The sequence below is a fragment of the Ceratotherium simum genome, chromosome 5 (genome assembly GCF_057802395.1).
Source record: "Ceratotherium simum simum isolate JZ-2026a chromosome 5, ASM5780239v1, whole genome shotgun sequence".
Taxonomy (NCBI): Eukaryota; Metazoa; Chordata; class Mammalia; order Perissodactyla; family Rhinocerotidae; genus Ceratotherium; species Ceratotherium simum.
In genome coordinates this window covers 77,124,453-77,268,631 of record NC_141904.1, presented here as the reverse complement: position 1 = coordinate 77,268,631, position 144,179 = coordinate 77,124,453, and the positions used below count along the sequence as shown (strand labels likewise).

Genomic DNA, 144,179 nt, shown 5'->3' with positions numbered 1-144,179 from the left:
GAGGAGAATCAGAAGGGAGACCAATGGGAGACTTAGAAGCTCAGATCCTTTTTTGGATTTATAGGGACACATTTTTAAAGGTGTCTTTCACTTTAGTGACAGTAAATAACTGGCAATGCCAACAACCGTCCCTGAGGTTGGTTAACAGGGCACAGGCTGTCACACAGTCTCTTGGAGTGAGGAGGGACAGCTGCAGAAATTACTCTTTGAAAATAGACATGTGTGAGTGATGGCCCTTTTCCATTGTCTCTGAAAACTGTGACTTATATTGTAATTCATCAGTAGAGCATCCAAGACAAGGTTTAGGCTCCCTGAAATTTCAAGCTTTTGATAGACTGGTTTAACAATAGAAAGTGAGAGCCTCAGTTCAGAATTAGAAACATAAATCACAAATTTATAAAGTAAACTTAGATTTCGACACTAACTAAAAAATCATGTCACAAATATGTGCTCAATTATTGATTATTGTTAGTAGCATTAAAATCACAAGAAGAAGAAGAAAAGTAACTTTGGGAGATATTGAAGTAAGGCCCAATGTAGTTTTTCCTACAGTAGGATGCCTTGGGGGTTATTGTACATTTTTTTGTAAAAGACTAAGCAAATGATACTATTGATCTTGATAAACTGGGTTTTTAAACAAAGGCGATAATCTTAGGATCCAGTTCTATTTTATGGAAAAGCTGTTGGGAGCTTAGTGAATGCCTTTTAAAAAGTGTTAAATCCCTGTAAAAAATTCTGTCAAGCAAGAAGGAAAACTCCTCACTCTCTGCTAGTAGTAGAGTATACTTTATAGACTCGAAATGTTAAAGGTGAATGGACAAGTTTACTGCCGATTTAGTGTCTTGTCTCTGCCGCCTTCAAAAGCTGCACGTAGTAAAGAAGGGAAGGGCCTATTAACAGGAACTGGCCCCTTGGAGCTGCAGATGGAGATGGAAGGAGAGCAGGGACTGAGCGGGGATGGCCGTGTAACAAGTTGGCAGGTGTTCTGAAGACAGCTGTGTTAACAACATGAAAAGGCCCTCCAGAGCCTAGTCACAAAACCACTACAACAAACAACAACCACCACAACAAAAAACCTCCCAGGACAGTGAAAGGAGGGAAAAGAGCTGGATTATAGGCTCCCAATCACACCTGATAGGCAGGTATAATGCCAGCTCTCCCTCAGCACACTAACACCTCCCAGGCCTTTCTGGGCCCACAGTCCTACAAGACTGAGTCACGCCTGAGTTGGCTTTATCTGATATCTCTGCAGTTGTATGGACCCATATTTGAACACTTCTCTAGGAACCGTAGAATACCCAAGTTAGAGGAGACCTACCCATTCCAGCTAGTTAAAACCCTTCATTTTGAAGATTAAATAATTAATGCAATCTTCAACAGACACTTACTCAGTCTCTATTAGGTTGCAGACTTTTTTGCCTCATAATCCAGAAAGGCTATTTATTTATTGAGCAACAACTATGTGCCAGGTATGATGCTAAATTAATAAGATGAACATAGCCCTTGCCTTTTGGGAGTTTACAGTCTAGTGACGGGACAAGCAATAAGCAAATAAACAAATAGAGAATGTATACATGGTTTCAAGTACTAAGAAGAAAACAAACAAGTGCAATATCAGAGAATAATAGGAGGAAAGAAAAGGCTGAGGCCAAAAGCTGGATCATGACTTGTTCTAGGCCATTTGAGAAGTTAATGGTTGACAGAGATTGTTCATTGAATCTGCAAGAAATTATTAAGCTCTTACTATGTACCAGGTACTGTTCTAGGCACTGGTGATATAGCAGTGAAAACAAAATGCACTAAAGTCCCCAACTTTATGGACCTTAAATTTTAGTTTGGAGAGATAGACAACAAATAAATGAGCAAATAAAACATAGAGTATGTTTGATATTTCTAATAAGCATAGAGAAATTAAGCAAAACAAAGCAGGGATGAGAAGTACCAAATGGGGAGTGACTTGCTATTTTGAGTAGCTTAATCAGAGAGGGCCTCACTGATAAAGTAACATTTGAGCAGGTACCTGCAAGAGGTAAGGGAATGAGCCCCATGTGGGTATCTCAAGGAAGAGCACACTAGACCTGCTCCAAGAGTAGGCACTAGCCACAGGTGGCTGTTTACATTTAAATTAATTAAAATAAATCTGATGAAAAATTCACTTCCTAGGTTGTACCAGCCACATTTCAAATGCTCAATAGCCACAGTTCTCTAGTGACTACCATATTGGATAGCACAGGTCTAGAACATTTCCATCATCACAGAAAGTTCTATTGGGTAGACAGAGGGACTAGCCAGTGTGCAAAGACCTTCAGACGAAAGCGAGCCTGGAGTGTTTGGACAGCAGCAAGAAGACTGGTGTGGCAAGAGAAGAAGATTGAGGGGGAGAATAGGAGGCGAGGAGGTCAAGACGTAGTTGGCCAAGTAATGGGAGCTCATATTGGGTCTCATAGGCAATTGTAAGGACGTGGGCTTTCATTCTGAGTGAGATGGAAAGACATTGGAGGGTTTTGAGCTGAGGAATTATGTCCTCAGTCTTATGTTTTAAGAGGATCATTCTAGCTACTCTGTCAAGAATAGAGTATAGGGGGCAAGGGCAGGAGCAGGGAGACCAGTTAGGAGACTCTCGCACTCACCCAGGCAAGAGATGGTGGCTATTTGATCCAGGTGAGAACGAGTCAGATTCTGGATGTGTTTAAAATAGACCCTACAGAATTTGCCAATAATTCACCTAAGAGGTGATAGTGACGTGGATTGAACTTGTGTCGTTGGAGCTGATGAAAGCAGTCAGATTCTGATTTTATGTTGAAGGCAGATTGTGTATAATTTCCCAGTGAAATAGGGAGTGAGGTCATTAGCTGAGAGTGGGAGGAGTTAGAGGGTTGGGGGAGAGAGAAAGCATGAAATAATTCTCTCAGAAGAGGGGGAGAGGGAATGATTGGGAAATGCAGTAGGATTACTGGAGACCACTGAGGCCCTTTAGAGGTTAGTGGTCATGAAATTAAAGGAAGAACATTTCTAGTGGTGATAATTTCTTTTCCAGACATGTTCAGCTACACAGGTATAAATTTAGGGTTGGAAAAGAGTTGGAGTTAGCTAGGGTAGGGTTTGGTTGGAGAGTATGAAAACAAGAAGGGACAGGGGAGTGGGCATTGTGTATACATCAAGGAATGTAATGATACACCAGAAATGTAAGTTTGTAAGCGGGGTAAGAAGAAATTGAGGACATGGGAGGAGTAAGGGACAGGAAAATGGCATTAAGACTAATGGAATGCTTGTCTGGTTGGGTACAAAGAATAATCAGAGTGAGCTGGAATGACAGAGGTGGTGGGTGGAGAGTGGGATATATGAAATGGAGAGTATGGAAGGTTGTTAGGAATGACGAGTCCAGAGTATGGCTGTGGGTGGGGGTGAATGGCTGAGGTCACATGGGGGACAGGGTCCTTGGAAGAGAGGAAGGAAGTCACGGCATTAAGATGTCAGGCAATTGGAAGGGTTATCTATATGGATATTAAAGTCATCAGGAATTATGACAGGAGTAGTATTGGAGAAAGTGACGTGAGTGGGACCTAAAATCTCCAAGAATAATGGGGAGTGATGTGGGGTTCTGTAGAAGCCTGTAAGCAGTAGGAGGAGTAAGTGTATAGCCAGATAGCAGGGTGTTTTATGGAGGAGGGAAGGAGAATGGTCTTTAAGTAGAATGAAGCACAGGACACCTGCTCTTTCCCTAATCACCTTTGTCTTCACGCAACCCCCATAAATAGTGAGCCTTTCTAGGCGAGGGAGAAGGGCTGGGTTCTGCTCCCCACCAGATAGAGTTAGCATTGCCCATGATTTTTGTCAGTTAAGAACAATACTGTGTCCTATAGCATTCCTGGGTCTCAAGGTTGAACAGACACATGCTTATAGGAGATGCTGGAGGGAACACAGCCCGTTGGGGTAAGTTTTCAGTTCCAGAATCAATGAATCCTATATTCAAATGTCCCTTTCCCCACCTACTAACTGTGTGACTTTTGGCAAATCACTCAACCTATTTTTGTCCTCCATGTCCTCATCTGTGTAACAGAGTTAACAGTAATATCTACTTCATCAGATTATGGTGAGGATTAAAGGAAATAATCTAAGTTAAGAGCTTTGAATGTACTATGTATCTGGTAGGTTTTACTATTGTTAATATTCAGATTTGTGATGTTTATCTTTACCCAGCAAGATTTACTTTGCGAAGTACATTCATTCCCTAGATTGAAAATGGGTTCATTCCTCCCAAGAACTGTACTTGTAATTCAGGTAGGTGCCACCAGGGGTTGTGAGCGTCTGTTAAAATTCCCAGATAGGCCTCCTTCCCAGGCTGACCTAGCAGGTTATGGTCCTCTATTCAAGATTTGAGAGGAGAATTTACTTGTGACCTTGAGCAAACCATTTAATCTTCTGCACCTTAGTTTCTGTATCTGTAGATTGAGATAATAACACTTCTCTTACCTAATTCAGTATTATATGAAGAATCAAATGACAAGTGTGAATTACATTGTAAATCATATTGTTTATGTAAATATAAGAGCTTTGTATTACTGGTATTACTAACACTAGCCCTTTATTCATTTTTAATGAATTTTTCCCCAAATAGCTGATTAAACTGATGTTTTTATAACTTGGGTTCATGAAGTTTTGCCATTATCCTCTTATGAAACTTTTATGTTTATCTCAGACAAAATCTCTGATGGCAACCTTGTAGTAACAAATAGTTCACTGGAAGGTAAATTCCATGAGGACAGAGACCATGTCTGTCTTGTTCCCCATTTTATTCTTAGTGCTCTGCATAATACCTGACACATAGTAGTTGCTCAATAAATATTGTTGAATCAATCAGTCAGTCATTGAATCAACCAATCAATTTGATCACTGCTTGGAGAAACCCTACCTTTGCAGCCTGCCTCATTTCTAACTGCTCCCCATCTTGAAATCCATGCTCTAGTCATACCAGACTATTTGTATTTCCAAGAACATATCATGTACTTTTACACCTCTGTACTTTGCTGTATTGCTCTATCAACTTGAATTTTATCCCTGCTTTTCCAAATGGCAAAATTCTTCTTTTCTTCAAAAGCCAGTCATAAAATAATCTCCTTTTGAAACCTTCTCCATTGTCCTTATTAAAAGTTGTTCACTCCCTGCTTTCCCTCTCCTAGGCATTCTACACGTGCATATGCTACATGCATATGCATTCCATCAAAATGTCATATTACAGTGGGAGGGGGTATAAACGTTTTCATTGTTACATAACCAGTTCTTAGGGGCAAAGATGAATCTTACTTATAATTGTGTTCCCAATGTCTAGTGCAGTACCTCAAAAGTAGTACATATCTGAGAAATGTTGGCTAGGTATATAGGTTGCAAGTAGGTTCTGTGCTGATTATTTTACATATATTATCTTTTAAATTTTTACAGTAGTATCCCTTGGGGTAGTTACAATTATTATCTTAATTTTACAGGTAAGTTCAAAGACTCAAAGAAGTTAAGTTCTTGTCCAATGTCTCAGTTAGTAAGTGGCAGAGCCTGTACTTGATCCTAGACAGTTTGACTCCACAGCCTATACTCCTGAGAACTTTGCAATTAAAATGAGGGTTTTAATACAGCACTCTTGTCTTAAGCATCTCTAGTTCATGTTTCAAGATGCCAACTTTGCAGATCATTTTTGTGAAAAATAGGATTTGCTGAAACTGTGCAGTGCAGGAGTCTGCCATCTTCTCTTGCATCGTACAGTTATTGCTGCCTCTCAACTTTATTTCCTTAGGCAAAATAAAGTCACTTCTTTGAATCTCTTCTTGAAAACTTAATTTTCAACTCCCAGAAGTACTGTGTTTCTAGAGAGACGGGGAAAAGGAGCAAAGCATGAAAGACGATTAGGAAGAACAGGATAATTAGAGTAACGTGTGGCTGGGCCTATTTCTATGTGCATGATTTGGTATGAAGCAGATGCTAGCAAGTCATAGAAGAGACTTGCTTGATGTTTTCTGCTTGATGTTTTCTTTTGAAATTTCCCCATCCATTCTCTCCTCCTCTAAACTCCTGATGTAGGAATCTAGATTATACAATTTAGTATTTGACTTCATGCTATCTAGATGTTTCTTAGCTGTAAGATTTCCTAAAATTCTATGATTTTTAGAAAGTTAGAACTAAGAGACACCTTAGACAGCATTTGTACAAGTACCTCATTTTCAAATTTGGAAATTGGCATATCAGGTAGCGAGGTGTGAGGATGAGGTGGGCCACCAGGTTGGAGGGAGCTCCTTGGGGAGTGGAAGGCAAAGAGGCTAAAGACTACGGACAAGGGCCACATTGTGAAGGGCATAATATGGCATACTAGATGGATAGACTTGATCCTCTAGGGAATGGGAAATTACTGCAGGTTTTTTTTTGTTTTTTTTTTTTTGTGAGGAGATCAGCCTTGTGCTAACATCCGCCAATCCTCCTCTTTTTTTGCTGAGGAAGACGGCCCTGGGCTAACATCTGTGCCCATCTTCCTCCACTTTATATGGGACGCCGCCACAGCATGGCTTGCCAAGCAGTGTGTCGGTGCGCGCCCGGGATCCGAACCAGTGAACCCCGGGCCGCCGCAGCGGAGCGCGCGCACTTAACCGCTTGCGCCACCGGGCCGGCCCCTACTGCAGGTTTTTAAGCAGGAGAATAATATGATCAGATAATATTCCCTCTGCTTTTCTTAAATCCTCACATAGAGTCAGGCTGGTGCTGGGTAGATAATAAAATGAACTTAATTGACTTAGAAACTAGATTCAGTGGAAAGTTTTTCATCACATGTGCACCTTCTCCTTCAGGAATTTCTGGAAAATAGCATGCTTTATTTATTAAAATTTAGTGGCATTTTTGGACACCAACTGCAATGCTTTATGTATATGGTGGTTGCTGTAGAAGTTCCAGCCTTTGAAATAAAGGAGTAGCTCACTTATTCTGTCTTTCTTTTATTTTTTATATGTTTTGATTGAGATATAATTCACATACCATAAAATTCACCTTTTAAAAGTGTACACTTCAGTGGTTTTTATTTTAGTATATTCACAAAGTTGTGTAACCATCACCACTAATTCTGGGACATTTCATCACCCCAAAAGAAATCCTGTAGCCATTAGCTATCACTCCCTATTCTCTCTTCCCTCCTCTAGCCCCTGACAACCACTAATCTATTTTCTGTAGATATTTTCCTAAGGATTAGCCTATTCTGGGCTTTTCCTGTACATAGAGTCATACAATATGTGGTCCTTTGTGAATGGCTTCTTTCACTTAGCATTAATGTTTTCAAGGTTCAGCCATGTAGTAGCATATATCAGTAATTCATTCCTTTTTATGGCAGAATAATAGTCCAGTGTGTGTGTGTGTATATATATATATATACACATGTACACACTACATTTTGTTTATCCATCCATCAATTGATGGACATTTGGGTTGTTTCCACTTTTTGGCTATTATGAATAATGTCACTAGGAATATTTGTATATAAGTTTTGTGTGGACATATGTTTTCATCAGTTCTCTTGGGTGTATGCCTTGGAGTGGAATTGCAGGGTCATATGGTAACTCTATGTTTAACTTTTTGAGGAACTGTCAGACTGTTTTCCACAGCAGCTGTACCGTTTTACATTCCCACCAGCAATATACAAGGACTTCAGTTTCTCCATAGCCTCACTAACACTTGTTATTGTTTATCCTCTCTTCTTATGTATTCTCTATTTGGCATTAACACCAGAATCTCACTATAATGCTGCCCTATAGGTATGCATGTCGATGAAGAAGAAATGTAGAAGGAGGTAGCATGGATTAGTGGAAGATGCTAAAAAAGAACTTCAGGAATCCATATTGGGCACTTAATGATCAGCAATTGACAGGTGGTGGATATTTCAAACCCACCTTGGCCTTCATTTCTCTTTGGGTTGTTTCCTTATATACTGCCTATACCCTATATTTCCTTCTATGGACAGTGGCATATAGTAACATTCTCCAATATTTTCTTTGAATATTTTTACAGTCTCCTTTTGGGATTCTAGTATAAATTGAGATCCTTCACTTTTCCTGGGTTTGCACTGTAGATGTTTGTAAACTGATCTTTTGTCTTATATGTGATATTTGGATGTTAAACATTGCAGAGGACGTTGTAAAACGAAGTTTTATCAATGACACCAATATATAATAAGCCCCTGTCCTTATCTGGGGCCTTTTTCAGTGATAATAGATATGGCCATTTATCTCAAATTGCCAAGAACCCATAGTGAGAAAGTAACATTCCAAGATGAGATACAGAGAGACATGTCAGTGTGCTTCTTTTGCCTCTTTCAATAATATTCCTCATTGCTTATTTCATGATTAAATTGTTGTGGCAGGGGGCCGGCCCCATGGCTTAGCGGTTGGGTGCGCGCGCTCCGCTGCTGGCAGCCCAGGTTCGGATCCCAGGCGTGCACTGACGCACCACTTGTCTGGCCATGCTGAGGCCGCGTCCCACATACAGCAACTAGAAGGATGTGCAACTATGACATACACCTATCTACTGGGGCTTTGGGGAGAAAAAAGAGAAAAAAAGGAGGAGGATTGGCAATAGATGTTAGCTTAGGGCTGGTCTTCCTCAGCAAAATGAGGAGGATTGGCGAGGAGGATTGACATGGATGTTAGCTCAGGGCTGATCTTCCTCAAGGAAAAAAAAAGAAAAAAAAATTGTTGTGGCAGAGGACAGGGTGTTTTCTGCTCTGGGAGGGGATTAGGGAATAGGCTGCAGTTTGGTGATAGAGTAGAGGCAGTCAACGCTCCCCCCTTACCACATTAGTTGCACAGGAACCTGAGGTGTAGACACCTACACCTGCATCTCTTTGCCTGAAGGCTTTCTTTGATCACCTTAATACACTCAACTGCCTGCAGGCTGGAAGTGCTGAGAAATTAACACCCCAGGAGCAGTCTCTAACCAATGACTGACAAGAGTTGGTGTATGTATTAGTTTCCTCTTACTGTCGGAATAAATTACCACAAACTCAGTGGCTTAAAACAACACAAATTTATTATTTTATAGTTCTGGAGGTCAGAAGTTCAACACAGATCCCATGGGGCTAACCTCAAGGTGTTGGCAGGAGTGCGTTCCTTCTAGAAGGTCTAGGGGAGAATCTGTCTCCTCAATTTTTCCAGCTTCTAGAATTCTTTGGCTTGTGGCCCCATATCACTTTGACCTCTACTTCCATGGTCACATTTTCTTCTCTAATTTTCCTGCCTCCCTCTTATATGGACCCTTGTGATTACATTGAACCCACCTGGATAATCCAAGATAATCTCCCCACCTTAATATCCTTAGTTTGATAACATCGGCAACGTCCTGTTTATAAGGTAACATATTCTCAGGTTCTGGGCATTAGGGGGTAGACAACTTTGAGGGGGGATGGGATCGTTATTCTTTCTACCCCAATGTATAAAAATCCCAATTCCCTCACTCCTTGAGTGGGATAATTCTGAGACTATGTTCTACACAGTTCCCAGAGTTTCCCAGTGGGATTTAGCTCTAGCTGTCCACGTTGGTTACCTGCTCGATGATATATCCTTGCTTGGTTTCCTTCCCTTTCCTATTTCATTGCATATTCAAAGAGTGATAGGAATAGGTCAAAAGGACACAGGAGCTGGCTTGAAGAAACTCCCACTGGCCAAATCTGGGACAATAAATAATAATCATAAAGGATTACTATCTATTCAATAACGAGTCCATTAGTAAACAAACAACAAACAAACAAATAAATAAGAAGGGAAAGCTCTTCCTTACAGTCAAAATCCAACTAATAAATGTAGAAGGGACGATGGAATTATAAAATTATTATTTGGCAAACATTGTAATAACTAATCCAAGCAAGAAAATTCAATGGATCTAAAACCAGTGAAAGTTTGAGAATAACAGGAACTTAAGTAGTCTCCAAGTATTTCCCTACAAGATCATCACAAAGGGTAAAAGAGTAACTTGACAGTGGAGAAATCTGGTAGACATCACCTTAACCAAATGATCTCGTTGGGTAATGACACACATTCATAGCATGTGCCCTCTGATCTGATGCACTGAGAGGAGCTCAGCCTCATTTCTATGGTGTTCCTGCCAAAGGTGCATAACGTGATTCTAATCATGAAAAGAAGTGTGACAGAACCAAATTGAGGGACACTCTATAAAATAAGTGGTCTGTCCTCTTCAAAAATGTCAATGTCATAAATAAAGGAAAGATTCAAGAACTATTCCAGATTAAAGGAGACTAAAAAGACATGAAAACTAAATGAAACACATGATTTTGCATTTTTGTTTTGCTATAAAGAACATTATTGGGGCAATTTAAAAAATCTGAATAAGGGCTTAGATTAGATAACAGTATTTTATCAATATTAATTATTCTGATTTTGTAGATTGTACTGTGGTCATGTACAAGAATATTCCTATTTTTTTATGCTTAGAATACTTAGGAGAATATTCTTATATCTAGGAAATACACACTGAATTATTTAAGGATAAAGGAACATCATACCTGAAACTTATTCTTAAAACTGTTTAGAAGAGAAACAGAGACAGAGAGAGAAAATAAAACAAATATAGTAAAATGTTATCATTTGGAGGATCTGGGTAAAAAGTATTGGGGAATTCTTTGTACGATTTTTGCAACTTTCATGTATGTCTTAATTATGGCAAAATTTTAAAAATGTAAAAAGTGTAAGGCATTTAAGTTATTGAGTCATTGCCCTGATTACCTACAGGATGCTGTCTTGTCATTATGAGATAAATAAAATGTCCTCAGCCTTCTTAAGCCACATTATCTTTGCCTTCACTGTGTGCCCAGGATGTGTTGACTATTGAGGAGTTTCTAATTACTGTAACAGAGCACTGGATTTAGAATCAAGAAACTGGAATTTGAGTTCTGGCTTAATAGTTATGTGACCTTTGATAAGTCATTTTACTTTTCTTGGCTTCAAACCATGTCTGGAATGTTAAAGGTTTGAACTAAGTGGTTCTTCTTCATCCCTTGCAGAACACTCATTTATGATTCTCTAACGTCCTTTGGATATTTAAATAACTGAATCTATTCTTCTGGGTGTGGTTCATGATGACTCTGCCTTATAACAGATTCCACTTGATGCGGCTACCATATATTCACATCAAAGAAATTTCCAATGTGGGGTTATTTGTTTGGTTGTTTTTGTTGTGGTGAGCTGAAATATTCAATGCAATTATTCAGTTTGTGATTCCATTTACTAGATTTCTCACATAGGACATTTTAGAAGTTTAGGTAAACAAACTTCATACTAATGACTATTGGGAACAGTTTTCTTGGTGTAACAAATAAGCCATTTTTGCCGAGTTAGGATTGAACTGGTTTATTTCCAAAACCTCCAGGCATATGTGAGTTCCCGACTTACACTGAAGGATAGAATGAATGGTCTGTGGAAACAGCTAGGAACAGGGGAATCTGAGCTCAGCTACAGCATCAACCCCACACCTGCTTTGCTCCTTGATATTTGGCTGGGGGTGGTTCTCTAGTCATTGCCCTTCCTCTGTCTTAAATAAAGGTAATGAGGCTTGAACTTCTCTCTTGCCTCTCAGGAGTGCCGCAGTGATGAATGGAAATGCCATTTGCAAACTGCTGTGAGTCTTCTGCTAGGGAGATATTTAAGCAACAACGCATCCTTATCAGAGTACGGTTAGCTCTTGCTACAAAGCTAGTACCGAGGGACTGAGTCTTTTCATACTGGTGTGATTTAGAATGTACTGTAGATAGACATGCAGAGGCAAAGGAATAGACTACCATCTCTCTCCCACACCAGTTATTCTTATCTAAGAACTTTTATTTTTGTTATGGCACTTATCATAAGTTGCAATTAATTAACTAATTATTTAACTTATTTATTTTTCTAGTTGCCCCTCAAGAACATAAGTTCAAGGAGAGCAGCAACCAAGCCTGCTTTGTTCTCCTTGTGTCCCCAGACCCCAGCACAGTGCCTGACAAATAGGAAGGGCTCAATAAAGACTTATTTAGTGATGAGTGAATGAATTTTATAATCCATGATATAATCTTGCTATTTCTGTATGATAGGATTTGACTACATTTGCCAAGATACTTATAATTGCCCATGAGCTTTCAAATTCCAATAATCAAATAGGCAATTTCCTGTGAACGTGGTTTTAAAGATATCAATTATAGACAAGTAAATAAGTTGATACATGATACTTAATATGTGGGTCTCTCATATGTCAATGGGAAATTTTTAAGGAGCTTTAGCAGGTACAACTGGTAGCAGTGAAATGGATAATTCAGAATGTGGATTCTTTTTAGGTTTGGAAAGCAATTTGTATATCTCTTTATTTTTCTGTTGAAGGACCTCTCACATGTTGTTGTGTTAAGTTGCCGTAAAAAGTGCGTCAGTTTTATGTCAATTTTGAAAAGCTAAACAGCTCACACCATTGAAGGCAGAAAGGAGGTGATGGGGCAGTCAGAATGCACATTGGGATTATTTGCCCTAGATAATCCCCAAACTGTATATCTCTTCCATAGGTGATTAATTTTTGGTCCTGTACAGCTTTAAAAGATGAGGCAATTTGTGTGTGAAACCTTCCAACAGCCACCTGTAAGGATTTGAGACACCTGTTCCTCCAGCCTCCTTTGTTCTAGTGCCCAAAGCCTGATGACCTGGAGCAATGCATGAAATGGAGGTGGAGAAGGATACAGACTCGCTTTCTCTTATGGACTGCGTCAGTTCTTTAATGGTAGTTGAGGTTGGGAAATAGCCTTTCTTCTTGAAAGCGGTGCTTCTTTTTTTACTCTCTCTATTAATTCTAGGGAGGTCTGTTTTGTATATACAGACATGTGTCGCTTAATAACGGGGATACATTCTAAGAAATGTGTTGTTAGGCGAACATCATAGAGTGTACTTATACACACCTAGACGGTATAGTCTACTACACTCCTAGGTTATATGGTACCAATCTTATGGGACCGCTGTCGTATATGTGGTTCCTTGTTGACCAAAATGTCATTATGTGGCACGTGACTGTATTTTGGACACTTGATCTATGGTCATAGATCCGTTTGCCTTCCTGAAGATGACATTGATTATGTCATTCTCATTGTTCAAAATCCTTCACTGGCTCTCCAATACTTGCAGAATAAAGTCTCAGGCCTTCACTCTGGCACTCAGTTTTCCTCATAATCAAATTCCACGATAGTGTCATGGTTATGAGCTTAGATTCTGGGATTCTATATCTGATTCTTCCTCTTGGGTGACCTTTGGCAAATTGCTTAACCTTTCTAAGTCTCCCATTTCCTCATGTCTAAAACGGAGAAAACAATGGAACCTATCTCATGGGGTTGTTTTGGAGAATAAATGAAATTATGCATATAAAGTGCTCACCATTGTGACTACAACACTAAAGGCTCAATAAAAGTTTAGTTTTTATGTCTCTTTCTCCTGATCCAGCAACTGAACTAACTGCTGCTACAAGCACTGCTGCAAGTACCCCATAATTTACATTTTCCTGCAGACTTTTTTGCCTAGTGCTTTTCCTCACTCCTTCTCCCCTTTCTCAAGTTCAAATGTTCTTCATTCTCTGATGCCCTGTCACAGTGTTGCGTCCTCTCTAAATGCTTCCCCAAAATTAACTCCTACTTTCCTGCTCTCCACAGTTCTAAGTGATCTCTCCTTTCTCTAAATTGCCTTGACAGTTTTTCAGAGGTGAAAGTGGCAGCCACTTGAATCAAGGACTTGAATCTTCTGGACTCCCACTTAGGTGGTTGAGCTCTGGAGCATGTTTCTTTCTTTCCCATGTATCTCTTGGATGGGGTAATGTCAGTCTTCCCTAACATGCTGCTTGGCCCTAACTAGTAAACACAACCACCCTGTGATCACGTCCAGCACACAGTAGATGCTCAATAAATATTTATGCAGGGAAAGACTCTTTGTGGAGTGAAAAGAACTTTTTGTGGCTACTACATATATCACTCCATTAGAAGACCTTGTTTCATCCTAAATTGAAATTCCTCGGGAAGTGTGTATAGTGAGATACTAGGAGCCTTTGAACTTTGAGCCTGATCCTGGGAGGATTTGGTGACATGTCAGATATATTTTATGGCTCATGAATTTAAGTTGGTTTTGGGGATTCTATACATGAGAGGTGAATCTTTTCAGATTAACGGTTCTTTTTTGTATGGCAGCTATCATTTTCACTCATGGTCCAGGTTACAAATGATTGCCTGGGAGGCAGAGTGCTTTGGTATTTGAAGAGATTATGATGGATTATTACTGTCTTGCCATCTTCTTCCTTCACATGATGGCAGAAAAAAAGATGAAGTCCCCTATATTTTGAAAAAATGTCTCTTTTCAAGAAGAATAGAAACAGCCTTGGGGGCTACTGCTTGTGGTTTTGCTCAATTGATCTGGGCAAGGTGTTGAAGTAATAATAGAAAGGAACTTCCCACGTATATTATAGGAGCTAAAAGCAAGACTGTCATAACTGGAACTGTATATGACCACAGATTATTTGTCCTTGACAGACTAAATGAAATAAGCCTAAGGCAATTATTCTGATGATGCAAGGTAGGAAAATTTGGAGGGGAAGCTCAAGTTTTTGTATTTCTGAAATTCAGGAGACCTTGGTTCTAGTTTCAGTTTCTCCACTCACTGGTTGGGAGGTCTTGGCCAAGTTAATATCTTTCCCTGGATCTCAGTTTCTCCATCTGCAAAAGAACAGTGTTGAGCTAAATGGTCTGTAAAGGTTCCCTCAACTTTCATTTATCAGTAAGCATTGATGAGATACCAGTAGATCAGAGGCACCCACTTGGTGAATGAAGAAAGCAGAACTCGCTTTGTATGTCATTGTGAAGAAGGTGCTCTACCTAGAGTTCACTATAAGAGCTGGCTAATTGTATGTACCCATCCAAGCAAGCCTCCCAAGAAGGACTGTTATGGGCTGAATTGTGTCCCCTCGAAATTCATATATTGAAGTCCTAACCCCCCAGTACCTCAGAATATGACTGTCTTTCGAGATAGGGCCTCTAAAGAGGTAATTAAGTTAAACGAGGGCATTAGGGTGGACCTAATCCAATACGACTGGTGTTCTTATAAGAAGAGGAGATTACTACACAGACATATACACAGAGGGAAGACCATGTAAAGACACAGGGAGAAGACAGCCATCTACAAGCCAAGGAGAGAAGCCTCAGAAGAAACCAACCTTGCAGATACCTTACGTCAGACATCTAGTCTCTAGAACAGTGAGGAAATAAATTTCTGTTGTTTAAGCCACGTAGTCTACGGCACTTTGTTATGGCAGCCATAGAAAACCATTACAAGGACTCTCTGTGCTCTCTAAAGAAAAGTAGCAATTCTATTAGGGGGCGGGGGAAAATTTTAGAAAAATTGGGGTGAAAGGAGAGAGTTGGAAGGGCTGCCCCTGAAATTTTGTTTCCTAAGTGCCCAGCCTTGGGTCAGAAGTTGGGCATATATTCACTCATTAATTGTGGGTGGGGGGAGAAAACAATTAAGAAGTTGCCCTGGGTCAGGCGCTTCTTAGTCTTCGGGATGCAGTAGTGAGTAGTGGTTCCTCCCCCTATATCTTCCAGTGTGGATAAAGTCGGCAGCCTTCACAGTTTCTAAGAAGGAGAAAACACGCTGATGAGAGAAGGTATTACAGGCTGAACTATCTTAATCTGAGAGTTTGGAGAAGCCTTGTCTAAGGAAGCTCTGAGGAAAGAGTGAGGATTAAACAGGGGAAAGAGAAGAAGGTCTTCCAGGGAGAGTGTGTGTGTGTGAAGGTGGGAAGGTAAAATCAAGGCTCTGAAAAGCAGACTAGTATGGCTGAAGTACTGAGAGCAAGAAGCAGGGATGTGAAATTTGAAGGTAGTGAGTTAGAAAAGATAAGCAGCTTAATACTTTTTATAAAGGAAGAGACCAAGACTAGGGCTGGGATTGAATCATCCAACCCATCCGGCTGTGACTGCTGGCCATTCTAGACCCTATCAATCATTCTCTGGTCTCCCAGAGGAGTAGCCAAAGGATGCTCAAGCCAACCATGTGCAACTTTTAGAATTCATGGAAAGAGCTTCTACTCTGGATTTGTCTTTCTATATTCCCTGGGGAATTGGCTGGGACAACTTAAAAGAAAATGTAAAATTTAGGACCCTTCCTCCACTCTTCTAGGTCCAACTTTAAGTTCTCATTCTCCAGAATTGATGATGTCTGGAGAGAAGAGAACCCAAATGAGAGACGGCTTAGGAGTAATTGTAGAAATGTCAGACAGCTTTGCTTAGAGAAAATGAGAAAAGGAGAGGGAAAAGCAGATGATTTGCAAAAGACCAGTTTAAAAGGCTCTTCTTTCAGCAAACTTTGATTTGTCCTTTCTCTACTTCTACAATGGTTGCATGTTACAGAGCTTTGAGGAAAGGAAGTAGATTTCTGTCTGCACTCTACCCCTAAGCAGACTTTTCTGTCTACACTGTCCCCATTGTTTGGCATTTCTACACTGGCTGCATGGCTTTCTTTCCATTTCTCCCTAGTGTCATTATTCTTCCCGAAACTCCTCCCAAACCTGGTCATTGGTAGTTGTAGAACATGAGGGAGATTGTGTATGGATTCCTGCGAATCATCTTCAAAATGCAAGGTTTTTGGGGGGAAAAAACAATAAAAAGGGGGATGCCTGTGCTAATTTGAATAAGGCTTCCAGGGTTTGGGGAATTGGGAAAGTGTACTCCACTGAACCATAAAGAATACATGCTCAGGGCCGGCCCAGTGGCTTAGCGGTTAAGTGCGTGCGCTTGGCTACTGGCGGCCCGGGTTCGGATCCCGGGCGCGCACCGACGCACCACTTCTCTGGCCATGCTGAGGCCGCGTCCCACATACAGCAACTAGAAGGATGTGCAACTATGACATACAACTATCTACTGGGGCTTTTGGGAAAAAAAGGAGGATCAGCAATAGATGTTAGCTCAGAGCCGGTCTTCCTCAGCAAAAAGTGGAGGATTAGCATGGATGTTAGCTCAGGGCTGATCTTCCTCACAAAAAAAAAAACAAAAAAAGATTAGGTACTCATTTGTGTGGGGAGTATTTGTGACTGCCAAATCCACTGACAGTTGCTACATGCCCAGGAAAGGGAAGATGTTGTGTTGTGTGTTCAGGAAAGAAGCTTGGGGGCTGAAGACAAATCCCAACAGTCGCACATCACCACAAATAGCTCAGCCCACACAAATGTCCTGGGTTGCATGATTTCCACAAACTTGGATTGAATTTAAGGCAGAATTTCCCAGGCCTCCTCAATACAGAAGAGTAAAAGAAAGAAAGGAAATACAAGAAATGCAGTCTGTTCCCCTAAGCAACCAAATGCCAGCTTGCTCTCTGTAGCAGTCCAAAAATCTATTACCGGACAAAACAAAAGCTAACTAGGAAGATGAACTTAGTTAGAGTAAAAACTTATTATTCACTCCAAAGTCAAAGTTGTGAATGACTTCATTCATTCACCAAACCTCTATTGACTTTTGGATTGTCCAGTGTTTTTCACTGTCTATAAAACTGCCTGTTTCAATTTATGTACCTAATGTGGGAAGCTAACTATAACTTAGCTTGTCTTTCTGGGGAAATGGATTAGAATGAAGATATCTGTAGAATGGTATTTGAATCTTTCCTCAGAAGAGAACAGTAATTCAAATGGTGGGTTGATGGAATCTGACAATAGGCTTGGACAAATCTCCAAATGATAAAAACACCATTAAGTATTATGTCCACCAATATACTTGTTCAGAGCAGAATTAGGAAAAAGAAACTTTTCTACCAGTCTCTTCTTATTATCATGAATTTCTGTTCTCAGGAATTAATCAAGGTAAGAATCCAAAGGAACTCCCATAGGAATAGATTCTAGATTCACAAGTATTTTATATTAGGTTATGCTACAATGTCTAGACATCTTTTACTTTGGAAACAAAGGGGGTGCCATGTGTGAGTTTAGAGGTAGATGTATCAAAGTGTGGCTTGTTCTTTGTTGCTGTTCCCAGCCTAAGGCCTCCTTTGTTACAACACTAAAAAATTAGAATTTTTTTCTAAAGCGAGTGGACAGAAATATTTATATTTAGTGGGCAAGAAGCAAGTTGAACAGAGGATTAATTTGTGCTTTAAAACCCCACATAATCAGTTTTTATTTTCCAACTACGCGCTTCCTTGACACCTCAACCTCAGAGCTGCAAGCAACTTACTTGAAATCACACAGCTGACACCACAGACACGGTAGATACCAAAGGAAACTTGTACTAAGTGCAGGCCATTGACTGGAAGAGATGTAAGCATTAAGGCAATCTCTTATCTGTTTAATGCTTGGGTTTTATGTATTACCACAGCTGAGATTCCACACTGAGGCCCCAGGGCTTGGGAGGTTTATCAAGTGGCTCTTGCAAGCTTCTCTTATCTCACCTGGAAGGCACTTCCCCAAGGATTACATGGAATGGCTGAAAAAAGTTAAATCAGGAGCAAAGCTCCTTCTGAGGACCATAGGCTCATTGTATCACCCAGCCTCTCCCTCTCATCTCTCCACAAAATCTTGCTATAAATTCTCTCCTTCCTCCGCTTCCTATTTAGTTACTCTATATTTTAGTAGCTCCTAGCCCATCACCAGAATGCCTCCAGAATCTCCATCTCCTCTTGGAAGACTTCTTCTATGTACTTGGAAGCTCTGTGATCAGGAGCATTTGCTCCCTTTGCCTAGGATGCCCTCCCTCTGGATGTCATTTCGTTGAACGCTCACTTCATCTTTTAATTCTGAGCTTAAGTAGTGAGATTTGAAGTTTGAGCTCCTCAAACCGACCACGGTTCTTCTTTCCTGTGTTTTGTGCCACCATTTCATCCTCTTGGTGGTAGTTCTCATACTGAGTGGTCATTTATGTGGATGTCCATCTTCCTCTGTGACTGTGCCCTAGAGAGCATGTGCACAGGAGGCTCATTTATTTATGCCCCTAGTGTCTGACATAGAAGAGGTAAAATGCCCCCAAAAGAAGGAGTTGTTCAATCACTGGATATCCATATGATAGATGATTATACAAACTTGAACATCATGCTTTCCAAGAGAATTTAATAATATGGGAAGATGCTTATTTTTAGCATAAAGGGAAAAAAACAATATACAAAACCATATATACCAGGATTTTAATTTTATATTCATAAAGATGTATATTTTGTAATTATATGTATATACATATATAAATATACACATAGAGAAAAAAAGACTAGAAGTATACCAAATTTCACTTGTTATTTTGGAATTGTGGAATTATATACTATTTTTTCTTAATACCTATTTTTCTCCAGATTCTCCATAGTGAACATATGTTTCTGTTATAATCAGAAGGAAAAAAATACCATTTTAAAATAAATGGCAGATAGGAACTATCTTATGATGGTGGGGCACACCTAAGCCAGTTAGAATAAAATTTGGTGAAATAAACCATTGTTATAAGTGTGTGATGTTCTAATAAGAGGGAAAATAATATGGGAGCATATATTTTAGTTAATTTTCATAGTGGCCTTTTTTTTCATAGTTTCATCAGTAGAACATAAGATATTTAAACCAATTTGCCTCTTAGAAGATACAAAGTAATATATTTTTAAATGAAGGGCAATTGAGATCACAAAGATTTGAGATTAGGCATAAAACTCCTCACTTTAACAGTTCTCCAGGGAGTTTGTCTGCCCTGCATCCCCATCCTCTGGAATGATTTACAGGAAAGGTAAGATTAGACTACACGGGGCATCAGAGCAAGTGTTTGCTCTGGATGATGTGGTATAGCTTTAAAAATAGATCAGAGAAATGATTAAAATGTGAGACTAACTTTAATGGTTACAAAAGAAAAAAGAGTGAGGCAGCATTTTTCCTCTTACCTAAACCTGTGGCATTAATCCCATGTTAACAAACCTTTTGTGAGAAGGTCTTTGAAAGATCCTCGAAAGGTCATGAAACCCCTTTTCCTTGCTCCTCACTCTCAGGAAAGAACTAAATCAGTTAGGCAAATGAGATGGCAGCCCAGTACTCTGGGCACCTCTTTAGCTAGAAAACAGTTTAGTGGTTAGTCTTGGGCCTTGGAGTCTGACAACCAGGGTTGAAATCTTGGCTTCATCACTAGGACTGATGAACTGAGGCTCAGTTTCTCCATATGAAAAATGGGGATATATCTACTTCATAAATATACCTACTTCATGAAGTTAATGAAGATTATGTGAGATGATACAGGTCAACTGCTCAGCACATCCGGATCATGCGAAGTGCTCACTATATGGCAATATGTGGTACCTAATCTGACTTCCACTGCCCATCCCCTTTTGTAACTATGTTTTCTTGCACAGCTTCAGTATCTTCCGTTTGTTTGTATGGAGTTGTCACAAACTTTGAATAGTTGTGCTTTACTTTTTCCTCTCTTGGCTTGCTATTTCCATATATTGATCTCAGGTTTGGGTCTTAAATTAGACCCTGTACTCTGAGGCCTCACTGCTGGGCAGTGCCTTCCTTTGTGCCATTTTTCCTTCGTCTCGAGTGCCAAATTGAATTCTAGGCTATGTGTTCTACACTCCTGATCCAAATTTAGCTTGTAGACCATTTTATAGTTGAAAAACCTCAAGTTTTAGTCATAGAGACCTCGAGTTTTAAGTTCTGCCTCTTATCATCTGTGTGATTTCAGTTACGTTGCTTCCATCTCTGAGGTTGAGTATCCATTTTTCTCATCTCTAATGGAAGGACAACGGTAATCACCTCCAGTGGCAATTAAGAGGATTAAATGTAAATGATCTTTTTGATGCTGCTAGCAGAGGGTGAGATACACAATAAATGTTTCTCTCTCCTTATTCCTTCATAAGCCACCATTGTAAATGGTTTGTTTTCTTTCCTCCCATGACCACCCTGTCTTCTGTTTATATTAGTGAGACATGCTAATGTGCAGACTGATGTATTAAAATACTACTTAATTCAGGACAGCCCCCTTATTAGAAATTCATGACCATTCTGTTAGGGCCCAGGCTGAAATTTACCTTGTCAGTTTAATCTTATGGGCGAGAGACCGGGAGGCCAAGGTGGAAAGGAGAAGAGTGTCATGGTCTCACCCACTTGGCGCCCAGAGCTACTTTCATGAGGTGCGTGAAACTGGTTTTGCCTTATATTAAGTAGTACATAACTCAGAAAATGGGGTATGTCAAGAGGGCTGTCACATTTATTAAAAAAAAACACACACACACCCTTTTAATGTCTTATGGCCTCCAGATGGACTTTTTTCGAGAGAACAGCGAGTTTCCTGAGTATAAATATCCCACAGACTCCACAGACTTGGTGATTGTACAAAAGCCATGTTTCCAGGTGTGTCAGATACCACCCTTGCAACTGCCTGATTGTATGAACTTCACATTTCCCCATTTAAGCTTGGGAGCTAAACACTGAGTTTGTCACTAATTTTACATAAGCCTTCCATGGTTGATCGCTAAAGAAAGAATGAGCCTAGAATCTCCTCCGTAAAACCTTTACAATTTTTAGTTTTCAGAGTGGGTAACAGAGAGAACAGTATTGGGAGAATTGAAGGTTAGAATTAAAATTTACCCCAATGTAAACATAGTTTTGATGTGTATCTCACAGATCCCCGACTTCTTAAGAGGGAAGAGAGAAATGCATTTAAAAACATAAAGCAAGCCTTCAGTGTCATCTCCCATGAGCTCTCCTTTATGTACTTACTGTGCCTTTCCCATGTGCCTTGTGCCCTCCAGCCTCTGACCTTGACAGATGCTCCTTGCTCTACCTTAGAAGGGCCTGGATGGAGGGAGAGGAAACTGGAAGTGAAGGGCCTCATCCTTGTCTTCCACTTACAGAGCTGTAACGGTGTCAGGAAAATGATTACTTCTCTGGGCCTTAGTTTTCTTATCTGTAAACTGGGAAGAATAATACCCAATTTACCTGGACTATTTGCAGGATTAAATTAAATCCTCAATTTCTCAGGATCTGTAGTACAGAAAAGGACTCTGAGATACACCAGTGGTCAAATGGCTGTGGGAAATGCTGTCTACTTTATATTAGTACCGTCAAGTCTCTGAGGAGTTCTACAATACCAGAAACACATTTAGTTCTGTTAACCTGTGCTGGGCAATGCTGAACGAGCAAGTACAAAATGATGAGTTCCCTTGCCATCTCCTTATTCTTACCAGGTACCCTAAGTTCTCCACTTTGAGTACAGAGAGAAGGAGCTGATACTGGCACATGTGGGGGCAGAAGAGGACGGTGGAGAAATCATGCCCACCAGATTAGATCAAACCTTGCAGAGATTCTAGGCCAACATCATTCTAGAGCTTCAGATGGTGATTCTAAAACTCATCTTTAAAGAAATATTTTTCTTCCAGCTAATCTCTTATGAATAATAATTTAAAAAGTCTATTTGTAAGCAGGGTGAGACTGGAAAAATTGAGGTGAAGAAAGCACTTTCAGATGTAGTTAGAATGCATCAGAAGCAGTTAAATTCTCCTTTTCAATGAATAGAAAACCAGAAAGTATGGTTTTCCTGGTAAAGTGTTGGAGATACAAAATGTTTTTTTTTCCCAGTGTTAAGAACAGTAATGAACAAAAGAAAATGCCTTGGAAGATGAATACAGAGACAGAAAGCAAACACTAAGAAAGGGATTGATTGTGATGTCCTTAGCAAATAAAGAAATGAATGAACAATAAATAAGTAGAAAACCACGTGAGAGAAAACAATGGACTTTGGTATTGTTTGTAAAGAAATGGAGATGATTGCTTTTTTCCAATCACACAGCCAAATTAGAAAAATTGATAACCAAACATGGTATTTGTTTTTATATTCATGGCATCAGTTCAATTTGTCATTAATTAAATGGGCAAATTAGGAAATGCCTGTTTTAAGAAACTGCTCCAAAAATAACTTTGTAAAATCAGGTTAGAGATACATTATATGCCCTGAGGGCAACAGGAAACAAAAGGGAAAATATGAAATTAGAAAGTGACCTGTAACCATCACTTCAGTGGTAGAGGTGATATAAAAAAACTAGGTCCATTATAATCAGGACCTAGTTTGATTTCTAATTTCACTAGCTGTCTAACTTATCGAATTAAATTAAGTACAAATGAAGAAGTACTTGGCTCGGGGAAAAAAGTACTATGCCATTTTGTTTTCTATCAACTGAAAACCAACCCAATTAGCACAGACAAGGAAAAATAAGCTCAAATATTTTATTGGAGGAGGAAATTAAAAGGGTTTTCCCCTAAACTAACCTGGCAAAAGGTAGTTGACAAAAACACTTGGATTCACCGGTGCTTGCTATATATCCAGAATAGAGAAATGGTTGTTTTCCTTCATTTATATTTGAGTACCAATTATTCGCCAGGTTCAAATCATTGCTTTATGGGATAAACGATGCCTCCTCCCTGCTCTGGACCTAATGCTTCAGTGTCACTCCGCTTTCACCGCTTGCAGATTTAGCAGGAGAGCTGTTAGATGATCCACTACTCTCTGTAGGTATTTGAAGACAAGAATTCCCTGACAGGAACCACCCCTGCCCCCAGGTTGCATCCCAAGCATCTCCAATTCTCTCTGTTTCCCACACACACGCGGCAATACCAACAATGTAGCAGTTTTCCTGACACCCCCCACCCCGGTCTGCCGTTGTGCTAAAATTGGTCCTGAGTAAACTGGAACTTGAGGATATAGTGCATTTTTGAAGCAGGGGCACTATGGCTCTGCATGGGAATCTGGAAGGCTGCTGGACCCAGAGCAACAGATGGAGTGCAGAGTTCTCAATGTGCAGGAGGGTCTGACCTGGGCATGTTACACATCTTGCCTGGGTCTAGGTTTTTCTCACCAACAAATAAAGGCTGTGGGAAGAGATGCTGCTAGCTCAGATAATTGTTTTTCAGCTGCAACTTCAGCATTTGAAATTCTTTTTTTCCCCCTTAGAAATGGGAAGGAAAGTGATGATCTCTTTGTGTAAGTGATTCATGAAACAAGGAATTTTACAAAGAAAGAAACCCTTCTGCCTGCCTCACCTGCACTTTCTTTCGGCTCCTTTTTCCTTGCTTTTGCTCAGCTGGCACCTGCTTGCTCTCTGTCCCTTTTTATAATCTCATTGTTTCTGGTGTGACAGCATGTCCGTGGCAGCAGGTGCCATCTGGTAGAGCCTTTCTTTATTGCTCTGCTTTATCAATCCACATTTTCAAATAGGTCCTTTCTCCTTTAACTGTATCTTTAGCCACCACCTGCCCCCCCGCCCCCACAACACACACACACTTTGTGGAACTGGCCTCCTACCTAAATCTAGCCCCCTCTGTTCTAAATTTTACACACATTTCCTGGGAAAGACTTAATTCTGCAAAACTGACTATATATATTATTTAGATGAGAAATGCCAATTGTACAGAAGTTGTTCTGTTTTCTATTAATCATTTACTTGTCTCAGCAGATATCTCCATACTGATATATGGAGTAATATGGATCGAAGGATATAGACAGCTGTTAAAAAATAACATGTAATACATTTTGGAATACTACATAGCTCTATGTTTTAGACTTTGATGGGAAGTGTGGATACTACTAAAAAAAATCAGATTTTAACAAAACTCTTACAGAAAAGGAATATGACATATCCAATGTATGTGTGTATGTATGTATGTATATTTTACCACATTTAGTTATGCACGGGATACAGTAATATACCTTTTTTCTTCATATGAACTTTTTCCTCCATTAAGTTCTGGTCAGTAATATTTAAAATACAGAAGTCTTATTCATTAAAAGATCTTCACTAAAATAGATATTTCTTCCCTTAGAAAAAGAATTCAAAACTTTTTAGGGCCTAGTTTTAAAAAGCAACATGCTGTAGCTGATTTATTTTAGTGGTTTTTTTTAGGGATGTGAAAACTATCACCACTGCAACTAGTAAGAACTATAAATGATACATTATTGCAAGTGTTCTAAAAAATCAGAACAAAACTAATTTATTATAGTTCTGTCTTCATTATACACCACATGTTGGTGAGTTAAACACAACAAAATTATTATCTTTTCTTTTAAAAGTGTCTACTAAAGATAAAAAGAATAAGGTAACAATTAACATGTAGTTTGTTACATTAAAAAATCTGATATACATATTTCTATTGCCTGTTAGCTTGTTCTAAGCCTCTTTAACTATTACAAAAAAAGAAAAGTCATTGTTCAAAGGCAAACATTCAATTCAGTTGATACAACATTACAGTACAGTCAACTAACATCATTCAACGAAGGTAACAAGTCTAGCCTTAGCTTCTTGAGTTAAAAGTCTGTAGACCAGATTGCTACAAAAGGTTCAATGCTGCTTCACAACTGTGTTAGCTTTTTGGAGAACATGGTACTTTCTACTGATGGCTTCAGAAGAAGGGGTCATGCTACTGGTAAAAGCACAGGGGAACCCCAACCTGTCATTAATCATTTTATTGAGCATTGTAGTTAGAACAGCATTATTGAATTTAGCACAACTAAAACAAAATAATAATAATAATATAATAATAATAATCATAATAATGATAAGAATAAAAACCACACACAAACTGGAAGCCTAGAGATGCTGCCAGTCTTGTCAAACCCTTGCGATACGCTATACTAAAAAAACTTGAAATATCCACCCATCCTCTCCACTCTGCCACAAACTAGCAAAGTCAAAAATACAAAAGTCTTCAACTTGTTACTTTTGCAGAATAAAGCAAAAACGTCTTTGTGCTCCTTACTACCAGAAGCAAAATATCCACTGAGTTACCACATGTAATAGCTTCTGGATGTGTCAACCTGGGTTGGCTTGGTGTCTGCAGAACCATCTTTGTCTTTCTCGCTGTCACCTTCCCAGAGGTTAATGAGTGGTGGGTATAGCTCATTTAGTGGGATTGAAGAGGTCTTTTGCATATACTTTTTTAATGAATGGTGGTAGTTTTTTCTCTTAAATCTTTTGGCAATGTACACAGCAATGGACACAAGACTAATGACGGCAAACATGGACCCCATTACTGCAGCAAGGGCTGTACTGGTTTCTTGATCAGAAATGTCCAGTGCGAAGGCAGCATTTTTGGTTGTGACATTAACACATGACTTTTGAGTCTGCTGATGAATATTGGACACTGTGAGACACACTTCATAATCTGTGGAAGGCTGCAGATGTGTTAGGTTGTACTCGTGAACATCTACTGGGACCCTGGCAGTATATGTTATGTGGGGGTTGTCAATCTTCATGGTAGCAGATGACCATTTTAAGTTTGATGTCATGACATTGGAATTAACTTTCCAGGACACTAAAATGGAATGAGATTCTGTCTGCTTCACATATATTTTCAGCACCTGGGTACCATCCAGAAGGGTTCCATTAACCTTAATTGTCACCACGCGAGTGTCTGCACCTTCGACATTCTGGGCAACACAGGTGTACCTTCCTGAGTCTTCAATTTGTATGTTAGCTATTTCCAAGGTACCTTCACTACTTAGCTTGTATTTATCTGCAACGGTTTCTACAGTTATCTTATTTCCAAGGGGAGTGACCCAGTAAATTTCAGGTTCTGGCTCAGCCATGGCCCGACAGTCTAGGAAAACTGTTGTGCCAATATCCATGTTTAAATGATTTGGGAATGTGTCATGAGATATCATTGGGAGGCACTGTTCACTTGAATCCTGGATTAAAACTTCTTTCACCTGCTGCCCTCTATATTCGGGCGGCATGGCACAGAACATGGATAAGGGCTCCATGAAGCGGATGTTTGTCTTGTTGGAGTTAATCCAGTGGATGACACAATCACATCTCAGGGGATTGCTATGGATGCTGATCTCACGCAGATTGGGAAGGGATTCTACCGTCTTTTGATAAATGGCATTCAAGGCATTGTTGTTCAACATCAAGCTTTCCAGGGCAGGAACACTTCGAAAAGCTAAGCGGTGGATGTAGGATAATTTGGGGTTATTGGTGGCTTCTAGCTTTGTGAGTTCAGGCAAGTTATCCAGGGCATAGCGGTCCACGGAGACGAGATCCCCCATATTGTTGATTCCCAGTTCTTTTAACCGAAGCATATTTTTGAAGTCTCCTTCTTGGATTTTGTGGATGGGGTTTTTGTTGAGGTCTAAGAATTTCAAATTTGGAACTTTTTGCAGAGCAAGTTGAGGGACTTTGATCAGTTTGTTATCATAAAATGACAGACTCTCGAGGCTATCCAAGCCCACCAAGGCATTTCCAGGAACATCAGTGAGATACATTCCTGCCAAAACCAAGCTTCTCAAATTTGAGAGGGATTTGAAGTTCATATCCAGAATTCCAATCACAGGATTTTCCCCAATCATGAGAATTTCCAGGTTGGGTGTTGAATCAAACCAGCGGCTATCAATAACTTTCAATTTGTTAGAGTTCAGGTGGAGCCTTAAAAGATTTTTTAAGCCTGAAAAAGCATTAGCAGAAATAGTGCTAATCTGGTTATGGTTGATGTAGAGTTCTTGAAGGTTGCTGAGATCTTGCAGACAGTAATCAGTCATTTCCGTAATCTGATTTTCCTCCAAATGTAGAGTAGTGAGCTGGGTCAGGTTTGCCAGCCCTACCTCCTTAATATTTGTAAAGTTGTTTTGGGAGAAATCTAGCTCAGTTAAGTTGAAAAGCTGCTGAAGCTCATCCACGGTCTTGGCGATGTTATTGCTTTGTAGGAGAAGCACTTGTGTATCACTGGAAAGGTTGCTGGGAATCCTTGTTAAGCGGAGATCATTGCAATCAACAGTGGTGGCTTCTCTGTATGTTGACTGTGGGGTAAACCAGGGCCTAATTTCACATACACAAAGTTGTGGACACTCAGTATTTTGTAGGGAAGATCCAGTTAATGAAGTCATTAGCAAGCCCAGCACCAATTGGCAAGCTGCTAAAACAAAGCTCATCCTAGCCATGCTGGCTTGCTGAAAAAGCTCAACCCCTGACGCGCGTAAATTTTAACAACAGGTGAACACTATATAGTGATATGTAGCACAGCAAGCAGAAAAGGTAAACATTCAAGCAAAGTCTCAGTTGAGATGTGTAGAATTCCAGAGTCCAAAGGGATGGTCTTCTGGAGTTTTCAAAAGGCAGGAAGCAATTTGGAGTCTTTTATCTGTGTCTCTCAATTCCAGGCATGCCCACAGCTCTGTGGCATAAGTTACTTCAGCCAAATCAAAGTCTGGAGATGTGCCTGAAAATTAGATTAGGACAGATGTTATGTTTATTCTCCGTAGTTTCTACATAATAGCCTTTCTTTTGTCTACTAAAAAGGCATAATCACTTACAAATCTAATAACAGAACGTTCAAAATAATTAAGAAAGCTTTTAAATTGCAAGATACTTAGTATATTCCACTTAACTAAACTAAAACTGGTTACCACTTTTACAATTAAATTGGGACTGCTTGTATTATTGGGTAAAATCATCAAACACACACACATACACTTAATAGGAACACTCAGAAAAACCCACGGATGTCATTCCTTTAAAAAACTAAGGTGACTTTAGAAACTACATTATAATTATGGCTCCAAAAAAATCAAAAGGTCAAAAGCAAAACAAGAAAGGCAGTTTATTAAAGACTCAAAGGTCATCTTTAGTTATGTTTAAATTAATACCTCATTTGTTTTCAGCAATTCTGCCTTTTTCAAATGGTATATTCTGTAGACATATCCAGCCAATGCTTTTCTAGCTCAATTATTCTCATACAAAAAGTTAATTTAACACAACTACAAAAGGAAAATACCAGTTTTTCGTATATTCTAATAGCCACAACTGATCTTAACTGAATAAAACAGTAAAAGGACTCTATTCTGTCATACCACTGGTCTTCATTAAAAACACAAACATATTTATACATGTCTATACATCTCATGTATAATTTCATCAATCACATGGGAATGCCACTGGCCACTTAGTAGCTATAGACCGTGGATATAGTGGATATGTTATTTAACCTCTTGAAGCCTCATCTTCTTCAACTATAAAATAGGGTTGGTCGTAAAAGTACCTCTCTCTCATAGGATTATTGAGAGAATTAAAGGAATCTATGTAAGGCTCTTAGTGTAGTGTCTGCCAGATATTAAAGCTTGTAGAGTTAATTATATTTATTATCATCTTATTATATCTCTCATCTATTTTAGTTTTAGCTAAATAGTGCTTGTTGGAGGACAAGTAAAAGAAGGAAAGCTGGGATATTTGATTTTATTTAGCCATCATCTACTGGTTTTAATAAGGTCTTCTGAGATCAAATACATATTGCTCACCTGCTTGTAAAGATATTAGTAGTTAATGGTTCTAGTTTTCTGGATTCCAATCAGGTGTAAAAAGCCATTATCGATCCAGTGTCTGGCTTGCTTTCCCACGACTAGGCCAGTTACTTGCTAAGGTATTAAAAGTAGAGTTTTTATGTTTCCTTACATTTGTCTTTCTGTAATGAACTTCAGCTTTGAGTATTGAAGGAATTTCAGAGACTAGTATTTTCTTTATTCCCTTAAGATTACTGTCAGGATTCAATAAAATAGAGCACATAATGTGCTTGAAGCCTAGAGTTCAACACATAGCAAGCTTTCAATTCATATTAGCTGCTATTATTATCTTTTTACTTTGCAAACATAGTTATCCTCGTGATTGACCAAGAAGTATAATAATACAAATAGCCAGTCCTAAAAGTTCTGTACTTGTCATATTTTAGTAGAAAGAAAGAAAGAAAGAAAAGTCCTACATTTTTTGTTGTTGTTTTATAAAACATGCAAACCAAGATACTGGTTTAACAAGATGGAATTTAAAAAAATCATCCAATCCAGATCTGGCAAGTTGGAGGTAGGGGAAGGAAATGAATGTGTTGCATAATGATGGATACTTGCTATTCTCTGTGGGGAGGAAACACATTGGCATTCTCCTCCCCCTAATCTGGTTACTTTACCATATATCATGTATGTGCAAAACTTTTCAATATTATAAAACTACCTGATTCTGACTTTTATCAGGACATTACATAAAATGAAAACATACCTCAGAGAATAACATTTTCCAAATATTATTACCTCCACAAATTTCTTCTATGCTTTTTGTTTCGATTTAAAGTAATCCTAAAAACAGGTGCAGTGACCACAATACATGTTAAGAAAATTCCTGCCACACAGGAATTTGAATTATTCCTTATTCATCATTCAAAATAGAAAACCAAAAGAATAAATCTGCCCTTCATAACCCTGAGATGGAATTGCAACTAATTTTTTTTGTTTTGACTGAATTTAAGGAAACATAGCAAGAAGTAAAATATGCATTAAAGTTGTGTGAGACTCCCAAAACAATCTGTTACCATTGAAAAATATCTTTTATGGGGCTATACTTTGAATATTGTCACGCGTCATGCCTCTATTTTAGTTTAAATTATATGATTTGAGATAACTGTATTGCAATACTCAAATTTCTCTTTGATACATACACACACCTCTTTAAACCAACCACCAACAAGCCACACAAGCTCAGAATGCCAGATATCATATCAAACACAGAGGGAAGACATTTTCCTCTCCCCAGTCTGCACTTCGTTCCTTTGCCAGCAGAGAAATGAAACTTCCTTAACACAAAACAAGATGTTTAAGATGTTTCTGTTTGTATACCATTCTAAATTCTCTTTAATGTATTTCCCCAGCCTAATTTTTGAACATGACATTATATATAGAACAAAGCTTCATAGAGTAAAACCATTTTATACATGTAAAACAGAAGGCATGTCTCAGGAGCTAGTCACTAACAGTGTTTAAAGGTAAATCCATTTTCACAACAAGAGAAGAAAACTACAGACCAATATCCCTGATGAATCTTGATGCAAAAATCCTCAACAAAATACTAGCAAACTAAACTCAACAGTACGTTAAATGATTATACACCATGACTAAGTTGGATTTATACCTAGAATTGCAAGTATGGTTCAATGTATGAAAATCAATCAGTGTAATACACCATATTAACAGAATGCATGACAAAATCCACATGATCATCTCAGTTGATGCAGAAAATGCATTTGACAAAATTCAACACCCTTTCATGATAAACTAGGAATAAACTAGGAATAAAAGGAAACTGTCTCAACATAATAAAAGCCATATATGAAAAGCCCACTGCTGGGGCTGGCCCCGTGGCTTGGTGGTGAAGTGCGCGTGCTCCACTACTGGCAGCCTGGATTTGGATCCCGGGCATTCACCGACGCACTGCTTGTCCGGCCGTGCTGAGGCGGCATCCCACATACAGCAACTAGAAGGATGTGAAACTATGATATACAACTATCTACTGGGGCTTTGGGGAGAAAAAGGGACAAAAAAGGAGGAGGATTGGCAATAGATGTTAGCTTAGGGCCAGTCTTCCTCAGCAAAAGAGAGGAGGACTGGCATGGATGTTAGCTCAGGGCTGATCTTCTGCACACACATACAAAAAAAGCCCACTGCTAAAATCATATTTAATGGTGAAAGAGTGTAAGCTTTTCCTTTAACATCAGGAACAAGGCAAGGATGACCACTTTTGCCACTTCTATTCAACTTAGTACTAGAAGTCCTAGCCAGAGCAATTAGACAAGAAAAAGAAATAAAAGGCATCCAATTGGAAAGGAAGAAGTAAAATTGTCAGTTTGCAGATGATATGATCTTATATGTAGGAAACCGTAAAGATGCCAAAAAAATCCCCAAACTGTTAAAACTAATAAACAATTTCAGTAAAGTTGCAGAACACAAAATACATAAAATCCAGTTGTGTTTCTATACACTAAAAATGGCCAATCCTAAAATTAAATTTAGAAAATAATCTGACTTATAGTAGCATGAAAAAGAATAAAACACTTAGGAATTAAGCAAGAAGGTGAAAGACCTGTACATTGAAAAGTACAAAACACTGCTAAAAGAAATAAAATATGTAAATAAATGGAAAGACATCCCAGGATCATGGATTGGAAGACTTAATATTGTTAAAATGTCCATACTACCAAAAGTTATCTACAGATTCAATGCAATTCGTATCAAAATCTCATGGCAATTTTTGCAGAAATAGAGAAAAAAAATCTTAAAGTTGAATCTTAAAATTCATATGGAATCTCAAGGGATCCCAAATAGCCAAAACAATCTTGAAAATGAACAGAGTTGGAAGCCTCACACTTCATGACTTCAAAACACACAACAACGCAACAGTAATCAAGAGGGTATGGTACTGGCATAAAGATAGACATATAGACCAATGGAAGAGAGAGCCCAGAATTAAACTCTTCTGTATATGATCAAATGATCTTTGACAAAAGTGCCAAGACTACACAATGAGGAAAGGATAGTCTCTTCAACAAATGGTGTTGGATATCCACAGGCAAAAGAATGAAGTTGGACCCTTACCCTATACCATACACAAAAATTAACTCAAAATGATTAAAGACTTAAATGTAAGACCTAAAACTAGAAAATTCCTAGAAGAAAACATAGGGAAAAAGCTTCAGAACATTGGATTTGGCAATGATTTCTTGGATATGACATCAAAAGCACAGACAACAAAAGCAAAACTAGACAAATGGGACTAAATCAATGTTAAAAACTTCTACATATCAAAGGACACAATCAGAGTGAAAAGACAATCTATAGAATGTGAGAAAATATCTGCAAATCATTTATCTGATAAGGGGCTAATGTCCAGATTATATAAGGAACTCTTACAACTCTACAGCAACAACTGCAACTCAACAAAAAAAAATCTGATTAAAAAATAGGGAAAGGATTCAAATAGACAATTCTCCAAAGAAGATATACAAATGGCCAATAAGTATATGAAAAGATGCTCAACCTCACTAATCCTAAGAGAAATACAAATCAAAACCACAATGAGATATCACCTCCTACTCTTAAGGATGGTCACCATCAAAAGAACAGAAAATAAGTGTTGGTGAAGATGTGGAGAAACTGGAACTCTTGTGCAGTATAAGTGGGAATGTAAAATGGTGCATCCATTACGGAAAACAGTATGGACGTTCCTCAAAAAATTAATAATAGAATTAACAGATGATCCAGCAATCCCACTTCTGGGTATATATCCAAAAGAATTCAAAGCAGGATCTCAAAGAGACATTTGCACACCAATGCTTACTGCAGCATGATTCACAATAGTCAAGAGATGGAAGCAACCCATATGTCCATTGATGGAAGAATAGAAAAAGAAAATATGGCATATACATAAAATGGAATATTATGTAGCCTTAAAAAGGAAATCCTATTACAACTACAGTATAGATGAATCTCAAGGACATTTTACTAGATGAAATGAGCCAGTCAGAAAAGGACAAATACTGTATGATTCTACTCATATGAAGTATCTAAAGTAGTCAAAATCATAGAAACAGAAAGTAGAATGGTGGTTGCCAAGGGTTGTGGGAATGGAAGAAGAAGAATTAGTGTTTAATGGGTATAGTGTCAATTTTGCAAGATGAAAAAGCTTGAGAGATCTGTTGCACAACAATGTCAATATATTTAACACTACTGAACTGTATAATTAAAAATGGAAGATGGTAAATTTAATGTTTTTTTATCATAATAAGAAAAGTAAATCCATTGTAATTCAGGCCAACTTTTATCATATACATACAAATTAATTATCTTAAATTCTAAGACAAACAAAAAATAGCCGGCATAGATTTTTAAAAAGTGAAATTGCTTTGTTCTAGTGCTGACTGGACTAAGTAGGTCAAATGTGAGAAGAAAATGTCCTGCTAATTAGCAGAATGATGTTCCACAAACAAGTCTGGCAGTTTAAAGAAACAATACCTTAAATAACAAACCATGGCTTTAAAGTCCTCAAATTGGCAAGGGACATATTTCAAAGAGATCCACAATTATGTAATTACATTTGATGCTTCTTCCAATAAGAAATGTTTGGAACACTCTGCTCTGAATATAAAATTCCAGAGGAAAGGGACTGCATGGTCATCACCATCAGTGAATTGGCACTGACCTCCATTTTCCCATGGAATTATGTCAGATGGGATGTTTAACAAAATCACAATATTTGGTAGGACTTTGGGCCAGGATCCTTATGCATTAAGTTCTTAAGGAGTTGGGCGAAAGAAATAAGCAGTCACAAGAACATGATGGTTATGTGAATTCTATTTATACTAAAAATCAGATAGCTCAGCTTATAGAACGAATTCTGTCCTGAGGGATCAAATGATCCATATTCAGATTCTGACTTCTTCACTTATTAGATGTGTTACTTTGTACAAACTCAAAATTCTCTGTCTCAGTTTCCATAGCTAAAATTAAGGCTAATTATATCTACTTCGTATATGAAAATTGTGATAACTAAATAAAATAATCTATGTGAAGGTGTTCAGCCCAGAACCTGGGAAAGAATCCAGCACAGAGCCCTCAAATATGTATTTGAATTTCTGGAACCTCATCAAGTTTGCCATTAAATTTCACACTCACCCTGTAGGGCTATTGTGAGGTAGTGAATAAGAAAATCTCTTTTAAGACCCTTGGGCATGATAGGTGTTTAGAAAAAAATCATCATTATTATTTTTTACCATTTCCATTATATTTTCAACCAGTGTTATTGGAATTAAGTGTTAGAAGTCCAGAGGCCAAATATTGCAGTAGGACTAAATTAAAATGCTATGCGGGCAAGAAAATTATGAAATACAAATCACCAACCTGGAAATTAACATCATCTGATAGACATTGTAGTTATAGCAATGAAGAACTAAAATTCTGATTCCCAAAATATGAAGAAAAATGCCTTCTTAGGACATGTGCTTTTATGCATACCTTCTTTGGTAGCCAAATTCACACCATGTACATAATGTTTAGAAAAATCATTCTTTTAGCTCTATTGGTCCCCCATAGAGGACTCTCATGTAATTCAGGCCAACTTTTATCATATACATACAAATTAATTATCTTAAATTCTAAGACAAACAAAAAATAGCTGGCATAGATTTTTAAAAAGTGAAATTGCTTTGTTCTAGTGCTGACTGGACTAAGTAGGTCAAATGTGAGAAGAAAATGTCACTCTCATGGCGGCGGGGGGTGGGGGGACGGGGGGGGGGGGACAAGGTGGAGCCAGACACCACTCTGTGGATTGACCTCCCAGAGGGTGTTCCCTTGTGCCTCAAGGCCATCCTGACTTCGGCTGCAGGTACTGGCTGATTGTTAGACTCCCAAGGGCTATAAGCTTTTGAAACAAGAGTTTAGTATCGAGTTAAGAGTATGGCTTCTAGACAAACAGACCTGGTGTCAAATTCAGTTCTCTGACCTTGGGCAAAATTATCGAAGCTTTTTTTCTGAGTCTGTTTCCTTTTTTTAGAAAATGGAGAGCATAAATCCTATTTTGCAAGGGTGGTGAGAGAATTAGACTGAGATGTTAAATGTAAAGCTTTTGGCAAAGGGCCTGGCACATAGCAAGTGCCCAGTAGATGTTAGCTATTATTATTTACAAGTTTGATGTCTCATATTGGATCTGAGTCTTTTTATGGGTGTTGAGGATGAAAGGAAGGAGTGGGTAGTTGAAATCAGTAGAGGGTGTCTTTTGTGGTATTAGCAACTACAAGTTCTGAAAAAGGCCTGGCCAGAAGCCTTCTAACAATGTAGATGGCTAGTGCAGGTAGAGCCAGAGAGAGATATTACAGCAAATTCTTTATGGAGGGTATATTTTATTTCCCTTGGGAAGGAAGAAAGGTCTTGCAAGTACATTCTGAATGCTGAATTTGCATCGACTATTTTTAAAGGCATTAGTTTCTTGGACTTTTGTCTGGCCCCTGACCCTTTCTGACTCTTAGATTTCTTTCTCCAACCATTTTCCAAAATTATGTTCCTTGTTCACACATTATCCAAAGCGAAAACACTCTGTAGTGTGTGTTAGTGATTGCAGATGGAGGGTGCATATGGGAGGAAGAGCTATAACACTCTCCATAATGTGTTAAGGAAACAATAAAGTGTATCCCCTTGCAAGAACATAATGGAGCTTGCTGAGGCTCTTTTGCATAAGGAACTGTTCCTGAGATCCCACATTATTCATCAGCAAGCAGTGCAGCAGCCTGCCTGAGTGGGCCCACCAACAGAATGAGGACACCAGGAAAGGGATTCTTAATTTTGGCTTCACCACAAACTTCCGAGGTGACCTTGAGCAAGTCTAGTAAATTCACGTCCTATTTTATTTATCTTAGACTAAGTAGGTTGAGAGGAAAGGTGGTCATAGCTGCCCAAGCCAAAAGGAACTTCAAGAAGTTATCTTAACCCATTCTCCTGGTGTCATGAAAAACCATACTTCTAGCCGTTTTCAGAGAGGCAATCCTTCTTCTTCCCTCCTTTCTCCTTCTTCTTACCTCCCTCTCCACTCCCTCCTTTCCTTCCTCTCCCTTTTTTGTTATTAAATTCTCGTGAAGGCATGGAGTTTGATTTTGCCAAAGACCTCAAATTCCAGTGCCTTCAGGGGCTAGGTAGTGAAGTGAGTCTAACACAGTCATGTAAAAAGCTGGAGTGTGCGTGCACTCCAAAAGGTATTCAAAAATGTTTTTAACTGTGCAGGCCAAACAAAACCCATCTGCTTTCTAAGGCCTTTTATGGCCAGTATGCAACCTCTAAATAAGTATGATAATAATATCACCTATAATGCTCAGCTAATGGGAGTATTTGATAACTAGATGATTAGACATAAATTTTAAAATATTATTGGCAACTACTGCATATGTGAAAACCTATAATTAGAAACTCAGTGTATTACAGTGTGAATCTGCTCTGAAAACTTTAGTGTTTTTTAGAAAGCATTACATTTATAAAAATTCATTTTACACTCTTTTGTTTTGCAAGACCTACTTTTAAAGGCAGGCAGAACCTTAGAGATCCCCTAGGTGATCCAAGATGACCCAGTTAGCTGGCAGAACAACAAAATAAAACCCAAATGCCTTGATCTCCAATTCAGCATTTCCTAATTTTGACCACTTTAAATTTCTGTGTTGGTTTTCCTGGTTCCCAGGGAAAAATTTGATTGTCCTCTCCCTAATTTTATCTTCTTCTTCTCCTTTTTCTTCTTCTATTTGTTATTATTAATTAATAAAGTCTCAAAAATTCTCGGGTATGCTTGGGTGGTATAAATGCACTAGTGTGCACAGAAGAGGATGGACACAAGTGATCTTTTGATTCCCCCTCATTTTCCTTCCTCTTTGGGGCCAGGGCAAATCCATCTCACTGCAGGTGCAGTCTCGGCCAACATCTCTGGGAAAAGCCCAAAGGCGCAGCTGGTCTCCAAGCTGAGCATAAAAGCTGGGGTCACAATTCATTCAGCTCCTGAGAGGAACTGGGCATGGACAGCACATTAGCCCTTGCAAGAGTGTTGGCCAGGCATGGTAAACAGGGCAGGGCTGGACTGGATAGACTGAAGAATTACAAAAGAAAACTTAAAAAAGAAAGAAAGAAAATTGAAAAGCCAAAAGCCCAAACAGAGCCAGCTGGTGTGAATCCAAAACCAAGTAGGTGGCTTGGCAGAGTCGGGAAAGGTGCTTGTGGAAAAGCCCTGGGGAATAACATCTACTTCAGATTCTGATTTGGCTTTAACTGATCAAAGGCAAGCAAGCTTGCCTCTGTGAGATATGAAAAACACAAACTGTGAAAGTTGGATAAGGTCTTGGAGATCACCTGGCACATCAAAAACAACCTCTCATTTTACAGAGGACAACACCTCAGAGAGGTGAGGCCATATATTTGGAGGCCAACCTTGACTCCATTCCTACTCTCCAAACACATGATCCTTTACTCTACAGAACCTGGCACAGCTTCACTTAGTTAGTCTAGGCTGAGTTAAAATTTGTATTTTTGATCATTTGGGCAGGGTCTAAAACTCTTTGAAGGATGTTGCCCTCTAGCACTCCATCAATCAGTTACCATTTATTAGAAGCATAGGAAAACATCATTCAATTTAGGGAGAGTGCAGTGGCTTGTTTTCTTTAATAACCTCCATCCTGACCTTTGCTTAGGCAGATCAGGGATAGGGTGGACAGCTCAATCAATCATGCTGATGGTCAACTTATTCCAAAAAATTAAGTCAGGTCAGCTAAACAATGTTCACTGATTTTTTTTTTTAACATGGCAATGAATTGATCATAGTGGTTGATCTGTTCTACATAAGCACGGCCAAATTGCAAGTTTAATTTGTAAAATGCATAAATTAAATTTCTCCTAATTTGATGATGAAGTGTGTTGCAAACTGCATAAGGGCATAGAAATTCAAATGTAAGAAGTGTAAAGTGGATTTGAAAAATGAGTAGGAGTTGGAAGCAGGCATTCAAGATAGGAGAGACCTCATGAATAATATAATAATAATATGAATATAGCAAACTTTACTACTAGACTTACTTTAATAAAAGACTTACTATGTATTAACCACTATAGTGAGCGACTTACATGTGTATAGTATAAAGTCTGATCATTCCTATTTTTCAAGAAGAAGTTGTCACTTGTTCAAGATCTCAAGTGAGAGGATGGTCAAGGAAATAGGGCCCATGCCCTAATGCTATCTAGCTCTGAATCCTACCTGGTTTGCAGATAGTTTGAGAAGCAGTGTGGTACAGAGACTGGAGCATTGGACCAACAGTTAGGGGACTCGAGTCCTAATCTTTGGTTTTCCCTCCAACTCAGATCATGCTGGCCATCTTCCCTGCCTGTAAGTGATGAGGTTGGGCTAAATTTAGACAACATCTTATGGCTCCTCAAGCTCCAGGATTTTAGATATTTTATGCTTCTTTTCTGGGTTGCTACTCTTGAAGGCACTCAGGTAAGCAGCACTCCTTATGACTGGGAGCAAAGCACTTGGTTCTGGTTTAAGAGAAACTGTGTTTAGTATTTTTTTTTTGTGAGGAAGATCAGCCCTGAGCTAACATCTGCCAATCCTCCTCTTTCTGCTGAGGAAGACTGGCCCCGGGCTAACATCTGTGCCCATCTTCCTCCACTTTATATGGGACACCGCCACAGCATGGCTTGACAAGTGATGCAATGGTGTGCACCCGGGATCCGAACCCCTACACCACCAGGCTGGCCCCTGTTTAGTATTTTTTTTTTAAAAAAAAGAAAGGCATGGTCTTAAGAGGCAGACAGAGCTAAATCCATATCCTGGCACTACCTATGGTGCCTTGGACAAATTAGTCCACCTCTCTGGGCCTTGGTTTCCTCATCTGTTAGAAGGAGATAGTTATATATCTGCATCACGTGGGTGCCTGAAGATTGTCTCTCAGGTCATGAGAGAACCTGTCTTAAGCAGTGCCTGCTACATAGTAGAATCTCAACCATCATAAATTTCCTTTTGAAGTTCTCAACTTAGAAAATTAGAATTGAGTGCTGAAAACCTAAGTTAATATTTACTCTTCCAATAAGGAAATTAAAGCACTTCCTGAAAATTATCTGGAACAGATTTCTTTTCTTTCTTTCTTTTTTTAAAAACTCAATCCTTATTTGCTGCTTTATTTTTTCCTCACAACATCTCTGGGAGGTAAGCTGTATGATTATCCCTTTTCACACTGAGGAAACCGATGCCCAAGACACACAGCTAGAAAGTGATGGAGCAGGATTCAAACTGAGACAGCCTGGCTCCAAAGCCCATGCCCTAAACACCACCTCCCACATGCTACATTATCATCCCAATGAACACCCAATTTGGAATTGGATGAATGGGGCTGTCCATGAAGTATCAGAAGTATAGATGGAGAGGGAACTTGCTGGGAGCATTTACAGCTCTTGAAGGCAATAGAGATTCTTCCCAAATGACTAGAGCTCAACAAATCATAGTGAAGATCTAGGGATGGTTCATCTCTTTGCCAAATAGCTTGGGTACCACTGAGACATCCTCTATTCTTTGGGTAAGGACAGATTTCTAGAATACTAGAAAGAATTTTAAGCAAAGGCACAGGAATATTTCTGCAGTTTGGTTTGCATTGAATCTTATGGAATAATCTGGTAGGTCTCAAGATTTTTATTTTATTTTATTTTAATATGATACAGGTATATAAGCAAGTGTACTTTTCCCTCAGACCAAACAATGGGCAGGACTCAGACAAGGCTCAACCTGAAAACTCCCCAAGTATCACATGACTGCCTTTAAAATTCAATCCCCTCTCTTTCCCAGCCCATTTCTAGAATGTACTTTCAAAGGCTATGTCACCTTTGGAAGTAAGAAAAAAGTCACACATTTATTTTAACGAGACAATGCTAATTAAATCTTTGCATGCTAGTTACTTAGGATTTCAATTTTGTAATTTGATGGTAAGTCTCTTGAAAGGATTCTCCTTTGCAAGCACTATGTTAAAAAGTGCATACCTCTCTACACTAAGAGAGGTGGAATGACACCCAAAGCATTTCCATTCCTAATTGTCTTGGAAAGAAGTGTTCCAAATGAGTTAGATCCTTAAAGGAGTTACAGCTCAAACAGAAACAAAGAATAAACAAGAGACGGGCATTTACCAACACATTTACATATCGATCTTAGTTACTCTGGAGGCAAAGATATAAACAATAAGCAAACAGAATTAAATTGTTAGCTCAAGAAAGACAGGAAGCATCCTTTCCAAACTGAAGTATTTTCTAGCCTTATAGACACTTGTCATTTTTTATATCTATGTTCATTGCAGGGTCGTTTTGGCTGAGTAGTAGTCATAATAATAACAGCAGTTAGTACTTACCAATAGCAGTTAGCTCTTACCATGCAACATGCACTGCACTAAGCACTTGACGTAAATTTTTATTTAATACTTACAACCCTATAAGGTGGGACCCATTATTTTTCCTATTTTTATGGATGAAATGGAGACAAAAAATGAAACATCCAGGCCAAAGTCTTTCGAGTCAGTACAGTGGAGAGGTTCTATGTGAATCCAGGCATCTGAGGCCAGAGCCCAAATCATACTCCTCTGCTGTCTCAACCTGTCTGTGCAGGGGGAGTCCTTGCCAATACTTTAATCTGCCAGGACTACACTGAGTCTCCCCCAGGCAGGGATCTTGTTTCTGTCTTGGTCACAATGAGTCATCCAGGGCCAGACACTGGCCTGGCATCTACACAGTGGGCACTCAATAAATAAATAAAATAACTGTCTGAATCAATTAAAATGTGCTTTTTAGGTGTCCAAATATGATGCCATATTAAGCTTGCAAATATTCAGTCCTGCTGGGTCTCTTCTACATTTGGGCTGATACAAACCCTGTGCTTTTAAAAGAAGTATTCTTATTTAAAAAAGAAAAAAAACTTGCAAATCAGCACATATCTGCTCCCCATCTATCCTAATGCTTGTGATTTAGGAAAAACCTGCTCTCTGATTTATCCTTTTCTCCAGATCTTGATGAAATCTGGACTCAGTCTAAATGCAAAAGAGGTCCAATAAACTGGTGCCTAATTTAATTAGATTAACTTAATTAATTAAACAAATACTCCTTGGGTGTTTACTGTGTCACAGGGCAGAAAGACCAGACTCTGCCCTTACAGAGTTTATAATCCTATGGGGAGAGAATAAGACAAATACACAGGTGACACTGTAAAAGAAGATACATATCAAAAGGGAGGAATGAGTGAGTAGATATGTGGATCCTTGGGAAGGAGAGATGAGTTGCCTCCATGTGATGGCTCCATCAGCCCTGTCCAATACAATTCTCTGTGATGACAGAAATGTTCTATGTTGGCAACTGCTCCATAGGGTAGCCACTGAGTATCTGAAATGTGGCTGATGTAAATGAGAAATGGAATTTAAAATTTTATTTTAATTTGTTTCAATTACATTTAAATAGCCAGATGTGGCCAACAGCTACCATATTGGGCAGCGCAGCCCTAGATCCCCAAACCTAGCTGTTCATTAACCCAGGAAGCTTTTTAAGAATGCAGATTCTCATGTCTTATGGAGATTTTGATGACATAAGTCTGTAAAAATATATATATGTGTGTGTGTGTGTGTGTGTGTATATACACACACATTTTTTTTTTTTTAAAGCTCCACAGAGGGCTCTAATGCAGACCAAATTTAAACACTCCAGCTTTAGGCTGTCCTGGCTCAGCTATGCGCCCCCCCGCCCCCCCACCCTTACAGGTGCAGAGAGTCTGGCAAGCACACTGGCCTGGGCCTAGTAATTGCAAAGACGTGGCTTGACCTGGCTTTCCTCTAAGCCACTCTGTTTCCTTCCTCTACCCACTCATCCTAGTGTTCTCAGAGGTAACCCAAACTCCAAGCTAACATATAATTGAGGTCCAAGGTTATGTTTTATTCATCTTGGTAGATACTGTGCCTAACACAGTGCCTGGCCTATGAGTGTTCAGTGAAGGTTGGTGGAAACAACCAAGGTATGTCACAAGATACATTGTAGAGTCTTCCACCTATGGGGCTGCTGCACCAGAGGACAAAGGCCACCTCAAACAGGTGTATAGACAATGGAGTGCAAAAAGCAAACACAAGAAAGCCAATGCACTCTTTAAAAGGTTCATAATTTGAATCCAGACAGGAAATTCAAAAAATTCAAAAAAGAATTCTTTTGTCCAGAATCTCGGGATGAGGCAAACAAAAGTTTTCATCAGAATAGAGCTCTTGTGTTCAAACCAAGTATCAGTGTGCACCACTGTTCTCCTCACTACTGTCTTTGAAAGTAATAGTTGGCAAAGAACATTTTGCATAGAAAATGACCTAAACAAAAAATGTTTAACTCTGTACCAAATGTCATGACTTTTAGCATATTTCCTAAAGGAAAGGCTGATTGATTATCTGAAACTTTTTAGAAATTAAGAATTTTTGATGGCAAGTTTGCTACACAATGCTTAGTAGAGTGCTGAGCAGAGTGGGCACTCAAAAATGATTGTTGAGGGGCTAGCCTGGTGGAGTGGTTAACTTCGTGCGCTCTGCTTCGGCGGCCCAGGGTTCATAGGTTTGGATCCCGGGAATGGACCTACACACCACTCATCAAGCCATGCTGTGATGGCATCACACATACAAAATAGAGGAAGACTGGAACAGATGTTAGCTCAGGGACAATCTTTCTCACCAAAAAAAAAAAAAAAAAAAAAGGTTGTTGAATGAATAAGCCTTTTTAGGTGATAAAGTACTGATCTGTTTTGTGTTTGAGGCATTTTAGTTGCTTCCCATAAAAAAAAAAAAATTGTCATTTCTGGATCATATCCTTGGGTGAGAAAATTGCAGAAGATACGAGATAAAAATAATTCTAAAAACTGGCAAGGCAAATTCATATTATTGTGAGAAAGGTGGAAATGGTTTTTGAGAACTCAGGAAATTATCTCTATATTTCCCGCTAGAAGAAAAGAAGATGGCAAAACATGACCCCCAAGAAGGCAGCTCTTCTGAATATGAGAATAAACTCAGGCTTAGGAGCCAAAAGATTGAATAAAATCCAGCTCTGCATGCACACATGTCACTTTTCTAGTCCCCAGGTCTTCCTTTGAGAGTAGTGTCTGCGTCCTTTCTTCATGGGGTCGTTAAAAGGCTCAAATGAGTTAACACATATAAAATTCCTAGGATATTTACCATGAGTCCTATGATCTGGAACAAAGTGCTCATTATGGGTTGAATTGTGTCCTCCCCCCAAAAGACATGTTGAAGTCCTAATCCCCAGGACCTCAGAATGTGACCTTTTTTTGGAAATAGGGTCATTGCAGATGTAATTAGTTAAGGGGAGGTCATACTGGAGTAAGGTGGGCCCTAATACAATGTGACTGGTGTCCTTATAAGAGGGAAGATGATGTGAAGACAGAGACATACAGAGAAGATGGCCTTGAGAAGACAGGCACACAGAGGGAGAACGCCATGTGTCAATGAAGGCAGAGATTGGAGTTACGCAGTTGCAAACCAAGGAACACCAAAGTTTGCCAGAAAACCCCCAGTTGGCTAGGAAGAGGCAAAGAAGGATTCCTCTGCAGCTTTCAGAGGCAGCATGACCCTGCTGATATCTTGATACCTTGATTTCAGACTTCTAGCTTCCAGAACTGTGGAACAATAAATTTCTATTGTTTAAGCCACCCAGTTTTTGGTACTTTGTTACAGCAGTCCTAGGAAACTAATACAGTGCTGTACATGCATTAACTACTTTCCTAATTATTTTCATATGAATGCTTATTTTATTAAATACTTAAGGTGCTAACTCTCCTCACTCTCCTCCTCCCCATTGCATACCTACTACACACAAGAACTGATTATGAAAGGAGGTTGTTTTCTACCGTTACCTGTAAATCTTATGGATAGAGAGCTACCCATTTCTTAATTTTAAAAGCTGTGGTAAATTTGATGAATTTTGCAGCTTCTTCTTCTAGGACCTAGCAAGCAAGACTAATACTTATTCATGAACTATCTCAGCTCTAGGTCAAAATTATTTTTCCTCCGATATTTTGATATAGTTTGAAGAATTCTTGAACCTATAGTCTTTCAAATCCCTTTTAAACCTGATATTCTGTGACAGGCAAAGAAAATAGGACCAGGAAAAAAATTTTTTCTGTTTAAATCGCTTGTAGGATCAAGAAAGTTTGTTTTTTTCTTTCTGTGGAAGAAATGAGCTATTTGCATAGCTGGAATCATAGAGTAGCAATTTAACATTATTGAATTGAGAAACTGACAGAAGGCTAAACAGAACAAAACATGAATCAACAACTGGGCTATTTTTATTGCTCCTTTTTAGTACCAGCAAGTGCGGTGATATAAAAACTACCATGAAATCAATTAATTTTAGTCTTTCTACAAATTATTTTAATTCTCCTCCCATCATATGTCTATATGAAATAATTGCTTTGTAATTACTGACATGATTAAATGTTAAATAAACGCGAAATCTTCAGTTTGGCAGCCTTAATATGCCTAGAAGGCTCAGTTTCATTACTCCTTTTTAAGTACTTCACAGTATATTGCATAATATTTTCACTGCAGACAGAGATTTCACCATGCCATGTTAATAAATGTTGCAGAAGGAGCCAGTTGCTTCAATGGCTCTTGATTATACATTCAAAACTACAGATAGACCAATGAGAAAATAGATTCATCATGGTTGATACTGGAAGTGCCAATATGTTGGCTGCTAATACCAATACTGTAGATTTTTGGATGCTAACCAAGGCAAGCAATTTCATTACTGTATCAGATTTGCTTTTGCTCCCAGACCGAAGTAAAATTTAGTTTGTAATAGTGAAAATAACTTTTCAGAAAATGGCAAACATTTTCACATCTATTTCAGAATATTTATTGCATTTTTCTTTGCTCAAAGAGAGTTCTGTACTTTCTTTTGTTATATTTTTAACCTAATAGTAATCTTTATTAACTGACATTTTAACAAAATTTTTATTAAAAAAAATAAAACATCCAGTATCCTTAAGATAGGAGCCTATACTTTCAGCTCTGATCTGGTGATATTTCTCTCAAGAGTCTGCTTAGAATTTGCCAATTAGAGGATTAAGTGCTGTTTAAACTTTAGACTGAGAAAATGTCAAGAACATATCACTTCCACATTAAGATGTTTCTTTAAAATTTGGAGACTAATATATGGAAATGTACATATCTTTAGCATAAAAGTTCCCGCTACTCAAGGTTAAAGACAGCAGTATTCGGGTGAATGACAGTATTTGCCCTTCGACTTGATAGTCTTCAAGCACATTGTATTTCCACGAAATGCCATTTTTTTAAAGAAGCAAAATAAAGCCATCTGTCCCTGAACTCTTAAAATAAACCTGGTTTCAAGTTCTTTTTCTAAACTATTTTTATATGACGGTTCTAATAAGGGCTTAAAGAAATTGATTTTCTTCATTACTGGAAGCGAATGAATATAGCAGAAAGTATGTCTGCCTGTTTAGACCTTCCCTCTGAAGGCTTGGGGGCTGCAGTGGCTTTCTAAGGAAGAGTCTCACAACAGCCAAAGGACAGAGATGGGGAGCAGGATAAAGAACACGAGGGACAGCACCATGGAAAGTGCTTTACCTACGTTCTCACAGCACTATGGAGGTAGATATGATTATTCTCATTTTACAAATGACCTTAGGGCTCAGAAACTAAGTGACCTGTCAGAATTCCCACAGCTAATTAGTGAAAGAGGTGAGATTAAACCCAAGTTTGCTGCCTTCTGAAGTCAGGGTCCTTTCTATGATACCACCTGCCTCAACTGTCTTGTTGGACCTCCAGTAAATATTGTGAGTGCACTGCAGCATTCTCTCAGGTACATAGAAGAAAACTAACTTGTAGTGTAAAACCTTGGTTGACCAGAAGATTGGGTTCAGGGAATGTGCAAATTCAATTTTCTGGGTAGCTGAAGGTTTCCTAGAAAGCTTTTAGTTTCAATCTTTAATATCTACTTTCCTGCCTTTAATCAGGATAGTTCACTTTTTGGTTTTTTTAAAGATATTTTTCTTCAAAGCCCTGATAAAGAACTCATATTGGAATTTTTTTAAAATCTAAAGGCTTGATTATTAACTTATTTTCTTTCAATTTTCCCTTTTCTTCTAAAAGTGGACTGCAGAGGAAAAAAATTCTAGTTAATTACGATTTCTGGTAATCAGGTTTTTAAATTGTTTTGGTAAATTAAAATCAGGTGAAAGCTACTTCCCTGAATTTGAAAGTTTATTATAGATTCTCCTTGATGCCAGTGTGTTCCCTGATGTTAGTATGCATTTGAAACTAATGGTCCAATACTCAAAGCGCTCAGATCGTTGATGACCTGGATGCCATAAATCCACCAGAGCACATTAATAGGATGGTCTTTAATTACACAGTTTAGGCTTTGTGTAATCAAATGGTGCAAAGGAACAGCTAAGAATATTAAAATGTCAGCAGGCATTATAAATCATAGTGCATTCTATCGTCTCTCTTCAATTTACGTGTTTTATTAAATTAAAAGTAAAAAGAATAGTTTTAGTTGAATATCCATATTCTCATTCATAACTATTAAAATATAAAATAATCTAATGCTACTATAAGATCATTTTTATTACTTTACCTCCTACTGTCCTAATAGAAATTGTAGTTACTTTTTGAACTTTAAATATAGGAACCATTTTTTTAATGAAGCAAAATTAAAGTTATCTCTTAGAAAGGTTCACTAAATAAAAAGGTTATTTCTTAATAAAATACATTTTAGAAAAAACTGCAGTGCAATCTTACCTATCTAGGACTAACATGTACTTTAAAAGTTTTCTGTAGAGTTTTAGGTTTAAGGGGACACAATTTAAACTGTGGAATGTTCAAATGGTTATAATAGTGAGGAAATGTATTTTAATGGTGGTTTATTAATTCAAATTATATTTAAATGAGGATAATAAAGACATAATTTGAAAACAAGACCAGCAAATGAGAACTATTTCCTTGGAGAATTAAGTAACTCTAAGTAGTAAGCTTTGGCAACTTTTGGCATAAAATGTGGACAGGTAGCTTATTTTTGCTTCAGGGCTTTTAAGTCTCAGAAATCTAACTAGCACTCACATTAGCACTCAAGAAAATTCTGGGTTAAGAAGTATTACCATCAACATGTGGCTAGTAATTCGGTACCATTCCAAAATGCCCACAGGTGTAACAGAAATGAATTGGAATAGTTTTCTGAGCAGCAATTCTGTGTAAGGCACTGGGCAGTGGTGGGGAGTTGGGGTGGGGGACATCCTAGGTAGAGGGAAAGTTGTTGCAAAGAAGTGCTGTCCTGAGTCAATTGTGAGCCTTTCTTTCCAAATTCAAGTTCACAGACATCATGTTTGTAGCTTAAAATTGGTCATGGTGAGCATATTTACACCACAGAAATTGGCAAACACTACAAATCAGAGCTCATCTTTTTGGAGAGCTGGCTGTTAAACATTAACCAGCACACCACTGGTGTAAAGACACCAAAGCAGCAGAACTGGAATAAGTACATGGAATAGGAATTGTTTCATTCTGAGTGTGATGTAAGGTCTGCCAAGATAGGAATGGAAATCAAGACATAAAGTTAGGACGATGCCTGCTATGAGTTTTCTCTCAATTTATTACCCATGTCAGAGACCTAGCAGAAAACAGAGGGTACACTCAAAAGGGAGTGAATAAAGAAAGTCTTCAAAAGAGATCATTTATAAGGCATGGACAAGGTTAAGGTAAACTCACAAAGGATGGTCAAGGACCTCTCAGCTAGCTAATGTAGGAAGCATAACCCAACAGGAAACCAGATGGCAAAAGACCTATTGATACTGTCCATACAAGTCTAATTCCCAGAATACAATAAAGAAGAGAAGGGTAGTGTGGAAATATCCAGCACAATCCCATAGCCAGTGCGGACGAATAAATGTCTTTCCCTGTCCTTAGTGCAGGGAACTATGGGATAATTTCTGTAGTTCAGAAAGATTAATCCATCAGCTGCGTGTAAGACAGACTGGCGTGGGAACATAATGGATATGGGGAAACCCACTAAGAAACCCTTACAAAAAGCTAAATAAAGGGTAATGAGAACTGGAATTTGGACTGTGGTGATAGGAACAGAGAAGAAGGGCCATATTTAAGAGATATTAGAGAACCACAACTAGAGAAGTATCTATTAGATACTACAGATGACTAGATGTGGAGAAAGGGGAAGGAACAGCTAAAAATAATGCCAAGGTATTGAGTCTGATGACTATGATGATAGTGGTTCCAAAAACAAGATAGGGGCATGCAAGAGCAAGAGGTCATTTTGGAAGTGGGATGAGTTTCCATTTGAGGGATAACAGGTGGAAAGAGAGAGGGTGGAGTACTTCTCCCTCTGGTTCCCTCCCTGCTGGGCCAGTTTGCAGTGGCTTTGTTCTTCTGCAGAAGGCTATGGCTTCCTCTTGTACAGCCACAGCTCATTCTAGGTCCTAGAAACCACTGCCTCCTCTTGACCCTTCAGTGATGTTGTGCTTTTTAGGGTGAAATGATCCAACAGGCATTTGGAAATACAGGACTGGAGTTTGGGAGTGAGATTATGACTAGAGAGAAATTTGGATATTTTTCTCATAAAGGTCTAGTAGAAGACTTAAGATCTCAAGAGGCATAGAGAGAAAAGCAGGTTAGTAATGAAACGGGGGAAAGGGAGCCAGAGATGTACCATAAAGCATAGTACAAGTATGAAGGATAACGCTGCATCTTGCTGAAAAATAAGTGACTCTAACTCCACCATCTCCTTTGATAAGTATTTGGTAATAGTGTCTGAATTTAGTTATATGTCAATACAAAGATGGAGCTAAAACAAATTATTACAGGGGCAGCATGCTAACTCAGTGTTGAAATGATCTCTGTATTATGAACCATAATAATTGAGATCAGGCATAAAAGTAGATCTGTCCACGGAGGCCAAATCAATAACAACTAGGTTTTATGGTCATTAGCACCCTAATCAAATTACTCACCATCTAAATCTCTTGGAGGATCTTGCAAACTCAACATCAGTCACCTCTTTCATGTTACCACCAGCCAGATGTGGTTAAGTGCAATTTACATAATGGCAATCGTGACCAAGAATATTCTACACATGAAGCATTTGCGTGCCAAGCAAGAGGGATTTTTTGAGATATTCCCAAACGAGTATTAAAAAATTTACATCTGTGGGCAACACAAGTGATGTGTTTTCAATAATCCAGTGTCTTAATCAGGAGTTCATCCACAATAAAAGGAAAATGTATTACCTGGGGCAAAAAGACAATGGAAAGCAGAAAATAAAAGAAGGTAAACTAACTTCCTAGAAACCAACTATATATCTTTCCATTCTCACAATGCTATGATGTTACATCTTTTCTTTTTGTTTTTTACAACCAAGAGTCAGAGAAGTGAAGCAACATGTGCAAGACCACACAGAAATGAAAGAGAGACTTTCTCCCTGATGTGCCCTTCAGCTCTTAGAGCTTGACATGTGCCAGTCCAAATATGCCAGGCACTGGCATTGCCACTCAACCAGCCAAGACCCCTGAACCCTTGTTCATGCAATTCCTTTCTCCAGGAATTCAAGCCTTTTGTTGTCTTCCCCCTTCCAAGACTAGATTTGACACATCCCACCCCTTCTGCATAATAACACAAACTCTCCCTTTGAGGAACTTCATACGAGTTCTGTCGTTTCTAACCTCCAAGCGTACTTTGGAGGAAGGGGGAAAGGAAGGTCTGGGATTAATGCTTCCCCTTTTGTTTTATTCTAAGCCACACTGGTCTTCTCTCAGTTCCCCAAACCCATCAATCTCCTTCCAACCTCTGGGCCTTGGCTTGCAAAGCTCTACCCCTGTGCCTGGGTAACTCTTACTTACCCTTGAGACTTTGGTTTAAATGTCACTTCTTTAGGGAGGTCTTCTTTTAGAAACCTCCATGTATATTCTCTTCTGGCCTCATGTACTTCTCATTCACTGGACTTAATACAACCATACTTTCACATTTACTTGTGTGATAACTGGATTAATGCTTTTATCTCCCATCAGATGGCGAACTCCACAAGGGAAGGGACCATATTTCATCTGTTTTGCTCACTACTATATCCTCAGCTCACAGAAAAAAATCTGCACAAAGGTGGTGCTGCCAATATTTGACAAATGTCTGAAGTACATGACTGTCATGTTCTAAGCATTGTATTGAGTGCTTCCCCCCATCATAGCAACTCTGTGGGTTCATATCGTTCCTCCATTCTACAGAGGAGAGAGCTTGGAGGTCAAATAAATTGAGTCTTTTAACCAAGATCACAGAGCTAGTATGTGACAGATTTGAGATGCAAACCCAGACTCATCTCGTCTGAGTCTATTTTTTTCTGTTTTGTTGTAGAATTTCCACAGACGATCACTTAATTATTTTCTGACTTGTCTCTATTCGTTCTATCTCCCCAATGAGTCTCGAAGCTCATTTGGGATGGAAGTAACACCATGTACATTTTTTTCATCCCCTACATCACCCCTCTAATAGCACTTGATATTCTACATGCATTTAATGAATACTTTTTGATTAGTAACACTTCCTTGGCATTAATATCATAAAAGCATCCCCAAATGAGTTCAACTTTCTATAAAAACCTCTCTAAAATAGTAATGCATTAACATCTCTGCTATAACACAGGTTTATGATCTCAATTCTAACAAACTATATTTGTTCTTAATGCCATTGAGTTGATTCCAACTCCTAGAGACCCTGTGTACAGCAGAGTGGAACTCTGCCTGGTCTTTTTGCACCATCCTCTCACTTTCTGGTGCTACATCAGACAATGCTCCATGCTATACACAGGGTTTTCATGGCCAAATTTTTGGTGGGCGGCCAGGTCCTTCTCCTACACTTAGTTTGGAAGCTCTGCTGAAACCTATCCACCGTGGGTGACCCTGCTAGTTTTTGAAATACCGGTGGCATAGCTTTCAGCCTCAGCAACATGCAGCCACCACAGTATGACAATTGACAGATGGGTGGTGCGGTTCCCTGATGGGGAAATGAACCCAGCCTGCAGCAGCGAGAACATCGAATCCTAACCACTAGACCACCAACCAAACTATATAGAAATAATTCTGTAAAAATTGTTTAGAAGAAGCAGTATGGCAAAATGAAACAGACATATGATATGGAAATTCCTTTCCTCTTGCATTCACTGAATGTTTGCTAAGTGCATTTTCCATGTGCTAAATGCTCTTTTAGGTGCCAGGGGCCCAAGGCTGAGTAAGTCATAGTCTTTTCCCTCAAGGAGCAGTTGGTGGTGGTGGTGGTGGTATCAGAGCAATGCAAATAAATAATCCTATATTAAGATAACACATGCTATACTTGAAGTGAGGACAAGGAGATGTGGGAGAATAAAGGACAGTGTGACTAACTCAGCCTGGAGGAAAACCAGAGTTAAGAGTACGTGATCCCACACACTTACTAGCTATAAAATATTGGCTGAATTCCCTATCTCAGGTTTTCCCTCATCTTTACAGTGGGAATAATACTTACCTCCCAGAGTTGCTATGCACTCCTCTCAGCACACTTAGAAAATGCTATTTATTGGCCCACAAGGGTAGCCAGAGGTGACTAGCTGGGTGGTACTGACTGTCCCCAAGAACTAAGAGTACTGATATCTCAAATGACCTGTAAATGCAGCCACCTACCAACTGGGAAGCTCTGATTAGGAGGATTAAACAAGACAATGAAAATGAAGTTCTCTGTAAATAATTATTATTTCCAGCTCCCCAAGAATTCAAAGAAAACGAGGCACTTAATTAATAGTATTCTCAACTCTCCCCTTCATGTGTATATGAAAATCTGCTAGCTGTAATGGGGTAGAGGCTATAGAGAGGCTAAATCATAGCCACCTGCCCCTGTGTCAGTCTACCAGGGGTCTCCTTAAGGGTCACACGGTTGGCTTGCCTGGTGACTTTCTCTTGCTTTGTGACTGACCCTGCTCCCACGAAGACTCTTGGTTACACTGTATTGGGTTCTAATCTGGTCCCAATCAGAAGCCTTGCAGTTTGGTCAAGAAGCAAGATGATGATGTTATGAAGATGATGATACTAAGAATCAACAATAACAATGGTAGCAGCATGCTTTATTGAGTACTTACAAGATGCTAGCCATTGTTCTAAGAGTTTTACATGCCCCAACAACTTTATTATATAACAATGGATCCCAGAGCGTTAAAGCTTTTTGGTCTGCTCTGACAATGTCTTGAATTCAGTTCCTTTTGGGGGAATGGTAGCTCTGAACCAAACCTGTTCTCCCCAGTTGGAAAATGTGATTCTATGAATGACAACTCAGTGACATTATAATATTTTCAGAGAGAGAAAAGAATCTAGAAACAAACAAAAAAGGCTCTGATGTATTTATCTGTTTGCCAGTTCTTTCAAAGCACATCAGCTGACTCAAGATTTCTTGCATGTCTGGACGAATATAAAGCTTCCTTGGGGTCTACCACAAAAGGTGACAACCATGTGCTACTGACTTCACAAACATCTAGTCTGAATCTTGTCTCTTAAAATCCGTCCACTTGCCTCTGAATGAGCATCCTTGGAATGCAGACACCATAGCAGTCAGAAGTGTCAGATTTCAACATAATAATACCACTTCTACTCATTACTACTATTTACTAAGTACTTACCTTGGTGCAGAAACTGTGCAAAGGGCTTTATATGCATGATCTCATTGATGAGTCCAATGATTCTATAAGGCAAGTTCTCTTGTTATCCCCATTTTACAGATAAGGATCCTGAGGCTCACTGAAATCACTTCAGACCACAGAGCTAAGATGCAGTTTTGGAACTAATTCTTTCCAACTCTAAGACCTGTCTAGTTAGCACTCTCTTTGCCCTGCCTTGGACTGTACATCCTGTAACACCATGGCAGTGACTCAAATTGTTCTGATGCATCACTGGCATGTCAGAAGGATCCCTTAAAGCAAAACAATCTTTAGAAGCAAATCTCAAGTAGGTTTTAATATTGCTAGCAGTTTTAAGCTCTCGTAAAAATCATTCAATACTTGTAAGATTCAGCAATCTACTTATCTATGCAAATATCAAAGACTATCGTTTTTCAAAATTAATCATTTTACTTCTGTCTTTTTTCTCTGTAACAGAAAGATGCTTTTCAATTTTTAGAAACCTTCTAAATTTAGACAATGATGATATAACTTAATATGCAGTGTGATGGTAACGGTTAGTAGAATGCAATCTTTAAGTATGCATTTTCATCCATTTAAAATTTTCTTATCCAACGCGAGGCCGAGTCCCACGTACAGCAACTAGAAGGATGTGAACCTGTGACATACAACTGTCTACTGGGGCTTTGGGGGGAAAAAATGAATAAATAAAATCTTTAAAATTTTCTTAAATACAATTTAAAAATATGCTCTGTTAATAATTACAATATAATTTTAAAGGATAATTCAATGATGATTGGTTAAATTAAAATATCAAGCTAGATTTCAAAATTTTAAAGTAATAAAAAATACCTCATGTTGTATTTTACATAAGCCTTACTTTAATAATGGAATTATAAAATTTTTAGAGCCGGATGCATTATGAGGGCTAGCCTAGTCCAATCCTTTTGTTTTATAGCTGCAATTGAAGAAAAAACATAACCCAGTGCTTTAACGGTGCAGATCAGAGTCAGACAGACCCAAGTTCACATCCCTGCTCTGCCACTTACTTCATCTGTCATCCACAGTCACACAGCCCATTCTTGCAAGTGCCCTGCCTAGAAAGCAGGACTGCTATAAACTGAGAATTTGAATAAAGGACTCTCTCCTCTAAAACACTTGTATATTCATTCATTCATTATTCATTCATTCTACAAATATTTACTGAGTACACACTACTTGTATGACCTTGGGCAAGTTACTTAATTGCTTTGTGCCATGGTTTCCTGAGCTATAAAGTGGGTATCTACATTATAGAGTTGTTGCAAGGATTAAATGAGTTAATACATATAAGGGGTGTGGGATTCCGTCACATTGGAAAGGCACGATAATGCTGGATATCATTATCTTCCTCCTATTGCTACTACACTCTATATAAGGTAATAGGGTTGGCTCTGGGGATATAATTTGGGAGCCCTATGTAATATTTTCCTCCTAATTACTAAAGCATCTTACTGGCCTGGAGCAAATCTCTCACTCCATTGTTCAGTCCTGAGGGTGAAGCCATTTGGAAACTTCTTCACTAGGGTTCTATTTTGACAGTGCTAGCCTTCATATCTGAAGAGAAAAATATCTCACCAGCATTTGCCCACATACTTGGTGTTTTTCCTTCAGATGGCTTTGAAGAGACCCAAGTTCTTCACCTGACTTCCCAGGTGAGAAATGATGAGTTTGTGAGTATGTGAGGAGGTTGGCTGGGATTCCAGAGATAGGCTGTCCCCACAGGACAGAGCAAAGCTAACTGGTCCTTTGGGGGGGGCGGGGGGAGGATGTTTAAACCTCACTGCACAGAACCATAATCAGCTGGAAGAACAAGCAGAGAAATCCAGTTCATTGCCACCCCAGCGTCTTCCGTGGTTCTGTCATGGTCAAATGAGTTAATATAGATTCCACTAGTGTCCTGCAAACTCTAAGGACATGGCTGAAGTCCTCCATAACTCTTGCTCGTGATCTTGGAAATCACAGAATTATGCAGATGAAAAGAACCTTGAGTGCTCATGCAGCTTTTCAATCTTCCTTCTCATGAGAAAACACTATACCATCCCAGAAAAGTGAGAGGTACCTACATCTTTAAGACCTTGAGAGAAGGCTCTCTCCAAAACTCATTTTGATGTGCAAGTCTTATTATTAAAACAAAACATAAACTTCTCAGTGTGGAATCTAATATGCCTCGCCTGTTGTGTGTATGTGTGTGTATGTATACACTGGCCATCATTGTCTGGGAGAAAAGTTAAAATAACCCTGCCAAAGAAAAAAGCAAAAATCAAACAAAACCAGAAAACCATACCACTACTGCATCTCTTTTCTAGGCAGAACATCCTTAATTCTTTCCATATGTTGTGGGTTGTCTCATTTTCTTACCCTAGCATCACTCTCCTATGAACATTTCTTCCCAGCTTGTCACAAGTATTTTTTTAAGCTTCTAAGGTCAGCTTAAGATAAAATATTAGACAGCAAGTCTGATTAATCCTTAGGTGTCTGGGAAACCCAAGTTAAGTTTCCCTGCATGATACATTTTAATTGATGCATCCCAGGTCCTTGCTCTCTTTGGTAATCCAAGAGCTAGAATGCTGAGTCACTGTCATATTATTACCTGTTCTGACTCCACAGTCCAGGAAGCAGCCTCGGAGTGAGTAGGAAAGGCACTGGGTCTGAGAGAGGCAGAGAGCCTCAGGTCTCACCCCAGCTTCGGTCTTTCCCTAGATGTGTGACCTTTGACAAATTCAACTTGCTGCAGGAAGAGGAGCCTTGCCACCTTTCTTCTTTTACAGCTAAACCTTAGAGATGTATTAAGTGACTTGTCCAAGGTCACACCGAACCTCTCCAAGGCTCTGATCCCTTAGTAATTGAAAAAAGGGAGAAGGAATGATAATACTTTGTGTCTCAGAATGTTACATGTCAAATAAGATACATATTTAAGGACTCTGCAAAATTTGAGGTTTTAAAACATGAGGCTTTGTCAGCTCAGCCCCGTCTTCTCTTTACGCCGCTTGCACAGTCCTATGTTTATTTCTACTGATCTTCGTTCTGTTTCCAGTCTCCTCTTCGGCCTACTCATGATACTCTGAATTCTGACTGAGTCCTACAAAAAATTAACAACTCCATCCCCAGTTTAGAGTTCTCGACAAACTTAAGGAGTCTACCCTCTCTCAACCAACCATCCAACTCACTTGTGTTCAATGAGATTAGATCTAAAATTGTCTCCTGCTGAACACTTGTGTTCCAGGTGATAGCCTGTTCTGTGAATTAACCAGTATGTTTCTTAAAACCTTTTCTGGCAGCCAAAATCTGAATGAAGGCTCCTTCTTCTATACTTCTGTAGCTCACACTTTCACCATCACAGCACACTTCATTGCACTTGCCAGTCTCCTTTCTGTAACCCTGACTAAACTCATTGACGGCAGAGCCAACATCTGCTAGAGGGAGGGTTTCTCAACCTTGGCACTACTGACAAGGTAGATCAGATAATTCTCTGTTGTGGGTGATGTCCTGTGCATTTTAAGATGTTTAACATCATCCCTGGCTTCTACCCACTAGATACCAGTAGCAACCCCCATCCCCACTTGTGACAATAACTGACAAAAAATGTCTCCAAATATTGTCAAATGTCCCCTGGGGGCAAAATCACCCCTGGTTGAAAACCTCCATGCTAGATCTACCAGAGTGCCTTTTTCATACCGAGCATTCAATAAATATTTGTAGAAGAATACATGACCGATGGAAACAAAACGGTTATGATGGATTTAACATACAAGCTGCAGAAAAATCAAGCTAATTTCTTTTGTTTTTAGTACCTCCTATAATGTCTGGCACACAGCTGGTGCTCAATGTATATTTATGGGTAAGCAAGTGTTCCATGATCATAAGCAGCTTCCTTTATCCCAGGTACAATTCTTTCCCTCAAGAGAACCCAGGTGAGGTGGCGGGGAATTGTCATATTAGAAGGAGAAATTTTTAAAAGAATAAAAAAAATTTCTATATTTGATCTTAGCCAAAAGGCCGAGAAGTGATTATAATAAAAAAACATTTCGTAGCTATGGGATTAGAAAGCAGAAAAATCACCTTCCCAAAAAGAGCATCATGGCTGTGTCCCCCAGACCTTTAGTTCCCCATTTAATCATGGCATTTGGGGCAGAAATCAAATTCTTTGCAGCGGTAATGCTAGAAATGTCTACCAGCGTTCCTAGATCCTTTAAAACACAACTCGGATAAAACACAACTCGGATAGGGACACAAAGCACCAGGAGAGTTGCAGGACATCTAGAAGGTCACATTCAGTCATTAGTGTCAGAGCTGGGAAATGAGCCTGTGCCTTCCTGACTCCCTGTACAATACTTGATTACAGTGATTATTATGGATGCAAATTAAGACATTACTATTGTGAAATAACAATGCAGGTTAATGATATTCTTTATTGCCACACTAACATTTTTTCTAGAGGGGAAAATTATAGGCATGAAACCAATTAAGGAACCTTTCTTTCTTTGTGAAGCTTTTTTAGTTTTCCTAAATGAAGATTCTCTCTTTGTGCTTACTGCTTAATAATGCAAACTGATTTTTTGTCTCCTCGGTCTTACTGAGATGGATGCTAATACTGCTGCTGTCCATTTTTTCCTGTATGAATTGAAAATGACTATGCTAATAATACATTATCTTACAAAAGGCAGTCATAAACAGGAGAAGCAAATATTTTGAATATTTAATGGACATCTTCCTGTAGAGGTTAGACATTGTTGGAAATCTTTGTTAGCCAAAGGCTCGCGATTGCCTTTGCTGGATACCACTGTAGAACGGCTCTCCTCTCATGATTGAAATGGTGGCTCCATGAAACACGGCAGATTAATTTATGTATTCCCCAAACTTTAAACAGTTGTCCTTTACTCTCAGGTCTACAAAATCTTGGCCACAAAAACCTTTCATGTAGAAGGATGTCGTGTCACATGTATATTGTTAAAGTAACTATGGTAACCAAAAAATGCCACCAGTGTGTCTGTTTCATACACAAATGAGGGGACAGCTGTGGAGTCCACATGTCTGCCAGTGGGATAATAGATGTGAGCTAGGATGGCCTGGGTCAGAAAATTACAACTCATTTATATTAATCAGAGCTTTCAAATAACATTCCAACCCCTGTGCTATAAAGAGTGTAAATGGAAGGCCATAAGCCACTGTAAAGGCAGTTTTCACTTAACAGCTTTCAAAACTAAATGTTGAAAGTAAATGCAACAGCATCTTTGGAGGACACTCCCAAGTCAGAGTTGACAGACCTTCAGTGTGTATCATTGCAAGTTTAAACCTATTTAAACCTAGTTTCTTTGCATCGCAGGGATGATTTTCAGTGTATTAAGTATAATAGCTCCATCCAAGTTAAATGTTTAAGTTAGTTGTGGTACTGGAGGCTCAGCCTCTACAAACCTTTTAGCAATCTCACTGACTATGGTAGTTAGTCCTTCCAGCCCTATTTGCCGAACCTGTCATGTTACAAATGAGGAAACTGAGGGTTAGTGGAGTTAAGAAACTGACCCCCGGTGGCGTAGCAGTTAAGTGCGCGCGCTCCGCTTTGCCGGCTGGGGGTTTGCAGGTCCGATCCTGGGCACACATCGACACACCACTTGTCAAGCCATGCTGTGGTGGCGTCCCATATAAAGTAGAGGAAGATGGGCACGGATGTCAGTCCAGGGCCAATCTTCCTCAGCAAAAAAGAGAGGAGGATTGGCATCGGATGTTAGCTCAGGGCTAATCTTCCTCACCAAAAAAAAAAAAAAACAAACAAGAAAGAAAGAAACTGACCCAAGATCACCTTGCTATGACTAGAAAACAGCTTGCTTAGCAACCAAATAACTGATAAACTTGCTAATAACATTCTACCTTTGCTACACCTTTTGAAAATAGTCAAAAAGTAAAAAATATAATAATATGTAAGTCTGCATATTGTTTCTTTTAAAAAAACACTGTAACATAAAATAGTATATATTTTAATTATTGAATAATATATATGCTTCATAGTTCTATAGGGTGGTCATAAAGTCTGGAAATATATACTATATTATTTTATCATGTATTATAATTGCAATGTCAGTAAACTATTTATTATGCACTTATCTAAGTTTCAAGACTTGGAGGCTACATTCTGTAACATATCCATAAAGTAGGTGAATGGTAATATGCTAAAATGAGAAAATTTATAAAGCAAACTTCATTTAAGAAGACTTATAGAACGAATGGTTCCCTTGGTCACTAGAGTATTGAATTTTACAGATAGGGTTTAACTTTTGTTTGTCTCTATTCTGCACTTTGAGCCAAAACAAGAGAGAATACATGTTTTCCTGACTTCATCTATATAATTATAATTTCATCCTGAATAAAATATTAATCAAAGCTCTATTCATGACTTAAAGATACTTCCATTGTTCCCAGAAACCAAAATATGATTCTAAAATGGAATCTGCTTTATCTCCAGATTTGCTTAACCGAAAATAGATGTTCAACATAATAATTTTGAAAAATTAAATACAATATTTGAGCAACCTTCCATTAGTGCTCAAGTGAATCATTCAAAGAACTATTATTCTGTAGCTTAAAAAGAAAGTGCAAGAAAGCATTAAGAAAGTCTAGTAAAAAATAACATCCACGTCCTATAATTTACCATATTTTATTTATGGCTTATGACTTATTTATGGTGGCATAAAAAGCCCACCATTCTGATTATTTATAGTCATACCCAACTGACTTGGGAAGTAGCAACATAACTCTCTATGGGAAGTAGCAATATAACTCTGTAGAGGCAGATTTTCTTTAGTACCTATTGGGTTTGTTCCCATGAGTGTCACTGCTTTAGAATATGTGATAAATGTTCCAGCGGTTCAGGTCAAGAAGTTAGCCTTAGCAGGGTCTAAAACCAGAGAGAGATCAATGGTTGAGTCTTCTCTTTCTTTTTTGGGAATTCCAGACACTACCCAGAGCTACCTGTGTTACTCAGAACCAGAGTCTGCAGTTGGATCTGGTCTGATTTTATTTAGTAGAGTGATCCTTTTCTAAGTACTTTATTACTTTTATTTACCAAGGAATGAACTCTAATCTTCCCTTTCGTTAGACTTGCAGAAAAAAGATTTCACACAGGCAAGACAGTAGCCAAAGATAAGTTCTCACAAATGTGAGGCTTTGGTCATTTTAAAGTTATCAGGTTTATTTAAAAAATACCTAGATGATAACTTTACAATAAAATGGTTTATAGCCTAGTTTAGAAATGTCAACTGTATTTTATAGATAGCCCTCAAGTCCATAATGAAGACAGAATCCCAGGCCTAAGTCACAGAAGAGTTTATTATAATGATTTGTTACTTTCTAACTTCTGAGATAGCTCTAAGACAGAAAATGTAATCTTGGCTATACCATTTTCTTACTTAAATTTGACTCAATTCATTTTTCTGCTCCTGGGAAAATACTGCCTTATGTGTAAAAGTCACTGAACCAGCAAAAATAACTTGAGGAAACATGTAAAATAGCAGACTAACATCTGTTGCCCACCCCTCTTCCCCCAACACTGAGCTCTCAAAACAATGTTGCCTTTTTTTTTTTTGGTTGTATTTTAATGTCCCTTTCAGTGAATATATAAAATACAGGGGCAAATGCTTCTCAGTGAATAGGTTCTTTTTCCCTTCAACAGTGTTTGAGACTGACAAAAGAGGCCACTGGGCTGGCCTGTCAGTAGGTATAATCCCAGTGCTCACGTGCGGCCACACCACCCGCTTCCTGTTCGGCCGTTGCACAATGCCAGGAGGTGAGCAGTGCTGTGCTCTATAGCTAATGTTAGACAAGGCAGAAATTTCCCTGCTTTGGAGTCTATTGCATGACTGCCTCCCCTTTCACTGTTCTGTCCCGTGACCCGAAAACCCCTCAGGTGACGAGGAGCGTGATGGTTTCATCACCTGCAGTTCTACAAGTTTGGTGCCTTAACAACTAAAATAATTTTGACTGGACAGTGAACATGCTAGTGAGATCTTCGTGTCGGTCAACCACAACTGTCTTCTCCTATATTGTATATCTCTGAGGATGGAGAGCAAATGTGAGCAGGAGGTGGAATTACTAAAAGAAGCAAAAAGAAACTCTAAAAGTTGAGGGGTCAATTCAGAAATCACTTCAAACCACCAGAAGTGGATTAAAGTTACTGTCTGCTTCATATAAACATTTTCCTCACTAGCTCAGAACATCCAGCTTCAATGTTGCACAGAAACACACAGCCAGGTAAAGAGCAAGCAGTACTTGGAGCTTTCTCTACAACAGCACTCAGAGAATTTGGCTCTTGAATAAAGGTGTCAGCAAGACATGGAATTCCCAAACAGAAAAACTCACACTGCGCCTTTATTCCATTTTCTTAAGGTCTATTGTTAACTAAAGACTCCTTGTCTTTTCAAATTCCTTCATGTGAATGGATGAGGCCAGACATCTGCCAGGATTCGCTCACATTTGCATGCAAATCAGAGACTTCTGGACACACATGGCCCCGGAGCCAACAACACCAATTTTACTCCAGACTTATACTGATCAAAGTACCTTCCTGAACTTTCCACTGTAGTCCTAGCTGATAAAAAAAAAATGAAGTAGTAAGCATATTCGAGTAATATTAATTATTTAGACCATCGTGGCAAAGCAAATTGCAAAACAAAACATACTGTCTTTCAGAAAATCCTACAAGAAAAAACCCAAGTCAGCAATATCTGTTCCCATACAGAATCCCACTTTTCCTTTATTATCTAGACCTGAAAATGAAAATGCTAATGGTGGCCTGAGATTTAGAGAGGGGTCCATTTTCCTGGACTCTTGGCCTTTGCCTGTGTGGTTCAGATGCCTCAAAACCATTCACACCCCGGTCATTAATTCACTCAGTACCAAGCACTGTTCTTGGCGCTGAGGCTACAGCCGTGAACCCAAGAGGCAAGGTCCCCCTCTCCCAAAGCAGGTGCCACCGCCGAATCTCCCAGTCTGCGTATCCACACCGGCTCCCTCGCAACCGTCCCGGGACGGGTTTTCCCATCTGTCCCAGATGCGCGGCACCCGTCCCGCTGCTGGATCTTTCCACCTCACCCCAGTCTGCCAGCAGAGACTCCCTCCGCGGGAGGCGGTCGCGGCTGGGCCCTGGGAAGCGCCGAGCCGGCGGCTGCCCACACCCTCTCCACGCAGCACAAAGGACACTCGCTGGCAAACTTTCCTCGCTACTGACCCCGACCGCGCGGGGAACCCAGCACTGGCTGCGTTCCTGAGCGGAGTGAGGCTTCCCGGACATTTCAGCATCCCTTGCAAGCCTTCTGAGGCTGCCACCCTTTCTGGACTCATAATTGTGTAGGGTGAGGTCTTTTCCCCATTTAGACCGTCCAACAGTTCAGTAGATTCTTCAGAATGCTCTAACTTTGTAACATACTCAGTGCTTTGTGAATTACGCCCCTTGCCCCATTCTTCACCGACAAGGCCGCCGCTAAGACGTCCTTCCTCTTTTCTCTTCCCACAACCTGCCACCTTCCTTTACCTTCTTTTGGTCCTCTTTCCAACTCCCCGGGCTCCCTTTCCGCGCTCTTCTCGGGCCCCAGCTGCCTTCCCCAGTTCACATCCCAGCAGCCCTCCTTCCTCCGGATCCCCGGGCATCACCCACCTCCGCGTGGGTCCCTGAAATCCAGTGGGCTCGCCTCCTGTCACTGCCTTTTGCCCGTTACTCTCTGGCCTTCCTTCCGAACTAGCCCTCTCTCCTACCCTTTTTTTTGGAGGAAGGGGATTACTAGATTCTCGTTTCTCCGACTTCGTCATTTTCCCCAGCTCCGTGAGCCGCGCCCCCTCGTCCCCCTTAGGCCCGCGATCTTATCCCGCGATTTCCCAGACCCTCTCGGGTCCTCCACGCCGCCAAGTTTGCCTCGACTTCCCCTCGCTGCCGCCCACATCTCCCGCCGCCGCCCCGCTGTGAGCGAGCGCACTTACCCCGAGGCCCGGCTGGCGGGGGTGTCGGGGTGCGCACGGGCTGGGCACCGGTGGCGGCAGCAGGAGGAAGAGGAGGAGGAGCACTGGCTGAGCGGCGCCTCCCTCCCAACCCGCAGCGCACACTGGCTCCTTGGGGGGTCCCCCGGCAGAGCACCAAGACACGAGGCGAGGCAGCGACACGAGCAACAGCTGCTGGGCGGGCCTGGGCTCAATCCGGCTCTCGGGGGCCGGGGAGAGGCAAGCAGGATTGGGAAAAAGGGTAGGAGAAGTGGGGTGCAGAGGGAAGGGCAGCGAGCAGCCAGGTCCCGAGGAAGGCGCCTGGGGTGCCTAGGGATGCCACCGCACGGACGTTGCCGCCTGGGCTGACGCTGCCGGCCTCTCTCCCCACCCGAAGGGCGCTGCAGCCGCGGGCGCACGGGCCTCGCCTAGCTTCCCAGCTCGCTGCCGGCGCCCTCGGTATGCCCCGCTTTGTGCTCCCCGCAGCCGGCGTGCACCTGGTGTAAGCAAAAGCGGTCAGCTGATGGGCTGCGCGCCGATTGGCTGCTCTGCGGTCTCCTCCCCTCCCGCCCGACCCCCTTCCCGGCCTCCCGCCCCCGACACCCGCCCCCGGCTCAGCCCCGTGCTGGGGCACCATCTGTAGCCGGCCCAACAAAGGCGCGGTGCCGTGGGTCTCGGGTAACCCGGTCGTCCTGCGCCGCCGCCGCCGCGGCCGCTGCAGGGAGCAGCGGGCCGCCGCTTTTTGTCTGGGGGACGACAGGCTGCGGCTGGGTTAGGGAGGCAAAGCACACTGCTTCTTTCTTAGCAAAAGACATACCGCAAAAAAAAAAAAAAAAAAAAAACACACAAAAAGCCGGTGCTAGGAGGTCAGGTAGCACAATGGGGCCAGATCTCTGCGCAACGTAGAACTTGGGCTCAGGGGCTGAGAAGCAGACAAAATTCAACCCGAGAGAGAGCCAAGTTTCAGTATGAAATCTGACCTTTAAGACCTTTCGTCTTAAAATGCCTGGTGATTCTTTGGGCTGTATGTACATGCCTGGGTGTGGGTACACGCGTGGTTGTGGAACTGGTACGCGCCGTTGCCACGGGCAGTAGTGTTCCGACACTTAAATGAATGGCAAAACCACTTCCAATTTAGGAAGGCTTTCAGAAAACGTTTCTGAAACTTGGTAATCACAGCTTTCTGATTTGTTAAGTGTGAAAGTTGTGTTCAAATAAGTGGAGGATTGAGCATGTAGTCTGAAGTGGGGAGTTTCTGAGAGCAAGGGGTGGAAATGGGTCTTTGGAAACTGCAAATGAACCTGAGTCTCAATTTCCAAGTGGCTAGCTTAGAGCCAGGCTCAAGAGCAGACCTTGGTGCTTGTTCTTGGCGAATCGGCTTTAAGCTAGAGCATTATTAACCCTTCGGTACTGAACGACTTTGAGCAAGAGAATGTAGTGACATTTCTTGGTGATGTCCGAGCTTAGAACTTCTGGGGATTTGGAAGGATATATTATTACAGAATCATCTTTTGAATTCTTTGAAGACATAGTATGAATTTAATAACAATAATCTTTTATCTTGATCCCCATAGTATTTCTTGGTGTATTTCATAGATGTCTGGGAAATGTTTGATGCTCCTATATGTCCATCTACTTTATATTATTCTGAAACTGTCATGTAGATAGCAGTGGGTTATAGTATGCCTTAGAAGGCTCTAGGGAATGAAGATATTAGGATTCAGGGTAGAAGGTAGATGGAGAGTGAAAAGACAGCTATACAAAAAGGCCCATTGCAACTAAGGTACAAAAGGTAGGAGGGTGCTGCCTATAAATGCATAAGATGTAAGAACTTCCAAAGCAAATTGAGTTTAGAACCTTTCTCAAGAGTCATATTTTTGTATCTTTCACCCTTTCCCATGCTGATTGTATGTAGCTTGGAGTTTGTCTGAAAGAAGGTGGACCTCTGGTGAAAATACAGAATTTGAATGATAGGGGAAAGGTAGAACACAGGTTTCTTAGGAAGTACCCCTTAGGTTTTCTGGCCTGTCTTTCTGTGAGTAGAAGGGAGATGATGCTGTACCCTGCATCGTGGAGTTTTACAGAGGTAGATCTTGGGGGACGGTTGAAGCAATTAATGGTGGTGGGAGTTACTCTTTTTAGGAGGCAAGATCTTTAACAGCCTCCAGGTTTTGGAAAAGACTTCATGAGAATGGTGTGAAGCCCAGCTAAGAAGAAACCAAGTCAGGCATGAGTGTATGAGCTTTGAAACCAGGCCAACAGTGCTTTAAATCCCAGAAATTTATGAGCTGTGTCTCTCTGGGCAAGTCGCTTTACTTCTTCAAGTCTTAGCTTCCTTGCTATAAAGTAGAGTTAATAACAGTAACTATCCCAAAGGATTGTGCTGGTTAAGTGAGAGTAAGCATGTAAAATGCTTAGTGCAGTTTTGGGTATATAGTAAGCATTCAACAAATGTAAGCACTATGCATTATTAGCTAGGTAGTAAAGACTAAAGCAAGACATCAGGTCAGACAGGTGGAATGATATTTTACAGAACTGACACAAGTGAGAGAATGCCTTAAAGGCTCTAGCAGTTCCAGTGAGAGAAACTGTTCAATTCACTTCTTTTTAAATCAGTGTATCATTTATTTAAACTAATTTCCCTCTTGCACAAGGCAAGAGTGAGAAAGGAAGCTCTTTCCATTTCTACTTGATCGTCGCATTTATTTGATTCTAGACAGAAGGTGTATTATCATTAGGAAGAAATGTATATGTCAGAGATGGGGAGGGGGCTTGAGCGGGAGGATGGGGTGTGTGTTGGAAAGATTGCTGTGAGACAGAAAAGGACAAATGTAGGCATGGCATATACAAAGGAGTCTGAAATTTGGTAGTTGTTGGAAATTTGATGAAATGCCTAAATCGTTAATTGCTCCAAATTTTAGAAACTGCCATTTTGTAACTCTACAAGGGGGTTTCAGGATTATTTTACCAACTGACACTTAAACATCCCTTCTCATTGGGAGGAAGAAAGAGGAAACTCCTAGTCAATGGACCAGCATAAGTAAACTAAACTCAGTTGTTCTTTCTTAGAATCTTTAAATCTGTCTGAATTATTCCTAGTGAGCTCACCCAGTGCTGGGGTCCCGAATTTATGAGCAAAAAAGGACTTTATCTTGATGTTTATTCGTTTAGGGCATTATAGAAGACCTTGGAAGCTTTGGAAGAGCAAGGAAATGGATAAAAGAGCCCAAGAGTTCCCAAGAGGGCCAGGTCTTACTGCTGATGTAAGGAGGTGTTCTTGCCCCTGGAGCTGGCCGTGTTGAGACACTACATATCCCTCTGGATTCCCCCACTCGCCCCGTGAGGTTCTTTAGCTTCAGTTTGAAGAAACATTATAATTGGTATTAGCCTAATTGTACTGATCTATGGGGTAAATGAGGGGAAAAAAGAGCGATGAAACTTTAGAGAGTGATCCTATTAGAATAATCTTTAAAAGAACATCTGTATTTTGAGAACAAAATTATAATATGCCATTTAAAACCACAGTTTTTAAAAGTTGAAAATATGTCTCTCTCTAATTGAAATATTAATAGAGTGCTGGCAGTCAGTGTTCTTTCAGTCTTTGAATTAATATTATAGTTTTAAAACAACCACCACCAAGCTCTTAGAGGGTGATGACTGTACAACTCATAATTATGTAACTGTTTTGATCATTATTAAGTTTCATACCAACTGTGTTGTTTCTTTGAAAATTTTTGACAATTGAGAGGGTTTACTACATATACATAGTTCCTGTTCTTCCAGTTTTGTACTGCATACAAAATCATTCCAACACAAAATAGGTACCCGTTGAGGATTCTGTAACTAAAATTAATTTTAGCTTTTAAGTCTAGTAATTTGACATTGAACTAAGGTGACCAACCATCTCGGTTTATCTGGGACTCTCGGGGTTTTAGTTTTAAAAGTCTCGCATCTCAGGAAACCTTCAGTCTGCGGCAAACCAAGATGGTTTGTTGTTCTAAATGTTCTTATGTGTGACTGGATCAAGAATCCTGTTTCCACTTGTAGAATTTAATTGCTGCTGAGCTCTTGACAATAATATAATCCAAACTCTTTATTTTGTGGATAAGGAAACCAAGTCCTAGAAAAGGACTCTGCCAGTCTGTTGACAAAGCTAACACTAAAAAACTAGACTATATACTGTTTGAAGGCACAGACCAGATGGCCAGCTCCTGGCCCAGCCCGCAGCATTTAATAGATACTCAGTAAACATTTTTTGAATGAATGAATTGAATCAATTAATAAATGAATGTCTTTATGTGATTGGAACACATTATATCATGAGCATTTTCTTCATATCATTAAAAAGTTTTTGAAACTATAATGCTTAATGGCTATGTAATTCCACCAATCTTCTGTTGATGAGAACTAAGGGCTTTATCAGTTATTTGCTATAACATGTGTTATAATAAACATACTTATTAGAAATGCCCATTTTTGTTATTGAACTGTAGATACATAAACTACAGTTTGGATTATCAACTTAACATATTCAATTTTTTCTATTTTTTATTACTATTTACCTTTAGACAGTCAGACCTTACTAAAAAAAGTAAAAGGTTATTTGGGTTTTTTGCTTTTATTTTGTTAAGATTTTAGTTGATAAGAGAATTTTAGAATCAAGTTTTTTTGTTTTCAATTATTTGCTCTCCATTCTGATTCCTCTCTTTTGCCTGTGTAATAATAGCTAACATAAATTAGATACTCACTCTGTGCCAGGTACTACAGTTAGTAGTGTTTCCTATATTGAGAGAGGCACTATAGTATAATATGTGCCACCAGGTTAGTATTCCAGCTCAACACAGCTGTGTGAATTTTAACAGTTACTTAAGATCTCCATGTTTATAATAGTATCTATATCATGGGGTTTGTGAGGATTAAAGAGATGTCTAAATGCCTAGCGTATAGCAAGCATTCACTAAGTAGAAACATATTAGTTGATATAATGCTAGCTGCTGGAACAAATAAACCAAAGAACTCCAGTGGCTTAAATAAGGCAATTTATTTCACACTAGTGTAACAGAGTGTGTTTCTGGCTGGGTGGACCCCACAAGGTCATTCAGGGCCCAGGCTGCTTCCCTTTTTTGGTTCTTCTGTCTCTTTCTGCAGACTTCCTTCCATTTACACAGAGGGTGGGAAAGAGAGTGAAGAAAGGACCGCATGGGAAAATTTTATGGACCAGGCTGAGAAATGGCTTACATGCCTCCACCTACATTCTATTGGCAAGAACTCAGATACATAGGTACGTCTCATAGCAAGGAAAGCAGGGGAGTGTAGAGCAGGTGTGTGCCTAAATGGTAGAGGAAGAAATTTTGCAACATTTAGCGATCTACATTAAAAATATAGCAACAGGTGTTAGAAATACAGCAATCTCTGCTACTGTTGGCTCTCATCTTACTTAGCCCTCATAGCAAGTCTGATAAGGTAGGAGGAAAGAAATGACTAGATCAGAGTCATACAGCAAGTAAGAGGCCGTCATTACAGCAAACAAAATATATACGAAACAGCTACTAGACAGGCTTTCCAATTCTTAGTTACTCTTAAAACTGTTCTTGGGTGATCGCTAGCCTGGTTACCATCACCACATTGCCTTCCCAAAGTTCCCAGAGACCTCAGGCAGGGAGAGGACGACCATCAGTTGCCCCATCAGCAGCTTATACTCCTTTTTCTTTCAGTAACATCCTTTTTCTTTCAGTAACCATAAAACTTTAAGGAAGTTCACAATCGTTCCTTGTAAGAAAATGCTTAGAGACTACTGCACTGGAATTCAGTGCCCCTATTATCATAAATTTAATATCCACACGGGCCTGGGGGCCTACCAGGCTATAAAAGAAAGATTGGCGGGTAGAGTAGACACAACTGATTTGTACACATTCTGTAGAAAAACTGAAGCTCACAGAATTTCCCTCCATTTCATCTAACACCTTCCCCTGTCAAGTTTGTCTGCATTTTGCTGCACGCACTTCATTTTATTTTCATAATAGAGACACTCACACTTTTTATCTCTGAGCATGTTAACAGTCTCTTCTGAGTAAAACATTGCCTATATTCCATTTTCATGGATAACTAAGTACTTGTCTACCAGATTAATCATCTGTTGAAATCCTTATTCTGTTAAATTTGATTCATGTTGTACCCTTGAGTCTGTATCCCTGCCCAAACCTTACACTGCACACACACTGTCTTTCAGAAAGGGGACTTAATTTTTGAGTTTTATGACTTTGGGAGAGAGAAAAGCAGCAGAGGAATATGTGATGTATAATGGTGACTTATGCTAATCACTAGAAGCAAGGCCATATTGCAATTCAATTCAGCAAGTACTATTCGATTTGAGGGCTGAAAAGAACCTTAGAGATTATGTGGCTCAACCTTTTCATTTTACAGATGACCAACTCAAGTCTCAAGAATACTAACACTTCCATATACTTCAGAGCATCTGGGAAATTTGGGTGGATTCAAACCCTTACCTAAGGTCATCCCACTGGTTAATAGGAGTGCTAGGCCTAAATCTAGTTCTGTTGATTTTTGGATGAGGGATCTTTCTCTAATATTAATGTAACTTTAAGTGAGATCCTCAGGCCTCCCAGAAGTTTGTGGATATACTCTCAAGAGTCTGCTAGGTTGCTATAAGAAATTTTTATTTTTGTAATTCCAGTAATCTGAAAAATTAACATAAGCATATTCTGAATTGTCTGAGTGACCTTCTTATAATTGAATGCAGAGAGATGAATCTACTGCTAGTGTCTATGTTTGTGTTTATGATCACATTGATGCCAAGCAGTACCACTTAACATATTTGGAACCGATGAGAGAAAAGTAGGGTGGTTTTTTATTTTTTTTAATTTTTTTTAATTTTTTAAATTTTTTTGTTTATTGCAGTAACATTGGTTTATGACATTGTAAAAATTTCAGGTGTACATCATTGTACTTCTATTTCTGCATAGATTACGTCATGTTCACCACCAAAATACTAATTACAACCCATCACCACACACATGTACCGAATTATCCCTTTCACCCTCCTCCCTCCCCCCTTCCCCTCTGGTAACCACCAATCCAATCTCTGTCCCTATGTGTTTGTTTATTGTTGTTATTATCTACTACTTAATGAAGGAAATCATACGGTATTTGACCTTCTCCCTCTGACTTATTTCACTTTGCATTATACCCTCAATGTCCATCCACGTTGTCACAAATGGCTGGATTTCATCGTTTCTTATGGCTGAGTAGTATTCCATTGTGTATATATACCACAGCTTTTTTATCCATTCGTCCCTTGATGGGCACTTAGGTTGCTTCCAAGTCTTGGCTATTGTGAATAACGCTGCAATGAACACAGGGGTGCATGTACCTTTATAAATTGGTGTTTTCAAGTTCTTTGGATAAACACCCAACAGTGGAATAGCTGGATCATATGGTAGTTCTATCCTTGATTTTTTGAGGAATCTCCATACTGTTTTCCATAGTGGCTGCACCAGAAAAGTAGGGTGGTTTTAATGTATAAATGATGTCTTCTCACCAGGTGAAGGCCAAATGATGTCTCAGCACATTCCAAGAAGGAAGGGTCCACAGAAATGTCATGAGTCAAAGGTGATGGGAGGAAAAAAAGGATGAGAGAACCGAGTCACCCCATAACATGAAGTAGTCTAAGCATGCAAAACAAAGAAAATAAGAGAGAGAGAGAGAGAGACTTAGCATCAATACCATATCCACACTTCAAGAGGTGACTTCATTTTAGAAAAAGGAAGGAAAAAAGTTCACCTATTCCATAAAATTGATGGTTGAATTTGGGTTTAACTGGTTTTGGGTTCTTTTTTCTAAACAGTTTTATTTAGATATAATTGCTCATATGAGTTGAATTGTGTCCCTCACAAATGTGGAAGTCCTAACCCCTAGTACCTCAGAATGTGACCTTATTTGGAAATAGGGTCGTTGTAGATGTAATTAGTTGAGATGAGTCATACTGGAGTGGAGTGTCTTTATGAAAAAGGGAAAATTTGAACACACACATACAAACAGGGAGAATACTATGTGAAAACAAAGGCAGATATCAGGGTGATGCTTCTACAAACCAAGGAACAAACCAAACAAAGATTGCCGGCAAACCCCCAGAAGCTAGCAGAGTCCTAGAACAGATTCTCCTTCACAGCCCCAGAAGGAACTAACCCTGCCGACACCTTGATCTCCAACTTCTAGTTTTCAAAACTATGAGAAAATAAATTTCTGTTGTTTAAGCCACTCAGTTTGCAGTACTTTGTTAGGGAAGCCTAGCAAACTGATACAATTGCCATACAATAAACTGCGCTTATTTATTTATTTATTTATTTATTTATTTATTTATTTATTTATTTATTTATTTATCTGTTATTTTTGTTGGTGAGGAAGATCAGCCCTGAGCTAACATCCATGCCAATCCTCCTCTTTTTGCTGAGGAAGACTGGTCCTGAGCTAACATCCATTGTCAATCCTCCTCCTTTTTTTCCCATTTTCTCCCCAAAGCCCCAGTAGATAGTTGTATGTCACAGTTGCACATCCCTCTAGTTGCTGTATGTGGGACGCCACCTCAGCATGGCGGGACAAGCCGTGCGTTGGTGCGTGCCCGGGATCCGAACCTGGGCCGCCAGCAGCGGAAGGCGCGCACCCAACCTCTAAGCCAGGGGGCCGGCCCAAACTGCACATATTTAATGTACAATTTTGATCTTTGTGTACACCCTGAAACCATCATCACAATCGAGATAATGAACAGATCCATCACCCTCAAACAGTGCTTTGTGCCTCTTTGTACTCAATTCCTTCCTACCTGCCATAGCCTCTTCCTTGCTGCCTGCCCATCCCTAGACTCAGTAAACTTACCTGCTTTCTGCCATTATAGATTAATTTGTATTTTTCAGAATTTCTTTCACTCAGGATAATTATTTTGAGATTTTTCCATGTTGTTGTGTATATTAATAGTTTGTTTTTATTGCTGAATAGAACTCCATTGTATGGATATACCACAATGTGTTTATTCATTCACCTATTGGTAGACATCTGACTTGTTTCCAGTTTTTGCCTATTACATATGACGCTGCTTTGGATATTTGTATTGATGTCTTTGCCTGGATATGCGCTTTCATTTCTCTTGGGTAAATAACCTAAGCATGAAATGACTGGATCAGACAATAGGTGTATGTTTTGCTTTTTAAGAAGCTGCCACACTGTTTTCCAAAGTGGTGGTAGCATTTTTCAGTTCCACCAGCAGTGTGAGAGTACAGTTGGCTTGCACATTAAAAACTCTTGAAGGGGAATACCTTTCAAGGTATTTTTAGATGATCTCAGTCACCACCCTGCTTATTGCCTTACACCAAGCTTGATTCACACACTTGTTACCCACCTATGTGGTTTTGAATGTGCAACCTCTGATTGATAAATTGATTCAAAATTGGCTATTCAAATATGTTAGTCACACATTGCATGTGTACAAATCTCTAAAGAATCTTGGACCAAAGTCAGAAGACACAAATGTGCCATTGACCAGTCATATATCTTTCAATGTGCCATCGGCTTTACTGTGCCCTCTGAAAAGTCAGAGTAAAGACGTATGTCCAGTAAAGACATCTGCCTCCTCGTAGGGTTGTTTTCTGGATCAAATCAAACTTTTATCAAATCAAGTCAAGGAAGCACTTTGCAAATTGTGGAATATATAGACCATTTTTTTCATGATGCCGGGATAAGGGAAGGCTCTCTGAAAGGTGGGTTTCCAGAATGCGGTTCCCACAGATTGTGACAGTCTACACAATGTGGATGGTGTCTAATGTAGAGTGTACCGGCCAACTCTACCTGCTCCCTTCCCTCTCGTTCCTGGGCAGAAAACAAGGTACTAGCAGACCTTGGGACAAATGACTAAATGCCATGTAGAACAGTTTGTCTTGAAGTCTGAAAGGAGTCTGAGATTGGAAGGCAGGAAGCAATTTTCTCTGGAATTTTCCCCATCATAGTTAAGGTTTTGTTATAATAATAATAATAATAAAATGTAGCAGCTCACTCTTATTAAGCATGTATTATATACTAGGCATGGTGTAATTTTTGCATGAATTCCATGGAATTCTTACAACAATCCCGTTAAGATAGGTGGGTATGATTCTCACTCTTGTTTTTTCAGATGAGGGAGCTGAGATCTTAACGGAGTTGATAACTTGCACCAGATACCAGAGCTCATTTTCCTAGCTATGATATAATCTATAGATCCTATCTCTGCTGGAATAGTATAATCTGAAAGGCTGTACTGTTTTGATCATATTGACAGAGATATGCTCTGGAAAAAAATTTAAAAATTAAACAAAACATATTGAAAAGTGTCCCAGGAACTGTTCCTAAATATCTTAATACTTTCAGAAAGGAGGAGGAGGAGGAACACTACTCACATTTTATTAGAATAACAGTGACATTCACAAAATAATAAGATTTGAAAGTCAACAGCAGGGGATTTGAAAATTTTTGAAATGTAAAAGGCAGCGAAATTTCTATTTAAAACACCAGAGCTTTTTGACAGGTGCGCAGGAAGAGCCAGCCACGGGCCACCTAGTTGATTCTTAAGGGGTGAACAATCATATGGGATGAAGTTTGCCAAGAACAGGTATTGGTCATTCCTGGAACATCGCTTGGCCAGCCTATACTACCAGGAATGATTAGAGCTGGATTCTAGAAGAAGCTTTAGCACTAATACTTTCACTTATCTGAACCCCAAGTTCTTTATGTGTAAAATGAGGCAGCTGATAGAATGTGTGATTTTCACATTTTGTTTCCCCCAGAATTCTTTGTTTAAATTAAATTATACAGAAACACCACATCAAGACATAAAAGTAAATTTGTCTGGGTTCTTGGTTGCAACAACCTGATCTACTCAAGGTAGTTTAAGTAGGAAGAGATTTACTAAAAGGTATTAGTTAGTCTGTTGGGTCTCTGGAAGAGCCAGAGAGCTGGGCATGGGTGTTGCCCAGCTGGGAACAAAGCAGCTAGAGAACACACCCAACCACCATGCATCTATTCTGGTGGAAGCACCATTGTCACTGTTGCCTGTCTCTTGATACCTACCACACTATGGACTGGAATCCAGAAACTCTACACAGCTCTCCATAATGATGCTGCTGTTGTCCTTGCCAAAGGATCTGAGCCCGCAGTCTGTGGCTACCTTTTCTTGTAGCTCATGTGTACCTACGTGTTGCTTGACCAAACTCAGGCCTTGTGCGAGACAGTAAGTCAGCTAGAAAAGGGTTGGACTGGGTGCTGGGTAGGCCAACTCACAATATCTGCCATCAGTGCTCTTTGAAGATGGCCAGAGTAGGAGCCCCTACTCAACCTTCACCATCACCATTCCTTGATCATGATGGGGCCCTGTGGGCTGGTCACTTACTAAACAGGCCCCTAAGACCCTGCAGACCAAAGTTAGAAAACCACCAAGCTAGATTATTTCTAAGGTTCTCTCTAGTGCTAAAATTTCTTGATTCTATGCATTTCCAGGGTTAAATTAAAGTTGGGGTGTTTAAAGAAGTATTTTCCAGTAGAGCTTAGCTAATTCCAATATATTCTGTGTAATTATCAGTAGCTAAGAATATTATACCCAAGGAGTATGGTTTCATCTACATTTACATTTTGGTCGATTCACTCAATTAGGTATATTAGTACACGAACATCCAATTCACACAAAAGGAAAGGGGAGGGAAGGGAAGGAGAAAAAAAGGGAACATTTGACAAAAATGTTGTATGGGATTTCTTTTCAGAAGGGTATATTTTGGGCCTTTCAAGGGAAGCGTTTTTAAGTTGTGAGTACTTGCAGATGCAGTTATACTGCTTACAGCATTTGGCACAAGTTCAGATCTACAAACTCGAAGCACAAAGCTCCAAAAATCAAAAGAAAGAGCAGGCAAACCTAAGCTACCCTAAATTATACAGGGATCTGTTTACATAATCTTTTGCTCTCTAACATCTCTCAATTAGCAGAAAATAACTATTCTAGTTATCGTCAAGGCACCCCAAAGACATCAGAAATCAGCGAGGTACCATGTTATTAGGTGTGGTATGTCCATCAACTATGTGACACCTTGGGATGTACTATATCTTTCTGCTTAAGAGCTTGGGCTCTAGATTCAGTCCCTTTAGAAGCTCTAGTTAACTTATCCATAAGATGGGAATAATGATAGTTACTGCCTCACGTTGTTGCAAGTATTAAATGGGATAATATATATTAAATTATTAGCACATTGCCTGGGACATAGGAAATGTTGTCTAGTACAGTCACTGGGGCACCTACCCTGGCCTTTGGTCCTTTGGAAGCCAATTGATGTTGGCAGCTGAGCAGTGATTTGGGGAGGCTGCTGCCCAAGAGAGCAAAAGTGGCTCCACCAATTGATCTTCTAGAGGAGAGAGATGTGATGTTTGTAAATGTGCAATCGACCCACAGGTCCTCCACCATCACCAAGTCATAGTGATGGATCGTTCCTCTTCCTTGGAGTCTTCTTTAACTCTTTGAGATTGCTCTTACCATGTATCATGGACCAATTTTGTCTATATTTGATTCAGTAAACATCGATGAGCATTGACTACATGCAAAGCATTATGGCCTATGAACTGGACAAACATGGACACCAATTCAGCAAATATTTGTTGAGTTTCTACTATATTCTAGGGACTGTTTTTGGCTCTGAGCTTTAGCTAGACTCTCTAGGATCAGATGTGGGCTGTGGTGGGGACAAGGGGACATGATGTTAAAGAGGCAGATATTAGGATTGACTCTGTCTTTATATATGTGGGAAAACCACAAGTAGGGTGACCAACTGTTCCGATTTGCCTGCAACTGAGGTGTTGCCTGGTGCATAAAACTTTTTCTTTTTTAAACTGAGACTGAAATGATTTCCCAGGATGTGGTATTTTGGTGCTAAAACCAAGAAGGTTCTGGCTAGACTGGGATGAACTGGTCATACTAACAGGTTTTAAATCCCCTATTGGACAGCCTCTGTACCATTGAGGAGTTTAATTCTCTGTATTTAAAATGAGAAACTCTGCACTGGGATGTAGCCATGACGTGATACAAAGAGGTCTAGAGTAGGATTTAAGAGAACAGCTGAGACCCTGGCCCTGGCTCTTGCTATTGTGATGACCCTTGACAAATTGATTACCTCTCTGAACCTCAGCTGCCTCGTCTAGAGAAGCGGGGTTACCCACCCCCTGCCTGTTTTAACAGGTTCAATGACATAATATGTGCAAAAGTGCCTGGCACAGAGAGGAAGTGTAATAATTTTTTAATTTTCTATTTTCAAATAAGAAAACATACTACAATGGCTTAAAAATAAGAAATTTCATATACCTATGCTTGTCTGTGTTAACCTTCCATCATTTGTGCTTCATGTATTGCTCTGATAATGCTCTTCAAATGTTTTCATTGAGTGAGTTCCAAGTTACTCCCCAAGTGCAAGTCTGATTTTTTAATATCTTGAGTATCTCCTAAAAGCTTCTAGAACTTAACATGGTCAAATTTTGGGAACACAGAGTGATAAGGTTGGTTTGTATTGCCCTGGGGATAAAATATGCAGCAAATATTTCATTTATTTTTTTATCGCATTTTAAACTGCAAGTCTACTACTATGAATGTTATTCTTATATAAATAAAAGGAGTCAGCTCAGATCATATCCTTGTGAAGCCTCCCCCTTACTTAAATTATTGCATTTGAATCCCTTTATCTGTGTGATTTTCTTGCCATGTGCAAATCTAATGGAAAGGAAAGGTGACAGAGACGGGACAGATGGATACCTTGCCATGTTAAGTAGACAGAAATCCTTCTGTGCCCGTGAGGCTGAGAAAACACAGTTGAAATGTCAAAGCTAGCAGCGTGGGTCCTGTAGTTTATAAGCAGCAACAAGCCAGCACACACAGCCCCACATTAGTCAACTGGAGATAAACGTCTTTGTAATTTCTAATTTTCTGTTAACGTAATAGGTTAGTGGGTCTGCTCATTTAGGAAACCCTAAAGAGCTTTCTTTAAAAGTACCAGTCAGGAGAGAAAATGTCACCCATTGGTAGCTAGCTTGTCTCTTCCTGTAATAATTCCCCTTATCTCTTTTTCCAACCTCCATCCTTCTCTTTCACATCAGGCAGTTTCTGCCACTGATTTTATGCCAAATGTTCATCCAGTATCTTGACATATGTTGTTGTGTGATGGCTGCATTGGTCTTCACATTAGGTCTCTTCTCCTGATGATTTAATCAGCTGGGCCAGATGCTCTTATGGCTTAAGGCACTGCAGATTCTGAGAGATGGCTCATCACCAGGTCATTGGGATCATTGCTTAAACCAGGCTGGAGGGACACTAAAATCGCATAACTAGAGCCATTCCCTTCTGATGCTTGAAGGATATTCCTGAGTTTGTGCCCATGGATTATAAGAGGTCATTCCTAGTGTTTTATTATTTTATTATTTTATTATTATTTAGGGTAGGAGAAGGGGGGAGGGTTCAGCTGAAAGATTATAATTGTCAAAAGAGCCATTGTGACCTCAGGCTGTATTAAAAGAAGTATTGTGTTTGAAACAAGGGAGGAGAAGTTTTAGCAGAACATAAGCAGCTGTCTTCAAATTAAATTATTCATTTATTCAACTAAAATGTATGACATCTATTCTGTAAAAGGCACTGAGCTGTGAAAGATACAAATATAACAAGTAGCTCACTAAGACAGATATAAGTTGTATTAAATGAGAGTTCTGCGAGGGGTCTGCTGCTTTTCTGGTTTGGCTCATGGCGACTGCCAGAATCTTTAGTATAGCAATCACAAACCAAGATGTCTACAGGAGGCTGGCTGACAAGTGAGGAAAATGGCCTGGGCAGGACTGTGACAAATTGGAGAGAGCACACTGTGTTTCAAGTGGGCAGCTGCTCTTCAGTACTATTAGATTTTCATCTTGTGAGAATGTGGATCTGGTTTTGCCAAGAGAAACTAGACATCCAGAATTTTGTGTGAAATATTTCATTTAAAAATATTGTCAAGATGGTAGCTAATTTGAGTGTTTAAAAGCTCTGTAGAACTCTTTTTTTATTTTATTTTATTTATATTTTTCCCCCAAAGCCCCAGTAGATAGTTGTATGTCATAGCTGCACGTCCTTCTAGTTGCTGTATGTGGGACGCGGCCTCAGCGCGGCCGGAGAAGCAGTGCATCGGTGCGCGCCTGGGATCCGAACCCGGGCCGCCAGCAGCGGAGCGCGCGCACTTAACCGCTAAGCCATGGGGCCGGCCCAAAAAGCTCTGTAGAGCTCTTAAACATCCTTTGGCTCATCCTGTTCATGGGCTTCCAATTTGTAGATTCTGCTCTAATCACTAGGGTTCACCCAGTTCAAGGTGTATTTGCCAATATTTAGAGGGGTTCTTTTACTTGAGACTTCACGTAAATAACCAATTGGTATAGAACCCCAGGACTTTGTAATAAGAAGAATGACTCAATTTACTTAATGTAACCAGTAGGTGAAGAGAAATGAATGACATATGTGTATTTTATATGATTTTTGATGGAGGGAGTTGGTTCTCCACTCATAGTTGAAAGTTTTAGCGTATTTAGCTGCCTCTGACCTGGAAACATTTCATACTTCCACTGGGACAGGTAAGGAATTTTTATTCTCCGGGACTCCACTTCCTAATTTGAGGGTGACTAAAGCTATTTCTCTGGAGGTTTCTCAGTATGGATTTATGGTGACCTCGGGCCAAATTCCCTGTTGATGCTTTGAATGTGTGTCTGGGGCTCATATCCATTACAAAGGAGCTTGCCTTCTCTGTGTCTTGGCAAAAGAAATGCATATGCCCAATTACTGGGTCGTGGCTCTTGAGTAACTTCTGAAATTGCCTGGATGCAACCTCTATTCCTCATGGGCTACAACCAAATTCTACCTCTTTATCTGCTGCCTGTATCATGCCAAAGATAGAAGTGCCCTGACTAAACCATGTACGTGAACTAGCCCCATGAACAAGAGAAGCAATGGGCCATTTTCTCCTCAGTTGTTAATTATATACAATAAATTTGCGATATCAAATCTGATAATGGTTACCACTTTATTCATTAGGGTAGAATAGAGAAGAAAGATGATGTATGCTTCAGTTGATTTTTTTTTTTTTAAGGAAAATAAATGGAATAATGGATGCCATTTTCAATGAAGGATGATCACTCACTAGTTGTAAAGTGGTGAAAATTCAGCTGGTAAATTTGTTCAGATTTGCCTTTCCTAGAGTGGGAAAGCTAGAATTCAGGTAGAACCTGTGACCCACATAGAGACTGAATTTAACTCTTTTACCCATGGTTCACCTAGTTTGGGCAGTCTTGTTATTAGCCAGGCTGTCCCACATTAGTGTAGGGAAAGCGTGATTCAAATGCTTTGGCAGGGGCTCGGGGAGCGAGGGACACATTTTATACTTGGCCACAAGATGAGCAAATGAGTTCAACATTATTAGCTGTTGAACTTTTCATTTTTGTTTTTATTTTCTTAATGAAAAAAAGTGTGATTTTTACATTTTTCACATAATAAACAGCAGAATAAGTTATGTTTCACAATTATTTGTGAGTGATATAATGTACTTTGACAAGTCTATCACATTTTCAACATTTATAATTTTCTTCCAATTGGGAGTTGAAGTTTTTGTGCCTTTTTATCTATGTTCATGCAAAGCGTGTTTTCCAAAATTCTTTTTTGTGTGTATGCTTTCTAAGCCTAAGCACTTTACAAAAATCAACCTATTATTCATCCCAACAATCTCATGAGGTAGATATTGTTATCCTGCTTTTCTTTGCAAGAGCTGAGGCTTAGAGTAATTAGCAACTTGTTTGAAATCTTGCTGTGCATTAACTTTAAGAGACAGTGTTTGAACCCATCTCTATCTTATTCTCATAGCAACACCATTATCAGCTATGAAATATCAACCTAGCCTGTTTAGGTCTCAGAAAAACTACTTTTATATCGACTTTTACCCAGAATATAGTTAATTTGAGTTCAGATATTTTTTTTTTTTTTTTTTTTTTTAATTTTTTGTTTATTGCAGTAACATTGGTTTATAACATTGTAAAAATTTCAGGTGTACATCATTGTACTTCTATTTCTGCATGGACTACATCATGTTCACCACCAAAATACTAATTACAACCCATCACCACACACATGTACCGAATTATCCCTTTCACCCTCCTCCCTCCCCTTCCCTCTGGTAACCACCAATCCAATCTCTGTCCCTATGTGTTTGTTTATTGTTGTTATTATCTACTACTTAATGAAGGAAATCATACGGTATTTGACCTTCTCCTCTGACTTATTTCACTTTGCATTATACTCTCAATGTCCATCCATGTTGTCACAAATGGCTGGATTTCCAAGCTTCTTATGGCTGAGTAGTATTCCATTGTGTATATATACCACAGCTTCTTTATCCATTCGTCCCTTGATGGGCACTTAGGTTGCTTCCAAGTCTTGGCTATTGTGAATAAGGCTGCAATGAACACAGGGGTGCATGTACCTTTGCAAATTGGTGTTTTCAAGTTCTTTGGATAAATACCCAACAGTGGAATAGCTGGATCATATGGTAGTTCTATCGTTGATTTTTTGAGGAATCTCCATACTGTTTTCCATAGTGGCTGCACCAGTTTGCACTCCCACCAGCAGTGTATGAGAGTTCCTTCTCTCCACAACCTCTCCAACACATGTTGTTTCCTGTCTTGTTAATTATAGCCATTCTGACAGGCGTGAGGTGATATCTCATTGTAGTGTTGGTTTGCATTCGCTGATAGTTAGTGATTTTGAACATCTTTTCATGTGTCTGTTGGCCATCTGTATATCTTCTTTGGAGAAATGTCTGTTCAGGTCTTTTGCCCATTTTTTAATTGGGTTGGTAGTTTTTTTGTTGTTGAGATGCATGAGTTCTTTATATATTTTGGAGATTAAGCCCTTATCAGATGTATGGTTTGCAAATATCTTCTCCCAATTGTTAGGTTGTCTTTTCGTTTTGTTGATGGTTTCCTTTGCTGTGCAGAAGCTTTTAGTTTGATGTAGTCCCATTTGTTTATTTTTTCTATTGTTTCTCTTGCCTGGTCAGATGTGGTGTTTGAAAAGATGTTGCTAAGACTGATGTGGAAGAGCGTACTGCCTATGTTTTCTTCTAGAACTTTCACAGTTTCAGGTCTTACATTCAAGTCTTTAATCCATTTGGAGTTAATTTTTGTGTATGGTGTAAGGTAAGGGTCTACTTTCATTTTTTTGCATGAGGCTATCCAGTTTTCCCAACACCATTTGTTGAAGAGACTTTCTTTTCCCCATTGTATGTTCTTGGCTCCTTTGTCAAAGATTAGCTGTCCATAGATGTGTGGGTTTATTTCTGGGCTTTCGATTCTATTCCATTGATCTGTGTGTCTGTTTTTGTGCCAGTACCATGCTGTTTTGGTTACTATAGCTTTGTAGTATATTTTGAAATCAGGGAGTGTGATACCTCCAGCTTTGTTCTTTTTTCTCAGGATTCCTTTAGCTATTCGGGGTCTTTGGGTGTTCCAGATAAATTTTAGGAGTCTTTGTTCTATTTCTGTGAAAATGTTGTTGGAACTTTGATAGGGATTGCATTGAATCTATAGATGGCTTTAGGAAGTATGGACATCTTAACTATGTTAATTCTTCCAATCCAAGAGCACGGAACATCTTTCCATTTCTTTGTGTCCTCTTCAATTTCTTTCAGCAATGTTTTATGGTTTTCGTGTACAGATCTTTCACCTCTTTGGTTAAGTTTATTCCTAGGTATTTTATTCTTTTGTTGCAATTGTAAATGGGATGGTATTCTTAATTTCTCTTTCTGCTACTTCTGTTAGTGTACAGAAATGCAACTGATTTTTGTATGTTGATTTTGTATCCTGCAACTTTACCATATTCGCTTATTACTTCTAAAAGTTTTCTGGTGGATTCTTTAGGTTTTCTATATATAAAATCATGTCATCTGCAAATAGTGACAGTTTCACTTCTTCCTTTCCAATTTGGATCCCTTTTATTTCTTTCTCTTGCCTGATTGCTCTGGCTAGGACTTCCAATACTATGTTAAATAGGAGTGGTGACAGTGGGCATCCTTGTCTGGTTCCTGTTCTTAGAGGGATAGCTTTCAGTTTTTCACCATTGAGGATGATATTAGCTGTGGGTTTCTCATATATGGTCTTTATTATGTTGAGGTACTTTCCTTCTATACCCATTTTATTCAGAGTTTTTATCATAAATGGATGCTGTATCTTGTCAAATGCTTTCTCTGCATCTATTGAGATGATCATGTGATTTTTATTCTTCATTTTATTAATGTGGTGTATTACGTTGATTGATTTGCGAATGTTAAACCATCCCTGCATACCTGGAATAAATCCCACTTGATCATGGTGTATAATCTTTTAACGTATTGTTGTATGCATTTTGCTAGTATTTTGTTGAGGATTTTCATCGATGTTCATCAGTGATATTGGCCTGTAATTTTCTTTTTTGTGTTGTCCTTGTCTGGTTTTGGTATCAGGGTAATGTCAGCTTCAGAGAATGAGTTAGGAGCTTCCCTCCTCAATTGTTTGGAAGAGTTTGAGAAGGATAGGTATTAACTCTTCTTTGAATGTTTGGTAGAATTCACCAGGGAAGCCATCTGGTCCTGGACTTTTATTTTTGGGGAGGTTTTTGATTACTGTTTCGATCTCCTTACTGGTGATTGGTCTATTCAAATTCTCTACTTCTTCTTGATCCAGTTTTGGAAGGTTGTATGATTCTAAGAATTTATCCATTTCTTCCAGATTGTCGAATTGGTTGGCATATAGTTTTTCATAGTATTCTCTTATAATCTTTTGTATTTCTGAGGTGTCTGTTGTAACCTCTCCTCTTTCATTTCTGATTTTACTTATTTGTGCCTTCTTTTTTTTTTTCTTGGTGAGTCTAGCTAAAGGTTTGTCAATTTTGTTTATCTTTTCAAAGAACCAGCTCTTGGTTTTATTAATTTTTTCTATTGTTTTTTTGGTCTCTATTTCATTTATTTCTGCTCTGATTTTTATTATTTCCTTCTTCTACTGATTTTGGGCTTTGTTTGTTCTTCTTTTTCCAGTTCCTTTAGGTGCATTGTTAGATTGTTTATTTGAGATTTTTCTTGTTTGTTGAGATAGGCCTGTATTGCTATAAACTTCCTCTTAGAACTGCTTTTGCTGTATCCCATAAATTCTGGCATCTCGTATTTTCATTTTCATTTGTCTCCAGGTATTTTTTGATTTCTTCTTTGATTTCTTCGTTAACCCAATCGTTGTTCAGTAGCATTTTGTTTAATCTCCATGTATTTGTGGCTTTTCTGATTTTCTTCCTATAGTTGATTTCTAGTTTCATACCATTGTGGTCAGAAAAGATGCTTGGTATTATTTCAATCTTCTTAAATTTATGGAGACTTGTTTTGTGGCCTAATATGTGATCAATCCTGAGAATGTTCCATGTGCATTTGAAAAGAACGTGTATTCTTCGGTTTTTGGATGGAATGCTCTGTATATATCTACTAGGTCCATCTGTTCTAGTGTGTCGCTTTAAGGCCAATGTTTCCTTATTGATCTTCTGTTTGGATGATCTATCCGTTGGTGTAAGTGGAGTGTTAAAGTCCCCTACTATTATTGTGTTACTGTCTATTTCTGTTTTTATGTCTGTTAATAATTGCTTTATATATTTAGGTGCACCTACATTGGGTGTAGATATTTACAAGTGTTATATCCTCTTGTTGGATTGTTCCCTTGATCATTATGTAATGCCCTTCTTTGTCTCGCTTTTAGAGTTTTTGTTTTAAAGTCTATTTTGTCTGATATGAGTACTGCTACCCCTGCTTTCTTTTCATTGCCATTTGCGTGGAGTATCTTTTTCCATCCCTTCACTTTCAGTTTGTGAGTGTCTTTAGGTCTGAAGTGTGTCTCTTGTATGCAGCATATATATGGGTCTTGTTTTTATCCAGTCAGCCACCCTATGCCTTTTAATTGGAGCATTTAGTCCATTGACGTTTAAAGTAGCTATTGATAAGTATGTACTTACTGCCATTTTTTAACTTTTTTTTTTTTTTTCCTCAGTGTTTTAGTAGTCCTTCTCTGTTCCTTACTTCTTCTATACAGAATTGATGGTCACTTTAGTTTGACCTCTGTCTGAAAGCTGTACTCTTTAACTACCCTCCTCCCTCCTTTTGTTTTTGATATCATATCCAACTTCTTTTTGTGCATTTGTATCCATTACGTTCTAATCGTGGAAATAGATAATTTTTCCTATTTGTGGTCTTCTTTTCCCCTTAAATCAGTCCCTTTAACATTTCTTGTAACACTGGTTTCTTGGTGACAAACTCCTTTAATTTTTGCTTGTCTGGGAAATTTTTGATCTCTCCTTCCATTTTGAACGATAACCTTGCTGGGTAGAGTATTCTTGGCTGTAAGTTTTTTCCTTTTAGCACTTTAAATATATCGTGCCATTCTCTTCTAGCCTGTAAGGTTTCTGCTGAGAAGTCAGCTGATAGCCTTATGGGGTTTCCTTTGTATGTAACTTGACATTCTCTTGTGGCTTTTAGGATTCTCTCTTTATCTTTAATTCTGGACATTTTGATTATGATGTGTCTTGGTGTGGGCCTCTTTGGGTTTATCTTGTTTGGGGCTCTCTGTGCCTCCTGTACCTGGATGTCTGTTTCCTTCCTTAGGTTAGGAAGTTTTCATCTATTATTTCTTGAAATAGATTCTCTGCCCCCTTGTCTCGCTTTCTCCTTCCGGGACACCTATAACACTTGATGTTAGTGCGCTTGATGTTGTCCCAGAGGTCCCTTAGACTGTCCTCACTCTTTTTAATTCTTTTCTTTTACCTGTTCACCTTGGGTAATTTCTTCTAGTCTTTCTTCCAGCTCACAGATCCGTTCTTCTGTATCCTCTACTCTGCTTTTGAGTCCCTCTAATGAATTTTTCATTTCCAGTATTGTATTCTTCATTTCTGATTGGTTCTTTTTTATATCTTCCATTTCTTTGTTGACATTCTCACTGAGTTCATCTATTCTTCTCCCCAGATCAGTGAGCATCCTTAACACTCTTAGTTTGAACTCTCTGTCGGGTAGGTTGCTCATTTCTGTTTCACTTAGTTCCTTTTCTGGGGTTTTGTCCTGTTCCTTTACTTGGAATGTATTCTTTGCCTCCTCATTTTGCCTCTTTCCTGTGCTTGTGTCTATGTATTAGGTAGGTCAGCCATGTCTCCTGCTCTTGGATAGGTGACCTTATGTAAGTGATGGCTTAGGAGGCTTCCAGTGTGCTTCCCCTCAGTTCTCAATGTTCCAGGGGTGACCCCTATGTGGCTACGTGTGCTTTATTGTGGCCTGTTAGCTCTCCTATAGGCGCCCAGGAGGCTGAGTTATGCTCCTGGCCAGCTGTTGTAATGCTCAGCTGCTTGTAGTTGCTGTGGGCCCTTCAGTCTCTTTTATCAGGTGTGAGGAGCCCCAGCACAGTTGGCTGCAAGTTCTAATACCACATCTGTGTTGCAGTATTTCTTTTTTAAGTGAGTAGGCCCTCAGCGTGGCAGCAGGTTGTTAGGCTCAGGGCCTTAGAATTGCTGTAAACCTCTAGCCTATTAGGTCTCTTTGTCAGCTCTCTGAGGATTGCAGCTGGGTGGGGCTGGCCTCAGGCACAGGAGCACCCAATTGTTTCAGGCTTTGGAAGGTGGGGCAAACCTCCTATGTGGGTCTTTGAGAAGCACAAGTCTTCTGCAGCTGACAAGCCCTGCCGCCCACAGGTCCACACACACAGTCAACACAGTCCTGCCCTGTGAGCGCCCGACCTCCCAAGCGGACCCAGTCTCTCCACGCGGGAGCCCCACACACCTCCGCCACCACCCCACACTCTCCACCCGCTCCTTGTGCACACCCTGCCCCGCCAAGTCAGCTCAGTTGCCAGGCTGCAGAAAATCCAGTCACCAATCTATGCAGGCCCACACGTTGCCTGAGGGTTTGTTGTTAGGTGGGCCAGTCTCTAGGGTGTGGCTGCCTGCCCTGGCTGAGCTGGATTAAATCGGTGCTCTAGCGGGTGGAGCAGACCCTGGGCCAGCAGGTCTCAGGGAAAACTCCAATGGCGTCTGTGTCAGCACGCCACACCAGGCCACAACAATGGCCGCCGCCAATGTCCCAGTCCCTGGAGAGGTCTCACCCCTCACCGAGATGCACTCAGGGCCTATTAGGTGAGTCTCTTGTCACCAAAGCAGTGTGCACCTTTCTTTCTGGTGATTTTAGGATGCTTTCTGAACGGGTGAGTTTGTGCGCTGGCCCTTTAAGAGCCAGTTTTAGTTTCTTTGTGAACCGGGTTTTCTGGGGTGCTACCCAATGCTTTAGTAGCAGCAAAGTCAGATATTATGCCGCTGGTCTCGATTGTGCTGGGTCCACACAATGCCCACAGCGGGCGCGCTCCTGCCAGGGCCCCGCGCCCCAGGCAGGGTGCGACCTGTGAGCTGCTCCCGGGCGCCATGAAGCTGGCGGCTTGTGAAGGCGGCGTTTTTCCTCTCCGGAAGGGAGTCTCTGCCTCTTCCACCCCAGTTAGGATTGTCCGTTGTTGCAGGAGTTCCTCTTATCCAGTTTTCAGCTCTGTCTCAGGGGTAATTTTTCCACGAGTAGTTGTAAATTGGCTGTGTCCACGGGAGGAGGTGAGTTCAGAGTCTGCCTACGCCGCCATCTTGACTCCCTCCCCTGAGTTCAGATATTTTTATCAAATACATTTAAACTGGGGAGTTGATTAACACTTAAGAGGCAGAGATGGCACAAACCCAGGCTCCCATTAAATTTAAAATTGAACAGGAATACAGTCAACACCTGTGTTTTTAGTCAAGTTAACTGATGTGACCGAGTAGAAATTACTCTCTTCCTTATGGAGATATGGTAGTTGGATCTGCGCTCTTACTTTATGAAGAGGTAGACTGAGGCTTGGGTAAAGAACTCATCCAGGTGCCTGGGCTCCTGGAACTTTTAGGCAAGTTGTTTAGATCTGATCTCATCAAAATGGCTGTATCAAAATGTATGTAACCCTAAGTAAAACCTAGTACTCTACATAGTCCAGTCCTTGTCAATGTTGCCTTAGAAGAAAATTTCAATCCATCAATCAAAAGTAATTTAGACAATTTGAATCTTTACCAGAATCTCTTGAATAATGTTAAGGCAGAAACAATCTGAAACTCCCATCAAAGACAATTAAAATTGTCTTTCCCTAGTTCTCTCAAACACAATATCTCTCAGACCAGTAGCTGATCTTAGAATTTGCTTTCTCCTCACTGTCAACACTTCAACTTTTTTTTTTTATAGCTTAAGCAAGTCTTTTGTTTTCAATACCTTATTCCTTTTCCTTCCACCACTGGTTCCTTTTCTTCCACAAGCAAATCATGATTTTTTTTTTTATACTGCCTCTCTCTAGCCATTGCATTGCCCAGATTCTCCATCACAAAATCCCAGGAACCAAGCTGTCAAAGACAGAATTCTCATTAGAGAACTGAGAAAGGTAAGGCTGGGAATATTAATACTTAAATCACTTTTGCTCTATCACAGGTAAAAATACTATGTGTAGTTACTAAGGATTGAACATAACAGACAGACCTAGACATACTTTATCCATGAACCCCCCTTGCATCCTCACTGTGGACGAGACTAAGGAATAGCGTGAGGTTCAGGGATAGTATGAGAGTCATGAATGATGAGAGATTCAAGTATGTGGTGAGAGGTGAGGTCAGGTTCACAGGTGGACTGAGTAACAGGCCTGGGTTGAAACTCAGCATTGGGATGAATATGACAGTATGATAGTGTGATTTTTTTAGAAAAACATTTGATGACTTCTGTTGTGAGCAGCACAAAAAAATCCCGTGCCAGAACGTCGTTTACTCTGCCTTTGTTGCACTCTAACGTTCTTGCCTCTCTCTTTTCTGCTTGTATCAGTCTTTCCCAATTCCTAGGTACCAGATCAGATGTTAGATTGGAATCCTAGAATGTCAGGCTTGTAAAGATAAAGGTCATGGAGTTCAGCAGTTCCAAAATCTCATACCTGGGCTGCTTTTTCAAAATGCACATTCTTGTATTCCACCCCTCAGAGGTTCTTATTTATTAGTTTGCTGTAGGACTCTAGAATCTGTATTTTTTTTAAAAAAAATCCTAAGTGTTTTTGTTAACCATTCTGGTTTGTGAAATTGTGATCAAATTCACCTCCTTCCATCCCGCCTAATGCCTGAATTTCCTCCGACAGCATAGCTCTTGGTGGTCAGCCTAGGGATAATGGTGATGGTGAAGGAAGCTCAACTGTACCAAGTGCTTACTAATTGTTGCGCACTGAACTAAGGGCTTTATCTAATTTGTCTCATTTAATACATATAGCAATCGCAGGAGCTAGATAAGATTATTATACACATTTTACCCCAAGTCTTTGAATTTGCTATGAACTTACTCTCTTCTAGGTTTTTGCTCATGTATTGTTTGCCCTGTGAGGCACTCTCTGCCTAATCTATACCCTTGGTTACACACCTCTCCTTTGAGCTTCTGCAGCATCTATAGTTACTTCTATTCTTTCATATTTTATTGGGAAGACAGTAGAATTTAACAAGTTAAGGGCGTGGATTCTGGAGCCAGACTCTGGGCTTAAACCCAGCTCTGCCACTCTCTGGGAATTGCTCTGGGCAAGCTAACCTTGCTTTGCAGTTTCCTCATCTGTAAAACAGAGATTTAAAATAGTACCTCCTCACAGGGCTCATGTGAGGATTAATGCGTTAATGCGTGTAAAGCTCCTATAATAGACCCAGGAATGGAATAAAGTCCTGATAAATGCTACCTATTATTATCTTACTACACCAAACTTTAGTTGTCCATTTACTTGTCTTTCTCACCTACTAGGCTATGAGCACTTTGAAAGAAGAGATTATATCTTGTTCAATTTGTATCTCAAGTGTACTGCAAGGCCTAGCAGATAATGTGTTCAAGAATTGGTAATTCTTGATGTAATTCAATCTGTAAGAGGGTTCAAAATAAAACATCCTAAAGACCTTCAGCCCACACACTGATTTCTCTGAACATTTACAACTCTTCTAAATGATATCATTCCACTATCAATTAATAATAATTTATTTTATTGTTATTCAACCACGTGGCTCTGTAACTTTACTTACTGCTTTGCCTGTCAGACAAACCTGGATTTGAATCTTGCTTGCTTGCTTCTCTTGCTCTCTTGGGTTGGCATTGGACGGGTCTATGTACCTCTTAGATCCTCGTTTTCCTCATCTGTGAACCTGAGATGAAACATCTACCGTGCAGTGTAGTAGTAGAATTAACAGTGTTGTGTGAGAGACATGTTGTATTGTGCCTGTGATGGAAAAGATGCTCAGGAAGAGGCAGGTAGCCTTATTGTTGCATAAAAGGAGTTCAACATGCATGTCTGTTCATATGGTCTAGACCTCTGTTCAGTATTCTTCGTTCACATGTCCTGAAATCTTTTGGACTCAGATTTCTTTAAGTACTGTGATGATTGAATTGTGTCCCCAAAAAAGATATGTTGAAGTCCTAATCCCCAGAACCTCAGAATGTGACCTTTTTGGACATAGGGTCATTCAGATGTAATTATTTAAGATGAGGTCATACTGGAGTGTGTGGGGGGGGGCTAATCTAATACCACCCAATGCCTTATTAGAAGAAGAGAAAGAGACAGAGGGAGAGGAATGCCAAGAGATGACGGAGGCAGAGATTGGAGTGATGCAGCTCTAAGTTGAAGAACACCAAAGAAGGATACCTACCACCAGAAGCTAGGAAGAGGCAAGAAAGGATTCTACTCAGAGTCTCAGAGGGAGCACAGCCCTGCTGACACCTTGACTTTGGACTTCTAGCCCCCAGAACCATGAGAGAATATATTTCAAATTGTTTTAAGCCACCCAGTTTGTGGTATTTAGTTATGGCAGCCCTAAGAAATTGATACAATTATGCTAAACTTAATGACCATGACTTCTCAAAGTTACTCTAGAAAAAAGAGAACATTTGTGATACTCATAAAAATGAGCAAATTGGGGTTTTCCATAGACACTAGATTTTTCTATCCTAAAAAACTAGTATAGCTGTAGAATGACTGGTAGATTTCTGGGGAAAAGAGGGAAAAACAAATCCTTGATCCATCACACTCCTCAGAGGATTCCTTTTTTTTTTCTTTTCCCCTTTAAATTCCAAACTTTTTTTTAAAGAAGTTTGGGTCCCTGGAGGACCAGAAAGCTTTCAGTCGTACTTGTTCAAAAAGGTAAGAAAATCCTGTTTGCATTTACTATTTATGAGCTGTGGTTTCATATTGTCACGTGGCCACGTAATGCTTGCTTTTAAGAACCTGCAAATGAGACCAGATTCATTATTTTTTAATGTAAAGAGGATGATGGCAAACTCTGCAGTGTAATATACAACCAGGCCGTCACTCTTATCCTAGAATTTGTATTAACATTGCTCATTTAGAAGCTGGTAAACTACACGCCATATTTACGAACATCATATTTGACATAAAAGCAATATTTGTTGGAAATAGCATTCAAGTGTTTAATTGCAGTACATGATTCATGGGAAAATCTTTAAGTCGAAGCAATTTTGTGGTATTAAAACTTGGGAGCACATTTTTCCATGTAAAGCCCACATCTCATATTTCTCTTTCAGCAAGGGAACAGCTGCCATTTCTGCTGCTAAGTAAGTTTCATTCCAATTCTAAGTACAAGGAGAATGAAATTACAGTAGTCAAATGAGTTGGGGTAAAAACTAAAAACTAACCTTATGGTGATCCACAGTGTTCTGGAAGAGAATTTAATTTGTATTTATTTCTAAAAAGACTTTCTTCTGGGGAAGAAAGTGTTTTTTTGCAGTCTGAAGTAATGAAATGGGAGTTCAGTCCTGTCCTGGGAGAGCTGCCGTCCTCCGTCCTTTGCATGTGTTCAGTTCTCATGTGTCCCTCCTGACTTCAGCTTCAAGGAATGTCTTAAGCTGTGGAATGATGAAATTCCTCTCTTTTGAAGGAAGCAGCTCCACATTTCCAGGGGTGAATTTTTGGCCTAGGTTACTACCGCACAGTTGTGATTTTTTTTTAGTATTTTTCACAAGTTAGCATTTTTTCCGCAAATTTTCCTAAAATAGCTGGGTTATCATAGAATTATTTTCAAATCCATTTTCCATTGCTCCCGGTGTTATCTATCTCTGTTCCCTAAAACACTTAATAAATCATTTTCATTCATTCATTCATCTATAGTCTACCACCTGAGTTGACAAACTAAAGCCCCAGCTTGTGTTTGTGCTACTTGTGAGCTAAGAATGTTTTTTACATTTTTAAATGGTTAGGAAAAACAAAAAGCAAAAAAAGAATAATATTTTGTGACATGTGAAAATTATATAAATTCATATTTCAGTGTCCAAATAAAGTTTTATTGGAACACAGCCACACTCATCTGTCTAGGTATTATTTATGGCAGGTCATGGCCTAGAAAAGCCCCATGGCCAGTCTAGTACCTCAGGAGTTCTGCCTCCTTCTCACAGTTCCAAATTCTCTAGCACTGCCCTGAGACCTCTTGTTCCTGTCACATCCCATTGCCTTGCATCTATTTTTCTCTGTTCTTCCCAGCCCCTTTTGTGTGACACTCCAGTAGGGCTCTGCATGGCCGGATCCCAAATTTGTTCCTTTCAAGACAGCTCTGCAACCCATGATCTAGCCTCACCCACCCCTGATTCCAGCTCATCTGCCAGTATGGCATCTGTCTTATTAGTAGGCTTGGGCTGCTATAACAAAATGCCAAAGACTGGGTGGCTTAAACAATAAACATTTATTTCTCACAGTTCTAGAGGCTGGGAAGTCCAAGATCAGGGTACTGGCACACCCAGTGTCAGTTGAGTGTTTATAGACAGCCGTCTTCTCTCTGTGTCCTCACGTGGTGGAAAGGAGCGAGAGAGCTCTCTGGGGTCTCTTTTAAAAGGGCACTAATCCTGTACATGAGGCTCCCCCCTCGTGACCTAATCACCTCCCAAAGGCCCCACCTCCTAATACCATCACATTGGGGGTTAAGATTTCAACACATGAATTTTGGGGGCACACATTCAGTCCATAAGAGCATCCCATGTACTCTCTTGTCCAAAAAGGGAGCTTAGACAGTGAAGAGATACAAGTCATGAATTTTTTTAAAGGGAGTGGCTCTCAAACTGGGCCTCTCTCATTTTGCATTTGTTTAGTTGGTGTTTTGTTGTTGTTGTTTGTTTGTTTGAAGCTTAAATAAAGGAATCTGCTTTCATGGTTGTTAAATTTCTTCTGATTGGTTTCAGCCCAGTGTGTCTGTGGAGATGGTTTTGAAACTTACTGCAATCTTCCCCAGAGTTGTGTGTTCTAAAATTTTTTTTGCGGACACACATTCTACTCCCATGTATTTCAGGTCTATTGGACCTGAAACAGAGCTTTGTGGCACTATCCTAGAGACTTCTTTCCGATTCAATATTGATCTATTCAGCAGCACTCATTGGGAATGGTTCAAATAATTGCTAATCCTCGTAACAACAGGTGATTATGGAAGACTCTGTGAAGTGCTTTGCTAAAATGGATATGAACTGTATCTAAGCCCTTCCCCTGATCCAGTAGCTTAGCGGTTCCCATCAGGCTATCTGTGAGTACGGCAGGGTCAAAGGAGAAATCATTGGAGTCAGAGAGACCTGAGTCCTAGCAGTGTGTCTGCCACTTCACCTAGGACAGTGCTTTTCTACCCCTCAGTGTGGTGGTAAGGATTCAGTGAACTGAGGGGTACCTTACTTACTAAAGCAATTAGAATACAGCATTACATATAGCAACTCCTCATAAATAGTAGCTTTAATTATTATCAGTAATTATAATCAGTATTATTAAGAAAAGAATGAGATTATTTTAGGATGACTTATTCTTAGTAAATTCACAAAGGCACCAGAGGAGAAGAAATTTGTTTCTAAATGCCCATGTATCGTTTTTTGATCATTGATTCTTGTAGTTTGCATGCGTTTGATATTGTGTATATATATATTGTCCTGGGGTTTCTGCAGTCTAATTTGGGTGAAATTTGTCATCCTGTATATCTGACTCTAATTCTTTGGCAAGTCTCCTATTTATTTAAATTCTTAAGTATTACTGATGGTCTTTTCATTTTCAAACCTCCTAATATATGATTTGCTTGAACATGTGGATGTGGAAGCAGCCAGGTATTTCTGTATCGTCTCTTTTCTTTGGGACTTCTCTTCAGTTAAAAAACTTGATTTGGGGTTAGGAGTTCAGGATCAGGGATAAAAACATCTAGATACTGGTGCTTAACCTGCTCCTTAACTAGCTATGTGACTTATGATGTGCTGTCTTACCTCTCTTAGCATTAGTTTATTCCTTTGCAAATAATGGGATCTACCAAATGCTTTCCATGAGTTCCTTCTTGTTCTAGGATATCATGATCATAAGCAATCCATTAAACATATACAAGAAACCTTCAGATGAGTTTGTAGGGAGGGAAGGTGCGTGGAACCATTCAGTAACTACACAAGTTTCATAGGATGATACTGACAATAAGGACAGCACATCAACTCTGAAGGAATTCAGAGAAAGGAGGGATCTGTAGGTGTCAGACTGTTAGGGTCAGATTTCATGGATGAAGCCAAAACAAAAGGGAGAATAGAGAAGGGTTGATGTCAGAAATGCTGTTTATTCTTATTTTATTTTGTTGGTGTTTTAATTCTCTCCAAGGTCAATGTCAGTGCAAGATGTCTCCCCACCGTTCTTTGGAATACTGCCTTGACTCTTAATCAGGAGTTCTAACTTCTACCTTGATTTCCAAAATGGACAAGATAGTGCTAATTATTTCCAAGTACACAATTTTGAGGTGGTATATCATTTTAGTTGGAGAGAAATAACATTCAACACGTAAGGACTTGTAGAACTAGGCAGAGCAATTTAGAAATTATCTTCTGGCCTCAGCAGCATTTAAAGGCAAAGGACTCAGATAATTGCTACCAAGTGTTTGCTTCTTCGTGTTGAATAGAGGCTGAGAGGAAAAAACAAGGGAATAATAGATGGCTTCAATTTAGCTTGCTCTTTTGAGGAATACATTGAAATGTGGTGGTTAGGAGTATAGGCTCTGGCGTCAGACTCTGATTCCACCATCATGGTTGGATGAGGTTGGAGCAGTCACTTAACCTTTTGTACCTCAATTTCTTCATTCATAAAACGGGCATAATAACAGGGTGAAATGCATTATCACATAGACAGCTTAAACTAGTGGTTGGATTGGAGTAAATTCCCGTCATATATTATTATTCTTAGTGTTTTTGTATTCTCCCATAAGTGCATACACATATTCTTAAAAGCAATACAGGATAGAAACAAGACATAAAATGGAAAGGAGAAATATGAAAAATTCTGAGTCTTTCCAAAGGCATAACTTATAATAGACGGGGCCTTGGCTACTATAAATTCTCCTTCAGAAATGGGCTCTCTGACAGTCAATCCCTTCATCCCTCTTTACTCTTGAATTCAAAATTGTTGCAAAATTAAAGAAAAAGATCTTGGAATTTTGAGTGATCTCTCTGGACCTTAGAAATCATCATGTCATATGACTCTAATCTGTAATTTTATCATTTAAGATTCATTTATTTATTATCATTGAAATGTTATTAATTAAACATGGCAAGAATGAAACAAATAGCAAAATGTAAGCATTACTTTGCTAATCTGTGAATTCATTTTAATTATTAACTGTGTAGAATTTAATTATACAATAAAATTTTAAAAAATTGTTGAAAATCATTAAAATGAAAAACTGAAGATAAAAACATTTCCTTAGGAATTTTTGGCAGAAAAAAATTATTCCCAACTGTCATGTGGGTATAATAGATACTCCTCTTTCAGAACTTCTGTGACTCTTTTGTCTTGGGTTAATTCAGTTGTGGGAATCAACACTTGGAGAATGTAGTAAGGTGAGACCTTACACGTGGAAGTTAAGAAAGCACAAAAAGGCATTAAAAATTCGGGGCACAGGGTAGAAAATTCATCTGCTACTATAGGAGATCAACTAGCGGATGAATATAAAGCACTTCATGCATTCTTAATTCTTTGGCAGAATTAAGAGCTATTTCTTCAACTCTGTGTTTTCCTTTCAAAGCCTTCTGACAATCAATTCTCTGTCTCTCTTTTTCTCCCTCTCTCCGTACCTACTTTTGTTGGGGACAAAATGAGTGCTGGTGAGAAGCAGTAAAAGGAAATAATGGGATGAACACAGTCCAATATACATTTAAAGGGAAGAAAGGAAGCTTCTTGAACAATGAGACGTCTTAGGCAGTGGAAGGCTCCTTGCTTGATATATTTAAAACTAGACTAAGCAAAGCACTAGAAAATACTTGCCAAGCAAGACCACTGCTTTGGTAGGATGATGGGTTAGATGCCTCGGTAGAGTTTCTCCATCTTGAAGTTCTCTAATTTGGTAGCACAAGACATTAGTTCATCATATTGTTTACTGAGAAAATTGTTTGCTTATGCAAAATGGCTAGATTTGAATAACTGAAAACACAGCCAATAAAGAGCTGCAAGACAATGGCTTGTGCACAAAACCAAATGACATCGGCTTCACAATGAGCCCCTTCTGAATGCAAGGCTTAATTTTCTGCCAAGTAGGAGATCACCTGTGAATCTATTGAAATGTGGATAAACTCAACTTTCCTCAGACAGTGGGATTAGACTATAGAGAAGACACATGCAGTATTTGTCACCTAAGCATTTCATTGTCATTCATTCTCTACCATCTGCATTTGCTTTGCTCATGAAATGCAAGTTGAGCCTTCACTGCAAAGCCCATTTTTTTCTACTTGAAAGGAGAAATCGTAGTTGAAGTGACATAATGCATGCTCATGTACCCTTCTCCCACAAAAGGATTGAAAACCACTGAGGATCATGGAAAACAAATTTTTTTTAACCTTTTCAAATGTTTTGACTTGTAATATTATATTTTCACCTCCTGCCTGGTTATCCATCATCACCTTGACAGAGAAAATGTGTTCTCTTTTGTGATCTTCTCTGTTAAAATGAGTATGAAAAGTGAAGTCCACCTGTTGCCATTTAAGAGTACAGTTTTTCTCTAAATCCACTTGATATTTCAAGGCTTCACATCTGCTACTTTGTAATAACATTTTCCTTTATAGACCATGTGGTTTCTAAAATGATGTCATGTGAGTCAAAATCTAGCCAGGAATGGTGTTTAAGATTCCTAAGCTTAAGCTTGTTTTAGGATTTCATCCCCCATAGGGGAAAGAGTGCCTGGCGATTAACCGTGCCCTTATTTAAAACATATGAAGCACATTTCTTCTCTAGTGCCCATTTGGATCAGTTGGAAGTGACTGCTGGACTACTGGGTTGAGATTGGTTGTTTATGGACACCCAAGCGAAAGAGGCCTCACTGATTTGGGATGTCTGTCCTAATTGAGGGATTGGGCAATGTCCTGTACTGGCTATTCCTTCTTTAGAGGCTTCTTACAGGTGAAAGAAGGATGTCACTTCTGTCCCAAACACACTTGCATTGCTGACTGAGACAGCAGGGTGGCCACGGGCATTTGGCAACAAACTTCTTCCTCCCTCTACTCCGCTTTCCCCTCCTCTCTTGGTTTGACCGATATTCAATCCCTGTGAATTTTTGGAACAAAGAGGAATAATTACTGGCCTGGATTAAAAAGCCCAGACAGTGTGATATGTGCTCGTCAAGATAAACCTTTATCTGCAACCCCCCTCTCTGGGCCTCAGGAGGGTCTTAATCACCAAAGAGGTTCAGGTTGCAGCAATATTTGCTCTTGGTGCATTTTCAGAGGCTGGGGTAATTCTACAGCATGCAAATGAAGATAAGAGGTGGGTTGCAGACTAGGCAGCAGTTGCTGGTAGATAAGAGCATGTTATTCCATGTCAGAAGTTAATGGGAATTGTCAATGTGGTGGTGATTTTTCCAATCCTTTGTCCCCATTTTGACAGAGGACATGGCTCGAACCAAACACAGGATCCTATTTCCAGGAACACCTGTTGCTTCATGGATCAAATGTAAGAGATACTTCTTGGGAACTCCTTCTATCCCAATACACCATGTCCCTGTCATATTCTGTCTACATTCCTGGCATAAACTTTCCTCTGGCTGCCTTCAGTTACCAAATGGCTAATCTTCTCTTTGCTGCACGTTGTTTTCTTGAAAAGCTTTAAAAATGTTTCTCTATTTCTTTCTTTTTTGTTTCTGAGCAGGTTATATAAATGACAGAAATATATTTCAAGTCAACACTTAAATATCTCTGTCAGCTCTAGCAGAAAGCTCTGGGTAATAATAATCCACAAAAGAGTCAAAGTTATAGTTTATTTTTATATTTGTATTTAGGATGCAATCAGTCTGACACATACAAACACACCCACTTAGTACCAGGGCTCCTTTCTCTCCATGGCTGATGTCTGCATGTGAATCCAAGACGCAGTAACTAAATGACTAGCATTAGTTTTTGGTGATTGTTTTCTTTCTGCTTATCTGAATAACTGCAAATAGGTTCTATTATTTTAAAAATGAAAATATTTAGTGGACCAATCTATAACATGACAGGTACCATTTACCAGCCTAAAGAAAGCAATTTACAATAATCAGATTATTTCACCTGGAAAAAAGAAGTGGCATCTTGAGAAAATAAAAAAGGCTTGTTGGATCTGTTTTGAAGGCGTTAGTTGTTGTGTTATTTGTTATCTACTGTAATAACAGCATATCCCATTTATTGAGTGGTTACCATGAGCCAAGTATTGAGCTAATTTTGCATGCCTGATCCCATTTAATCCTCATGGAAACCTTCTGAGGTAGGTATCTATAACTCTATGTGATGGATGAGGATACTGGCTTAGAGTGATGAAGCAACTTGACAGAGGTCACACAGCTAAGAAGAGACTGAACTAGGTCTTTCTCCTTCCATTGCCTATGTTCTTTCCTGTCTTCCAGTAAAGCAACAGACCTAGCCTTCAACAAACAGTGTCAAAGAATGTCTTTCCAGTTTCTTACTTTCTCAGGCCCTCTCATTTTCCCAGACTTGCCTGAGATCTTGAATATAATTGTCTCCAACAAAGATGAGCCCTTGTTGAGAAGGGTGTAACTAGAGCCCATGTGTCCTGGCTCCTAACCCAGATCTCTTTCTCAGTTTCACCACTCTCTTCCTGGGGGATGATGGCAGGAGGTAAGAAATTGGCAGACCATTTTCATAAGGCTTTCCTTCACTTACCCCCTCTTTTGTTGTTGTACTCATCTTCACAGATCATATTCCTCCTTGACATTTTATTGCATATTTATTTGCCCTCTGTTTATAATGTTTCCCCATAATAGAACATCTGCCCTAGGAGAAGAGAGACTTTGTTTCATTCACAGCTGCATCCTCAGTGCCTAGAAGAATGTCTGGCCCTGATGGGCCCTCAGTAAATATTTGTGGGATGAATGAATGAAACCCAGACCCTCATGAGGCTTAGTCAGATGATCCTATTCCCTTGAACTCGTTGGTATTTGAAATTTAGCAAAAACCCCTTTCCTTCACATAGTATATATGAAAAGCTGTGGACATTTTTTTTTGTACTCTAGAAGTAGTGGGATTTTTGTTTTATAAAAATGATTTAATACATCATTAATATAGTAAGGTTTCATATTCAGGACACATCTATCTACAAGTTTTGTCCTTTTGAAAGCTCAAACCAATTTGTAATTAAATATACTTCAGAAATAGTGCTCTAATTTGTCACACAGCATCATAGCACTTGAAAACATTTGATGTTTCTTTCTCCTCCACCCTCTCAATAGGCAAAACCCCCCACAAAACTCACAAAACAAACAAACAAAACCCTGTTCTATTGCATTGCTTCAGCTTTTTGTAAAACCTTTCAAATGTTCATCAAATTTAGGCAAAGTGTGTACGTGCTATCTCATGTTAATAGGTCCAGATTTCCCAACTCTGAAAGATGTAGAGGAAACTCAAGCTTCAGTGAGGTTTCGTTGTCCTTGGAGGAGAGAGAAAAAAATTTTCCAGGGTTTCCTGAGGCATTTCTGGGCTTGGCTGCTCCCTGTGCATTGCAGGGTGTTTAAGGATTGGGATTCAAGCTGCATTACAAAATTTCCCAAGTATCAATATTTACAAAGGTGTGAGTGTTGAAGCGTTAAGAAAGGCCATAAGAGCTTGACACTGGAGGGAAATCTGGGAAGAAAATATTTTTATGCTTCTAATGTTAATCTAGGGGATGATCTTCCCTGTGCTTGCATAAGGAGAGAAGCTTTCTCCTTCTTTCATAATGCAACTGCATAAAAAATGACCTTCTTTGTATATGGAAATGACTCATTCTGAGAGAGTTTTTTCAGCCGAGGGAATCAGCCTTTTAGCTTTTCCTTTAGCACCACTAGAGGCTCCTTTGCTTACTCTTCTCACCTCCCCACAGTGAGCTTTTGCGGTGCAACTTCTTCGGAAAGATCTAAATTCCCGTTGACTCCTTTTACTTTAAAGTGTTGACTTAACAGTGAATGATCAAAGTTGAGCTAAATAGGGAAGAAATCATCTGTATAGTTACATTTCTTTGTATCTCTCAGCACATGCTCAACTATTTTAAATGCTAACATGGCAAACTATGTTGGATAAGCATTCTGGGGCGTCCATGTGTTCATTATTTTGCAACATAAAGTGGAGATACTCAATCCTTGAAAATTGCTGTCTGAGATTGGATACTGCACCGTGTCTTCTAACTCATATATTTGTCCTTAATAAAAAGGCATTACAGGAAGAATATTCTTGTTGTTCCTGGATCAACTCTTTTCTATAAAAGTGGGTTAAGCTGTATTGACATTTATTCTTTTGGGAAAAGCTGCTCTGGTGTGTGTGTGTGTATTTAATATGCAGCTGTTTGAGATTGACTTCTTCAGAAAAGGTATGGCTCCTTTATAAGAAAGTCAAAGGCTAAGGGTGTGGCCACTCAAGAAAGGCAGATCTAGATTTGAGTTTTGACTTTAGTTTTCCAGCTTTGGGCAAGTACTTGATTCCTCTATGCTTCTGCTGGCTTCCTCATCTACATAATGGGGACAATAAAAGCATCAGGCTTAAAATAGAATTAGTGCGAGGGTTAAAAAGTTGATCTGTTAAAGCGCTCACCACAAAGCTGAGCGCATGATAAATCCTTAGTTTATATTAACGACTCTTATTTTTTTTCAGTTGGCGAGTGAACATACAGTGAAAGAGACCAGGGTTGGGAAAGGGATGGTCAGTGGCCTGTGGGCCCTAATTAATTAATATCATGTCCTCAGGGAAACCTGCTTTGAATCCGTAAATTAGGGTAGAAAACCCCTGGTATATGCTTTCACAGTACCCCTTACTTTTTTCTTTATAACATTTACCATAGTTGTAATTATTGTATGATTATCCATTTAGGGTCTGATAGGTGATGGATGGGATCCTACATATTTTGTTCACTGCTATCTAACCAGTGCATATTCCACAGTGCCTGAAACAAAGGGGTGCTCAAAACCACTTGGTGAATGGATGATGAATTCAGGAAAGAGTTATAAGATACCCATGTATCTGGCAGAGCACCTTTGTGAATGCATGAATAGATGGATGGATGGATGGATGGATGGATGGATGGATGGATGGATGGATGAACTCTTCTGGTTTCATCCAACTTTTTTGGCTGCTCTTTTTCAGGGTCCTTTGCTGGCTCTTTCTTCTTTGTTCAATGTCTAATTGTATTTAGAGCTCCATGTCCAATGCCATGTCAGGAGAACTTATTGCTTGGTTACATCATCATTCTAGAGTCTGCAGCTTAGAACTGGAGAAATATGGTCCTTGAGGTCTTGAAACAGGTTCCATCTCTATGTTGTGCCTGGTACTATCAAAATTCCCCTTTGTTTGACGATGGCTTCTACAACCATGCAGTAACTTGAGGGGCTTTGCCCAGTTGGTTCCAGTACATCAAGTCTGCAGTGCACATGGAGGCCAGACAGGTTACGTAAACTAGTGAAGCTGGCTGGTTAGGGACAGTGGCAAATTGGACATTAGGGCCTCTTCCAGGGGCAGCCATCACTAAGTTCCTGTTTTGTCACATGAGAGCCCAGTATTGCCGGATCTGCCAATTTTTCAAGAGAAGCTAGACATCTACATTTCTATGGGAAATTCTTCTATTTAAAAATATTATTAACTAGGGCCGGCCCCGTGGCTTAGCGGTTAAGTGCACGTGCTCTGCTGCTGGTGGCCCGGGTTTGGATCCCGGGCGCGCACCAACGCACCGCTTCTCCGGCCATGCTGAGGCTGCGTCCCACATACAGCAACTAGAACTATGTGCAGCTATGACATGCAGCTATCTACTGGGGCTTTGGGGGCAAAAAAAAAAAGGAGGAGGATTGGTAATAGATGTTAGCTCAGAGCCGGTCTTCCTCGGGAAAAAGAGGAGGATTAGCATGGATGTTAGCTCAGGGCTGATCTCCTCACAAAAAAATAAATAAATAAATAAATAAATAAAAATATTATTAACTAATTCTTTCATTTTTATTAAAAAATTATGTGGTCCAAACCAATAGTTCTAATGGCTGAATTCACCCCATGGGCAGCCTGTTTAGACAGTTGCGTCTATACAACCCCAAATCATTTACTGTCAAGTGAAAAAAAACTTCCCTAAATACTGTGAGAAATGCTATTACAAAAAATGTTCACAAAGAGTTGGGTGTGCAATAGATATAAACACAAGCTTTAGATTCATTTGAATCTAAGTTTGCAATGTGACCTTGGACAAGTTACTTAACTTCTCTGAGATTGTTTCTACTGATAAGATTCTTGATTTCCTGGGGGCTTATGTGACAGAGAGAAACATAAACTTCTATATAAAGTTCATAATATGCTCAATTTATCAAATTTACATACTTAATAGACAAAACTTGAAACATCGAATTGAACATTTAAAATTTATTGCAAATGCAATTAAATAAACTCTCATAGAAAGTGCAAATTAAAATTAAAATTTTAATGTGACTGAAACTTTTGATCACTGTAACTACCTTAAAGAGTAGACAAAATACTATAATTACAATGTTTACTAAGCTTATTCCTGTAATTACATTTAAACTATTCTAAATTATCAATGCTCTGATTTATTTCTTTATTATTTCTATGTATATTCTTAAATACCTTTGTAGGGTTACAACACTATTTGTTTTAATTTAATTTAGAAATTATAGTAGAGTTTATATTGACATCTTCCCAAGATTACAAGGTCTTTACTAGTTCGGAAAAAAAAACCCCAAGAAAACAAAACAACCCCACCTCGAATGGGATTGATGCTTGTCCCAAATTGATTCGAACCTGAGCCACTGACCATTTGACAAGGTCCCTTATAAAACTATACTTTATTTCTTATGTTAGTTGCATGGTTTTAATCCTGTGCCTTTCCCACAGTTTTACATATTTGCAACTTGTTTTTTTCCCCCAGAATGAGGCATTCTTTAAGTCTTGCATGGCCAGCACTATATCATCAATTATCCTGCCGATGCTTATACATAGTCCTGTCCTATAAGTATTATTAGAAACTTATCTATACCTCATTAGTATTTTATTATAGTCAGTAGGGCCATCTAGCTCTCGGAGGACATTTGGCTAACCAATCATCTCAAAATTCTCTGTTGAACGCTCTTTCTAGTCGGTCGTTGAGTGTGACCACTGATTGAACCTCATTCTACCTGGTTGTTACTTGTGATCATAATCAGTCTTTCCTATTTGGGGATTTAGTTCCAAAGTTTCTTGGAACTACTTGGCTGACTCATAATTCCTTTATCTACCCTTCTGTACTTAGACAGCAAGTACATATCTATACCTTATGAGCAGATGTACAGAAGAATAAATAGAAGAAACAACACACCTACATATAATCTCTTTTAATTATTATAACCAATTAAAAAGCAAGTATATGTATTTATAGTCACTCTGCTTTTTGCATTATAATTACCTTTTATTTCACTTTGTGTTAACTTTCCTCATTTGTTATCAGGATGGAATCACGGCTTTTCACAGACTCAAACTTGTTTCCTTTAGCCATAATTATTTTTCTCTTTTTGAAGCTTAAATTGCTTTAACTTGGTCAGTATGTGTTTCTTTAAGCTGGCCAAGATGTCCAGCTTGATGTCCTCAAGAGCACCCTTGTTCTTTAGCAAAATTTGGATGTTCCAGGCTCTCCTGATATTACTCAGTTCCAAGGCGGGGGATCAGTTACCTTCTGAGAATCCCAGGTTTCTTTTTAGGAGAAACATATTAGAAGCTAGCATCTGGGCCCTAGAGATCCACATAAAGAGATGATGGGGTCAAAGTGCTGCTGGTGCTGTTGGGTCATTTTTAAAGAAAAACTGAAAAAATATATTTCGTTTTAGGAAACTGAGTTCATATTAATTTTTCCAGTTTAGCTATTATGTCAATCTTCCCTTGAATATAATTTAAGTTTCTCCAAATTAAAAAAAAATTATCCCCTTAACCATACTGTAATTATATAATCTCTGTTACAATCTTCTACCAATTTGTAGTCAGTTTGAGGGGGTTCTTCCTTCTGTGAAATAATAAGAAATATATGTATGTTGCTCTCTGCCCCCTGTTCCTGACACAGAGCTCCTAAATCCTTTGGAATTTCCTGGGTGATAGGAGCATCTTTTGTTCTAATGAGGTGACTCTTATTGGGCTTCTGGTTGGGGGTTGGTCACCAGAAAGACTACGCCATGATTAGAAGCTTGAACTTTCAGCCTCACCTCCCCCATTCTACAGAGAGGTGAGAAGGGCTGGAAATGGAATTAATAACTGGCCGTGCCTGTGTGATGAAGCCGCCATAAAAATCCCCAAAGTGTGGGGTATGGAGAGCTCCAAGGATGGTGAACACATCCACGTACCAGGAGGGTGATGGTGCACGCCAACTCTATGGGGCCAGAAGCTCCTGCACTCGGGATCCTTCCAGACCTCGCCATATGTAATTCTTTATCTGGCTGCTCATTTTTATCCTTTAAAATATCCTTTGTAATAAATCAGTGGTAGTAAGTAAACTATTTTCCTGAGTTCTGTGAGCTGCTGTAGCAAATGTTGAACCTGAGGGAGGGGGTCATGGGAAGCTCCCAGCTGTAGCCACGCCAGACAGAAGTGAGTAACCTGGCAGCCCACTACTTATGATAGGCATCTGAAGTGAGGGGCAATCTTGTGGGATTGAGCCGGTAAACTGTAGGGCGTGCGCTAACTCCAAACAGTTAGTGTCAGAATTGCTTGCTGTGGAAACCCACACACTTCCTCAATACAATGACCCTAATAACACGTAGCTTGCAGGGTTGTTGTGAGAAGTAAAGAAGTCCCCTCACAGCGCGTAGGACAGAGAACACATTTAGCAAATGGAAGCTAACGTGATTAAACATGGATAACCCAGAGGCGCACTTACATACGATGCAAGCTACCTCGTGCCTAGAAAGTAGAATTCATGTGTAAGCTGTAGAAACTCTATTTAAAATGTACAAGTGATACACAGAAAAAATTACTTTTCCAAAAATAAATGCTTTCTATCTCTTTTGTATTGCTAATCCTCTATGTGACATTCTGTAGCTCTTTTAAATATTTTTGTATTAACATTGAAATTATCCATCTGGGTGGTTTCTGCATCTGCTTGGGTATTAATAGTCTGTTCTGATCCGTCTCCATTTATGGAGGAGCTGTTATACCATAAAGGATTAGATGGTTTGGCCTGAAACCATTAGGAAAAAGCAGATCCAAAGGTTAGGTGACTCAGATGTATTTGGAGCAACTACGGCCATAATCACGGGCAATTCTTTTTGTAGCTGTTTTTTAAATCCAAAAATTACCATGTATGGCACTATAAAAGATGAATCCCCATCCCGCTTCTTTTGCCTTACTGAAGAAGCTGATTTTGAAAGAGGCCTCATTTTATTCATTAATCAGAAATCAATCAGTCCTTCCATACAGACCCACTAAATACCTACTATGTAATCAATGCTCTCTGGGATACATAGAGGCATATTTACCAAGGGTCCTGTGTTAAAGAACTTTTCGCTGTTACGGAGAAAGAGCACTCGTCTTAGAGTCAAAGTCCTCCTCTTAAACTCAGCTATAACTTACTAGCTGTGCAATCTCAGGTGAGTAGGATTCCTTTTCTGGGCCTGTTTTCACCTCTGTACACAGGTGAAGGAAATACTTAGCTAAATGGATTGTAGTGAGGATTAAATTTAGTGAGATAAGGTTTGTCAAAATGCTTTATAAACTGTAAATGTATACACAAATGTTTTTCTAGTGAAAAGCAGAGTATAAGGCACATTGCTCTTCTGACTTAGACATACCTAATAAATTTGCTAACTGCAAAGTAATAAATTGTCATTGCCTAAAAAGTATCATATTCAATAGTTTCCTTATGAGTTCTGAGGAGAAAGAGAGCATACTTTAAAAGTTGGGGTGACCAAGCAATGCTATGTGTAATAAAAAAGACTTAAATTAGGTTTTGAAGAATTGCTAAGAATTTGGGACAAAAACAAAGGAACAGAAGTAAGGAACCCCCAAACATTTCAGGACTCAGTGAATAGATCCATCTGGCTTTAATTGAGGGTTCCTGAGAGGAACAGAGAGACGTAAATTTGGAAAAGTAAGATGAAGCTAAATATTGAAGGGTTTTGAGTGCCTGGTTAAGGATTTCAGACCATCTGGTCAGCAACAGGGAAACTTTAACAGCCCACAAATTGATTTTAAACAAAAGCCTCCTGAAAGAGATTTTGTCTGTTCTTCCGTTCATGCGTGGGTAACTGCTTTATTTGATGATGGAGTGAGATTTGCCTTGATGCTATTTTCAATAGTTTTCCAATAGTTCTTTCTGTGGCCCTTGAAGATGATTCTGGAAAATATTTTTCTTTTCCTTTACACAGGCAAACTTCCTGGATGAAATTCGAACCCAGTGTGTTGGTTCTCTAAGCCCGTCTCTTCATTTTGCCTTTCTTCTTGCAGACAAATATTTTGATCTGTTTCCCAACCTTTATAGTTATAGACCTACTGTGCTGCCCAGCATGCTGTCCTGTGTTTGGCAGCATTCCACTGCTCCGTGAGCGTAGCAACTCTCTCTGTCTTAACTGCTGTATCCCCAGTGCCCACCACAGTACCAGGCACTTAGTAAGCTCTCAGGAGAAGTCGGTTGAACAGATGAAGAAAGGAACGAGGAAAGGATAGACATGAAGGAATGAAGGAAGGAAAGCAAACCTACTTAGAAAATGACGGGCAGCGTTGTCTGAACACAGCAAATTGCAACCCCATGTGTTGGACTATTTACAAGCTCTGTTCTTCATGACTGGGGTGTTAGAGAGTAAAATCAATAAGAAAGATTTATCTAACAAAATAACAATGTTTTGAGAAACACCTTGTAATAGAAGGCCAGTAGGGAATTTATAATGGACCATGTATTTCTGGCCATTTTTCCCATCCATCGACTTGGTATGATGTAATTTAAAAGGGCTTGGGGAGCTTAAAGCAGATTTAAAGAAACTCTGAGTGGTGACATGAAAAATAGGAGTGTCGGGTAATAGTTGCTATGTCGGTCAGTTGCAGCTACACATCGACAAAACAAAGTCACAAGACTATTTTGTTCTTTTTTGCCTTCCAACTTTTTTCTTGCATCAAAGAGGAAGCCTTTATGTCTAAAATGTGGTGGTATTTTTAGGAGAAAATGAATACACAAGCACAAGTAATAAATAACGCTAATCTATTATTTAGAGACATTAAACAAGTTCTCCTGTGTATATATGGCTTTGAATAGGAAAAAAAGGGCAGAAAATAGCATCGGGAGACTAAACTGCAGAGTGACCTTTGAAGTGCCTTCAGTGGATTACCACTTTCCTACGAGACTAAGTTTATTTGGGAGCAGAGGTTTCATTTAGCTATAAAAAGGGGGAAGTCACCACTTTTTATTTTACCATTAATATCCCCTAGAACTACAGCATCCATTATGGTAGCCAAAGCCATATGTGGCTATTGAAATTTAGTCTAAATGAATTAAAATTATATAAGTTTTACAATTCAGTGCCTCAGTCATTACCACATTTCAAGCGCTCAGTAGACTCATGTGGCTAGTGACAATGATACTGGACAGTGCAGATATAGAACTTTCCATCATTGCAGAATGTTCTATTGGACAGTGCTGCTTTAGAACCAGCTTCATCTGATTTCTTGAAAACAACCAGACTTTGGGCATAACCATAAACAGCCAGTGTTATCTGACCTGGATCTCACAGTGTCTCTAGGTCTTTCACTTCAGATTTTTTTTTTAGCTGTTTTCATTTTCATCATATGTATGAACAGTGAAGATTGTATTGAGCCTGTTGGGAAAGCTTAGGATGGTTTGGTAGGGAACAGCAAAAAAGAAGTTTCTATTAATCATACTTAAGCATTTATTTCTTGCTGCATGAAAAGCTGAAAAATAATGTTAAATAATTACATGCTTCTTTAAAACTCCTAATATAACATTTTCCAAAATGTGCTGTGAGGGGCATTCCAGAGAAAGATCCTTAGACAAAGCAGGGCTCCATGTCAAATAAGTGTGGGAAATGCTCCAGGCCATTCTCCACACAGCAGACAAAAAGAGCTTGTAAAGTTGCTAAGGATATTTCACTTCCTCCTTGAAGAAAACAAAAATAATCTTCAAATGCTTCCTTTTGCCTTTTAAAATCCAAACTCCCTACTAGGAGGTCCCAGGCCAGGCATGTGGATCCTGCTTATCTTTGCAACTTCATCTCTTGCCATTCTCCCCTACTGACTCCATCCAGACACAATGGCCTTTTAGTCCTTTAAAATGTCCATATTCTTTGCAAGCATATGTTGTTGCACATGCTGTTCCTCTCCCCTGGAATGCTTTTCCTCTGCCTTCTCTTCTGACAGGCTTCTAATAACTTAGTTCTCAGCTCGCACATCTCATCTTTGGGGAAGACTCATGTGACCACCTCCCCAGTTCCCAGCCACTGTCTATTTCATGAAGCTCTGTTTTTTTCCCTTGGCCATCCCCTTTAGCCTTATATATTGGCTTATTAACTTGTTTATTTTCTCTTGCCTCTATTAGACTGTAAGTTCTACAAGTATAGACACCATGGCTGTTTTATTCATCATCAGTTAACACGCAGTGTGCTGAAGCCAGCTTGAACTGGCTGAAAAGGGCTGATTGTGTACATTTTGTCGCTACTCCTAGTTCACTGATGTCACATTGATAGCTTGAAATCAACCCTGTGTGAATATACATATTATAGAAATCAGCAAACACTACAAGTTGGGGTATTTTGTTTCTTTCTCCTTAGAGAGCTGGGTTTTTTTGGTGAGGAAGATTCTCCCTGAGCTAATATCTGTTGCTGGTCTTTCTCTATTTTGTAGGTGGGACGCCTGCCGCATGGCTTGATAAGTGGCGTGTAGGTCCGCGTCTGGGATCCAAACCCGTGAACTCTGGGCCACCAAAGCAGAGCATGAGAACTTAACCACTACGCCACCAGGCTGGCCCACTCTGCCTCTTTTTTATTTTTTTTTGCATGAGGGAGGTTATCCCTGAGCTAACATCTGTGCCAGTCTTCCTCTGTTTTGTATGTGGGTCGCCCCGTCAGCATGGCTGACAAGTGGTGTAAGTCTGGGCCTGGGATCCGAACCTGCGAACCCAGGCCGCCAAAGCAGAGCACGTGGAACTTTAACCACTACACTATGGGGCCGGCTCCAGAGAGCTGGTTTTTAAACATTTGCCAGCACACCTCTGTTAACATGTTGCCTGGTATATGGTAAATTCTTAATATTTGTTAAATGAATGAATTAATGTCTCTTGGACAATCAAAATACTCACCAATAGGTTAATGCTCTAAGTTCTGCAAATCAAATTCATCCATAACCTAATATTTCCAAACATGTATGTCCAAGAAATACCCTTTCAACTAAATTTTTTGGCTATCACTCAGAAGTAGTGTGGAGCACATTTTGGAAAATGCTGCCCTAAAACATTAGGGAAGAAGAAATATACATGCCCTAATTTGGCTTCTCCATTAGATAAAAACTCCTGACACAGAAGATTCCACAGCATCTATTCTAAGGAAAGTGAATTTCATAATCATCAGGCATTACTGTTGTGCCTACTACCCAGAACACAATGCTAGGCAAAAGCAGTAGTCTTACTCAGCAGGGAGCCCTTTGGGGAGGCTACTTACACAATCTATAAATGTGAATTAGCTATTTCTTGTGTGCAGAAATTGTATAGAAGCTATGTAGCATTCAAAAAAGTAACAAAAAATGTTTCCTGCCCACCGGGAAATTATAGTCTCACTGATAAAAGGGCGCCATTGTCTGAGGAGATGCTCAGTGGCCATACATTTGACAAGTATCCGTTTCATGGAGCATAATTGAGGCTGGAGCAGAAAAGTAGCCTGTTCCAGTTGAAGGCAGAGAGTGGGGAAATGCACCACTAGATCAGTTGCTTCTGTAGGAGCACAGAGCTCACATTAAGAAGACATCAGGACATATTTGAAAAGGAAAATCAAATTTTGAGGACCTTGAATGGCAAGCTAAAGGGTTTGAACTTGACTAATGGGAGGGAGGGCTCTGAAAACTTGGGGAAATGAGGATAAAATTCATAACAGAGGAGTCTGCCTCAGAGAGACTTTTCATGGGCTTCTGTAGTACAGCTAAATCATTAATTTGGCCTACGAAGATCTTACATGGCCTGGCCCTGCCTATGTCTGTAGTATCTCACCTTGCATGATTCTCCCATGACCGCCACTCTGTATTCTAGACACACTGGCCTCAGTTCAGATACCTGAACCGTGCTATGCTGCTGTCTCCTCTAGGGCCCTTTCTCAGGCCCTTCCTCTGGCTAGAATGCTTTTCTCCATCCCCACCCCTTTATCTGGTTCACTTCTACTTGTCCTTTAGGTCTCAGCTCGACCGTCACTTCTCTAGGGAAGCCTTTCCTTACCACTTCCTTGCCTATATCCACATTAAATTACTTGGTTATAATCACTAATAAAATTGTATTTTTTAAATTTCAGAACAGTTATATGAGTTTGTAATTACACATTCATTAGTCTCATCAGTTGTAATCTGTCATTCCCACTACACCATATATTTCCTAAGAATGGGGACAAAAGTTTGTGGTGTATCCCCAGAGCCTAGCCCAGAACCTGACACCATAATTGACACTTAGTACATATTGGTTGAATGAATGAAAGAGTGAATGAATGAATTAAATGCAATTGATCAAAATCACAAATACCATAAAACAGGATGAGAGAGCTAATACTTTGGATAGTAGATACAGTTTCCAAAATTATCTTGACAGATTAAAACAATGGACCAAATGTAACGGGATGAAATTTAAGAGGGAAAATATGATGAAGAAGTGAGGAGGCAGAGTAGAGCAGGTGGGGTAGGAGCGAGTTTTAATTAACTGTAGGTTTAATGTGGTCTCAGAGTAGTGTGGCGGAAAAGCGGAAGCAGCCTCTGACTGCAGTAATTGGAATGTATACAATCCACGTGAGAGATAATTGTTTCCCTCTTCTCTGCATTCATCCTATTACTCACAGAAGATTGTGCTCAATTCTGAAGAAAAAATATAGATAAGAAGAAGCCTGTCCAAAGGAGGAAGCCCAGAATGATGTGGGAGACTCAAAACGATATTGTGAGAGCAAACTTCAAGGAATGAGCAATCTTGTCCAGGAGAAAAAAAAAATCTGTGAGAGGTCATGTCAGTAGTCTGCAAGTCTCTGATTGTTGTGAATATTTTAAGAGAATAAATTGCAAAAATGGATGAAAATGTAATAAAACCAACAATTCTGTTACTTCTTTTCCTTTAAGCAATAGAAAAAAATACTGAGATTTTAATTTAAAAAATACATTTGGAAATGCACATGGAAAGGAAGTAGGCCTATTATAAAGGGTCTAGAAAAAGTCCACCATTGGAAGAACTGCTTAGTAATAATTGGAGATATCCTGTAATGAAGTGGGCTGCCTTGTGAAAATGGTGAGTTACTTGTTAGGGGAGGAAGCAAGCAAAGTCAGGCTGACAGCCTATTTGTTGTTGAGGGGAATTCATACATCAGTTAAGAGTTTGGTTGAGTCGCCTCTGAAATTCAATGAGGAAATAAAGAGAGCAATTGATCTCAGATGACTACTCTTTAAAAATGGAGTTTAAAAATGAATTGTTGAATTTGGAGACAACGAAGATGTCCTTTAGTTGGTGAATGGATAAAGAAACTGTGGTACATTCTGACAATGGAATATTATTCAGTGCTAAAAAAGAAATGAGATATCAAGTCATGAAAAGACATGGAGGAAACTTAGATGCATATTACTAAGTGATAGAAACCAATCTGAAAAGGCTACATACTGTATGATTTCAACCATATGCAAAACTATGAAGCAGTAAAAGACTCAGTGGTTCCCCAGGGCATGAGAGGAAGGAGGGATGAATAGGCAGAGCACAGAAGATTTTTAGTGCAGTGAAACTATTCTGTATGATACTATAATGATGCATACATTTGTCAAAACCCATAGAATGTATAACACCAAGAGTGAAATCTAATGTAAATTTTGGGTGATAATGATGTAGCAATGTAGGTTCATCGATTATAACAAATGTAGCACTCTGGTGGGGATCGTGCTAGTTGGGAAGGCTATGCATGTGGAGGGACAAGGACTACGTATAAACTCTGTACTTCCTGCTCAGTTTTGCTGTGAACCTAAAGCTGCTCTAAAAAATAAAAAGTCTTTGTTAAAAAATGAGTTGTACCAATTCATAGAATTATAGATCTGTTGTCTTTTTTTTTTTCAATGTAAGACTTAGAACTTTTATTTTCAAACTTGGACCATGTCTCTCCATTTTTATCAAACAGATTTGTTGTAGTTTTACTGAAAATTCATGTGCAAACACTTTTCTTGAGTACTGGAACCAAAATTACTTAAGCCTTTTCTCCCAAGTATCAGTTATACAAAAACCTAAATTTAGTCACAAAAATGTTTTAGATTTACCTGAGAGCATATGCAAAATCTTATCCTCAATAATATAGTGCTTTGCTATTCAAGACAATGAAAAAGGGAGAAAAAATAGGAGAATGTAAGACTTCAACATGTTGTTTTTCCTTCTTTAATAAATGGAAATTGGTAATCAGATCCCACAAAGAAATTGTTAGTACTTGGGGCAATGAAGAAGAATACTTGATTCTCCCTGGTTGCTGATATAATTCAGATTCTAGAATATTGATTTGGGAACTCCAAAAGGATATTTGCCTTTAATTTTCATTGTTTCTGAAATCTTTCTTCTCCTGGGAACCCACGGTCTGCATCTAGCCTGTGGGACTGTTGGGTTCCTGAGGTGTGCCTTGACATGAGAACAATGTGTGTAGTGTGGAGCACATGGAACAAGGCACTGCTTTGATTTTTATCACCTGAAAGATTTTAAAACTTAAAATTTGGGAAAAGATTTGAAAACTTTAAATATATTCTTAGAAACCGTAGTGAGAATTCTGAGGCCTTTACTATCAGATTTTAATTCAAGTCTGCCCTGGGTCAGCATTTTCATTTTCTGTGCTTGTTTGATGTTTATCTAGTGGCTGTTCATATAGGAAAGGAAAGGTGATACCAAGAAGTCCCTCCCTTATAGTCAGCATTTTGACTCAAACTTTAAAGAGCCCGCCCAGTAGGAGAATTACCCGGATATTCATGCTGGCCAACAGAGAAATGACGCTTGAGTTTTTTTGGTAAGAAAATGGGATCAGAAGTGAACATTTTCATTAAATAGAGCTGGGAAGTGGAGCGTCCCAAGAAGGGAAAGTCTTGAGCTGAGAGTACCTGAAGGTGCTGGGCTGAGGCTTGGGCATCAGGCCTGCCTGAGGCCGGGTAAATCAACCCAGGACACCCAGCGGCTGTACCGGAGCTCCATCCTGTGGAGTTGGTGGAGTAGGTGTTCTTGCCGGGCTGTTTCAGCACAGCACCTTCCAGTCGCTCAAACGTTTCTGCCTCTCAGAAGGCTAGCAAAGACTCACATTTTTCCTCAATAAGAAACCTCATTGTTTTCCTTTATGGGTAAAAGTCGTGTTGTGATTTTTTTGTGGTGGCTTCCACTGAGGAGGTGAAATGTCCCTTGCTTCTTCCTCTTAGCCCTCTTTTTTCCTCTTTCGCCATGGATTACCAGTAAACTACTGATTATAGAATTCTAAGTTCCATGGAAGTGTCATTTGGAGGTTCCCTAGGATGGGACAAAAGGGGACAGGCAAAGCCAGGGAAGGAAAATGCAGTCAGGCCCTACTCATGCACGAAACTCTCCATGACCCCGCTCTTTAGCTTCATCTCTCCCATTCCTCCCTTTCCATGTTCTGTGCTTCCCAACACACCAAGCTGTTTCTCACATGTGCCCATGCTTTTGGCTTGTCTGACAGGACTTTCCCCCATCATTGGCCTGCTAGCTCTTCTTTCTTTCTTCAAGAAAGTTTCCTTGGCATCCTCTCAGCTGGTTTGGTGCTGCGGTAATATTCTGTGCATAATTATCCTTGCATTTTCTGCAGTTCCTTACAATGACCTGTTGAAACATCTCTCTCATACCAGTGAGCTCCTTGTATAGAGACTGTTATCTGACTCACATTTTTATCCCCAGTGCTTAACAATTGCCTGGAATATAGTTGATGATAAGGAAATGCATTTAAATAAATGAATGAAATACTACTTTTCCCGCTATACCTTTCCAAGAGCTTGGGTCCCTTCAAGAACACAATCATCTATACATATCTTTATTTATTTATTTATTTTATTTATTTATTTTTTCCCCTGAAGCCCCAGTAGATAGTTGTATGGCATAGATGCACATCCTTCTAGTTGCTGTACGTGGGACGCGGCCTCAGCATGGCAGGAGAAGCGCTGCGTCGGTGTGCTCCCGGGATCCGAACCCGGGCCGCCAGCAGCAGAGCGTGCGCACCCAACCGCTAAGCCACGGGGCCCGCCCTATGCATATCTTTATTGAGCATATGCTAAACTCTGGGGTTGGTGAAGGCATAAGGCACTGAGGCTTTCTTTCACCCTCTTTTCTATCCATAAACTTTCTTCATGAAAACAGGTGGAAATACGTCCTCTAAGGTCCACTTAAACATTACTTACAAAACATGGTTAGATGGATTGTAAGGCTTAGACTAGTAAAGCTCTACCATTATTAATTCCCAATTGAATACACTAAGAGGGCATTTACATTTCTTGTAGAGTACATAGTACTGATTTTCAAACTCACCTACTGGAGCATTAGGAGTCTTCAGAGAGCTCCAGGGCAGGCCCAGGGAACAAAGGGCAGAGACTCAGACTGGAGGGTTTAGAAGCTGCCCATCTAGTACCCCATTTTAACTCCATTTTTAAACAGTCTTTTTCCCATAAAACTTCCTTTGAAGAATGGATTTACTGTTCTAAAAAAATTTTGAAAACCATTGGTACTGTTTTTATTTGTTTATTTATTTAGGAAGATTATCCCTGAGCTAAAATCTGTACCACTCTTCCTCAATTTTCTATGTGGGTTGCTGCCACAGCAGGGCTTGAAGAGCAGTGTATAGGTCCGCGCTTGAGATCTGAACCCGCAAGTCCTGGGCTGCTGAAGGGGAGCGCACAAGCTTAATGACTATGGGCTGGCCTCCATTGGTATTGTTTTTGAGAAGTGAGGTTAAAGAAAGAAAATAATGTGCTCATATTCTTTTTTTAAATTATTGTAGTAAAAAGCATACAACAAAAAATTTACCATCTTGACCATTTTTAAGTGCAGAGGACAGTAGTGTTAACTATATGTATGTTGTTGTGCAATAGATCTCTAGAACTTTTTCATCTTGCAAAACTGACATTCTGTTAAATACAGTGTCATTTGAACAGTATGACATTTTGTTATTAATTGCTCATTTCAGCCTGTCTTTTAATCTATTTTCCTCCCTTTGGGAAATTTATCATTCTAGCATGAAAGAAGATATTTACTTCCCTTTTCTTGTTTTTAGCATGAAGAGGACATATTGGCATGCTAAGCTATGACCTTTCATTGTTAAATACCATGTCTTAGCTTTATTTATGTAATAAAAGCCTCTAAGAACTGGGATGTAATGTGGATCATCTGGTTCAACCCCCTTATTTGACAGATGAGAAAAAAAGGTCCAGAGAAGCTAAGTGTCTTGCTCACAATTACAGAACTAGATAATAGCAGCATATGGACTAGTTTTCTTATCTCCTGATGCAATGTCATTCACCTACTTAATTAGCTTCATTTCAAAATCAAAGGTTGGTGGATTATCTGCAATCTTTTCCATTGAATCCTTTGCGATGTGCACTCTCCAATTCTTTTTGCAACTATTGGTGGTGGGGAGAAAGGAGAATATTAAAAGATGGGATGTGTCTAATTGCTACTTGCTGTATGCCAAACACTAATTAGGGGCTTTAATTAAGCCATCTCACTTTTTTTTAACTTTAAAAAATTTATTTTTAAAATTGTACTAAAATATACATAACATAAAATTTACCTCCTTAACCATTTTTTGTGTGCAGTTCAGTTGACATTAAGTACATTCACATTGTTCTGTAACCATTACCACCATTCATCTCCAGAACTCTTTTCACCTTGCAAAACTGAAACTCTGTACCCATTAAACAATAACTCCCCATTTTCCCCTCCCTCCAGTCACTGGCACCACCATTCTCCCCTCCCCCCAGCCTCTGGCAACCACCATTCTCCTTTCTGTCTCTATGACTTTGACTACTCTAGGCACCTCATATAAGTGGAATCATACAGTGTTTGTCTTTTTTGTGACTGGCTTATTTCACTTAACATGATGTCTTCAGGGTTCATCCATGTTGTCACATGTGTCAGAATTTCCTTCCTTTTTAAGGCTCAATAATATTCCATTGTATGTATGCACCACATGTTGTTTATCCATTCATCCATTGATGGTTAGGCTGTCTCACTTTTGAGGGAGCATTATTATCCTCATTTCATGGATGATGTAACTGAGAATGAAAAATGTTCAATAACTTCCCACTTGTCACAGAGCCATAAGCAGTAGATTTACGAGTCAAACTCAGATATATTTGAATCTGAAAGTCATATTCTTTTCAGTGTATGAGGCTGTCTCCTAATATTGCAATATATTTTACCTATATCAGCCTGGTTGGGGGGATGAAAGTCCTTAATATTTTATTTTAGAGCCTTTATTTCTTTTATTTTAGAGATAATCTAGAAGGAGCATTTACTAACCTTTTTAAAATTGATCCGGTTTTTAACCTTTAAGGTTTACTTACTTGCTGGGAGTAAGGTATTTATTCAAAGTGATTTTATCATAGTATGAAGAGATGGCAGTATTCAAATAAAAAGTGGATTTTTTTTTTTTTCAAACACATAGTGCCTTGGTAAAATGCAAGATGTAAAAATCAACTCATACTGTTAAGAAAAATCATTATGTCCTGTAGAGTTGGAGGAAAACATTACAGGCATGGGCTTCTCCTCCGTGAAGCAAAGCAAAACAAACGGAGCTTTAAGGATCTGTATCCCACTTTCGTGATAATAATAGCTAGCATTTTTTACTGCTTTCGAGCTATGTGCCTGGCATTATGCTAAACACTTTACATACGTTATTTCATTTCATCCTCTCAGCAGCCCTGTGATGTCAGTAGTCCTTGTATCCTCATTCTATAAAGTGGAATGATGTTGGGAGAGAGGTTAGGTAATTGTTATGGGTTGAAATGTGTCCCTCTCCTCCAAAGATATGTTGAGGTCCTAACTATTAGTATCTCAAAATGTCACCTTATTTGGAAATAGGGTCTTTATAGAGTTAATCAAGTTAAAATGAGGTCATTAGGGTGGGCTCTCATCCAGTATGACTGGTGTCCTTATAAAAAGGGGAATTTTGGACATAGAGACAGAAATGCACAGAAAGAAAACAGCCATGTGACTGGAGTGATGCAGCTACAAGCCACAGAATGCCAAAGACTGCCAGCAAACAGTAGAAGCGAGAAGAGGCCAGAAAGGATTCTCCCGTGGAGCTGGCAGAGGAGTGATAGCCCGCAGACAACTTGATGTCAGACTTCTAGCCTCCACAACTGCCAGGCACTAAATTTCTGTTTAAGCCACCCAATTTTTGGCACTTTGTTACAGCAGCCCTGGAAACGAGTACAGTAACTTTTCCAGGTCAAACCAACAGCAAGTGATGCAGCTGATATTTGGACAAAGGCACCTATTAAGAGCTCAATAAATATTATCTGCTATTATTATTTATAACATTATTAGCAATAATCTAATATTATCATTGTTAATAAAACTTAGGGCTATTGTTATTTCCTTTCTCCTGAGCCTGTATTATTATCCATCAACATATTCAAAACTGAACATGAAATCAGTTATCTATACACGAGCAGCTTGCAGAGTTCAGGCACCAGATAGTCCCCACTTAAAGAAAAAGTGCCCTTAACAGTCTGTGTGAGACACCTGTGAAACTTGGTGAGAGAACATTTGCAAAATGATCTCTAAATCTAGGCCTTTTACATGATACCCACCCGAACCTGAAGGCCTACATCCTGAGCAAGTGGAGAGAGCAGATTGTTGAGGTCCTGTGTTTTGATGAGGATTTATCCGGAGAGGATTATTATAGCTCTCAACTCTGCACTAATATCTAGCATCTGATCGTGCATCCACGGAAACATAATTCAACTTCTTAATTTTCCAGACCTGCAGATAATTGGTTCCATAGAGACATAAAGACTCACGCTCTCAACACTTACGTCAGAGATACTGCTTACAGTAATCAGAGGATCAGCTCCCTTTGAAGTTAGGAAAATGAGTGTGTGGAGGGGGGTCTGAGGGTGGGAAGAGAATCATTTCTGGGTCCTTTATTATAATTACAGTGGATTATGATTTTTTTTTAAGGTGAAGGGAATTTAGCAGAGGCAGACCTAAATTTTTCCCTCTCTCTCTGCTCTGTACCTCAGCTGAGTCTCATGTGGTTTGCCAGGCTGAAGGGTACACTGGAATTTAGTGGAAAACAAAGTGAGCAGTTTTTCTGGTTTCACAAGTTATCCCTATCTGCATCTTTGGAGAAATTATGACCAGCTAAGTGAGGGCAGAGCTGGCCTTGTAGATAAAGCCACAGGCAGGACGTTTGGAGATGTGGTTTCTAATTTAGGTTCTGTCGCTGGCTTGCTCTGACCCTCTGGGAAGTAACATGGTTCCTGTGACCTTGGTTGGGTTATTTGTGAGATACCAGAAACACACAGCCTAGAGCTCCCACATGAAGGTGCTGTGAAGGTTACTGTGGTGGATTTGTAATCATGGCAGTCTTCAAAAGCAAAGAGTACTGTCATGGAACCCTGTCTTGATGTTGAATTTGTTTGCATGACATAATGCATCCAATTCTTAGAATAGTTGGGGAGAAGAGTATCATGGCTAGTATTAGTCCTTTCTCACCTAGCCTTTTGTCATAACTTTGAAGTCAAAATTAATTCCACAAATCTCCATTACATTCCAGTTACGCTGAGTGACTCCGGCTGTCTCCAAGGGTGAAAGAGTCAGGGCCAAGAAGTTATAAGCAACCAGCCACAATCAACTCAGATGTGAGCTCTGTCTCCTATGGTTGTGAGAACTATTTCTTTATTCTGACCTGAACTCCAGCTCTGAACTGTTTTCCCCTGTAGTTCAGCTGCCATGAATTTTAGATTATTTTGTTTCAATCCCTCTTGTTTTGGCATTTGATAATGGTTCGATTGCCCAATTAACTTAGAATCCATCTCTGGCTTGAGAAATTTAGATCCAAAAGAGCAGATCTCATAGTAGCTTTGAACAGTAGCTTTAGATGGCAAATTCATGTATAATCAAGGGTTCCAGTGTGTGGCCCATCTCAGTCTCAGTGCTAGAGAAATTCAGAGAAGGGGAGAGCAAAAGATTGATTTACCTGTTCCCATTTGGGAACAGCTAGAGCAATTGCTTTCTAAATCCTGTACCTTATTTCCAGATTTATCTTAAAGTCTCAGTTATGTCCCTTTCCCGCCTCCAAAAACCTTCAATGACTTCCCAGTTGTATCAATTAGCTTTCACTGCAAGCCATTCCAAAACTTAGTGGACTAAAACAATAAACATTTATTATTTCTCACAATTCTGTGGGTTGTTTAGACCGTTTTTCTGATCTGGGTTGGCTCTACTGAGCTGGAATGTCTAGAACGGCCTCATTCATATGCCTGGAGGTGGGTAGGTTGCTTGGTTTAGGAGCCTTATCTGGAATGGCTTGTCTGAAGTGCACCTGTCTCTCATCCTCCAGTAGACTAGCCTTGGCTTCTTCACAAGTGATCTCAGGGTTCCTAAGAGTGTTAAGAGAGGGCAAGCCCCAGTGCACAAGTGCTTCTCAAGCCTTTGCTTGCGCATACTTTCTAGTGTACCATTGGTCAAGCCTGGAATCAAAACAGGGATACAGGAAGCAGTTATTGTTGTAGGAGGTCATCACTCAATACCATTTAATAAGGTGTGAACTCCTTAACATGGTATTAATTCATTCTGACCACAATCTACCATGCCAACACTATGCCACACTATACACCACTAGCACTATGCTTCAGCCAAACTGAACTTGCTGATTCTAGTTGCCACACTATCTAGTCTCCATGTCATTATTCATGCACTTCTTTCTGTTGGAATGCCCTTCTTCCACTTGCCACTTGGCCAAATTCATCACAGAACAAAAATTTTTTAAACGTCTACAATGTGCTAAGCAGTATGCTAGGTGGTAGAGAGACAGCCTTGCAGAAGCTCTGAGGCTACTGCTCCTGTATTAGTTTGCTAGGGCTACTGTGACAAAGTACCACAGACTGGGTGGCGTAAATGACAGAAATATATTTTCTCACAGTTGTGGAAACTAGAAGTCTGAGATCAAAGTGTCAGCAGGATTGATTTCTTCTGAGGACCATGAGGGAATAACCTGTTCCGGGCTTCTCTCCTTGGCTTGTAGATGGCTGTCTTCTCCCTGTGTCTTCACATGGTCCTCCTACTGTACATGTCCGTGTCCAAATTTCCTCTTCTTCTAAAGACACCAGTCATAATAGATTAGAGCCCATCCCTATGGCCTCGTTTTAACTTAATCACCTCTTTAAAGACCCTACCACCAAATACAGTGGTGTTCTGATGTACTGGGCGTTAGGACTTCACTGTATGAATTTCTTGGGGATACAATTAAACCCGTAAATATCCTTAAATACCCCCACTCAATTGCTACCTCTTCTTTAAAACCTTTATAATACCTCCTAGATAAAAGTAAATTTTATCTCCTTTTAACCTCCTTTGCTAATTTAATTGCCTATTTTATGATTCTGATCAGTTACTATCTTGTATTATAGTTATCAATATCTGTGTCTATTTCTCCCATTCATTCATTCAATATTTATTGGGCACCAACCATGTGTCATGCATGGTGCTAAAGGCCAGGTAATAGAGGAATAGTAGACACTGCCAGTGCCCTGCCCATTTTCCTGTGGGCACTCCCTGTTGCAGTACACCTGATGGTGTCCTATGCAAGATCCACAACTCTCTGCCCTAGGGCTTTCCACCAGGTACCCAGGGCAGGTGGAACTGCTAGGAAGTTAATGCCCCTGGGAGCAGCCCTCACCCAGTGGTGGACGGGAGTTGGGGGATAAGCACCCCAGCTTCCTCACCCTCCCAGAGGGGACACCTCAGAGGCGTGATGTCCCAGAGGTTGCTAATGGGATGGAGCCTCAGCTGCCCACAGCATAACTGGCTAGATTATGCATTCCCTCATTATTGGCTCCCTCCCTCGGGCATTCTTGTCTTATGTTTCTACTCCCTTACCTGTGGCTGCCTGGAATCACCTCCAAATGAACTACGTGCTCTCAAATCCTTGTCTAGGGGACTGCTTCTGGGGCAACTCAGCCTAAGTCAAGAAGTGAGCATACAAGTCATGGTCTCTGTTCTCACATAACTCACTCATTAGTGGGGGATACAGACATGAGAATGGAGAATTACAATACAGTATGATAATAGCTAAAATTTATTGTGTAGTCTCAAAGCAATTCTAATAAAAGTAAGAAATTTTATTATTTCCATTTTACATATAAGGCTTAGAGAGGTTGAAAAGTGGCCCAGGGGCAACACAAACTGATTTAAAGCCAGGTCTGTAAGATTTCAGAGCCAGAACTCTGCCATTCACTTAGTGAGGTAACCCTCACTTAGTTCTTCCTCCTCTTATGGCAGATGGTTTCAGAAGGGTTTGATTTATTAAAAAACAAAAAACTTAACAATGATTGAAGTCATGGGCCATAAACATTGCCCGGGTGTCTAATTAATGATTACAATCCATCACATGGAACCCTGGCATGGAGTCGTGAGGCACTGGGGCCTAGAGCGGCTCCAGGCCCTGAGATGTGCTCATCCCTGTAAGCCAGCTGGTTACTTACAGCAAATCCTATCCCTGCAAATGCCAGCAGGACATGGGAACACAGGGGTTGCTTCTTGCAGCAGAGGCGGTGGACCTGGCATCTTGGGTAACAGCAGCTGCGAGAATTATCACCTCCCAGGTGGTAAAGGCCTCCTCCCCGCCCAGCCTCCCCTCTTGATGGCTACAGTATCCGGATGGGGGCAGGGCACTTTGGCCTTCACTTACCAGGTCACTGATGACAGGAGTTCATCCCTGGCAGCTAATTGCTCCATTCTTCAAGTGACCCTTTTGTCTGTTCCAGGTCACCAGAGCACCCTTTCCCACGGGAAGACAAAGAGGCTGCTCCTTACTGAGAGCTGGCCTGGTGGGGAGAGTGGCACTGGGCACCTGGGGAGAGCTGAGTGCTAACGGGCCATGGGGCTGATATTTAGCAGGGACACAGCCAGGATTCAGCACCTAGAAGGCCAGCAACCTGTTTTACTTTTTCTTTCCCTTCTCCTCAGATTAAAAACAAGCAAACAACAACAACGACAAATCAAAACAACTGTAACCAAGGTTAATTATTCCATTCTGTTTTACAGATCGCTTGTAATAGAAAACCTAGATTTGAACTTCTGTTCCACTAGTCCCTGGCTGTGTGACCTCAGGCAACTGGCCACTCCTCTCCCAACATCTGCTTCTCCTGTAGTCAAGTGAGATAAGTGCTTATCTAAGGCTGCTTGGCTAATGTGGCATGGTTGGGATTCTATCCCATGCCTTTGTTGGTATCAAAACGCATGTTGCTTGAGCCAGCCCTGATGGCCTAGTGGTTCAAGTTTGGTGCAATTACTGCTTTGGTGGCCTGGGTTTGCTTCCTGGTCGCAGAGCCACACCACCCATCTGTCAGTTGCCATGCTGTGGTAGCGGCTTACACAGAAGAACTAGAAGGACTTAAGAAGAACTTACAACTAGGATATGCAACCATGTACTGGGGCTTTAGGGAGAAGAAAAAAAAAAGAGGAAGATTGGCAACAGATGTTAGCTCAGGGTGAGTCCTTCCCTGCAAAAAAAAGAACAAACAAACCTCCAAAACCCACATGTTGCTTCCTCTTAGAAGGGTGCTGGGCAGGTAGTAAAGGCTCCAGGGACACAGCACGGCCACCAAGGCAAAATGGTAAAGGAGATAAAGTATGTGCTCACTGTTCTAGAGGCACCCTTTCTGTCCTACTAAACTTCAAGCACCAGAATCCTCCACTTCTCTCCCCTTCACCCCATTTCACCTGCTTCTTAGAAGGAGCCTGGAATTTGGGCTCTCTAGAAATCCTTGGACTTGGGTTCTAGCTCTGCCACTTAATGGCTGCATAGTGGTAGACATATGACTTCTACTTTCTGCATCTCAATTTCTCATTCTTTAAAAAGAAGGGACGAGTCTGAATGATCTGTAAATTTCTTTTTTGGTTTAAAATTGTAGGTTCAGAGTCGGACAGTCAGGTTTTGAATTTCCAGGTGTGTGAACTGGGTCAAGCCCTTACCTTCCCCAAATCTGAAGCTTCTCATTTGTAAAATGGGAATAATGAAAGCCCTACCTCATAGATAGTGGTGAGAAAGGGTCAATACAAGTGAAGCCTACAAGTGCCTGGCATGTCCTATTAGTAAAAGCAGAAGTAGCAGTAATATTCCTAATGTAAAATTCTCTGATCTAGGATCAAGTTGGTCATTTCCACCTCAGCCTGAATTTTAATTATGGTGTTTCCTTTCTCTGGGGGCAGTTGCTTTATAAAGATACTGTTAGCTGTTAAAGGGATTTCGGTCAAAAAGAAGTATTTGAGGGGCTTTCCAAGCTCCCTGGAGAGCATGCCACTTGGGCAGCTGTCTCCTCCGACAATCTATAAAGCGTGTTGTGTGTGAAACAACCGGGTAGTTAGGCCAAGAGGTCAGATTTTTTTCTGCAGAGTCTCTCTGTTGAATCCCAGGAACTGCATACCGAAGTCCTCAGTTTGAGGGCATGCTTGTGTTGGGGGAGGAAGGTGGAGGAGTGTGGCTGAAGATGCCAGCCTAGCCCTGGTCTGATATTTTTTTTTTAGAATTTAGAAAGGCTTCCTTTTGCCTTTGCTTTCTCTTGGCTCTGCTGGCTTGGCATTCTTATTCAAATCAGACCCCAATCAGAGGGGAGTACACATCATTCAGTCACACACGCTTGCTTGCTCTTGCTCGTGTGGGCTTTAATTACCCTGTGCCTTCCAAGCGTTCACACCCAAAGGAAATCACTGCAGCAGAGGATCTGGACTTTATTCTCAAAGGAAGCATTCAGTGAATAGAAAGTGCAAAACCTGTGAAATGCGATGGATATTGGCACGCAGACAGAGGTGGAGGCAGGCCCTGGAAACCTCATCAGACTGACTCTCAGGACCCAGCAGAGAACCTCCAAGCCCTCAATTACTGAAGGCACTACCTTTTTCCAGGAGTCTCCTATCAAATATATTTGCTTGTGATTTGTAAGCTTCCACAACAGAATGTTTTCTAATCATAGAAGCATAGCTTCATGTGGTTCAAAGAGACCTTAACAGGCACATGGTCTAATCATCCATCTGATGTCTGAATCCCCACTTTGCCATTTCTGCAAACAGGTCGGCTAATCTCTGCTGAAATGTATCCAGCAGCAGAATACTTACCTGGTTCAGTCCATCTTTGTTTAACTATCTTAGAAAGTTCTTCACTGAAACTGTCACTATTTGCAGATGACATGATTTTATATATAGAAAACCCTAAAGAATCCACCAGAAAACTTTTAGAAGTAATAAATGAATATGGTAAAGTTGCAGGATACAAAATCAACATACAAAAATCAGTTGCATTTCTGTACACTAACAACGAAGTAGCAGAAAGAGAAATTAAGAATACCATCCCATTTACAATTGCAACAAAAAGAGTAAAATACCTAGGAATAAATTTAACCAAAGAGGTGAAAGATCTGTACACTGAAAACTATAAAACATTTCTGAAAGAAATTGAAGAAGACACAAAGAAATGGAAAGATATTCCGTGCTCTTGGATTGGAAGAATTAACATAGTTAAGATGTCCATACTTCCTAAAGCCATCTATAGATTCAATGCAATCCCTATCAAAGTTCCAACAACATTTTTCACAGAAATAGAACAAAGAATCCTAAAATTCATATGGAACAACAAAAGACCCCAAATAGCTAAAGGAATCCTGAGAAAAAAGAACAAAGCTGGAGGTATCACACTCCCTGATATCAAAATATACTACAAAGCTATAGTAACCAAAACAGCATGGTACTGGCACAAAAACAGACACACAGATCAAGGGAATAGAATTGAAAGCCCAGAAATAAACTCACACATCTATGGACAGCTAATCTTTGACAAAGGAGCCAAGAACATACAATGGGGAAAAGAAAGTCTCTTCAACAAATGGTGTTGGGAAAACCGGATAGCCATATGCAAAAAAATGAAAGTAGATCCTTACCTTACACCATACACAAAAATTAACTCCAAATGGATTAAAGACTTGAATGTAAGACCTGAAACTGTGAAAGTTCTAGAAGAAAACATAGGCAGTACGCTCTTCGACATCGGTCTTAGCAACATCTTTTCAAACACCACATCTGACCGGGCAAGAGAAACAATAGAAAAAATAAACAAATGGGACTACATCAAACTAAAAGCTTCTGCACAGCAAAGGGAAACCATCAACAAAACGAAAAAGACAACCTAACAATTGGGAGAAGATATTTGCAAACCATACATCTGATAAGGGCTTAATCTCCAAAATATATAAAGAACTCATGCATCTCAACAACAAAAAAACTACCAACCCAATTAAAAAAAGGGCAAAAGGCCTGAACAGACATTTCTCCAAAGAAAGATATACAGATGGCCAACAGACACATGAAAAGATGTTCAAAATCACTAACTATCAGGGAAATGCAAATCAAAACTACAATGAGATATCACCTCACGCCCGTCAGAACGGCTATAATTAACAAGACAGGAAACAACATGTGTTGGAGAGGATGTGGAGAGAAGGAACTCTCATACACACTGCTGGTGGGAGTGCAAACTGGTGCAGCCACTATGGAAAACAGTATGGAGATTCCTCAAAAAATCAACGATAGAACTACCATATGATCCAGCTATTCCACTGTTGGGTATTTATCAAAGAACTTGAAAACACCAATTTGCAAAGGTACATGCACCCCTGTGTTCATTGCAGCCTTATTCACAATAGCCAAGACTTGGAAGCAACCTAAGTGCCCATCAAGGGACGAATGGATAAAGCTGTGGTATATATACACAATGGAATACTACTCAACCATAAGAACGAGCGAAATCCAGCCATTTGTGACAACATGGATGGACATTGAGTATAATGCAAAAGTGAAATAAGTCAGAGGAGAGGCCAAATACCGTATGATTTCCTTCATTAAGTAGTAGATAATAACAACAATAAACAAACACATAGGGACAGAGATTGGATTGGTGGTTACCAGAGGGGAAGGGGGAGGGTGGAGGGTGAAAGGGATAATTCGGTACATGTGTGTGGTGATGGGTTGTAATTAGTATTTTGGTGGTGAACATGATGTAGTCCATGCAGAAATAGAAGTACAATGATGTACACCTGAAATTTTTGCAATGTTATAAATCAATGTTACTGCAATAAAAAAAAAAAAAAAAAAAAAAGAAAGTTCTTCACACTGAAGTGTTCTTCCAGAAGCTTCCATCTTTTGCTTCTAGAACCTCTTTGGACCATTCAGCACATATATCTCAATGTTTCTCAAAATTCAGTCATTCATGCACCACCTTTACAATTATTCTGTATCTGTGCACTACCTGTAATATTATCAAGTTAATATTTTCCTTTTAAAGTTAAAAACTTTAGTTTTGTCCTAAGCAAAATTATTTGGGAGACCATGGGTTGAAGGGCGGGTATTATTTTTTACAATACCTATAAAAATAAACACATTTACCAGGTAAAACCATCTGCATACCATTAGGGTAGCACACCATATGTCTGCACTCTAAATAACAATGCTTTCTCGTATTTAATTAAGTGAAAAAAATTGGAGGGAAATAGTATTTATTGAGCACATATTATATGCCAGATACACAGTAGGTGCTTCATATATGTTATCTCAATAAATAGTTTAATGCTCACAATAACCTTCTGAGCTCAGTGCTATTTTTATACTTGTTTTACAGATGAAAAAGTAGAAGTTCCGAGAGGGGAAATACTTGCCTAAAGTTACACAATTAATGAATGAAAATGTTAGGACTTGAATTCACGTCTTCTGGTTTCAAATGCCAAGCTTTGCTCACTGGGTCACAAAATGACCAGAAGTTCTATTTGCCCCAGAAAGAAGGTACTTTCAGTGGCTTGGTGCCTTTGCTTTATTGTCTCAAACAGGGGGGAAGAAGATATCTTTGTCTCCAAACAGCTTACCGTGGATTAGAACAGTTGTTCATTCCTCAATGAGTGCTCTTAAAGGCTCTAAATAGACAGCTAAGTTGACAGACGTATATGTGGCAGGTGTATCTTAGCTTAAAAGACAATTCCTTTCTTTTAAGAAACGTCTTGGTCTGTAATTGAGCCCAAGGCATGCTAGACACAAATAACAGATATCGATATAAAAGTTTGGAATGAGGTGGAAGAAGGGACAAGAATAGTTTCTCCCCTCCATCCCAAATCTAATCCTTTCAACCCTTCATGTGCTACTTTGAAAGTGCATTGTGTATCCTGTAGTGGGATAGGAAGGTGGGAATGCAAGAAAAGACAAGGATAAGTTGCAGGAGACCCGTAGCTGTTTGCTCACTCAGGAGCAAAGCCACCAAGATCCTCAGGCAAGGGGAGTGATGTCCTCCTACCCTTTTCTTCTATTCTAGCAGCTTACAGTGCTCATGTTCAGAGTTTCCAAACAGAGCTCTACAGAATACCAATGTTTTATGGTAACCTAAAAAGAGTTCCATGAAGAAGGGTCTCATAAGCAAATAAATTTGGGAAATGATCCATACTATATTCTCTTTTTGTTGATTCTAAATATATATTTCCCATTAAAGGCTCTGAGAAAAGATAACTGATAACTTTGTTTAATTCAATGTTTCTCAAAATTATTTGACTACTCTCAGGGAAAGTTGGAAGACTCTGAAATGGTCAAAGGAGATTTCTGGGTATCCTTTCAATTGAATATGAAGCATTAACTGCCTCATCCTTTTGGATTATTTGATTTTATAGGGGTCTTGGCCTTTTATTGTCTTTGGCCCAGCTATTTTACAGATCTGTAAGTTGTAGACTACTAATGGTAGTACAAATAATTCTTGTTCTTGGAAGTGCAAATGTGTTTTTTTCCTATGGAGTTGCATAGAAGCATCTGCTAGCAAATTTATTTCAGCATTCCTGGTTGCCATGTACATGTCTACTCTTTGGATTCTCTTTTGTACTGGCTTTTTACATCTTACTTTTTCCCTCCTTATTTAAGGAGCTAAATAAAATCTTTGACACATTTTAATTCTATACTTATAGGAGAAGCATGATTTTTCTCTTTTCTAAAAATTAATCTTTCATACCCCGAACCTCATTTTATTTCTTGTCTGTTATGAATTTGGTCTCTTCACATACCTGTACATCTAGTTGCTGTGGCCTACCAATTCTGGTCCCTGGCTTCTCTTTCTCTTCCTGCTCAGCACCTTTAAGTCTGAATCTTGCAGTAACCAACTACTTTCTGGTCTCAGGACTCCCTCTTCTGCAATGCCTGTGGGCCAGGTACCCTAGGGAAGTATAGCATCTAACATGGTTTCTCTACCAGCCCTTCCCAGAACCACTTATTTTTCCATCTTCACTTCTGGCGTCCTTTTCTACTTTTCCTGAGCTGCCATTCTCCAATCTTTACTTACCCAATTCCTTTCTGTCTTTCCAGGCCCAGCCTCCTCCATGAAGCCATCCTTGGCTATCCTAGCCTGGATTACTTTCTTCCTGCACTGAAGTGCCTTAACATTTTACGTCACTCCTAGGGCCTTCTTCATACACTTCCTGTTGCTGTTCATGAACATTTAAAAAATCTCAACGAATTCCAGAAGGGAGAGCATAATTCTTTGTATGTTTTGATGGAAGAATCATATGGTTGGTCCTGGTACGTGGATTGGTTCTCACCAACTCAGTCAAAATGGGAACAGTAATGTTGTGTGTGTGCCTGGATGAGCAATTTATTAAGGAAAGGCTCCCAGGGGACACTGGTGAGCATGACGGGGAACAGGGAATGAGAAGAAGCCAGGCAGAGGTGAGATTTCACACAAAATCTTCCAGGAGCTACCTTCAGCCTGATCCCACAGGGCACTCTGGAGCATAAGCTGTGCCTCAGAGTTGTCCTCACCAGGGAGCACCTGTGGATCGTTGGCTAAGGGCCACCCAGGCACTTCCTGGCCATTTGTAAGTGCAAGTGTCTCAAGTCGCCTGAGAGAAGTCCTCCAAAGATAAGCTGTGGATGCTGGTTGTTAGAATCAAAATCATACAGGGAAAGCAAGCACAAAAATGTTAAACGGGAATCCAATGAGATCTCAGTGGAGCACCAACATTGCCCATGATACCCTGCTTTGTAAGAAATTTTTTAAAATTGTGGTAAAATACACACAACATAAAATTGACTATCTAAACCATTTATAAGTGTACAGTTCAGTGGCATTAAATACATTCACATTGTTGTGCTACTATCACTACCATCCATCCACAGAACTCTTTTCATCTTGCAAAACTGATACTCTGTACCTATGAAACAATAGCTCTCCATTCTTTCCTTTCCCCAGCTCCCGGCAACCACCATTCTACTTTCTGTGTCTGTAAATTTGGACTACTCTAGGTATCATGTATAAGTGGAATCGTACAGTATTTTTCCTTTTGGGGAACTGTAATGTTTTTAAACAAATGCCAATAATCCTTTAAAAACGAGTGTCCTTACATGTTTATAGCACAGAAATGGTCTCTCCAGCCCTCTCTTATTCTTATTGGTTTCTAGACACCCCTTTCACTCCTGCCAACAATTTCAAAAAATAGATCAAGAATGGGCCCAAGAGGACTCTGATTTACCTGGAGCTATATGACACCTAATCCTGGCGATGAGATCAAGTCACCGTGATACCTCTTAAAAGACAGATTCCAAGGGTCCTCCCCAGACCTATAACTCAGAATCTCCCACACTGAGAGTATGTGTTCTACGTAAGAAAAATCTTTTCCATGTGAATTTTGTGTAGCCAGAAAAGCATTTTCAGAGTCACCAATCTTGAAGAGCAGTTTTCAGCCTTGTCTTTAAGCCACTGAATCCTTCCTTGAAATGACATTTCTCACAGGACCCCATTTTCCAAAACAGAGAAAAGCGGAGCTGTTCATGCTGATGCAGGAGGACTGGCCTCAGGATTTGGTCCCAGCTCACCTCTCTCTGCAGTTTCTGCCGTTCCACCTCAGAGCCACAAGGCTTTTTGGAAACAGCTTGAAAACTAATGATCTAAAAAAGTATGTTGAAAGCTTCTTTTCTCTACCCATGTGTGAAAGGTGAAAAATGGCCCCCAGAAGATACTCATGTCTAGTCCCTGGAACCTGTGAATGCTACCTTATTTGGAAAAAGGGTCTTTACAGATGTAGTTAAGTTAGGGATTTTGAGATGAGGACATTACCCTGGATTACTCCTGTTGGCCCTGAATACCATCACAAGTGGCCTTACGAAAGGGAGGAGAGGGAGATTTCAGGCAGAAGAGAAGAAGATACAGTCGCTCAGAGAATAAGGCAATGTGATGACAGAGGCAGAGACTGGAGTGATGCCACCACAAACCCAGGAATAATGGGGCAGCCACCCCGAACTGGAAGAGGCAAAGAACTGATTCTTCTCTAAACCACTCAAAGAGAATGTGGTCCTGCCAGATTTTGGATTTGTAGCCTCCAGAACTGTGAGAGAATAAATTTCTTTTGTTTTAAGCCATCACGCTAGTGGTAACTTGTTACAGCAGCCATAGGAAATGAATCCACCATGCAAGTAAAAAATAATTTCCAGAAGTGTAAAATAATTTCTATAGCTACTCTATGGAAACAATTATTGATTATCACCACCCCCTCCCCAAGCAAAAGATGGGTCTAACACTAACATCCGGGATAAGCACCCAAAAGGAATCAGAAAGCTTCCTGTTTCTTTTCTCCTTAAGGGAAATAATGAATCTCTATCATTTCAGCTAGTTTGATTTTCAAGTGTTCCTCTATCAACTTTGGCTTTAGAGAAGCTCTTGTGAATGAAACGATTCATATAGTTTCAGAGTATAAGCCCCTTTTCCAGTCCAGTTTTCTCCTGCAAGGACTATATTTTGTTTCCGTGCTACTAATCCGTTTACGTGAGTTCTGTCTTGGGGAGATGGAAATGTAAATGGCTTGTAAAAAAAGGACTCTGTCTACAGTAAGAGATAATGCACCTTTTTATTTTGTGGAAATTAAGCTATTGCCGAGTCTACATAATACAAATATTTAAGCCATTAAGTGGCATTTTATGCAAATCAATAAATGAGAAGGAAATAGCACTAGCAGAAAAATAAATTCACTTTTATAAAAGTAACAAGGCCACTACTAAACAGTTCTTATGTACAGGATAATCAGTAGGATGGCCATGTGCTCTAAGTCTCAAAAAACATCTCCAACAAGTATTTTATGCCCTAATAATTCCTTATGTTTGTGTAGTACGTTACAGTTTTGCAAAATGCTTTTGTATTCATTCTCTCTCACATTAAATTTGCACGTAGATAAAGCAGGGATTACCAGTTGTTATGGGTTGAATAATGTCTCCCTTCTCTCTAAATTCACATGCTGAAGTCCTAACCCTCAGTACCTCAGAGTGTGACCTTATTTAGAAACAGAGTCACTGCAGATGTTATTAGTTAAGATGAGGTCATACTGGAGTAGGGTGGGCCCCTAATCTAATATGACTAGATATCCTTATAAAAAGGGAAAATTTGAACACAAACACACAGAGAGGGAAGATGATATAAAGAGACACGGAGAAAAGAATGGTCATCTATAAGCTAAGGAACACCTGAGGCTACCAGAAGCTAGAGGAGAGACCTGGAACAGATCCTTCCCTCATGGCCCTCAGAAGGAACTAACCCTGATGACACCTTGATTTTGGACTTCTAGCCTCCAGAATTGTGAACCAGATTTGCATTCTTTAAGCAACCCAGGTTGTGGCAGTTTATTATGGCAGTCCTAGCAAGCTAATACATCAGTGGAGTTTAGGAAGTGACTTCATATCAAGAGACTATTGCCAAGATCTTATAAGAATGGATCCAGGACTAAAACCTGGATTTTCTGGTCCCTGGTACAGTGATGTGATAGTTTCAGATTCTATTGATTAGATGCCAGAGCTGGGTCAGAGCCCATGAGCCATTATCTGCAGCTGATGAGTATCAAGAGCAGGAGTTAGGTGGAATATGATTCTCTACTAGAGTTGAAATGAGAGAGATGGAGGAACCTGGGTAGGTAGCATGTACCCAAACACAGTCATGAACTCTGAATCACAGTAAGCAGCTGGGCTGTGGGGTTTGCAGGCATGTTCTAAGACTAACACATAGAAATTGGTTTAAGGGTCAGAAAGCTGTGGTTAATGGCTGAAGAAGTCAAAGAGTTGATGAGTTAAAGCTTACATTAAGCCCACCCTTCCAGCTGCCCAAGAAGTCACCCACAATAGGGTGGGGGAGCCCCGTCCGTCATCATGGTGCAGGGGTCTCTGTGGTCTGAGGCAAGTCAGGACATTCCCTGGTGATTCTGCCTGGGAACTGTTTCTTGGGATTTAGAGGGTGCACATTCCCAGAAACAGAATTCCCCCAAGGATCATATCAATTATCTTTGCTCGTGACTATTTTCTATTTAGTTCTTGTTTTCATATGGAGGTATGATAGGGAAATAGTGGATTTCAAGGAGGATATATGCCAGCTGACATTCTCTGGTCCTCTGCTAGGATCCCAGGTGTGTGCTCACAACTGAAGACAACTGCATGGTTCCCTGCTACCTTGTGAGGAAGAAGTGCAGATGTGGCCTGCTGCTGCTCCCTGAAAGTCAGTTGTATGTGTGATGAGGACAAAATGCCCAGTCCCATGGGAAGCCTGTGAGGTAGGTTCTTTTGGTTGCAGGGAAGAGAGACTCAGGTTACCTTAGGGATCCAGGGGTTTATCATATTGATTCATGGATGAATAAAGAAGATAAGAATATTGTCCATGCAGTTGATCCTCTCAGAGGTTTGGAAATGATTTGAACACTGGGGGATCCAGCACCCCTCTGATGTCACACTGCCCATCAGCAGAGCAGGTTCCCTGATTCCTACTTATGTCCTCTGCTCCTCCTTCTCTCTGCTTATATGATTCTTGCCAGTAGAGGCTGCAGGAAACAGAAAATCCAAAATATGGCAGAGATATCACGGTCAGTGAAAGTTCTGGGGCAGGATATGCAGCATCTCCTCATGAAAAGGTATGGGGAGGTAGACAGCCAGACAACCCACTCTTTGAATAATGGCAAAAAGATTTTGCACCAAGAATTTGAGGCAACAAAGGTGGGCAAGCTGCAGCTTCAGATTCAGTTCACATTTGCTGAGAACTTAAGGTGGGCTACACACTGTGCTTGATGCTTTTCCCTATCTTATTTCATTTTAAGGCTGAGAGTAGAATTTTTTCTAAGGAGGGAATTGTTTCTGTTTAGGGAAATCTTGGATGATAGCTTTTCTGGATGTATAAGAAATCTTCTCTGCACCTCACTTTTTATGGGCAAAAACCAGATATGGAAAGATCTAAAGGTCTGTGTAATGAAGGTGGGGAATGTCCAATTTTCAGACCGCCGAAGAAGGAGGCGTTATGGCATGACTTAATTTAATCCCCACAATGGCTGTGTGAGAGAGATACCATTGCTTTCTTCACATCATAAAGTAGAAGACTGTGCCCAGCAAGGTTTAGTAACCTCCCCAAGGCCACACAGCTGACCAGTGACAAAGATAAGGTTTGAGTGCTTTCTGTTTGATGGCAAAACCTGCACTTTCAACCCTTACGCTATACCGCTTAGAATCATTTGCCTGTTAGTACATATCTAATGCAATAAGAGAAAATAAATCTTTAATGTCTCCAGGTAAATTTCTACTTGGCTTAAAGTATCCAACTCCCCTTTCATGTTGCTAAGTGGTTAGTGTGGTTTGTAGCAATACAACCTGCACAGTGTTCTTGCAGACAGTCATCCTGAGGGGGACCAGAGCAGCATCTGCTTCCTCCTCCAAAAGTGGGTGTAATGGCAACAACAACAAAAATGGCATCTCAATAGAGCTGCTTCCAGACAGGCCTATATTTTTGGTTTAGACTTGACTTTGTAATGTTTTATGACTAGAAGAGAGAGAGCCTGAAAGTTATGCTATTTTTGAGATAATGCAGTAAACTGGAATGCTCAAGTGATTTGCAGGGCAATTACTTATCAACAAAAAATAGAAAACAGATTCTGTTTTGAAAGCTTAAGCAAATGTATCTTAAATTTGGACTAGACAGCCCAGGGTTCTTGTGGACTTGATAGCTAATTTTAAGTTTCTTGACAGACTTATATTCCTCAGGTTGGTGGTAGGGATTAATTGAGTATCAAATTCCATTTGTGGAGGAGACCGTGTGTTGGACTCAAAAACTTACAAAAATAGCTTTTAATTTGCTTCCCCTGTAAGCGGATTATATAGAATTCGATTTTCACGTTCTGAGGATTTTGCTCCTAACCCAGTCACTGTTACTAGAGCTGTCAGAGGAAGGGAGTTGCTCATGTTCTGCAAAGCCAAATCTCCGTGTTTTCTTTGAATTTAACAACAGCAGCAGACAGGAGCACTTTCTCTAGATACACTTTGCTTTGAATCCTGAAAAACCTAGAGATATTACACACCTACCTGACTTTGAAAACAGAGGATTCCTGTGGGGTGTTTATTTCTTTCATAACCATGAGATGAATTGATAGTGTGTGTGCTGGGATAGAGGAAACAGACCATTTCCAAATGCTTTTGCAATGAATATAACTAAACTGTCTTAAAAAAAACCAGACTAGTCAAAATAAGTGCAATTATTTTTAAAAATAAGTCATCTTTATAGGAGAAACAGTCTGGAAATATAAGCTGGAGAGAGCGGAGTGTGTGTGTGTGTTTATGTTGTTGTTGTTGGGCAAAGTCTTCGAAGGCTGCAATCATCTGACAGTGCTTCCTTAAAGTCTTCAGAGGATTTTTCACTGTAGTGTATATCAAATGAAAGAGGAGGAGAATAAAATCTAAAATTCAGAACGCAGCCTGTACACTGTGCCCAGGGCTCTTATGATGAAAAACATTAATTTCCCTTAGTTCCTAGAAGAGTTTTGGAACCTAGATGTCTATTCCCAGCTCTAGGGGAATGCATTTTTGTTTATTTATTATATTTATAAAAACCACTTGGTCCCATTTAGTCTCAGGATGCACTACTATCATTTAAAAATATCCAGAATTAATAACCATTTAAAAATCCCTCAGAAACCTAAAATTTTCCAATGTCTTTGTATCCTTAAAAAGGAAACACAAACAGGCAAGATGGAAGGAAAAAAAGATAGAAAACGGAAAACAGATCAAACTAACTGGCCAGTGTGGTAGCTTCAGTGCCGAGTCCCTTTTCCCTCACTTCATAGATGACTTGTGATGCAAGGTAATGTCTTTGGAACACAGTGGCTAGTCATTAAATATTTATCTTTCTTTGAAACTGTTGGAAGAAGAAAGCTACAAATTGAGTAATAATGACCATAAAATTAACTATTATTTGTATATAGTACTTTAGAGATTACGGGGCAAATATCACATCATTACACTCTAGTGGCTGTTGGGGATTTGTCAGATAAAATGTGACCAGAGATTGGGGTGGGATGGAGAGGCTGGGAGGGGAGGAGTGTGGTCCTTCACTGGTAATAACTCCTTGTTTATTCCTTGATTTCAATCATGATTCAATCATGATTCTTTTACTATCGGTTGTTAACTTTCAAAGTTAAGAATTGGAGAAATGCATAAAAGCTAGGAACCCATTCCTTAGAAAACTAAGTACAAATAACCAAAACTGTGTAATTTCAGCAGGTTCCAGCCATGGACCTGTCTTAGGGAACGTGGCCTCTTAGTACAAGCTGAACAGTACAGAGCAGACAGCTAAGAGATTATGGGCGGGGAGTTTTCACTTTTATTTACCACTGTATGCCTAATGCTTAGCACTTTAGGTGGCATATAGTGGGTGTATAATAGATATGTATTTAATGAATGAATAAAAATGAGACCTTGAATTTCTATAAAGTGCCTTTCAACCAAGCATCTCAAAATATTAGCATAGTCATCTCTTGATTATTCAAGTCTAGTTTTGGTTTTAAGGAATATCATCAGGAAATATTCAATTTGGGTCAGTTTCTTTTTCCTGCTATACCCTCTTGTCTTATTTCTAAACAAGTGAGTACCTATGGGAAACAACTGGTTCTAATATCTGTAAGTAGCTTTGTGAACTTGAGCGCATCTTGTCTTTGCTACAGTTGAGATGCTAATTTAATACCTTCTCTCCCAGTTCCACTGGGATGTGGGAGAAAGGAAGTGATTTGATATATATATGAATTTTCTTAAAATAGGGCCAAGTATTTTTCAAAGCATTCTAATGTCCATTGGTGTGGTGCCAGGGATAAGGGTTCACGGTGTTAATCATAGTGGGACAGATGTATCATATGCTATTAAGTACTTGGTGGCCAAGGTTTGGCCTTCCACATAGGTGATGTTGTAGGGCCGTATTTTATAATGGGATTTTCTCAGGCAGAACTAAAAAAATGGTAAATTGGAAGGACTACTTGTCTGTCCAATATTGAATAATGCCTCCCGCATCCTTCTCTTCTTACATCTTCCCCCATTATGTCGTCATCATCATCTCTAACAGATTAGCCCAGATTCCTTCACCAGGAAAATGGTGTTGACCATTGTCTTGCTCAAGACACTCTAAAGCCTTTTTGCATCAACTGTATTGCTGATTTGGAAGTTTAAGCTTCTCTCTGCCTTCAGAGGTGTCGTTTAAAGAATTACAACTGTTGTTCTTAAAATCGCAGCATGCTTCTGCAAATCACCACACCCATGAAGCCTCCCCTTCTCCCTTCCTTGTTCTGTCATGTGATTAAAGATCTTTGCCCCATTATATGACAGACTTGGATTTAAATCCAAGCCCTGCTATTTACCAGTTGTATGTTCATGAGTTTTTAATCTCCTGATACTCAGTGTTCTTATTTGTGAGATAGGGCTAATAGGATATTTTCCTTGAGTTATTGTAAAGCATAGATAAGAAAATGTCTATACAGCATTTAGTGTCATGTTTGATCATGAGAAAGGGCTTTATACCTGCTGGTTGCTGCTGCACTTGTCGTTGATGCAAGTGATGTTTGTTTGTTGAAGACACTGTCCTGAGAGTGCTGGTCTGGCTCTGAGTTTAGAATGAGCATTGTGGCCTAATGCAAGGGGGTTTCCTCCAGGGGAAATCTTCAGTCAAGGAGAGAGGCTCAGCTGTCTGCCAACGCGCATAGTCTGACACTCTGAGACTTTTTTCATGATGTTTAGGGGCTGTCTTCCTCCCTGGCTCAGGATGGACAGAAGCTTCATCAGAGGCTGAGTCTCTCAATATTCAAGGAGCTGATGAAACACGCTGTTTCTTAAAGTAGAAGTTACAAGAGCCCCAGAGCTCTCTGCCTGGCCTCTGATAGCAATTCCCAGAACTGCAGCTCTACAGCAAGGCTCCTTTTAGTCCATACTAATTCTGCCAGCGCCAGAGTCTCTCTCTGCTAGTGGTTTAGTGCTTCTATATTAGACAAATTGCTGTATCAGAAACTCTTAACCAATCTCTTCTTAATCATTTGATTAATCAGTGCTTTCTCTCTCTTACATAAAACATATTGCCTAATGCCCAGAGATTGTGGATTACTCCCAACTAGTGGGCTGCTCTCTGTTCCATCCCGGCTCTTCTGTTCTCATCAGTGCAGTTTTGTACTTGCCAAGAGTCAGTTGTGTTGCTGCCCATATCTATTTATGCCAGTTCTATTTGTTATGTAATTACATATTTCAATTAAATGTTTCACAAACCGATTTAATATAAATGCGAAAAGAGAGTTGTTGATTCTATGAATGTTTTGGAAAGAGTTAGCAGGGTTGAGTTGCTAAAAGTGCTGTTGATTTAGGTGTGGGTGAGACAAATCTAAAAGCTTTGGGGGTGGAGGGAATCATAAAAACTAGAAAGAGTCTGCACTCAGATTGTTTCACAAAGGTCTTTACATTCTCACTCTGCTTATAGAAAGCAAACCTGGAAATCCTAGCAGATGATGCATTGGTTGAGCTGTTTATGCAAGAGAGACAATGTGGACTCTGATCATTGAACCAATTTAAAGTCAACCACAACAAGAATACTTGGGCTACGTCAAAAGCTTAGGAATGGATCCAATTTATACGTTTTAAGTTGCAATAAAAAATTAAGGTATGTATGCATCATTTTTAAGGATTTTCCAGTTTAACCAATATTTTTATTAATTGACCAACTACGTGTCTGGTCACAATGGATGGCAGCAGAGGATTTCTACTGTCCAAGGTACCTACTGTGATACCTGATGCATCTGCTATCCACTGCACAAGCTGTTTCGGGAACAGCCAATGATGGTGGTGGGTTGTGCAGGTTGGTTCACAGTGTCTCATCTGGTCTCCTTTGAGCTCACACTGTGAAGCAGGTACCTAGGGCTCAGGGTGCATTCCATGGCCAAAGAAAGTGTGTGTGACTGCCTACCTATGTTAACTAATACTTTATGAATATTTTGTCATACACTGCTTTATTCAATCTCTAAATAGCCCCTGAGAGGTAGGAATTATTATCACCATTTTATAGATGGGGTTGCAGAGATTCAGAGAAGTTAAATAAATTGAGCCTAGTTACACGTCAAGTAAAGACGTGGCTAAGGTGAGTCCCAGACTCCAAATCGTATGATTTATCCATCAAGGCTTATTTGCCTGTTGATTCGGATGTTAGCATTAACTGCTCCACTCAGGACTGAATTCCAGAACCCAATACCATTAGCACTGAGCTTTAACCAGCTTCACCTAAACATGGTTCTCACATTCTTAAGATTCGATCAGTTGGACTAGGTACAGGCAGGGAACTTGATGCAGACTGTCCTTCAAACTTCCAAGTCAAGGATTTGTCAAAGCAGCACAACTCCTGATGGTCCCATGATTGCCCTCCACTCTCTTGCTGGCTGTGCTGCAAGGTGTTCTGTGAGCCAGCAGGCACACTAAAACATTCAAAGCGAGCCACCAGAATGAGGGGGGAATGCTTTTGGCAGCACATGTCACTTGCATTGTTGCAACACCTGCTTGTTTTGGTGCAAGATAAGGGTTTATCAGAATTTCCATTATTCCCTCTATTCAGTGGGAGAGTCATTTGGCTGACTCTTTTCCCTCTGGTCTATAATTTGGGACATGGTGTGTCGGCTCAGCTAGCATTGCTTTATCATTAAAATTGTTGTTGACCATTTTGAGTTAGTATTAAACCAAATACACACGTTTGTTTATTGTTCTCTAGAATACTTGTGAAAAAGCACAAAACAAAAAGCCTGGCTTTTGGTAAAAGTCAGGGAAAAAGCAAAACACCTTGGAAGTTTAAATCAGTGTTTTGTAAAATTTTTTCAGTGATCCACCATTATTGAAATTATCAGAGGAACTTAACCACATACATTCCTGGGTTTTACCCCAAATCTACTCAATCAGATGTTGTAGAAGTAGAACCTGGGATCAAAATTCTGGGAGCTGCTGATTTAAATGAGTATTACATGGAGCAATAAACATCTGTATCAGTTTCCTAGGCTGCTGTAACAAAGTACCTCAAACTTGGTGGCTTAAAACAATAAAAATTTATTCTCTTATATAAACGGAGGCCAAAAGTTCAAATAAAGAGTCGGTAAGGCCTTGCTCTCTCTCAGATTCCAGGGAGGAATCTGTTCCATGCCTTTCTCTTAGTTTCTGGTGTTGCAGGTAACCCCGGGTGTTCCTGGACTTGTAAATGAATCACTCCTATCTCTGCCTCCATCTACACCTTGCGTTCTCCCTGTATCTCTTCTCCTCTTCTTATAAGAACACCAGTCATGTTGGATTAGAGCCCACCCTATCAAGTATGACCTCATCTTAATTTGATTACATCTATAAAAACCCTATTTTCAAATGTGGTCACTTTAACAGGTACTGGGGATTAGGACTTTAGCATATCTTTTTTGGGGAAACAATTCAACCCGTAAAAACATCCTGCACATTTCCTGACAGGACCTTTATATCAATGGAAATAATATATGTTTTACATCCTAATGTGAAAAATTTAGCAGGGTGTATGAATATGAGAAATAAGCATTCATCTCAAACTAGAGATATAATTTTTTATTTTGTGATAGCCATCTGAAATTCTGAAACCTTATTTAAAGTGTGCTTTCAGTCATAAAACTTTCTTCATGTAAAGAACTCTTGAATTTCTCATTTTTTAGAATAATAATTTTTCTGTAAACTAAAAAATAATAGTGAATTTCTCTTCTTTGTAACTTATTCTAAAGAAAGATATTATTTTGCTACCAATCTCATCTACTTATCATCCAAAAGTGTGTATTATACCATCTCTTACATTCCAGGCCCTATTTTAGACCTTGAAGATACAAAGGCAAATGATACATCAGCTTCTGTATTGTAACATAAAAATATCATTTTTGTCTTATTAGAAATTTTGCTTTTTCTCCATTGCTAGGATGCATTTATTAATATAAAATTTTCACTTTTTTTTTCAGCTTTATTGAGATATAATTTATATATAACATTGTATAAGTTGAAGGTGTACAATGCATTTGATTTAATATACTTATATATTGCAAAATGATTACCACTGCAGGGTTAGCTAATACCTCCATCATGTCATGTAATTACCATTTCTCTTTGTATTGAGAACATTTAAGATGTATTCTCTTAGTAATTTCAAGTATATAATACAGTGTTATTAACTATAACTGCCATGCTGTACATTAGATCCCCACAACTTACTCATCTTATAAGTGGAAGTTTGTACCCTTTGGCCAACATTTCCCCATTTCCTCCACCCTCCCACCTCTGGTAACCATCACTCTACTCTGTTTCTGTGAGCTCACATAAGCCCTCATTATTGAGGGATTTGTATTCTAGTGATAGAGACTGGTAAGAGAATTAGACATTACATGTATTTTGGTGAAAGTAAAGAATATTATGGGGAGATGTGGCAGGTGGGAGAGGTAAAAAGATAAGCAAGGAAGGCATCCTGGAGGGGCTAACTTTTGAGTAGAAGTTTGAAGAAAAAGTAGAAATTTGTCAAGTGAAAGAGGTGGGAATGGTGGTACAAAAGATTGAGATATCTGGAAAACTTCCAGGGGTTTGTTAAGGTGGAGCAAAAGGAATGATGAACTGGTGCTGGGAGACAGAAAGGTTGACAGAGTTGGACCATTAACAGCCTGTGTGTTTTGGGTGATTTGCCCAAGTTTTTCTCTTGAACAGAGTTTGCTGAAGGTTGAACACTATTTGATGTGAAAATCTATTAATCTATTACCAGAAAGAATTCGTTCTGGTAAAGTGCTTTCTAAACACTGCATGTTATTGCATATTCCTTTCTTGTAGGTTCACAACAATCTTAAAAGCTCTAAAATATCCTGTAGAAAGGAAATCCATTTTACTTTAACTTAGCATTTCCCAAACTTCCTGATAATGAAACTCCGTTGTGGAACTGTGAATCTAAGTGTTTCCTGGGCCTACATCAACATAGCCCAGGGAGACAGGGCTGGAACAGTCTACAAGAGGAGGAGTCAGTGATAACCTCAGGAGTAACTCCCCTGGAGTGGTTAAAAAGCAATTTCCTAATAGTCTTGAGTGGGAAGCTTTATAAGACTGCTGCTCTGAGTTAAGAAATGAGACAGAGCAGAAGGAATAACAAAGGAAATTGCATTAAGGGGTGTAAATGATCCTAAGGTTAAGGATGCATTTTTTCGACAAAGAGAATTTTAACTTAAAAACAAATCATTGTAACAGTAGTACATATTCATTGGTAAAAATGTTTAAAACAATACAGAAGTATATAAAGTGAAGTAAAACATGAACGATTTTTATTCATATATAATAAGTTTATTAAAAAATTTGATCATGCTCTACTCCCTGTTTTCCAAGTTGCTTTTTCACTTAATTATATACTTTAACCATGTCTGTATACAGAGCATTTTCACATGGTGTTGGCATGCTATAATTAATTTATCCAAATCCTTAAAGATTTTAGAATTATTTCTTACATTTGGTTCATTCAAATAGTGCTGCAATAACTATCCTTATGCATATATCTTTGATACCTGTGTAAGTAAGTAGTTTCTAGAAGGAGAAATTCTGTGTTAGAATCAGGGCAGAGATTCTAGTTTCCTCTCAATATCCGTTCTTTCCTACTTCTTTAATAATGTAACCCTACATTTACTCCTGGCAGCGGTGTAGTCAGTTAAAAGACTACGTTTCCCAGCCTCCTTTGCGGCTGTGTATGCCATGTGACTTACTTTTAACCAATGAAATAAGAGCTCAAACACTATAAAATTCTTTTAAGAAGGCTCCTTACTAAGGAAAGAGTAAACTTTTCTTTGTCTATTCTTCTGTCATGCTGGTTGGACTTGAGCAGCCTCTTGGATGGTGAGGTGACATGCTAAGGGCACAGGGTAGTAGCAAGACTGAAGGAGACTGGGCATCTGATAGTGTAAAGCCACAATAGTAGCCCTGGGGTGGTTCCCTCTGGATTTCTTTTATATAAAGAGAACTAAATATTTATCTTGTTTAAGCTACCACAATTTTTTTTTCCTATTACATTCTCTCAAATGAAATCCTAATTTATTAAAATGAAATGCACATTGAAAAACTTGAAAATATTATCCAAATGCCCTGAAAAGGAGTTGTACCAATGTACACTCTGATCAACAGTGAATGAGATTGCCTGGAAGAAATACTAAATTTGTTAAAAATGATGTATCATTTTTTTCAAGAAAATTTTAATGGTTTTCAGAACTTTGGTGTTAAGCATGCAGATATCCATAAGTCAACAGCATTCCGTAGAGAGGAAGTAAAGTCATACAAACTTCTATTTGTATCTTGATTCGTATCTTGGCCACTTAGTAGCTGTGTGACTGTGACCCTGAGCTAGTTTATAACCCTTTAGACTCAGTTTCCTAATATACAGTATGGGGTTAATAACATTACACTCAACAAATGTTAGCTAGTATTATTATTCAATAAACAAATTGAGTATCTGCTTTTGTGGGCTATCATGTGGGATACAAGTATGGATGACCCAGTGCCAATAATCAAGTAGCTCAATAGAGTAATTATGGGGGTAAGGACAGTGTCACACATACTGTAACTACCACAGTGAATACAGCAGGAATCCCTAAATAGAAAAGTCACAGGAATTAGGGGAAGGGGAGATTACTTCTTTTAGGGGCATGGTGTCAAGAGAAGCATCTCAAAGTCTTTAAAGGATGGGGAAAATTCCAACTGGCAGAAATATCAGAGGACTTCATTCCAAACCAGCCAGCATGGCAGTAGAGAAATGTTGGAATGAGAAGGTGTGGGTCAGCTAGTGATCCAAGTGGCTGAGGTATAAGGAACATGTACAGTAAGCAACAGAGCTATAGCAGCAAGATAAGGCCAGGTCCTAAAGGGCTCTCACTGAACAGCTTGAATGGGTCCTTAAAGCACTGGGGAGTCATTGAAGGGCTCTAGTGTGAGTGTAAGGACAGACAGAAGATGAGAGGTGTGCTATATGAAAGTTAACTTGGCATTGGTGTGCACTATGGATTGGACAAAGGGAAGACAGGAGGTGGGGCTTGGTAACTACTGCCCAGTGTTGCGTTGTCACAGTGGGAATGAATAGGAACATATCCCTGCACAGAACATCCATTGTTATAATTTTTTCCATTATCATTTGGAGAAACCAAGAGGCAGAGTAGCCCTGTGCCTTCCAAGGTTGATAAATGAGTCAGTAATGAAACCATTAGCAAGTTGCCTTTGATTCCTGCTCCTTTTCCACAGGGCAAGTTTGTCTCTTAGCAACACATTTTGAACTTGACAACACTCAAAGTTCTCTGTGAATGAATAAAGCAAAATGGAGGGAAATGTGAAAGTTACTTTGATGTGAGGAAGTATGTCTGCTGGGTATGTGTATGCTGGGCATGTTCTGGATGCCCAAATCATGGGGAGCCAGTGAAATGTAAAATAGGAGATTCAGTGTTCAGTAAATAGAAAGTTCCCTTCTTCCTATAGTTGGAAATAGGACATGGTTTAAAAATACATAAATTAGGTACTTATGGAACATTGCCTACTTTTTGTCACTAAAGAAAAGGACAGTCAGGTATGAGAGAGAACGTTTCAAAGAATGCAAAGAATAGCTGTGAAGCTAAAATTAAAGCAGAATAACCACTACATTGGCCTCATCATTGCCTTTGGTACATAGACTTGATGCATCTTGAGGGTCTGC

General features: G+C 39.6%; 1 protein-coding gene and 1 long non-coding RNA gene across 2 annotated transcripts; one reads left to right on the top strand and one right to left on the bottom strand.

Moving 5' to 3' along the window:
- Window positions 1–24,985: 24,985 nt before the first annotated feature.
- On the bottom strand, window positions 24,986–63,519 carry LRRN1 (leucine rich repeat neuronal 1). The gene is made up of 2 exons (XM_004442408.3): window positions 63,068–63,519; window positions 24,986–28,230 (listed from the first exon to the last, which is right to left on the bottom strand). Exon 2 carries the CDS (start codon window positions 27,950–27,952, stop codon window positions 25,802–25,804), a length of 2,151 nt encoding a protein of 716 aa, XP_004442465.2. The 5' UTR covers window positions 27,953–28,230; window positions 63,068–63,519; the 3' UTR covers window positions 24,986–25,801.
- Window positions 63,520–86,231: 22,712 nt separating this feature from the next.
- Window positions 86,232–110,794, top strand: LOC147917091 (uncharacterized). The gene is made up of 3 exons (XR_015552367.1): window positions 86,232–86,321; window positions 87,542–87,625; window positions 110,736–110,794. It is a non-coding gene; the product is annotated as an uncharacterized LOC147917091 (long non-coding RNA).
- The last annotated feature ends 33,385 nt before the right edge of the window (window positions 110,795–144,179 follow it).

Coding starts and splice junctions, on each gene's coding strand:
- LRRN1 (XM_004442408.3), bottom strand. CDS start 27,952: ATGGCTAGGATGAGCTTTGTTTTAGCAGCTTGCCAATTGGTGCTGGGC.